Genomic DNA, 144,179 nt, shown 5'->3' on the forward strand with positions numbered 1-144,179 from the left:
AGGGGTTGGTGAAGATCTTCTCCCAGTCAGAAGGCAGCCTTTTTGTCTTACTGACAGTGTCCTTTGTTTTACAGAAGCTTCTCAGTTTCAGGAGGTCCCATTTATTCATTGTTTCTCTTATTGTCTGTGCTACTGGGGTCCTACTTAGGGAGTGGCCTCCTGTGCCTATATCTTGTAGACTACTTCCCATTTTCTCTTCTATCAGGTTCAAAGTGGATGGATTAATGTTGATGTCTTTAATCCTTTTGGACCTGAGTTTTGTGCATGGTGATAGATATGTATCTACTTTCATCCTTCTAAAGGTTGACATCCAGTTATGCCAGCACCATTTGTTAAAGATGCTTTCCTTCTTCCATTGTATACCTTTAGCTCCCTTGTCAAAAATTAGGTGTTCATAGGTTTGTGGGTTAATATCCGGGTCTTCTATTCGATTCCAAAGGTCGATTTCTCTGTTCTTAAGCCAATACCAAGCTGTTTTCAATACTGTAGCTCTGTAATAGAGTTTGAAGTCAGGGATGGTAATGCCTCCTGAAGTTCCTTTATTGTATAAGATTGTTTTGGCTATCCTGGGTTTTTTGTTTTGCCATATAAACTTGATTATTGTTCTCTCAAGGTCTGTGAAGAAGTTTGATGGGATTTTGATGTGGATTGCATTGAATCTATAGATTGCTTTTGGTAGAATTTCCATTTTTACTATGTTGATTCTCCCAATCCAAGAGCAGGGGAGGTCTTTCCATTTTCTGGTATCCTCCTCAATTTCTTTCTTCAAAGACTTAAAGTTCTTGTCAAATAGGTCTTTCACTTCCTTGGTTAGAGTAACCCCAAGATATTTTATACTATTTGTGACTATCGTGAAAGGTGATGTTTCTCTGATTTCCCTCTCTGCTTCTTTATCCTTTGTGTATAGGAGGGCCACTGATTTTTTGGAGTTGATCTTGTATCCTGCCACGTTACTAAAGGTGTTTATCAGCTGTAGGAGTTCTTTGGTAGAGTTTTTGGGGTCACTTATGTACACTATCATATCGTCAGCAAATAACGAAAGTTTAACTTCATCCTTTCCAATTTGAATCCCCTTGATCCCCTTATGTTGTCTTATTGCTATTGCTAAAACTTCAAGCACTATATTGAGGAGGTATGGAGAGAGTGGATAACCTTGTCGTGTTCCTGATTTTAGTGGAAAGGCTTTGAGTTTCTCTCCATTCAATTTGATGTTAGCTGTCGGCTTGCTGTATATTGCTTTTATTATATTTAGGTATGATCCTTGTATCCCCAGTCTCTCCAACACCTTTATCATAAATGGGTGTTGAATTTTGTCAAATGCTTTTTCAGCATCCAATGAAATGATCATATGGTTTTTTTCTTTCAGTTTATTTATATGATGAATTACATTGATAGATTTGCGTATGTTGAACCAGCCCTGCATCTCTGGGATGAAGCCTACTTGATCATAATGGATGATTTTTCTAATGTGTTCTTGGATTCGGTTTGCCAGGATTTTATTGAGAATTTTTGCGTCGATGTTCATGAGTGAGATTGGCCTGTAATTCTCTTTCTTGGTTGTGTCTTTGTGTTGTTTTGGTATTAGGGTAACTATAGCTTCATAAAAGGAGTTTGGCAATGACCCTTCTGTTTCTATATTGTGGAATACATTAAGGAGTATAGATATTAGCTCTTCCTGAAAGTTCTGGTAGAATTCTGCATTGAAACCATCTGGTCCTGGGCTTTTTTTGGTAGGGAGATTTCTGATAACAGCTTCTAATTCTTCACGACTAACAGGTCTATTTAGATTGTTCACCTGTTCTTGGTTCAACTTTGGTATATGGTACTTATCTAAAAAAAAATGTCCATTTCTTTTACATTTTCCAACTTTGTGGCATATAAACTTTCATAGTAAGATCTAATGATTCTCTGAATTTCCTCTGTGTCTGTGGTTATGTCCCCCATTTCATTTCTGATCCTATTAATTTGCATGTTCTCTCTCTGCCGTTTGATTAGTTTGGATAGGGGTTTGTCAATCTTGTTGATTTTCTCCAAGAACCAGCTTTTTGATTCATTGATTCTTTGGATTGTTTTCTGTGTTTCTATTTTGTTGATTTCGGCCCTCAGTTTGATTATTTCCAGTCTTCTACTCCTCCTGTGTGAATCAGCTTCTTTTTTTTCTAGAGCTTTCAAGTGTGCTGTTAAGTCTCCAATGTGTGCTTTCTCCGTTTTCTTTATTTGGGCACCTATTGCTATGAACTTTCCTCTTAGCACTGCTTTCATAGTGTCCCATAGGTTTGAGTATGTAGTGTCTTTGTTTTCATTAAATTAAAGGAAGACTATAATTTCTTTCTTAATTTCTTCCTTGACCCAGGGGTGATTTAGTAGTTGACTGCTCAACTTCCATGAGTTTGTTGACTTCCTGGGCGTAGCATTGTTGTTGAATTCTAATTTTAATCCATGGTGATCTGACAAGACACAGGTGGTTACTAATAATTTTTTGTATCTGTGGAAGTTTGCTTTGTTACCGAGTATGTGGTCAATTTTCGAGAAGATTCCATGAACTGCAGAGAAGAAGGTATATTCTTTCCTATTTGGGTGGAGTGTTCTATAGATGTCTGTTAAGTCCATTTGATTCAATACCTCCAATAAATCTCTTAATTCTCTGTTTGGTTTCTGTCTGATTGACCTGTCCATTGGTGAGAGAGGAGTATTGAAGTCTCCTACTATTAGTGTGTGTGGTTTGATGACTGCCTTGAGTTCTAGAAGAGTTTCTTTTACATATGTGGGTGCCTTTATATTAGGGGCATAGATATTCAGGATTGAGACTTCTTCCTGATGAATTGTTCCTGTTATGAGTATGAAATGCCCATCTCCATCTCTTCTGATTGATTTTAGTTTGAAGTCGATTTTGTTAGATATCAGAATGGCCACACCCGCTTGTTTCTTAGGTCCATTTGCTTGGAAAACCTTTTCCCAACCCTTTACTCTGAGAAGGTGTCTGTCTTTGTGGTTGAGGTGTGTTTCTTGTAGACAGCAGAATGTTGGATTCTGTTTTCGTATCCAATCTCTAAGTCTGTGCCTCTTTATAGGTGAATTGAGTCCATTGATATTAAGTGATATTAATGACCAGTGGTTGTTGACTCCGGTCATTTTTTTTTTTTTTAGGTAGTAGAGTGTATGTGCTTTTCTTCTTTGATTTGTGCTTGTGAATGGTCACTAGATGTTCGAGTTATTGTAGGCCGTGTTGGGAATGTTGGATTCCTTTGGTAGTGATTTTCCTTCTAATATTCTCTGTAAGGCTGGATTAGTAGCTACGTATTGTTTAAATTTGTTTTTATACTGGAATATTTTGTTTTCTCCATTGATAGTGAACAATAGCTTGGCTGGGTATAGTAGTCTGGGTTTGCATCCGTGGTCTCTTAGTTTCTGCAGTACCTCTATCCAGGATCTTCTGGCTTTCATGGTTTCCATAGAGAAATCCGGTGGAAGCCTGATAGGTTTACCTTTATAAGTTACTTGACCTTTTTCCTTTGCAGCTCTTAAAATTTTTTCTTTAATATGTATGTTTTGTGTTTTGATTATTATATGGTGAGGGGATGTTTTTTTCTGATCCAGTCTATTCGGTGTTCTGTATGCTTCTTGAACCTTCATAGGAATATCGTTCTTTAGGTTGGGAAAGTTTTCTTCTATAATTTTTTAAATATATTTTCTGGGCCTTTGATCTGCAGTTCTTCTCCTTCTTCAATCCCTATTATTCTTAGATTTGGTTTTTTTATTGTGTCCCAGATTTCCTGAATGTTTTGTGTAGAGAATTTGTTGGATTTGCCGTTTTTTTTTGACCAGAGCATTTATTTTCTCTATGGTATCTTCAGATTCTGAGATTCATTCTTCTATCTCTTGTATTCTATTGGTTATGCTTGATTCTGTAGTCTCCATTCGTTTACCTAGGTTTTCCATATCCAGCCGGTTCTCGGTTTGTGTTTTCTTCATTGCCTCCATTTCAGTTTTCAATTCTTGGACTGTTTCCTTTACTTGTTTGATTGTTTTTTCTTGGTTTCTCAGGGTCTCATTCACGGATTTACTTATTTCTTCAAACTTTTTGTTATATTTCTCATCTAATTCTATACTCATTTCTTCAAACTTTTTGTTATATTTCTCATCCAATTCTTTAAGGGAGTTATTCATATCCTGTTTAAGGGACTCTATTGCTTTCATAATGGCACTTTTTTCCACTTCTTCTGGGTTAAGGTGTTCAAGTCCTTCTATTGTAGGGTCCTTGGGATCTGGTGTTTTCATGTTGTTTTTCAGATTGTTGGATGAGGTCCTGCCTTGGCGTCTGCCCATCTCTTACTTCAAATGTTCTCTATTGGAACTTCTGTTACCGGGTCAGGTTCCCTTCTTGGGCAGGGACTTCACTGACAGAATGCCCACCTTTCCTCAGGCAGGCTATTGAAGCACAGCCACTCCCTCTTTCCTGGATGTGCTTACAATGCAGGCCCAGGTCGCAAGGCAGCTGAGCTGGGGAAATTTTATGGCCCCAGAGGGAAGGGAGAAATATAGGAATTCGTACCTGGATGGGAGCTGGGATGGCAGGCCGGTGGGGGTAGCCAGCACTGCAGGGCGACCTGGGCGTCTATGGGGTCGGGGCCTTGTGGTTATTTTAAAACACAGGTTCAACTCCTTTCATCCTCTCTCATAGCTAACATAAATAGTGATTGTGTCTTGCCATTTTTGCTTTATATGTGGCCATCAGGGGTCCTGATGAGCCAAGAGTCTTGCACAAAACCCTGTGTTGATTTCTGTTTTCCTGAGTGCAAGAAATCAGGTTCAGCCAAGCACATGTCCTATGCTTGGTTATTAAGATCCTAGGTACAGAAGCTCACCAGTGGCTTATGTTCTCTGATCTTAGTAGAATTTCTGCTTATGGGGGATAGTTTTGAGGGTAAACATATTTAGAGAAAGAATTTACAGTGCTAGGTTTGTAGAACCAAAATTGTTTTGAACTTGTATAAGCCATGAGGAAGTTGGTCCTACCTTTAATGTACTCTGTCATCAGGCCCCACATAGATCATTTCCTAGTGAAGTTGTGTTATTCTTAAAAAAAATACTGATTGTTAAAAAAAATAGTTCACTGCCTCTGCTATTCCTACAAGAGAAAGGACCACAAGATAATGCAGGCTAACTGCTAATTTCTGCCTTCATGCTGTCTTGGATAGCTGAGACATCTGTTAAATAACCATGACTTCCCCACACCCAGGCAAAAAATGAATTAATTTGGCTCTCCTAAATTATAGCTTTGTGGATTTTGCCTTTGTAATCCTCTGACTAACAGTAGCCAAACCTTACCTAGAGAATTCTCTCTGGTTGGGTCCTTGCCAGTCTATTTTAAATAAAGAGCCTCTAATTTACTAAAACCAAACTTGAGTCATACTGTTGAACCTTTGAATACTGCAGAACTACAACATCCTGATGAGCCACTGTGCTCTGTGATCAACTCAGCTTCTCTGGTACAAGGGTACAGCGTGAGAGCCAGGCATGTGCCTTGTGCTCAGTTATAACCATCCTGGTCCACCTTTCTCTTTCAGTACAAATGTCAGTTTGTACAGGGCTATCATTTGAAGAGTGTGCTAACTATTTCTTAAGAGGTCTGGGAGACTCAGGATTTATACCTGTCTGTTGTAAGAGGCTGTTTGTTGGTTCCTGGCTTCTCAGTTCCCAAATAATCACACAGAAACTGTATTAATTAAATCACTGCTTGGCCCATTAACTCTAGCTTCTTATTGGCTAACTCTTACATCTTAATTTAGCCCATCTCCATTAATCTGTGCATCACCACGTGACTATGGGTTACTGGGTAAAGTTTCAGCATCTGTCTCCTACAGGGCTACATGGCTTCTCTCTGACTCTGTCTTCTTTCTCACAGCATTCAGTTTAGTTTTCCCCACCTAGCTCTGTTATACCTTATCAGGCCAAGTCAGTTTCTTTATTAACCAATGACATTCACAGCATACAGAGGGGATCTCACATCACCCATCTCAGGCAAATAGATTCTCACCTTATAGCCAGCCTCCCCATGGCCAAGGCACACAATAAGCCAACTTTCAACAGCCTCAGCATGCACACCTCTAAGAGGGGAAGGTGGGAAATGCTGCCTTGCTGAAATGTAAAGTTTACATTGGGACGTCTTCCCAGAGCATCCTTGCTGCTGAGTCTTGATGCACAACTGTTACCAGTGATGCTGTTTCCTCGGGCTACAGAGTCAAATGCACATCCCAGTTTTCCCAAAATGGGCCCTGCTGACCCCACTTATTTTGAGCATAGCCTTTAGATTTCAAAGAGTAAATTAATCTGGAGCAGCAAAATCATCATCTGTCTGTTTTAATGATAGGAAATGACAAACAAATGAGTGGTGATAGCCATGCTGCCTCCTAGGCTGTTAGGAGGAGGGATTTCAACTTTTCTACGTATTGGAACTTTACGGATGCATTTGTTAGGACCTGCTTCTGATCACCAAGTAAGTGTTGTGACCTCTTTCTTACTAATTTCTGAACAGTAACTCACATGTTACCCCACTCCCCGTTACCATCAACAAAGTTTTTATAATAGTGTGAAGCATGCTGACATATGTAAGACTCTTTCTTGTTCCTCAAGGGTATTTTTACAACAAATGAATCCGCTTTCCATTGCTTCATTCCAGTCACTTTGTGTGTGTTGCCTGAGGCTAGTATAACAAGGTATGGACATTTTTCTGACTTGGAAGGAAAGTTCATCATCTCATCCACAATTCTGGGTCTAGAAGCTCAAAATCAAGATGGTTCCAGTGAAGGTTCCTTCTGGAATGTCTTAGGGAGACTGAATGTGTGTTTGGGGAAGAACATATTTTAAACCACAGCAACATGCAGACTTGATACTTTTCCTCATTGGAGAGCCCCCTTTGCCATATTTCCTCCCCCCAGTGAGTTTTTTAAAGACTTTAACCAACAGAAGACATTGCTGGTAAAATATTTAACAGGTACCTAACAAATGGCTCCTTGGAGTGAAGTTTTTACAAGACAAAAGACTGAAATGATTACAAAGAATCACCAGAAGTGAGCAGAGCAGTATACACTCAGTCTCCCTTCCAAGTACAAGGTGATTGAAACAGTGGCTTATGACCTTGCTTTGTTAACCTACCTGGAAAATGCTTTCAATACATAGATGGGCTATGCTGACATTTCAGATGTTTTAAGCATATTTAAAAACCATCTAAAAGACATACCCTTACATCTAGAAGTACAAGAATGGAAGATCAATCCACAGAAGGTGCAAGGACAAGTCACAGCCCAAATATTCTTGGGCAGTTTATACTTTAGTTAGGCATGATAACCTAAGTTACTGAAAAGGAATCACAAAACCTTTTACCTAAAATTGGAAGAAAGCTTCAGGTATTCCCATGGCTATTCTAAAATTGTCACATTCTAGTTTGTTCAAATTGTCTGTCTTCTCTAGAATTTGATAAGGAGGGACATGTAGGATTAGGACAAAAAAAAAAACCTCATGAGGATTTGCACACACTGAAACCCTGTACAGATATGCTAAACATCTGTGTGTCCCATTGTCTCAGTGTCCCTTCCTCTTAGAAGTCACCAGAACTCAGAAGTGGATAGCTGGGAGGCTATAGCAAAACACACCAGCACACAGTTCCACTGAGGTTGTGGTCAATTAAGTTTGTACTCACTGCTAGCATATAAGTTGCCATCAACAGTACCCACCCCCCCAACTGTTATATTCAGGCACTGCCCTGGGGTTTCTATTGCTGTGATAAAATTCCATGACACAAAGAAAAAATGAAAGGGTTTATTTGGAGGAATGCTTCTTACTAGCTTCCTCCCCAAGGCTTGTTTCTTATAACATCTATAATCAACAACCTAGGGTTGGCATTGCCCACCGTCAGATGGGGCCTTCAACACCAATCATCAACCAAAGACATCTCAGACTTGCCCTCAGGCCAAACTGTGCAGGTCTTCCCAAATGACTTCAGTTTGTGTCAAGTTAACATAAAATAGTCATTCCAGGTGTCCACAAATTTTGGTAGGATTGTCAGTTCACAGACTCGGATGTGCAGAACAGGGCTGATGAAAACCAAGATCAATGATATTTTGGCCTATGTTACAGCCCAAAGGTTGGCCAGGAAGAAAGCATTGTTAAAGAAGTAGCTGAACAGGCTAAAGAAATGATTCAGGGTAGAAGTACTCATTGCTTTTGGTTCCCAGCACTCATGTCAGGAGTCTCATCTATCACCACATAATCAGAATCCCTAGCGCCCTCCACAAGCCCCCACACTCAAGTGTACAAACACACAAAAAACACATACATATATTCAGAAATTAAAAACAATGCAAACGAAAAAAACAAAAAGCAGCCAAATACTTTAAGGTCAGAGGAAACCATGCATATGTGAAAAGGGAACTCACTGAGATCATCAGAGAGTCAATTGACAATCCCAGTGGCAGATGAAGGGTCCAAGAATGAGAATATAAAATGTAGATTCCAAAAATAAGAATATATAAATAAATAAAATATTCTAAGTTTAGGAAAATTAGAACAGACTGTCAGCAGCTTTCTCAGAGACTTAAGGATTTACCATCAACAGAGGGTTATTCTGCTTTACAACCCACAGCTCTATTTACAAGGCCAAAGCATCTGTCTCCAAACTGAGAGCCTAACACCCACGGCCATCCTTGGTTAATACGGATATGAGTTAAGTTTTAGGAGATAGGTATATGACTTCTGAGTTACGCATTACCCCTGCTATGTGAAACTGGCAGCATCAAAGGGGAGAACACAAGGCTTCAGTAAATACTACCTGGAAGTACCAAGGAAGACAATAAATTAAGTACAAACACTAGTTTAGCTGAACACTCTGTTAATGAAGATTATAAAATAAGGCAATCTGTGTCTGAGTTTTACCTCAAAATTGCAAAAATTCCTTTATTCAGACCTAATTCCTGGTGCCCTAATATGAAAAGATAAGTTCAGAAACTGGTCTTTGCCACAGCCTTACAGAATTCATCTCTGACTGTGCCCCATGGAGATTTATTTTATTTTTCCTGGAATCTGGTCTCTGGAATAAACTTTGGTTCTTGTTTGTTAGACTTTGGTGGTCTGTCCCCATCTGTGCGCAACCCCCCTGGACACAACATTAGACATGTTGTTAACCAAGGAGGTCCTCAAAACCCCACATACCATAAAGGCTACTTGCACTGCTATGTGATGTAAACCAGAAGTAACAGCAACACCGTTTGTTGAAACTACCACAAGGTTTGGTTTAATGACAGGGAGAGATGTAGTTGGAGATAGAGTGATATTGTGCTGGACTTTCCCTATTTGCTGAGTGAGTGGCATTCACTGTGTCAGGACTGCTCATGTCATGTGCAGGAGGAGATTTGTCATCAACCATTCTTTTTGGCTGCTGACATTATGTACGACAGTACCAGAATTACAGGCAAGACAGCCTATTGCTGCATAGAGGCCCAACTCTCCCGAATAAGACCAACATTTTCTGATTAGATTTCAGGTCGGTCCTATAAAACACTATAGCAGGGAATTCTCATCTGGTAATATATAATCCAGGACAAAAATTTGTAGTTAGTCATCCAACGCCAGGTGAGGGATCTATGCAGTCTTTCCGAGAAGCCATTGACAATGACACTGGGACTGGTTTCCTCTGCATATACTGGATTTTTGGGATCCAGTCTGTTTGGATGCTCACCTTCCTGGACCTGGAGTGAGGGGGGAGGAACTTGGACTTCCCACAGGGCAGGAGACCCTGACTTCCCTTGGGGACAAAGAGGGAGGAGGAGAGGGAGGGGGGGAGTGGGAGGGCGTTGGGAGGAGGGGCGTAAATGGAAACTTTTTATAATTTAATAAAATTACTAAAAGAAAAAAAAATTTGTAGTTAGAAAGATTATAGACCCTAGTGTTGAGTCTTTTGTCATTTTGATTAATGGTTTGATGCGCCTATCAAGCTGCCTTCTCAACATTTGTGCTTTTGCTATTGCTGTCATTTGCTGCTTGTCCTGAAAGAAAACTTGATTTTTGCAGTAGATGGTGTGCTTCAGTCACACTCAATCACTGACATCGTCCTTAAGAACAAGTCACTGTGGCTGTGCCATACACAGGAATTCTTATCACTAACTCTAAGGCTGAGAATATCACAGAAAGAGGGTGGAGAGAAAACAAGAGCCATCAAAGGAATGGAATGTAACAGATCCTCTAAATAAAAACATTGTCTTATTGAAGAAGCTGCTGAGGCTCAGTAAGTAAACAACCTTACAAGTCCCGGGGGTGCCGAATCAAGAGTCACAAAAGCCTTCCTCAAGCTTTATGGACCAGCGAAGCTTCCTGGAGGAGATTCTCTAACCTGAAGAGCTTCCTGTATGTCTAGCAGAGAGCTCTAAGGCTATAACATTCATGCTGAGGCTGACTTTCTGGTGATATAGCAACATTAGAATCATCATAGTTGACGGGACATTAGTCCATTTCAGCATGTGGCACTGGCAGGTCTTGTCATTCTCCAGAATTCTCACTGCCTCGCTAAAAAATGTTGGGTTACATTTCTCAAACTAGTCACCAAGGTCTATTCCCTTACTGGCCACTTTGTCCTCCTAAGGTCTAGCTATCAAAGTATTAAAGTCCAGCAATCAAAAGTCCTCCTTGGTTCACCCAATTAACAGGCCCCATCAGAATATACCACCACCTCATTCAGCCCATTCTAACACAGACCTTACCTTTTTCTCTTTTAAAAAATGACACCTGCAAGGTCATTTGCTACTGTTTATCCTTGCGTCAGAGAGCAGCAACTCTAACTTTTCTTCCTGACTCTACAAAGGAAGGCACTTGAAACCAAAACAGGTTTAGGATGTGGTTTTTGTCAAACTTGGAACCCAAAGGTAGCTTCCCTGGGCTGGGATCTCCTTCTTTAGCTCCCGTAAAAAACCCTGACAAACTCATTGACTCCCCAAGTTGGACATGAATGGAACCATTATTTTATCTACTACTGATCCTGACAAATATATATGTGTCTTGTCTCCCCAGGAAGACTATCACACAACATTTTTCTAATGGTTTTTCATTTTAAGTGCTTAATTTTCCCTTAAATTTATCATGCTAAACTTAATGAGAAGACTTGGTAAGAATTTAAATACAACAGTCTGTCCTTAGTTTTTTTTTTTTTTGGTTTTTGACACTGGGTTTCTCTGTGTAACAGTCTTGGCTGTCCTGGAGCTTACTATGTAGACCAGGCTGCCTTCAAACTCACTGAGATCCACCTGCCTCTGCCTCTGAAATGCTGTCATTAAAGGTGTGTACTACCACAACTGGCTATAGTTCTGCTTTTACTTTATGCGGCTTGATACTGTTGTTTGTGGTCCCAAAAGAGTTAAAAATAATCTCAAATATTTATTCATTTATTGCTCTATTTATTTATTTATAGAACCTTCTAGACTAGTTTAATATGGATATCAGAAGAAATTTCCCTTGTTTAATCAGTGAGTTAATATAATTCAATGAAAAATCATTTATTTACAATCATTCAAATAGAGACAACACACTTAAGTCCCCAGTCTAGAGTAATTTAAAGTTGTTAAGTAAAAATGATAAGAAAAGGGCAGCTCTGCTGGCACAAGAAACACAATTAGGTCAAAACAAACCAAATCAAAATGCCCATCATTTTATTAAGAATGCATAGCGGGAGACAGATAAGCAGGGGTCATGCAGACCCGAAAACCACATGTTTCTCCTCTGGGGGCTTACTTAAATACCCTGACCCAGGGGAAGGTCAGGACTTGGAGTCCGTGCTGGGATTTGGAGTTCAGATCAATACAACTCCCAGGCCTGGGGCTGGGATGGTTGTCAGGGGCTGGGGGATATGTTGCCAACTTAACATTCCAGAGTCCTTGGATATAGGGGTGACAGAAAATTGAAGTGATGGTTATGACAAACATTTTGTCTCTCTTTGAAAAAGGGCATAGACTCAAGTCTGGCTACTTCCTGAGAGCATAGGGCGATGTGGGGAGGCGAGAGCTGGGTCTTGGTGGATACACTTTAGTGGGTGGTGTGGCTGGAAAGGCATCCTGTCAGCTGTCCTCCCAGAGATGTCAGGCATTTGTTTCTTGAGGGAGATAAGAAGGCAGGTGTCTAGGAGAAAAAAAATATTGTTAGTACAGGGGCTCTATGAAATGGGGCTAGCCATGGTATAAGACATACTAGCAGATGAAACCAGAGTTTAGTTGGCAGGTGTCCATGATCCAGAAAAGCTGGTGTCAATGGTGAAGTCCCAGAAAAGAGGTGCTTTTGATGTTGTCCTGGGAGCGTTTAGTAGGTTGGTCTTGGCTTATGCAGTAGGAGTAACCTGAAAAATATGCTTAAAACTGGCTGGGGTTAGTGTAGTAGTAAAACAATTGAATGAATTGGAAACCCTGGATTTTACCAGACCTGACTTTGGTGTAGCGATGGAACTTTTTCAGGATCCTGTAAGAGAACTGGTAGAAAGCTATTAGAGGACATTGGGAACTTTGAACCTCTGAAGGTTGAAACCTGTTAATCCTGGACTACGAAGCCTGTTAAAGAACAGTTACCTTGAGTTGTCAAATGCCTTTAGACAGATCTGGGAGGAATAGATGAGCAAAAAACAAGAGAGCTATTGGCCAGCAGGCAATCCCAAGTCCTCTCCTGGTCCTTGGAGAACATCAGGCTTAGAAGCAGTATTTGCCATTAGCTGTTGAATGCGAGAGATCCAGAGATTTTTGCCTGTGAGGGGAAGAATGTCTTACCTGGCTTGGCAGATAAGCTGATCAATTCCCCGAGAAAAGGCCTATTTTGCCTTTGCGTAGGTGCTTTGCAAACCCAGATGAAGCATGGAGACACAGGTGTTCATCTTCTAGGAGGAGATGCGGCAGAAGCTGGCATGTCTCTGTGTTAAAAGCTCTTTTTAAATGAAATGCCATGATCTCAGGTCTGTAAAGGCATTTGAGAACCAGGTACCATTATCTGGTACTTTAAACTGGGCATATAAACTAAATTTTTAAAGCTGTTGTAATCTGGAAGCACAGATAAACTCAAAACTCGAACTTACATTATGAAAACACAGTTATATATTTATATAAACACATATTGTGGCCACATTATTCTAACAGAGAAACAGGACAGACTTAGAGACCTGTGTCAGCTGACTAGGCATTGGAAGAGAGAACAGAAGCATAAAGACGAAACACGTTTGTAGAGTTTAGAGTGGAAGGGTGGCAGGGGGAGAAGCAGATTTGTCAGCAGGGAAGGGCAGGGGGGACCAGGGAAACAGCTATGGAGTAAGCGCCCGGCGTGTGCTGGGGTCCAGATAACTAATGGGTAACTTAAGGCTGAGCGCCAGGCCTGTGCTGGGCCCAGAAGCTGATGGGCAAATGCGGCTCCACAAACCGCCAGCACATGGGCAAGTGTGCTCCAGGAACTGGTCACACAACATTTTAAATGGGGACTTTGCCTATTTTTGGGGCACAGTGTGGTGCATGGCTTCAGGCACAGGAGATGTACAGGGGCAGAGCACCCTGGAGGCCACAGAGGGGCAGAAGTCCGGGCTGTATAAAGAGAGATCGGCAAATTAAGACAGAGAGAAACGAAAGTAGGGGTGGATCTAAGCGCGTGGACAGAGAACGAACACACAGAGATGCAAGTGGAGTCAGGACAAAGCATGTGGATGCCAATGAAAAGAGAAAAAAACGACGGAAGGAGAGGGCAGAAGCACCAAACTTGCACAAAGCAGACATGGAGTGTAATTTGCTTTGAGTTAGATTGTTATAATTTTCTTTTTTGAGATAGGGTTTCTCTGTAGCTTTGGAGCCTATCCTGAAACTAGTTCTTGTAGACCAGGCAGGGCTCAAACTCACAGAGATCCGCCTGCCTCTGCCTCCCTAGTGCTGGGATTAAAGGTGTGTACCACTACTGGCTAGATTGTTATAATTAAAAAAGGTTTTAAGTACCTGCTTAAGGGCATTTGAATTTGAGTAGCAATTACAAGAAACCCACTTTAAATGCATGCCTCTGACACGGGCCTGTCCAAATGCATCCACCAGAGTGGTGGCACCGAATCAATCGAAATATAATCTAGACGGGGTACACGAGAAGTTGGGAGGGAATGTCTTCCAGCACCCAAATCCCATCTCATCAGGAGTTCCTGCCCCTGCCACCTGTCGGACCTTCGACATGCCCGTGTCTCCAACAAAGGCCTGAAAAAACGAACGGGTCACCCCAAAAACCTACCCGCATGCTGTTTAAAAGGAAAACTCACCAAGAGAAGCTGAACATGCCTGGTGGAGTGCGTGTACAGAAAGGTACTTTTTCCAGCATGGTCCTGGACCCCAGGGCCCTGGGGTCTGGACCCTGCATGGAAAAACTAAGGCCCCTCGGTGGAATATTCCATGTGTTAAGTAAAAATAATATGAAAAGGGCAGCTCCGCTGGCACAAGAAATCCAATTAGGTCAGATAAAATCAAATCAAAATGCCCATCATTTTATTAAGAATGATGTTCTCGGGTGGCCGAGTGCATTGTGGGAAGACAGGACAGTGGGGAGCCCATGCAGACCTGCAAACCATGTGTTTATCCAAAGGGAGCCCACTTAAATACTTTGTGGGAGTGGTCCTGACCCCTCTCTGACATGACATGACCTGGCATGCTGGGATTTGGGGTCCAGACCAATAAAACTTCCAGGCCAGGGAGTCTGGGATGGATGCCAGGGACTAGGGGCTATGTTCCCATCTTAACAAAATTAACCACTTAAAAATCTCAGTTTTGTAAATTTGGTTTCAATTTCCCAAGATACAAGATACTATTGATGTCTTTATTAGTTTGTTAAAAACACAATTCTATTGTATATTCATAACTTATAGGCTCAAATAATTGCATTTGAAATAAGACATAATCTATTATAATTACATTCACAGGAAGCAGCTAAGGATGTGCTCATATAGTCAAGATTATTAAGTAATAGCATATGTGTTAACTGGTTCATTAGAACATTTTTTATGTGTAATGGTTTATTTAACAAGCATACTATCATAATTTTTATAAAACATGTCTCTGTTGTTCTCTGATACAGTACACCTGAGCACAGGTTGCCCTTCCTCTACTCCACCATATTCTTTCCCCACCTCCTCTGTTCACTCTGCATCCCTTCTTCCTGTCTCTCCCCAGAAAAGAGCAGGCCTCCCTGGGAGATCCCAACAAGACACAAGACCAGCAACAACTCTCACTCTGTGGGACAAACCCAAGGAGGAAAAGAGTCCCCAGAGCAGGCAGAGTGTCAGAATCACCCACACGCTCACTGTCAGCAGTACCCCCCAAAGACTAAGCCAACAACATATCAGATATGCGGAGGACCAGTCACAAACCCATGCAGGATCTCTGTGAGCCTCCATGAGCACTGTTTAGCTGATGCCTCACCTGTGCTATCCTGGTGTCTTCAGACCCTCTGCCTCCAATTCCTCTTGCTCTTACCTGGGATTCCCTGATCTCTGAGTGTAGGGACTGGATGGAAACCTCCAAATTGGGTCTTTTCTTTTTTCTGTAGATCTCTGCATCTTCTCCCATCAGTTTCCAGTGGCAGTCTGGTTGATCACCACTGAACTAAGCACTTTTAATACAATAGGACATCATTTGAAATCATTGAGTTTTGTCAGCCTTGTTTGGTTATTCATCATTGCACCAGGTAGGACAGATTGGAGGTCAAAGGTTTAGTGGCTGGGTTGGTATTCCAGTCCCAACCTGGAAGCCTTTTCTGGTTACAAAAGATGAATAGTTCAGGCTCCATTATCCTCTATTACTAGCAGTACTCCCTAGGAACAACCTCAGAATGAACAGAATAATCCCCATTTAAAAATAGGAGCTATTGTTCTCATCATTTAAGAAGATTTGTGATATGAGAGTATGAGCCTAGTTTTTTTTTTCAAGACATGGTTTCTCTACATAACCCTGGTTATCCTGGAATTCATTCTATAGATCAGGCTGGCCTCGAACTCACAGAAATCCTCCTACCTCTGCCTCCCAAGTGCTGGGATTAAAGGTGTGTGCCACCACCACCCAGACACTTAGTCTTATTGTAACTTGTTTTAGCATGTTTGTTGACATCTCTGCGAGGTCTGCACTTTTATTGAAGGGAAATAAAGGAGTCGATCTGAGGGAGGGAGGACATGGAGGGGTGACTGGGAGGAATAGAGGGAGGGCAAACTTCAGTCAGATGTAATGTATGAGAGAAGAATAAATAATAAAAAAATCTAATTTAATTGCAAAAAAGAATTTTCATAATCACATTTTACAGTCACAGTTTTGTTGATCTTGAAGAGGATAGGTATTTAAATTTTATCCTAAGACAATTCAATGACATTAATTGAAATAAGTTAATAAAAGTATTACAAGGAATAGAGTTTTGCTTTAGCTGTCATATCTGGGTGTTGTTTCTTCTTGTGATGCTAATGAAAACAGTATTATCTACTTTAAACACACTGCATAGTGGTCATGATCTTAATAGATCATGTAAAATCTTAATTTAAAACCTTTAACATGTTGAACAGTGCAAGACACCACATAAATTAAATAAAAATAAAACTTTAGTTTAATAAAGCTAACACTCCAACTTATGAAAAGCAACTAAAGAAAAGCTTATATACTGGTAGGATGGGCCACAATTTAATCCCATCACTGGGAAGGCAGACGCTGTCTGATCTCTGAGTTTGAAGCCAACCTGGTCTAGAGATTGAGTTTCAGGACAGTCAAGCTTAGGCAATGAAGTAAATAAAGCTGGTGAAAATGTAACTTGGACAAGTGGATCATGTTCCAGCTCCAGTAAGCTGCTGAACTTGGCAGCTTAGGTCATGTGATTCTGACTTTAGAGTTAAGGAAAGAAGAAATGGGTTTTGAATTTTGCCTCCATGCCTTAAGGAAGCTGCTGAGACCAGACGTGTGTTGGGGTGTCCTTGAATTGAGGCCTAGTTGAAAGGCAAGTGTGTACAACTGTGAAGCTGAAACATGGCTGGACTTGGAGAACCCGATGTTAGAGATGCCAGAGTCCTGGGATCCCTGCCGAGGAGAGCTGCTAACAGGAGTGGAAGCAGCGCAAGTGAAAGGAATGTGTTGCACTCAACAAAGCTGAACCGATTGGAAGATCTGAAGAGCTTTTTGATATCAGGAATGGAGATGCAGTGTTTAGAGTTTGCCAGGCTGGTTTTCAGGCTTGCTTTGTTCCAATATTTCCTTACTATGATCCCTTGCCTACATTCTAGCATGTTAATGTACATCCTGTGCCATTAGATGTTGGAAGTATGTGATATGTTTTTACTTTTATTTTATACTGATTACATTTGCGAAACTGTATGAATCTCAGAAGAGACTATGAACTTTGTACTTTAAAAGAATTTTGAGACTGTGATAGACTATGGGTACTTTTGAAGTCAGATTAAATTTTGCCTCATATTTTTACAAGTTTATGGGAGCCAGGGTGTGGAATGTAGTTGTTTGAATGTAATTCTGGGGGAATAATTGGGAATTATTCCCTATAGTCTCATAGGGAGTGGCACTTTTAGGAGCAGTGGTTTAGTTAGAGTGAGTAGGTATAGTAGGTAGGACCTTATTAGAGGAAATGTGTCTGTGTGGAGTCGGTTTTGCTCAGGATACCACTGAGTGTCTCAGGCTCCTTCCTGTAGCCTGCAAGATGTAGAACTCTCAGCTACTCCTCTAGCATCATGTCTTCCTGCCCTTTGCTATGCTCCCTGATATAAAATGTAATGGAGTGAACCTCTGAAAATGTAAATGAGCCCCCTCAATTAAATCTTTCCTTATAAGAGATGCTGTAGTCACAGTGTCTATTTACAACAACAAAAACTCTACCTAAGGCAACTATGCATGAGAATGTCTATTGTGCCATGGACATGCTAGGTAGCTAGAGATGCTAGGGATGTAATGTGTGTAAGGATTCTTGCTGGCGACTAGTGGAACAAGTCTGGGAAAAAGGCCAGGTGTACTGAGGAAGTTATAACTAAAAAAATTCTGCCTCTGTCCTTTGGAGTTCACTTCATGTAATCATATTCCCCAGTTGCTGGACCTGGAGATACAATCTTCGGTATTTTCCCAATTGTATTTTATCTTGCTTTCTTCAAGAGTTTCTTTGCTATTACCTAAAGTTTTCATTAAAAATGCTGTTTGATATGTGACATTTTAGTATAAAGACTCAATATTCTTATTGATTTTGCAAAGAATCAAAGCTTTGAGGCTCAGAAAAACTTCCAACTTTTGCACATTTTTGGAGTTATTAACCAAATGGGGACCCTTCAAGCTGCACTATCTGCAGTTCACATCATGAGAAATTCATGAGCCTTATGTATGGGATGTTTGGTTTTTTTGTGAACTGTCTCCCAGGGGATGATAAAGCACTATTTTTCCTCAAAATAGCGGGGCCAGTTTTGAAAAGGTGTGAGGTCTTTAAAAGCTGATGAATGCTCTGTACAGAAGATCACTAAATCTGTCTTTTGAAGATTATTCCCAATCCTTAGTTTAAGAATTTCTCAGCTTATAGGTCTAACATAAGTATTTGCCACCTCACAGTCTAACCACTTCCACTGATTTACTACACCATGCCTTTCTCTTTCAGACGGACTCAAACGCTCTAAAATGATGCCAAACCATCCTTTGCTTGTCAAATGGTGTTCGTCACATGACTTAAAGAACCAATGCAGTATCAGAGAACACACAAACTTCCATAGTTAGTTTCCTTTTTTCCTTCTGTTCTTGCCACCAATGAAAGAATGAATTCTGCTCTGCAAAACTTGTTTAAAATAAATTCTCAGCATAGCTTAGATCTGAGGCTTACTCATCTTAAAAACAAATAATGCCATATCACATATAAGTTTTCATTTATAACATTGGTAGTAGAAAGAAAATTCCTGCGTGTATATTTACACCAAACTGCAAATGATGACTTAGAATTATTTTCCAATGCAGTTGTCTAATTGAAGCACTGCTCACCTACGTAAAGAAGCTATGACTGCACCATCATGGACCCTCTAATTACTGTATGACTGCATTAGTAACTGGAAGAGCTAAAGGAAACTACAGGAATCAAGGAGAATCAAACAGCTGTGAACTAATAACTAAATTAAATTTATTCAATAACTTTGGACAAGAAAAATGTTGTCTTCTAAAAATAGTCATACTACAAAACACATAAACTTATATACATATTTACATATATACATATGTACATAAACTATTTACATAAAAGGAAGGAAGGAAAACATAAAATAAACACCAAAGATAACATATTAATATAATATAACATAATCAAATAAAAGATAAAATAAACACATGAAAATAAACACTGAAGATAAAGTACTAGTATAATAAACAGCAACATAATAAAACCAAATAAACAATTGGAAATAACACTGATGATTATGTAATATAATATATTATATAATATAATATATAGTATATATAATATAATATATGCTGAAACATAAACACGAGGCTTTTCTTGAAGCAATTATTGTGGAAGGCACAGATTTTCTCCTGCGTTGTCTTGTTGAAGATGGTCAGAGAAGTTGTCAGGCAATTGTGGGAGGCTTGTCCAAGTCCAGGATGAGAATAATCCATTCAAAATGCTCAGTGATCTTGTCTGCTTTATAAACTATATCATGCAAAGTGCTAGTTAGAGCATTCATAAATTTGTTCCTACAGCATGTGTGTCAATAAATTTGTTTTGTAAGATCTACCTTACATCTATAATGAACGTTTTGTTTAATAATTATCAGTTTCTTTCATGTTCCTCACAAGACCTACATACACAGTGACGACTGTGAACCTTAATGCTAACACCAAATTCTAATCTTAAATATTCTCTAAATATATAAACTGAAGCCTATTCATGAAATTCAACCTAACCTTAAACTCTAAACAGGATCCTAACTGTAGTATGTAAAAGCAGAAAGGAAAACCTGAAGAGTGGTCAGGAATACCTTTTCTTATTAAGAATGAAAACTGTGTTTTAGAAACTCATTTATATGGTTATTATATTTACAGCACCTTGCTATTCCATTTCTAAAGAATTTATTCTCTCACCTCTACCAGACACACCGCCACATTTTCCTCCTTTATGTCCAGCATTTGAAACTGCCTATATTCTTTACCTCCCAACTTTCTCTCTTCTGTCATTTTTTCCTAATATTGCTGAACTCTTAAAATGTGGCCAAAACATACAAGCACACACATTGTCTATAACTATAACTATATAATATATGTATTCCATCTACAAATCTGTGTGTATGATTTATGATACTCTTGACTTATTCTATTGTTGATTAATGAGATAAACATTCCATTGATAGTTAACTCTTTTTTCCTTCATGATGTACTAAAATATTAATATTCCTGAGCTAGAAGATTGAGCATGTGTTTTAGATAAACCTTCTTACCATTCCTTTTAAAACAGAATATAACTCTTACCATCCCCCTTCGGTGTTTTCTCTTCTATTTCTTGTGGTGGGGAGAAGAGCTCAATTTTTTGGTGAAACATGAACAAAAACAAGCTCTTAGAGCATCAATCTGAAAGAGATTGTGTATAAAGGAACTTATAGACTGAAAATTTAAACAACATCATGAAGTATATCAACCATCCCATCCAACTGATATGGGCAACTGTGGTGATTGCATATTTTAAGTATATTCACAATCTCAGAATACTGTAAGGATTAAGTATTTAGGCTCCAGTGTATAGTCTACTACAACTCCTTCACTAAGGGAGATCGTCTGGATTTTAGGCTCAATTCTACCTCTGCTTTTGCAGAAACTCCAGAACCAGATGTAAGATCCTGGCTTCTCCTTAGGTCCACATAAGATACCTGTGAACTTTGTCTTGGGGCCTGGTCTGAAAGTTCTCCTAAAACATCATAGGACCCAGGGATTTTCCTTCAGGATCCCCAGCAGCATGACCTCCCAAACTAAGTGAAGAGCCCTGCCTTATAGAGATTAGGCTCACTGATGACATTGGGCAACCTCCTCAAAATTGAGTCACTCTCATTTTTCACTGCTTTTGATCACTCCTGCAGGTGGTGAGGTTTCACGGGCCAGACATCACCTGTGTTGACAGAGGAACCCTGCTCAAGGCTTAAAGAGAGGCAGACTCTCAGAATAAGGACAAGGTTAGCACTTGTATCTCTCAAAATTGGTGGAACCGAGGAAAAAATCATTCCAACCCCACCAAGAATTAAGCTCTCCTGATGATTTTAAATGTGTCCACTGAAATGAGTGTCTTTTAGAAAGGGAAAGGAGGAAGAAAAATCCAACTAACAATCTAAACCATCTTCTGAAAAATTACTCATCACATAATAAAAACCTATAAAGAGAATAATCTCAATGAACTTCAGGACACAGAGTTCAAGTGATTAATTGTGACTATATTCAAGCAGTCCTGAAATAATCAAAAGCAGGACTGAAAATAATAAAATAGAAATTAAAACATGTCACTTCTGACTCTGGCACTATGAGTGAGGGTGAACTGGCCCTCCTCCTCGCTATAGGCTGCATAGGATGAGCTAGCCTAGAGAGTCCCAGAGAATAGTATAGTATAGAGTATATACTATTGGGATTGAAGGTGTAAGTAGTGAAACGCCTTTCAACCAAAAACTAGTAGAAGGATGAAATTCTAAAGAATTGCTGAATTCTACAGAATGCCAAGAAAAATTAACACCATTGCTACTCACATAATTTCATGAAGTAGAAAAACAAAAGAGGTTTTCTAAATTCTTTTTCTGAAGCCAGTAATACCTTGAATCCCAAACTAGATAAAGGCTCCAGACAAAGAGAATTAAAACCACAGACCTCTTTTCATGATGAACATAGATACAAAACTTATATATCTGATATTGACAAACTGGGTCTGTGGAGATGGCCCAGCATTTACAAGAACTGCCTATTCTTTCAAAGAACCCAGGTTTAATTTCCAGCATCCATTTGACATCTCACAACTGTCTGTAACTCCAGTTCCAAAGAATTTGATACTCTTTTCTGGCTTCTGAGTGAATCAAGCACACATGCCGTGGACAAGAATACATGTAGACATTAAAAAATGAATCTGGAAAAGTCAGTTTAAGATCACAACAGAAAGATTACTCATTATGACCATTTTTGTATCAAACAAGAATTCAGGAAAAGACAAATGTACATAAATCAATAAAATCATATATTACATAAGTAGAATGAAAGAATTCACATGATCATCTCAGTATATGCACTAATGACCACTAAGACAGTTGAACATTTGAACCTTAATGATAAAAATTATAGAGAAGCAAGGTATGGACAGAGAAAATAGCACAATTATAGAAGCAATAAACAACAAGTCTATGCCCAATATCTACTTAAATGGAGAAAAACTCTTAATATAACCACTATGATGAGAACGAGGCAAACATTGTTCACTTTCTCCATACTTTTTCAATAAAGAGCTGAAGTCCTAGATAGACCAATAAGACAACAAGTTTATTAAAGCATACAAACTGTAAAAGAACTCTTAGTGTCCCTTCTCACACATGGTAGGATTTTCTCATCTGTAAAAGCGCTTAGGGCTGCACAGAAAGTCTTCCAGCTGATAAGCACTATAGCAAATTAGCAGTCTATAAATTTTGCACCAAAATCAGTGCTGACAAACTGAATAAAAAACATATCAAGGAAAGAATCCCACTCAAAAAAATAGGATATAGAAACAACATAGATAGCCATCATCAGATGAATGGATAAGCAAATTGGTATATACACACAATGGAATATTACTCAATATAAAGAAAAATGAAATAACAAAAATTGCAAGTAAATTGATAGATCTAGAAAATGTCTTACTCGCTGAGGGCAGCCAGGATCAGAAAAACAAATGTGACATGTTGTCTTCATTTTTATCCCAGAATCTTGTAGTTTTAACTTGGATGATATGAGCAAGCCAAGAAATTTGATGTGGTCAATTGTAGATCGACCCATTGAGAAGGGCAGAGTAAAATATATGGAAAATTAAATCAGAGAAGAGTATACTGAATGTTGATAGTCTCAATCATGGAGGGGTTGGAGGATGAAGGAGTGAAGGGTGAATGCTTAATAAACATAAAGGGCTATGGAAAAATTTTATAGAAATTTATGATCTTACAAACTAAATAAAATATGTTTTGTGGGGAGGAAGAATGCAGGTCACAGGAAGTAACATTGGGCTAAAGTTTAAGTGTCAATGAAGGTAGAAGAATAAGTCAGAGCTGGGACTAAAGTGTAAATGGGGGTAATATAAGGATATATGAAGTCTTGTGGAAGTTACAAGTTTGCAAACCAATTTAAAAGATGAAATAAATAGAGTTTAGTCAAGGTACCAGGAAAGTGTTTACTTCCCCCAGAAGACATGAGATTTTTGGTGATACTTCAAGAATCAGAGACAGTATACCTCTTTATGAATTATTTGTCAGTTAGGCCTCCATTCCACCTCTACTAAAACAAGCTATATACTACATGTTATGTTTGGTTGTCATGGCTAAATAGTAAGTCTCCCTTTGCTGAAGACACCACACAGTCTAGTTACAAAACATTTAGAATGCAATCTCTAATTGATATGGAAACTCTGGCTTTCATAACAATAAAAGTTGTAGTTCAGGCCACTGGAGGTGAAATACTGGTGATGAAACACAGGATCTGTCCAGTCCTGAACCTTTCATTTAACAACACTGACTAGCCAGGCAAACTGTGCACAATGGTTGCATAGTGTTTATTTAAATGACCAAACTTTTTATGAATAGATGTGATACCTGCTCCACAGAACGGATTTAATGTCTGATGCTGTAAACCTTATGAAAAGTTTATGTATGGGATAATCATATGGTGTAGAAGGAGAATAAACTAGTGGTATCATTATTTCTCTTTATTTTTGTAGTTTGCTCTACTCTCAACTTTGTTCAGAGAATACTTTTTACAAAGGGTAGTGGTTAATGCAGAGACTCATGACTAGTCCGCATGATAACATTAAGCTACTGTGAGGGCTCATCTATGGATGGGTCATTTGTATTAACCTCCCACTACTGAAGGCTCATAAAACAATGAGAAAGAATGGTCAGAAAAAAATATGAGTCTTAATTTAAAGAGAAGTACATTACAATGCTCTTTTTTTGTGAAAGGAAGGAGATATCTTGAGTGAGGAAGCAATTATGGGATTAGCAAGAAACCTGGCTCTAGAGAAAATCCCAGCAATCCACGAGGATGACCCCAGTTAAGATCCTAAGCAATAAAGGAGAGGGGGCCCAATCTTGACATGCCCTGTAGTCAGACTGACAAATACCTTAAATATCACCATAGAACCTTCATCCAGAAACTGATGGAAACAGAGGGAGAGACCCACACCAAAACACTGGACTGAGCTCCCAAATTCCAGTTGAAGAGTGGGAGGAGTGAGAATATGAGTAAAGAGGTCAAGACCATGATGGGTTCACCCACTGGAACAGTTTACATGAGCTAATGGAAGCTCAACAACTCTAGCTGAACATGCAAGAAATAAGCATAGGACCAAACTAGTTTCTCTGAATTAGTTGATAGTTGCATGGCAAGAGCAGACTGAGGAGCCACTGGCAGTGACACCAGGATTTATCCTACAGCTTGTACTAGATTTTTGGAAAACCATTTTCTTTGAAAGGATATCTTACTCAGCCTAGATATAGTAGGAAGTGCCTTGGACCTTCCCCAAAGCAATGAGCCTTACTCTCTCTGAGGAGTGGATGGGGATGGGATAGAGGGATATATGGAGCGATGGGGAGGAGCGGAGGAAATGAGAACTTGGATTGTTATGTATATAATGAAAAAAGATAGTTTGTTTTCTTTTTTAAAGAAATAAAAAATTAAAAAGAAAACAAAACAATGCTCTTTTTTGGGGCATGACATACCTGATATGTACATAAACTAGACAATCAAGCCAATCAAGATTCTAGCAGGAGTGAGCAAATGTCTCCAAGGCCCCAGCACTAGCTGAGGAGCAGTTGTCAACTGATGGTTGTGAAAGGAGGAGACTCATTTATCTAAGGGCTTGTGGCTGCTGGCAGGTTGTTCATATCCAGTAGCTGTACTCACAAACATTCACAGACGCTCAGCCTTATTGCACTCAGTGGGCTATTAATAATTATTTTAAGAGATGTTAAGCCAAGAGAAAGAAGTTTGATGAGTATCGGACTGAGGAAGTCAGTGGTGAATGTAAGTTTCAAAGAATAAAAAACAATACTATTTCAAAAAACATTTGCTTTTGATGTATTATTTTTAAAAGTTATATTAAATTTAACCTTATTTGTCCTATGAAACATTATTGGGGAAGCATCATAAACTAGCCAATGTAAATTTAAGAATTTACTTACGAATGGCCTTTTATTTTTTTTACCACTATCCTGTATCTGCTCTTCTTCTGAGGTCTGCTTCTGGTCTTCCATGACAGACTCAGTTAGGAAGTGCACATGTTTCCCTAAGGAAAGTATAATGACCACTTAGGTAAAAAAAAAACCCTATTCATTGTTATAATAAATACAAATTAGAAATGATAAAATACTTATTTTCCATTTACCAAGCAATAATTTGAATTAAGTGGAAATATTTAACTTTACTTGCCTGCTAATTAAAGGATCTCTGTGTGAAAATAAGTATTTGAGTGTAGTTTTGACTAATCAGGGGTCTGCCTAGCTGTGTGGGAGACCTATTTACTTAAATATTCATGTTTATCTCATATATTTCTGGAGATAAAGCTAATTAAATATGGAAATTGAGAGATGAGAGAGAAAGGACTCCTTCAATGACAATTTAAATTTTACCTGGTGCTCAGATTTATAATGTGTGTGTGCATTATCACCATTATACTTGTTCTTTTGCTTTCTATATATTCAGTTGGTAATATTTTGTTTACTTATAACAGATAGGGTTCTGTTCTGCATACCCACATTGTAAATAGCAAGTATATTTTAAAATGTACTACTTACTTTTCTCTAGATGCCTTTGTACATTTTTTTCTTCACCAATGTCCATAGTGGATGATTGGGGAGTGTCTGTTGAAGCATTCTGTAGTCCATCATTGTCCATATTGGATGATTGGGGGGTGTCTGTTGATGCTTCCTGCAGTCCCTCATTGTCCATATTGGATGATTGAGGGGTGTCTGCTGACCCTTCCTGCAGTCCATCCATGTCCATATTGGATGATTGAGGGGTGTCTGTTGATGCTTCCTGCAGTCCATTAGGATCAGACACACTCTGTCAAATGAGTATTGGTAACAAGTTTTAGAAAGGTCTATTTGATTTCTAAGAACATACTTGAATTCCTAATTTTATGAAAATTGTACTTGAAAAGATATGGTGTATATTGGAGACAATTGAAGTCATTTTAATACAAAACTATTAAATAAGTAAAGTTTAAATCTATATTTCATTTCTCATGATACTTCATTATGTAAGAGAAATACAGAAGAGAAGAAACACTCATATTGTAGGACTTAATATGCAAAATGAACAAAAGTAATTATTTGAGATTACATTTTGTTAATACCATTTTTACTTGGAAATGAATTTGGATGATATTTATAAAATTAAAAAAGCTTATACTATTATCAGGAAAATTTCTTCAAACACTGTGCTAATTTGAATGCAATTGACCCCATAACCTCATAGGAAGTATCACTATGAGGAGGTATGACCTTGCTAGAGTAGGTGGGACCTTGTTGAAGGAAGTATGCCACTGTGGGAGATGGCTTTGTGATATGGGGTTCCCGTCTGTATGCTGTGAATATGTTTTATTACCATTGATTAATAAAGAGGCTTCTTTGCCTTATGGCAGTGCAGAATAGAGCTGGCTGTAAAAACTAAACCGAGGGCAAGGATCCCCCAAGCCCAAACTCATCCAGCTGCCATCCAAACTACTAGCCACACCCTGCCTCCAAAAACACCTATCCTCCTGCAACCTCAGTGGAACTTTGAGACAAAGCTTGCTCCAAATATTGAGGGGACATAAGAGGTGAGTGAACAGCCACACAGTGGGACACCCCACTCTCTAGGACCTCCCCAGTGAGACAAAACCCCTGATCCCTCCTCCATCTCCCTTGGCTTTTCTAGCCAGCCATTTGGACTTTCCTGTGGCTAAGCATTCCCCCAAATCCAAACTCATCCAGCTGTCATTCAGACTACTAGCCACATGATGCCCCCAAACCTGCATATCCTCCTGAAACCTCGGTGGATCTCTGAAACACAGCTTGCTCAAATGCTGAGGGGACTTAAGAAGGACCAAGAGTTTGCTACAACACCGAAGGGATTAAGAGAGAGCACCAAGAGAGCAAACCAGGAGAGAAGACCAAGAGAGAAAGAGTTTATAGAGACCTCGGAGGCTTTCTGAGACAGACATTGACAGTAGAGAGCATACCAAGGAAAACTCCCAAACACTCAGACAGCCACTATAAGGATTGGACCAAGACACAAAGACACTGCTAGCCTCATTTGAAGGAAGAGATGGGCAGACACCAAGGCAAGAATTCCTCCAACAATCTAAAAAGCAACATGGTAACACCAGAACCCAGAGGTCACACAAAAGGAAGACTTGATCATCCTGACCCAGAAGAAATAGAAGAAAATAACTTTAAATGTAACCTTAGGAAAATTATGGAGACATTTAAAGAGGAAATGGAAAACTCTCTTAAATACATGGAGGAGAAGACAAACAAAAATGGAAGAAATTAATAAATCCCTCAAAGAAAAACCAAGAAAAGACATTCGAACAGGTGAAGGAAACAGTTCAAGACATGAAGACTGAAATTCAGGTAATAAAGAAAACACAAACCAAGGGAATTCTGGATATGGAAAATCTGGGTAAACAAACAGGAACTACAGAAACAAGTATAACCAACAGAATACAAGAGATGGAAGAAAGAATCTCAGGCACTGAAGATACTATAGTACTCATTGGTCAAAGAAAACATTACATTCAACAAATTTTTAAGACAAAATATCCAGGAAATATGGGACACCATGAAGAGATCAAACCCAAGAATAACAGGAGTAGAAGAGGAAGAAGGACTCCAACTGAAAGGCACAGAAAACATATTCAAGAAAAATCATAGAAGAAAGCATTCCCAACCTAAAGAAGGATATCCCTATGAAGGTACAAGAAGCTTATAGAACAACAAATAGACTGTATCAAAAAAAATCTCCTTGCCATATAGTAATCAAAACATACAGAATAGAGAAAAAATATTAAGAGCTGCAAAGGAAAAAGTCAAGTGACATATAAATGTAGACCTATCAGAATTACACCCGACTTCTCAATGGAAACCATGAAAGCCAGGTCTTGGATTTATGGGCTTCAGACACTAAGAGACCATAGATGCAATCCCAGACTACTATACCCAGCAAAGCATTCATTCACCATTGATGGAGAAAACAAGATATTCCATGACAAAAACAAATTTTAACATATGTATCCCCAAACCCAGTCTTACAGAAAGTATTAGAAGGAAAACCCCACCCAAGGAAGCCAACTAAACTCACAAAAACATAGGTATCTGATAACCCACCACAAGCATAACCCAAAGGAAGTGAAACATACAAAAACTACTACTGAAAAACAACCAGAATTAACAACCACTGGTCACTAATATCACTTAATATCAATGGACTCAATTCATCTACAAAAAGACACAGGCTAAGAAAATGGATAGGAAAGCAGGATCCAGCTTTCTACTGTTTACAAGAAAAACACCTCAACCTCCAATACAGATACTACCTCAGAGTAAATGGTTGGGAAATGGTTTTCCAATTAAATGGACCAAAGAAACAAGTAGGTGTAGCTATCCTAATATCTAAAACAAAATTTATTTCAAACTAAAATCAGTCAGAAGAGATGGAGAAGGACATTTTATACTTATAACAGGAGCATTTCATCAATATGCAGTCTCAATCATGAACATCATCTATGCTCCCAATACAAGAGCACCTACATATGTAAAAGAAATATTACTAAAACTCAAATCACACAAGAAACCCCACAAATTAATAGTAGGAGACTTCAACACAACATTTTTGACAATGGACAGGTCAACCAGACAGAAACTTAACAGAGAAATAAAAGAACAAACAGCTGTTATGTATTAAATGGACTTAACTGACATCTATAGAACATTCCACCCAAGCACAAAAGAATATACTTTCTCAGCACCTCATGGAACCTTCTCTAAAATTGATCACATACTCAGTAACAAAGCAAACCTCCAAAGATGCAAAAAAATTGGAGTAACCCCCTGTGTCTTATCAGATCACCATGCATTAAAGTTAGAATTTAACAAAAATACTACTCTCATAAAGCCTACAAACTCATGGAAATTGAATAGTGAACTACTGAACTACCTTGAGTCAAGGATGAAATAAAGAAAGAAATTAAAGATTTCTTTGAATTCAATGAAAATGAAGGCACAGCATATCCAAATCAGTGGGACACCATAAAAGCAGTGCTAAGAGAAAAGTTCAGAGCACTAAGTGCACATATAAAGAAAATGTAGAAAGCTCACATTACTGACTTAACAGCACACCTGAAAGATATAGAATAAAAAGAAGCAGACTCACCCAAGAGGAGTAAAAGACAGGAAATAATCAAATAGAGGGCTGCAAACAATATAAAGAATCAATTAAAAAAAGAGCTAGTTCAATGAGAAAATCAACAAGCTGGACAAACCCTTATCCAAACTAATCAAAAGGCAGAGAGAGATAATCCAAATTAACAAAATCAAAAATGAAAAGGGGGACATAACAACAGACACTGAAGAAATTCAGAAAATCATAAGGTCATATGACAAAAAACCTGTACTCCACAAAATTGAAAAATGTAAAAGAAATGGACAATTTTTTATATAGATACCATATACCAACATTAAGTCAAGATGAGGTGAGCAATATAAATAGAGCTATAAACTGTTAGGAAATAGAAGCTGTCATCAAAAACCTTCCAACCAAAAAAAGACCAGGGCCGGATGGTTTTAGTGCAGAATTCTAACAGAACTTCCAAGAGCTAACACCTACACTCCTCAAAGTGTTCCACATAATAGAAACAAAAGGGACATTGCCCAACTCTTTTTATGAGACTACAGTTACTCTGATACCAAAACCAGGCAAAAACTCAACCAAGAAAGAGAAGTACAGACCAATTTCACTCATGAATATGAATGCAAAAATACTCAATAAAACACAGGCAAACTGAATCCAAGAACACATCAAAAATATCATCCATCATCAACAAGTCGGCTTTATCCCAGAGACACATCCACTGTGTCAGCTCAGCGACATTCCTGACCAGCAAGGGGCACTGACTTCTAGCAGACATCCATCGGAGGGGTGAGTTTGCTTCTGGCCCATGGCAGAAGCCCGGCGAGGAAGACTTCAGACTTTCCCCGACCCCCTTGACTCCCAGGTCACCCTGTAGTGGTGGCTCCACCCTGCTAAGCTCTCCCACCTCCCATCCCAGCTTCCATCCAGGTACATCTTCCTATATTTCTCCCTTCCCCCTGGGGCCATAAAATTTCCCCAGCTCAGCTGCCTTGTGCACTGGGCCTGGGCTGTAGGCACAACCCAGAAGGAGGGACTGCCTGTGTTTCTATAGCCTGCCTGAGGAAAGGTAGGCCTTCTGTCAGTGAAGTCCCTGCCCAACATGGGAACCTGACCCGGTAACAGAAGATCCAATAGAGAGCATTTGACAGAAGAGATGGGCAGACGCCAAGGCAAGACCTCCTCTAACAATCTGAAAAACAACATGAAAACACCAGATCCCAAGGACCCTACAATAGAAGGACTTGAACACCTTAATCCAGAAGAAGTGGAAAAAAGGGCCATTATGAAAGCAATAGAGTCCCTTAAACAGGATATGAATAACTCCCTTAAAGAATTGGATGAGAAGTATAACAAAAAGTTTGAAGAAACGAGTAAAGAAATGGATGAGAAGTATAACAAAAAGTTTGAAGAAATGAGTAAATCCATAAATGATACCCTGGGAAACCAAGAAAAAACAATCAAACAGGTAAAAGAAACAGTTCAAGAATTGAAAAACTGAAATGGAGGCAATGAAGAAAACACAAACCGAGAACTGGCTGGATATGGAAAACCTAGGTAAACGAATGGAGACTACAGAATCAAGCATAACCAATAGGATACAAGAGATAGAAGAACGAATCTCAGATTCTGAAGATACCATAGAGAAATAAACGCTCTGATCAAAGAAAATGGCAAATCCCACAAATTCTTGGATTGGTATTGTTTTTTTAAATTTAATAAATTTTAACAAGAACCAAAAAAATCACAGATCAAGATCATTTTTAATGTTAACATTGTAAAATTGAAGGAAAAGAAAAATTTAATTTTAAATTTGATTTTTCAAAGTAAATAAATCAGATATAATTAACAACAATCTCAAAAACTGAACTGAATGCAGGGAAAAAGAAGGCAGAGTCAGAAAGACGCCATTCCCAAGGAAAAAGATCACAGAACCTTACTGGTAAACCATGACCCCCGTGATAAAATACAAATTAATAGAAATGGCTTAATTTGAGATATAAAAGTTTTTTTTTAATAAGAAACCCAAGCTTATGGGCCAAACATTGTTGTAATAAATATAGCTTCTGTGAGATTATTTGAGTCTGGGCAGCTAAGAAATCAATGTGCACTGTCTAATTACAAAATGATGCCCATCATCTGGTATGGATCCACATACAACCTAATAAAAACTTTTAAAAAAGAGGGATATAGATTCACAAAAATGGGAGCCAAGGTAGCCTTTTTTTCAGATAGGCTATTTGAAGGCTACAAGCAGAGATATAGCTCCTTTAGGAAATGGTTTCCTGGTTTGTACTGGCAGTGTTAATGCCTCTGGCTCTTTTTAGAGGTCCTTCTACAAAGCACTAGGGGTTTGTTAGCAGAGTCTCTGTCAATTCTAAAGCTCTGAAAGTTACTTACAATGTGTTTCCTGTTTACTTAGCTAAATTTATATACTTCTGGTGTCTTTAATGGAGCTGAAGACTAGACAGTTATAGTTTTTCTTAGTTACAATAAAAGGTAAATTAGATAAAACTTTAGACTCACAAAGGTAAAATAGATAATAAAATGTTTTCTTTAACTTTGCTAGATACAAATAGACTAAATATTTTAACTATAATTTTTCTTGATAACTTTTTTGTTATATCTAATTTTACTATGTTAAAGTTAATATCTTCCTTTTTATTTAGACAGAAAAGGGAAGATGATGTGGGATTTCCCTCTGTATGCTGTGAATATGTTTTAGTACTATTGGTTAATAAAGAAACTACTTTGGCCTATGGCAGGACGGAATAGTGAAAGCTAGGCAGGAAAACTAAACTGAAGGCAGAGAGAAAGAAGTTGAACCCAGGCAGATGCCGTGTAGCTGCTCAGGAGAAAGGTGCCAGAACCTTATTGGTAAACCATGAGCCTTGTGGTAAAATACAAATTAATAGAAATGGGCTAATTTAAGATGTAAGAATTAGTTAATAAGAAACTTGACCTCGTAGGCCAAAGTGTTATAATTAATATAGTTTCTGTGTGATTATTCAGGTCTGCGGGACCAGGAAACCAAGGCCGTCTCTTTTTACAGCTTTGAAGTCTTCTGTGCTCAAGCTATGCCCGGAGCAGACACACAACAGGCTTTTTCCTACCTGTTGATAAAGATGTAGAACTCTCAGTTCCTAATACACACCCCTGTCTCCCCATGCTGTCATGTTCCACGATCTGGCTCTTTGGAGCCTATTCCCTCTATGGAAAGATACCTTGCTCAGCCTAGATACAGGGGAAATGACCTTGGTCCTGCCTCAATGATGTGACAGACTTTGTTGACTCCTCATGGAAGACCTCACCCTCTCTGAAGAGTAGATGGGAGTGAGGTGGGGGAAAAGCTAGAAGAAGTTAGAGAATGGGAACAGAAGGAACTGGGATTGGTATGTAAAATAATACTGTGTTAAAAATTAAAATTAAAAAATTCTGAATCTGGAATCAGCCCCTATTAAAAGTTTTTCTTTATAAAAATGTCCACATTGTGGTATTTTTTCTCAGCAATAGATGTCCTGACTAACACAAACAGTATTGACTTATATTTTTCCAATTTGTTTCCCTTTTATTTTCTTCTTCTGATTTATTGCTCCAGGTAATACTTTGAGCACAATATTGAAAATGAGTGAGGCCGATTGACAACCCTGTCTTTTCATGACCTAAATGGGTAACATCATATTTTCTACCATTTAGGATGATGTTGACTGTGAGTTTTTCATTATATAACCTTAATTCTGTTGAGGTATGCTCCTTCTTGTACTCCTCTCTTTGGCACTGTTATCAGGAAGATACACTGGATTTTGGCAAAGGCCTTATCTGTATCTATTGAGACGATAAGGTGATTTTTGTCTGTAGGTACATTTTTGTGTTTTATTAAATATATTGATGTGCATATTTCAAAGCATCCCTGCATCTCTAAGATAGAAAAAATTTGATGATGATGTATCATCTTTTTGATATGCATCTGTTTTCACTTTGCAAGTTATTTTATTGAGTAACTTTGAATCTTTGTTCAAAGGCTATTGTGAGGATATTGACTGTGGGCTTTCCTCACATATAATATCCAGAGCTTACTATATCAGCATCATGCCAGTATTCACTAAAGGAAACTCTATGAGTTCAAAACATTTTAAAACACCTTCACAATGTACCAACACTACAATGAGCATAATACTTTATGTTGTTTCTCTGAAGAGATTGTATAAATTGGAAACATATTGTGCATTGCAATGTGTGAACTCTTTTCCTTAGTCACTTCTTAAAATGTGTCTAATTTGTAAGTGGATGATTAAAAGAAAATAATTATTTTTCTTTAAAATAAGCAAAAGAAAATTTTGGTTGTATATTCATGATAATGCCAGAATTGTAGAAGTGAACATTCTCTTATAGTCTATTAGTCTATTAATTGGATTATATGATCAAATTCCCTCTTCAAGCAAAGACCTTGAAAACATCCTATGACCCAATGAAAACTGTGAACTTTCAATCTTGCTGTGATTGACTGCAAATAGGAAACTATAGTTTTTGGTTTCTTTCTTTGATTTACTATGGGAATTACAACTTTTTTATATCACTTATTTTTTCTTGGATTTCGGGAATATATTCCTCATCTTCTAATACACATATATTTTATTAATAAGTATAATGTGGCCTACTTATCATGAGCAGTTGAACCATTGAGCATAGTGGCATCAATATAATGGATCACTGTGGTACTTTGTGGGAGAAATAAGTGATCGAGTACTTTACAACTCACGTAAGACATGGGTTCATAGAATTAACATATTTATGAGGTAGAATAGTCAAAACATATTGATGGTCATACTAACTTAAAACCAATTATTTTTCATGACCTTTATGAGTAAGTACAGTGGAAATATTTATAAGAGCAATAGCTGCATACCAGGTATAAGGGATATGTTAGTTTATCCAAGTAAAGAAACCACATGTGGTATTGGAGTTGCAATTGGTGTCACTACTTGATTAAATTTGTGGTAAGCAGCCTTTGTTCTTTAAAATCCACCCATCTGTAGACAGAAATAGAGGAGATAGATAGAGTTGTGGTGGATACCATCATCATTGCATTCTTCAAACCCAGGTCTACACAAAATACTAGAAGGAAAACTCCAATCCAAGGAAGTTGGCTACATCAACAAAAACACAGACAATAGATGGTCTCATAGCAGCAAATCCCAAAGAAGGGAAATTAACAAATTAACATCACTAGCAATGAAAAGTAAATTAACAGGAGATAGCAATCACTGGTCATTAATATCCCTTAATATAAATGGACTCAACTCACCTATAAAAAGGTACAGGGTAACAGATTGGATACAAAAGCAGAATTCAACCTTCTTCTGCATACAAGAAACACATCTCCACCTCAAAGACAAACATTGTCTCAGAGTAAAGGGTTGGAACAAATATATCAATCAAATGAACCTAAGAAACAAGCAGGTGTAGCTATCCAAATATCTAACAAAATAAACTTCAAGCTAAAATCCATCAAAAGAGATAAAGTAGGCCATTTCATAATAGTTACAGGAACAATCCATCAAGAGGAAATCACAATACTGAACATCTATACCCCAAATACAAGGGCACCCTCATATGTAAAAGAAACACATCTAAAGCTTAAATCATACATTAAACCACACACACTAATAGTATGAGACTTCAACACTCCCCCCTCACTACTGGACAGGTCAGTCAGACAAAAAATGAACAGAGAAATGAGAGATTTAACAGATGCTATGACTCATACGGACTTAACAGACATCTATAGACTATTCCATAAAACATAAAAGAATAAAGTTTCTTATCAGCACCTTATGGAACCTTCTTTTAAATTAATCACATATTTGAAAACAAAAATTCAACATATACAAAAAAATTGGAATAACCCCATGTATCTTATCACATCACCAATGGCTTAAAACTAGAATTCAACAGCAACACTAATTCCAGAAGGCCCACATACAGATGAGAAATAAACAATGTTCACCTGCATCATCAATGGGTCAAAGAAGAAATAAAGGCAGAGATTAAAGACTTCCTAAAATTCAATGAAAATGACAACACAACATACCCAAATTTATGGGACACAAAACAATCTTAAGAGAAAAGTTCATAGCACTAAATGCCTACATAAAGAAACTGGAAAAATCTCACACTAGTCAATTAAGAGAACATTTGAAAGCTTTAGAACAAAAAGAAGCAAACTCACCTAAGAGAACTAGATGGTAGGAAATTATCAAATTGAGAGCTGAAATCAACAAAATAGAAACAAAGAAAACAATACAAAGAATCAATGAGACAATGAGTTGGTTCTTTGAGAAAATCAACAAAATAGACAAACCTTTATCCAAACTAACCAAAAGGAAGAGAAAGAATATCCAAATGAACAAAACCAGAAATGAAAAAGGGGGGCATAACAACAGACACAAAGGAAATATAGAAAATCATCAGGTCATTTTGAAAACCTTTAGTCCACAAAATTGGAAAACTTAAAGAAAATGGACAACTTTCTGGATAAATATCACTTGCCAAAATTCAATCAAGACCAGATAAGAAAATTAAACAGATCTATAACTGATGAAGAAATAGAAAGAGTCATCAAAAGCCTCCCAACCAAAAAAGCCTTGGACCAGATGGTTTCAGCTCAGAATTCTACAAGACTTCCAAAGAACTAATACTAACACTCCTCAAATTATTTCACATAATAGTAACAGAAGGAACAATGCTAAATTCTTTTAATGAGGCTACAATTACCCTGAATCCCAAACCACAGAAAGACTTTACTAAGAAAGAGAATTACAGACCAATCTCACTCATGAACATTGATGCAAAAATACTACATAAAATACTGGCAAATCGAATCCAAGAACACATCAGAACCATCATCCACCATGATCAAGTCGGATTCATCTTAGAGATACAGGGATGGTTTAACATACAAAAATCTGTCAACATAATTCTCCATACAAACAAACTGAAAAATAAAAACCACATGATCATCTCATTAGATGCTGAAAAACTTTCAACAAAATACAACATCCCTTCACAATAAAGGTCTTGGAGAGAGAAGCGATACAAGGAACATACCTAAACAGAATAAAGGCAATATACAGAAAGCCAACAGCCAGCATCAAAATGAATGGAGAGAAACTCTGAGCGATTCCACTGAAATCAGGAACAAGACAAGGTTGTCCATTCTTTCCATATCTATGAAATACAGTTCTTGAGGTTTTAGATAAAGCGATAAGACAATAAAAGGTGATCAAGGGAATAGTAATCAGAAAAGAAGAAGTTAAAGTCTCACTGTTTGCTGATGATATGATAGTTTACATAAGCAATCCCAAAAACTCTACCAAGGAACTTCTACAACTCAGAAACGCTTTAAGTAATGTAGCAGGTTACAAGATCAAGTAAAAAAAAATCAGAAGTCCTCCTGTACATAGATGATAAAAGGGCTGGAGAGAAATTTGAGGCTTCACAATAGCCTCAAATAGCATAAAATATCTCGGAGTAACTCTAACCAAACAAGTGGAAGGCTTGTATGACAAGAACTTTAAATACTTGATGAAAGAAAATTGAAGAAACTCATGTGTTTAAGTACATTAAAAATGAAGCAATTACACTTATCAGACATTTGCTTACTATACACCAAGGAAAAATATGTCATGGGATTCTAAGAATATTTTATAATTAGTAAGTGATTAAATAATGTCATTTTAATACTAAATTATTGATATGTTGACTGTATAAGGTGGTTTAAAATATATCATGTAGGCCTGTGGCAATATTATTGAAGTAAATAATAGGAAATGAGAAATTGAAATTGAAATTTTACATACAAATTCTTGATTTTCTTCAATCTTATCAAGACTTTCTTCTTTTTCCATTTCATATTCCTGTATTTCTTCAACTAGTTCTCCTGAGAAATCTGTATCTTTTACATAAAAATATGAAGCAATTAGGCAAAATAATACTCAATAAAAAGAAATAGTTTTAAAAAAGGAATTATTTAAAGTTAACTATTTTATTTTTTATATGTTATTCCCATTAACCACATAGATTATGGTTATATTTATATCCTCAGGAAATCTTGTCATTGTAGAAATATTAACATTTTATAGGTACTATATATTGGCTAGTTTTGAGTCATACCTGCTTTATATGACTTGTTAGAGAACTCATAAATGACATATATGCTTACATCCACTATGAAGATAATGGAGGAAAATAACACGCTCATCATGTACACTTTTCTTGCCTTGTAAGAGTAACTTTAAATAACTCAGTGATCACTTCATCAAAATTATACTTAGTTTTCCAAACATTTTTCTGTGAACAGGATTACATACTTACGGTCTACACTGAAAACTTGCTCTTTTATGACACATTTTAGCATATGGAGTCATTCTGTACTATACACCTTATTTTTCCAAGAAAAATGAGCATTGCTATCTTTTTTGGCTAACTTAATTCAAGATAATGCTTAAACCCTTCTTTGTCACTTCATCTGAAACCCATTTTATTACAGGTGTATTCATTTTTCTCCTTGACATGCAGGAAATATATTTAAGATTATCCTTAGATCAAAAGATTTCATTTGATTTTGTTTTTTATTTCCCTTTAATTTCTTAGTGTGATCCTGACAGGCTTTGACATTAGCTTTTGAAAGTCGGACACTCCAGACATGGTTTCTTTAGAGATATAATGCCTGTTCTGATGCAGATAGATTGAGTTCAGACAACAGAGTACAGAGAAATGAAAAGAATGAAAAAACAAACAAGATATGCATATAAGTTATGAGATTTTTCTTTTCTATTTTTTTTAAAAAGACTAGTCAAGTGCAGTAGTGAGAAGGGGGGAAGTGTAGAACAGGAGTTCAATCTGTAACTAACTGTAAACAATCAATTGAGATAACTCACTACCTTCAGACCAGTCAATTATGGGATTTTTCAATGACTACTCTGTCATATGACAGTGTGCCTTAATTTAGTGAAATAGATTATAGATATGATTTAAAAATATCGGTAATTTTGCCTGTCAATCAATTTCAATGCACTACAGCTGTGATATATATTATGCTTTTCCAGCCAGGTAGTTTATTTTTAAGTGTGAATTCTGAGACCCATTTATCCAGAAATCATATTCAAACACTGGGGAAGACTTATTAGTCTCATGATTGACTTCTGTAAGTCACTAAAGCAAAGAGAATACATACTTGAAAATTTAAGTGATTGAACCTGATTATTAAACATTGCTACCATATTGTCGGAGGCTGCTCATTTGTTCCCAGTCACTCAGACCCAAAATAATTATACAGAAATTATATTAATTAAATCACTGCTTGGCTTTTTAACTTTTGCATGTTTCTAGTTAACCCTTACATCTTAACTTAACTCATTTCTATTAATCTGTTATTGCCACGTGGTTGTGCTCTACTAGAAAGGTTCCGGCCAGTGTCCGGCATCTGTCTCCTGTGGCGACTGTATGGCATCTCTCTGAGTCTGCCTACTTTCTCCAAGTATTCATTTAGTTTTGCTGCCTAGCTCCATTCTCCACATCACAAAGTTCAAAGAAGCTGCTTTATTCATTAACCAATAAAAGCAACATATATACAGAAGGGATACCCACATCAAAGACATGCTTACATTTACAAATAATTCATACTGTCCTTTTGAATATTTTGAAGCACATATGCTACCAGTGAAATGACATTGCTTATGTCAAATCCAACTGTCACTATCATCAAGATATAGTTGGTATTATTAAGACTATGTGCACTTGAAATGTATTAAAATGCGTTGCTCAGAAGAACGTGACTCATGAAATTTACCTCCTTGCAATTGCTGTGGTTCAGTCTTGGGTATGGAGATTTGATGAACATAATCTCGCAGCTAAAAGAATTTTGAAATGAAATATTTAATCAATATTTTGGACTTCAATCAACATATAATTATTCAATATAAATATTAAATGGAATTTACCTCTGGATGTAGACATTTGTAGGCCCACACTGAAAGGAAAAGAATATCTAATCAATATCATATTTAATGGGAACTCCAAAACTGTCTTTATGAAGGATTTGAAGGCAATGAGTTCTCATTCCTTTCTTTTAAAATAACACCTATTATTTTACTGTTTATGACAGCTGTTGACAGGAATTAAACACAGCTCTCATACAGGGTGCTGACCAAACATGATGGCTGCATGAAGAAGAAGGCACATAGACCTTTATTTCTTATTCAACTGCAAATGAATCAAAGGTCTCAGAATAAGACAAGATACCCTGAATATGCCAGAAGGGAAAGTGTGGAATAGGCTTGAAGTCACTTGTACAGGAAATGACTTTAGAAGAGACCACCTGTAGCAAAGACCCACATTTAATAAGTGGAACCCCATGAAACTGAAGCCTTCTTTAAGGCAGGATATGTATACAAGGAATAGGATTCTCAGTGACTGCTCCACCATATCATAGTGCTTTTTTATTGCCTTGGAAATGATGAAGCACACATGGGCAGTTGTCTTTTGGGGTTTTATGGTCTAAGTTGATGAGGATGACTGACCAAGTCTCTTCCTCAAAAGGACCTAAGATTTCATTGCAGATGGTTGTGAGCCTCCACGTGATTGCTGGTATTTGAACTCAGGACCTTTGGAAGACCAGAAAGTGCTCTTCACTGCTGAACCATACTTTCAGGGATCAAATGATAGTGTAGGCTGTGTTAAATTACATAGATTTGATATATGATTTATAAATATGTTTCTACTCCTTGTAAAAATTGCAATGCACTATAGATGAAGGTAAGGTGGGCATTCTGAGTTCTAGAACAAGAAAAAAACTGATTTTCTTTTCTGAAGATGTGGTATATTGTAGGATGTTTAGGATTAAATAAAATCACTTAGCTCAAATATGTGTCCTTTGGAAACTTTGGATATAGGTTTGCATTCTGAGAAGCAGATATCAAGAAGTCATGTTCAAATATTAGAGAAGTATCATTATTCTTCTGATTGACTTGTATAAGTCACTAATAAACAGAGAGGTTGTACACTGGGAAGGTGAAGGCATTTAAACATTTATAAATATTTTATAAGACATTGTGAATAGTTGAAGCATGAATGCCACTAGTGTAATGGCATTGCTGTGAGAAACCCTACCATCATTAACATCAAGATTTAATTGTTATCAGGATGACTATATGCAGTGGAAATATACTAAAATACAATGATCAAGAGAGTGTGACTTACAAAACTTACCCGGTTGAGATTGCTGTGGTTCAGTCTCAGGTTTGGAGATTTGATGACTATAATCCCTCAGCTGAATGAATTTTGAAATGACATATTTATTTAATGTTTTAGACTTCACTCTGCATGTAAGTTTTCAGCATAAATATTAAAAGGCATTTACCTCTGGATGCAGACATTTTTCGGCCCAAACTGTAACAAAAAGAATATATAGTCAATCTCAAGTAAAATGACAACTCCAAAGCTACCTTTATGAAGGCTGGGAATGACAATGAGTTCTCATTTCTTTTTTTCAAAATGAACACCTATTATTTACTGTTTAGGACAGCAGGTAACGAAAATATACCAAAATGTACATCTATATATTCATTGCAATCTATGTAGTCAATGAAAACCCCTTCAAAATTCCAACATAATTTCACAGAGAAATTAGAAAATAACAGCCACAATACATAAAAAATCTTTCAGCTTCATACAGAAAGACAAAATCAAGTAATTAAACAAACAAAAAGAACTGTGAAGAGTTAAAATGATCTTTAGTACTACATGAAGTTTCAGAAATCACTGTACCAGATTGCATGTTTTATTATTACAGAGCTAGAGTAATAAAATCAGCCTGGTTTAACATCAAAATAGGCTTGTTAATCTGTGAAGTCAAACTGATGTCCAAACTAAATGTAGACACCAATGGACACCTAAATGTTGATACAGAATACAGAAATATATACTGGATAAAAAATATCTCCAATTCATGATGGTGACCATATTATATGACTAGATGAAGAAAAATGTACATAGACCAATATTTCTTACCCTGACAAAACTCAATTCCAAATAGATCAAAGATTTCAAATAAGACCACAGACCGTAAATATGACAGAAAAGAAAGTATGGAACAGGCTTGAACTCACTGGCACAGGAAAAGACTTACTAAAGAGGTTTGTAGCACAGCTCTAAGACCCACATTTAATAAGTGGAATCACATGAAACAAACATTCTTTATGGCAAAGGAAATCATCAGTTGGGAAAAGCATCAGGTTACAGAATGGGAAAAGAATATTAACATTGAAATATCTAACACACCATATCTAAAATATATAAAGAAGAAAAAGCTGGACTCTCAGAAAATAAATAACTCAATATACATGGCGTGCATGAATACAAAGAGAATTTTTAAAAGATGAAACAAAAATGACTGAGGAACTATTAAATAAATGATCAATTTCATTATTCATCAGGAGAATGCAAACCAAACTACTTTGAGATTTCATTTGACTCTTGTCTGAAAGGCAATTAAGATCAATTAAGGAAATGTCAATTCATGCTTGTGAGAAAATGGTAAAAGTGGAACACTTAATCATTATTGCGAGAATGCAAACCAGTTCATTTTTTATGGAAATCACTAGAGGATTTTCTTCAGAAGCTGAATATTGATACCCTCTCAACGTCCACCTATACATCTCTCTGGCATATTCCCAAAGGACTCTATATTCTACTACATAAATACCTGCTCATACATGTGCATAATTGGTCTAGTTACAATAGTCACATTTAGGAAACAGCCTAGAGGTCCTTTGACTTTTGAGTATATAATTCAAATGTCATACATTTACATTATTTTCCTTCTATCAAAAAAGTAAAGTATGAAATTTACATATAAATGTACAAAGTTAGAAAAAAACATCGTGAGTGTAGAGGTCAGATTCCAAAATCAAATATTGCATGTATTCCCTTTTATGTGAGTGTTAGCATTTAAGCCTTCAACATATATGCTAAAATCTATACTACAACTATGATTCTGTATCAAGTAAAGGACTTCTGGAGAGGATCACTCAAGTAATAGGAAATAGAATATATAGGAATAGAGAAACAGTATGAGGATAAAATAAGAAGGGCAATGGAAGAGAGAGGGGCATAGTGGGAGTATGGGGATGTAGAATTTACTAAAAGTCTACATGAAAACCATATGGAATCATACTATGCTATTCTATTTGGCTAAAATATCTGTCTCCATGTTTTAAGCCCCTGATCAATGATCTTACAAGATAAGTGTGTACATTACCTTCTTGTGCTTCTGTATTTTCATACTGTTTGGAAGCCATTGTTTGGAAGTCATCTGTACCATTTTGCAGAATATTCTCAGGAATGTCTTGCTAAAATTCATAACAATAATGAAACATAATAATGAGAACATAGCTGAATTTCAATTAAATTAAATTTTTTGTGAATTCAATTAAAGTTAAAAATAAGAGAATGTTTCAAAATCAGAATATTTTCATAGCTAAGCTTATCATGTTCTTTTGATCAACCTGTCTGTTTCTTTCATATAATCACATATGCTAAAAACCAAGGATGGAAGCAGAAATAGAGAATGCTCATCTATAGAATTCAACAAGGAACTAAACTCATGAAATGGAGCTTATATTCCTAACCAAAACTGAATCATACCTTTACAAAACATATTTAAATAATCATGATGTGTCCTTCCTATACTAAAGCACTTGATTTTAAGAACCATTCTGTGATAAAATAAATGTAGTATGAGTATAAGATGCTTAGAGTGATAAAATAAAGACTATGTCATGGGGAGAAAAACTGAATTATTTTAGAATCAGTTTTGTTTACAAAAAATAGGATATACAAAGAAAAATAGTTTTGTCAAATTTTAGAGAGAGAAAATAGATTTAGAAAATTAAAAAGCAAAAATACTCTTTTTAAAAAATTAGAGATAGAGAAAATAGTTTCACAAAATTTTAAAGGAATCTGTGAATCTTTTTTGTTTCTATAAGCCATATTTCTATAAAACATTCAATAAAATCATAAATTCTTCCACAGTGAAGAGAGGGTATCATTAGAGCATAACAAGCATCAATATGAAGGAAAGCATCAGAATATTTACTTGATGTTTGGAATCATCAGGTACTTACTTATACTTGACAATAGGAGAGGAGATATCCTTTTGCAATTATACACTCACCCTTTTAATGCATCAATATGAGGTTGGAAAGACAATTTAAAACTCAAGCAGATTCCCTAGTCTTTAAATATCATAACAATGAAATAGCATAACATTGATTGTTATCATATTATATTTAAGTCACATGAACTGGTAGCCTTAAACAGAAAGATTTTGTGATGAAACATCAGTGTCATTATGACAGTGGAGGACTTGTAAGTCTTCAAATACTGTTGAAATACACATCAGTCTGCCCCTAACATTCATCAAATAGATAAAGAAATCAATAATAAAGTCTATATTGACTGTACCCTGAAATCAACCTTAAAGAATTTATGGATAGCTATTCACAATAAGCCTAGAAGGACAGCATGTATGGTTGAATGGTAGAGAATTTGATTGAATTCACTAATTCCAAAGCTGACTCAATAATTAACAAAACAAAAAGGAAGAAACCTGCACACTATAATCATAGGTGACCTAGTACACCCAGAATCAGGATACCTAAATTCCTGGATCTTACAGTGATGCTTGAGATTTAAATGAGCACTGAAACTTCTTTGTATACATTTTTTAAAACTTGAAATGTTAAATATGATGCAAAGAATTTGAGGATAAAGATTCTAAGTGCAAAATAAGATGAAATTGAAATTAGGTACCAGGGGCCTGTTTCTAGAACTGGGTATAATTGGTGAAAACCATGTATTCTTCAAATATCTGAAGAGTTTTCCTCCAGTTGTGCTTTAAAAAGTTTACATGTACAATATATTTTGATATTTTCCAATCCAATGCCTTCTAGATTGTTCCCTATATTCCTACACATCCAAGTTCATAATCTTTCTCTCTTAAATCTATACCCAAATTGAAAGTACAAACTTATAACCAATAGACAAAAATGCTACAACCAAAACCAACAACCCCCACTGATACCACAATCACAAAATCCAACAGTGTTTGCTTTGTGTTGATCTACTACTGCTGGTCATAGTGTCTGTCCTTGAGTGTCTTTGACTTACTCAGTTGTTAGCTGTTCCTGCATTTCCTGGCCACCCAGACCCAAAATAATTACACAGAATTTATAACCACAGCACTGCTTGGCCTATTAGCTTAGGTTTCTTATTGATTAATTCTTACATCTTGAATTAACCCATTTCTATGAATCTGTGCATCACCACGAGGTCATGGCCTACTGGCAAGGTTCTAGCATCTGTCTTTTTCAGCAATTACATGGCATATCTCTGACTTTGCCTTCTTTCTCCCAGCATTCTGCTAAGTTTTCCTGTCTAGTTCTATTCTGCCCTATCACAGGACAAAGTGGCTTCTTCATTCATTAACTAAAAGTATTCATAGCATACTGACAGGAATCACAAATCACCTCTCCTTTTCTGTCTAAATAAAGAGGAAGGTTTTAACTTTAGCATAGTAAAATTACATAAAAAAGTATCAAGCAAGATTATAATTACTATGTTTATAGATTTTATTGTTTATCATAACTAAGGAAAATTATAATTGTAACTATCTTCAATTCCATCAAAGACTCCAGAAAGATATAAAATTACCTAAATTAACAGGAAGTGCTTTGTAAACAACTTCCAACACTCTAGAATTGATAGAGTCATTTTAGGACAGTCACCCAGGGTTCTTCTGTAATCTTGTGGCATCCATTTTTAAAGTACAGACAAGTGTATCTGGCAGACTTTTCCATGAAGCAGGAAATTTGAAGATCTGTTCTGCCTTGTAATGGCAAAGTCCATCAGTTGCTTCTTTCTTTCTCCTGCAGAATGTCTGACAGACTCTTTCATGAAGCAGGAACCCTGAAGAACTGTGTTACCCTCTTTACTCAAGTTCACCAGTCATTTTTCTATGAATACTCATGTTCAGGTCATACAGCATAACATCAAGCAGCACAGGCAAAGGCAGTTTCTTGTCCAAATGGCTAACAAAGTCTGTAAGGAGCTTTTTTGATGCCCATTATCTTTTTGAAGTAGATTAATGTTGCCAGGAGCAGATGTTTCTCATGTCATGAAAAGTCTTAAGTTCTTAAAATGTTTTAAATGCCATATTCTATTAGTCTTTGAAAGGTTTGAAGAATATCTGGTCATCTGAAATACATCTCTGTATATACAGACATATATATGTGTGTATATACAGATATATATGTGTGTGTGTGTGTATGTGTCTTTCAACATGTGTTTATTACACATTACATTTTAAATGAGCTGTACAAACAAAATACATTAATCGAGAGCAGAAATATACATACAACAAAATTGACCTTAAATTTGTATCAATAAACCAAGATTCATACCAAGGCAAAGTATTCATCTCTATAGCGTATCTCCCTTTAAATGTAATATATATATAATTATATAATAAATTGTATAATAAATTATATAATAAAATATATATTATTTATATAAATAATATATATATATATATATAATTTAGGAAATTTGTGTGTAGTTCTCTCCAAACTACTTCCTGATTTTTGTTGGATGAATTAATTTTAGGTGTTTACAGAGATCTTTTGGGGTTCATGGTCCATCTAATCACATTACCCTGGAAGGAATCCATAGGTTCTCATCCTCAGTGGAAACAGAAGCAGAACTTCATTTTCAAAGCAAAATATTTTTAGACTGAAATTTTGAAGTCAAGATACCTTTAAAATATATACGTTGGTTTAGCTGAGTAGTCTGTACAATGAAATGTCTCTTGGTATTTAGCTCATTCACAGTCAAAAATTTAAAGAAAACACAATATTATACATAATCTATGCTCTCTGTATTTTTCATCTTTACATGACTTATTTTACTTTACTCCTTTAATCTATGATTCTCTGTACTCTGTCTCTTAAAAACTTTGTTTTATTTTTAAAACTATTTCTTTCCATTTATAACTCTATACTCTTTTTCTTCTCTCTCTCAAGCCTACACCCATTTTTATGAAATACACTCTTACCCATTTAGAGGTATGTTTTACTTGCATATCTGTAATTATTTTCTGACCAGGAGCATCTTTTTTTTTATGCTAAGCAGTGTTGCCTGTTGGCTCTGTCCAGTCAAACATGGCAGATGCCAGGCCCATTGTCCCATTTTCAGGCACAGTGGGTCTATGTTGCAGTTAAGCAAGTTGTAGCACTCTGCTCACAAACCACATTTAAATGCTCCATATCCAGGCCTCCTGAAATTGTCAGAACCATTTGTGCTGGTGAACCAGGAAGACATTGTTTTTAAAGAAGCCAAGCAGTTTTATTCCATCTCTCTTAATGAATCCGCAGCACCCTCACTCACTGAGAGACCATAGGAAATAATTGTGTCCACCAAGAAAGTGTGATAAAATCTCTGCGTGTGTGTGTGTGTGTGTGTGTGTGTGTGTGTGTAGAATTCCTTTTCAAGCTCTCTTTGGTTTTTGTGTGGATGTAGTTACCCATGTTGGCACCAATTTGTTGGTGGAGCCTGCTTGTTCGTTCCTAGCTGCCCAGACCCGAAATAATCACAGAAACTATATTAATTAAATCACTGCTTGGCCAATATCAAGATAGCTCTTAAATCTTAAATTAACCCATTTTTATTAATCTGTGTATTGCCACGTGGCACCCATCTCCTCTGGCGGCTACGTGGTGTCTTTGACTCTGCATTCTTTCTCACAGCATTCAATTTAGTTTCCTTGCCTAGCTCTATTTTGCCCTATCACAGGTCAAAGCAGCTTCTTTTTTCCATTAATCAATGGTATTCACAACATAATGAGGGGAGTCACACATCACCAAGTGATACTCCCAGTAGAAGGCTGAATTTCCTTTTGCCAACAGGTATCAATTGCAAAGAGTATCCTGGTAATGTGTAGCAACCTGTACCATCTACCACCTCTCCATGCTGGGACCTTGCTTGGTCAGAACCTGTGCAGGTCAACTGTGTACTGACACAGTCTCTGAGCTCATATGTTCATTGGTCTTGGTCATGTCTTTCATGGATGACACTGTTTCTTTGACCTTCTCCATAACCACTGCCTCTTAGAATCATCCCACTTCCTTTATTACACAAAAGCTGAGCCTTGAAGCTTCAGGTTTGATTAAAACATCCAATTTATCACTAGGTACTCTAAAGTCTCTTACTCTCTGCATTCTGACCAGTTGTTGGTCTCTCTGCTGATTTCCCGTTACTGCAAGAGAAAACTTCTCTGAAAAGGATTGGGCAAAGCAATGAATATGGGTTTAGTGATATGACTTGGTTTCATGTTATATTCCTTTAGCAGAATGGTAGTATTAAGTTTGAATGTAGGGCCATACCCTTTCTGGTTACAAGTTCATGGCCTCTTTAAGAGGAGCAGGTTTGTATTCCATCTTATGCAGTCCTTATATCCAACCAAAATGTGATTCATTACACCCATAACATTTGTGTTGCTATGGGACCAGCATATGTTGCTGGAAGGTTACTGTTGTATGTCACAGGGTTGTAGCTGGTGATAATGATGATTATATTTCTCCTCTGGAAGAATGAAGTGCACCTTCCAGCTCATGAACATTTGTTGGCAGGTGTGGGGATTCTAGATGAGCACCAATCCATCTTTTCTATGTAAAATAAATTACTATGTGGTTTATTAAGCAATAGAACCTTCCTGTTAGTTTGTGGACTGTGACCAATGGCCTTGTCCATAGCCTGTTATGTCTTAAGAATTCTATGTGGCTACAGCATATTCAACAAATGGTTCAGGTCAAATTGGATGGCTGCACACAGAAGATCTAAAATGATCCATATATATCACCTTGCATGCATTTCAATTGCAAATAGATCAGGGCTTTAACATAAGACCATAAACTCTGATTGAGAAGGAATAAAATGTCTGGAAAAAGCTTTTCTGTTTCAGGCAATGAGCTCTGTACTCTGGTACAATAGCAATAGCACGGTTATTAAGACCCAAAACAAGCAATTGGAACCTTGTGAAGCTGAAACGCTTCTGAAAGTAAAGGACAGCATCATGCAAACAAAGTAGAATGAGAATGAATAGACCATTGGCAATTATATATCTGATAGTGAAATTAGCATCTAAACCACCAAGAACTAAGTAATTGCACATTTTAAAAACAGGGTGCAGATCTAAGCAGAGTTCTCAAAATATGGAACACAAAGGGCTAAAAAATTCTTCAGGAAATCTTCAACATACTTAGTCATCAAAGAAATGTAAATCTAAGCCACTTTAAATTTCATTTTACCTAAGTCACAATGGCTAAGATCAATAAAACAAATGACAGCTCATTTGGGGTTGATGCAAGGAAAGGGAAACGCTTGTTCCTTGCTGAAGGACATGCAAACTTGTGCAAGTATATGAAAAGCTGTAAAGCATTGTCTTTTGTACCTCATTATACAAAGGGTATACAAACCTCACTGCAAACCTGAGATGGAACTCATTATGTTCAGGCAGTACTGGAACTCATGGAATGTTAAACCTGCCTCTGTTATCTGAATTCAAGGATAAAGAGTGTGTGCCATGATGTCTGGCTCTCACATATCATGAAAGCAAATAACGAAAAGCTATCATTACGCGAACTTTGAGAGAAAGATACTGAATTTCTAAATTTTGCAGACTTTAGTATTTTTTTCTAAATGAAGTATCAAGACACAGAAAACTCTTTAAAAGTTAGTATCATAAGCAAAAGATTTTTTACGAAGAACTTTAAGTAATGTTAATTTCTGTCCTCTTTGATACGTGGTTTTAAAATATGAGCTATTGATGAGATATGTTAAGTAACAAAACAGACTATTCTATGTATTTAGAGGAGTCTAAAAATTATGAAAGTCTTGCTATGAGAAATAAAAATCAAACCACTATTGTTTATTTATCCAAATATCCTGAAACTTTAAATTCCCATCACTGTAGTTGTACCATACAAGTATAATTTTTCTGTGGATACTTATCTCATTTTGGCTTCATTATCTTAAGGTGTTTATTAAGTTTTGGCCTTTTTTTTTTTTTTTTAAAACTTTTTTGTTTTTTTATTTTTTTTAAATATTTATTTATTTATTTATTATGTATACAATATTCTGTCTGTCTGTATGCCTGCAGACCAGAAGAGGGCACCAGACCCCATTACAGATGGTTGTGAGCCACCATGTGGTTGCTGGGAATTGAACTCAGGACCTTTGGAAGAGCAGGCAATGCTCTTACCCTCTGAGCCATCTCTCCAGCCCCCAAGTTTTGGCCTTTTTAACAGTCAATACATTAATACTGTCATAAATTTATTAAAATTCTAGTCAATTGTCCATCTAAATTTTGACAACTGCTATGTTCTAACTTGTCAAACTTCACAAAGGAGAAATTCAGCACAAGAATTTATCACAAAAAAGGTGTGATTACCTGAGTTTCCAAATTAACTCTGTCCTCAGTTCTTGAACACATAGAAATTGGTGACTCCGAATTGAAGTGATGTCTTCAAAACAAAGGCACACAGCAAAATATGTGAGTAGTGGTCAAACACTTCCCCCAATTGTTTAGTTATTACAATAGTAAATGGTATTTCTATTGTTATTACACATCTGGTTTATAAAATTTGTTCAGTTGCTACTTTGTGCCTCCACTTCCCCTAATCTCTGTACTTGTTAAGAAAGATTCCTCTACATCAAATAGTGTCAGTCAACCTATTTCTGGAACCTCAAATCGTTTGTTTTAAAAACTGTCTGCCCTGATGCTTGCACACAAATTACAATCAATTGTTCACATACTCTTTCGTCATTAATTTAAGTAAAACTAATAGCCCCAAATAAAGCAAAATAACAAAATGCCCTCATTCTACTCTATTAACAAAGCACCAAGCTATGTAACTAATAAATGGAAGCCTTCATTACTCAGCATGGAAAATAATTATTAAAATGAAACCATCCCATCCGTTCATTGTAAAACAGCTAATGAAGTCATGAAAAACATGTAAAATCCTTGACCACTAAAGTTATAAGCAAGCAAACAAATGTACACATCGAGGTTAGGGATGTTTTTATAGGGGTGTGAGAAGATTGCAATATAAATAATTCAGTTGTGATTCCTCCATGGTGCAGGCTTATTCCAAAACTACCAAGCACTTAAAAACCTTCATATGTGCTTGGTTGATGGCAGAGACTTCTAGAAAAACAGATGCCTTGGACTTTCGCCTCTGTTTCCCTCTATATTCTCTAAACAGATTCCTTCCATACAATACCACTTCCTTGTTCCCTCTTCTGCAGTCTTCAGTGATGCTCTCCAGCTATTACATATTCATCCCAGGAAGGCACAGATTTCTGAAAGTATAGGCTCAAAGAAACTGAAAGGCAGCAAGTTCTCTGGTTCCAGCAAATAAGCCAAAGGATCAGCAACATATATCCCAAGTCTATAATGTTACTAATTTCTAAAATTACATTGCTCCACATTCCAATCTGGAAAAGATACATAAGACTTTGGCAAAGATAACAGAAAGAAGCAGCAGAGAATTTTTATTCAGCTCTTTGAAGCCCTTGGTACTGATCTTTCTCTAGCATGCCTTCTGTGACACCACATTCCTCTTTTCCATAAATACTCATGTTGCCCAAGTAAGGATCACTAGGAGAACCTGGATAGTGGCATTTCTATCAATTAAGCACAAAAGGTTTCATAGTTTTCAAATTGCTTTCATGCCTATCCAGTCCTAGATGATTTTCATCATTCTTTGTCCTATGTAAATGATTTTGTGGTAAAAAGATCATCATGAGTTCAAACTCTTAGTAGTACTGATCTCCATGATGCTCATTTTGAAATTGTCCTTCCACTGAAAAGGCATTTAAATCATCTACCATTGGGCTCACTTTTTAATGCCATTCTTGTTCTTTTTCACTGGGAACACTTGACCCACTCCCATATTTTCCTACTGAAATATCAGCAAAATACTGATCAGCGAGGACAGGTCTTTTAGTGAAGGAACACATGCGGATCTAAATTGGGTCATTTGTATATCCACCATCACAGAATTTGTTTTTTAACTTTGGATTCTCCATAAAAATATCTATTTTCATACAATGGTGAATCTAGGTTGCTGTGCTCAGATTTTTTTTTTATTTGAGATCTGGGATTCTCTAGTAAAACAATAAGCAACATCTGGCATTTAAAAATTCTAAACTACACATCCAGAAACATGAAGAAAAATAAATGTACAGTAAAAATTTCAAGGTGCGTAAAGTCACAGGGAAACAAAGACTTGAAAAAAAGAACAAACGTTCCTCACTCAAAAGGTCCAGTAATTTGATGAAAAAAATACATACTTTAAAAATGTCCTTTAAAAAGATGCTCAATGTGATAAACAGAACTTGGTGAAGGTGGACATGCACTATCATTCTTATAAGCCTTCTCTCTTCTTGCTCATTTCAAAACTATGGCACAATGGACATAGTTATGAGAGGTTTTCCCCTCTAATCTTTGACAGCAGTACAATGTACTCATGTAGTGTCTACCAGCAACTTTCAAAAGGTTAACACAAACTATGGAGTTATGGGTATGTTTCTCAGGAAAACTCTAACCCAGATTTGAGTCATAAGAAAACTGGCTTTCTATGTGTGACCAACTCAACATAGTCAGAGGAGGAAGAGAATGAATAGGTTGACAGTTCAGTCATGAGTTGGAAATTTGTTAACTAAGGGATCATGGAATTAATAAAACTCTCTAGATGTCCTCTGCTACAGTAGTAAGACACTTAGTCATAAGGATATAAATCCATTAAACATGTGATTATATTAGTACATCATGTACATTAATTGAGTCAGATGGAATCTAGTGAATAACATTCAGTAAACACTAGCTTTCTTTCCCCTGGTTCTAATTACAATTTAATATTCATATTCAAAGACCTTAAAATCTTACCCTCTTGAAAAGATGTCATTAGGTTGATTTCCTATGATTGAATCAATAGTAAAAACATAAATCAGTAAATTAGTCTGTAAAATATAATATTTATAAATATAGTCTCTTTTTGAGTAAATTAATATCTATAGTACTGAAATATACCAAATGCATTAGGAAATCTTTATCTCTATTGTACTCTTTTACTTTGAGTAAAAGAATGAAAGAAATTAGTATTTGATACCGTAAAGTATGTGGCCATGTACAGTGACAACAATTCCGACCAACGACAAAGTGGGCCATTACTCAGATCAGAGCCTGTCATAAGTAAGTAGCAAAGAGACTAATTTTTCTGGAATAATGATAGTATAATTAATCTGAAGATAGTATAAGTATTTTGTTATGACACAACAAGTCTTTCCCAGATAAAAGGGTGCACTTTTTCAGGTAGGGATTGAATAGTATATCAGAGAGAACTTGAATCAATGATCATCATAACTTTCAATCTTCTCTAAAATGATGGAAACCAGGACAATGTTTCTCCTAAAGACTTGCAATGTATCAGAAAAGAAAGGTCAGAGGTAAATAGAGAGGTGAAATCAATGCTGCCTGCCCTCTCTGGTTACCTCTGAGGTTAGGTCGTGATTAGCTATTTTTAGATCTGACAGCAATTCCCATTCTTACCTATGATGCAATGAGGTAAAACCTCAATTGCTACTGTCATCACCCATGGACATAGCCACTAGTTAAATCATCTCCTGAATAAACTATCTACTCTGCACATTACTCATATACAGTACTGGGAAAGCTAGGCCTGAGAAAGTCGCTATGGAGGTTGGTTTATTATAAAATTATAACTACATATGTAGATATGCACATATATCACTTAATAACTCACTCAATGTCTTTCTACTGGGACAGAAAACTACTTTTCCACTTCTTGAAGCATCACAATTCCTGACTTCAAGCTCTTCTAATGAGCTACAGTACTAAAAACAGTCTGGTATTGGCATAAAAATAGACAGGACGACTAATGAAATTGAATTGAAGACTCGGATATCAATCCACACACCTACGAACACCTATTTTTTGACAAAGAAGCTAAAAATTTAAAATGGAAAAAAGAAAGCATATTCAGGAAATGGTCCTAGCATAATGTGGACGTCAAGATGTCAAAGAATGCAAATAGAACCATATCTATTGCCATGCACAAAGCTCAAGTTCAAATGGATCAAAGACCGCTATATAAAACAAACCACAGTGAACCTTATAGAAGAGAAAGTGGCAAGTACACTTGAATGCTTTGGCATGGGAGACCACTTTCTAAATATAATCCAAATAACACAGACATTGAGAGAACAATAAATAAATGGGAACTCCTGAAACCAAGAAGCTTCTTTAAAGCAAAAGACATTGCCAACAAGACAAAATGGTAGCCTACAGACTGGGAAAAGATCTTCACCAACCCCACATCAGACAGAGGACTGATCTCCAAAATATACAAAAAACTCAAGAAACCTGACATCAAAAGAACAGATAATTCAATAAAAAACGGGGTACAGAACTAAACAGAGAACTCTCAACAGATGAATCACAAAAGACTAAAAGACACTTAAGGAAATGCTCAACATCCTTAGCCCTCAGAGAAATGCAAAGCTAAAAAACTGAAATTACACCTCATACCTGTCAGAATGGGCAAGTTCAAAAACACTGATTACAGACTGTACTGGAGATGATATGGGGCAAGGGGAATGTACCTCCATTGCTTGTGGGTGTGAAAATTTGTACAACTGCTTTGGAAATCAGTATGGCAATTTCTTAGACAATTAGAAACAATCTACTTCAAGACATGTCAATACCACTGTTGAGTATATAACCAAAGGATGCTCAATCAAGCCAAAAGAAAATGTCAACTATGTTCATTGCACCATTATACATAATGGCTAGAACCTGGAAACAAACTGAAGAATGGATAAAGAAAATGTGGAACATTTAAGCAATGGAGTACTACACAGTGGTAAAAATTAATGACATCTTGAAATTTGCAGGCAACTGGATGGATCTAGGAAAAAAAGCAAATTGAGTGAGTTAACCCAGAAAGACATATATAATATGTATTCACTCATAAGTGACTTTTAGAGATGAAGCAAAGAAAAAAAACCCACAGCTTCAGAGAACCTAGACAACAAAAAGTACCCAATGAGAGACATACATGGATTTAAATAGAAAGGAGAAAAAGACAAGGTCTTCTGAATAAATTGAGAATGTTGTGGTCATGGGAGAGGGTAGGAGGAGGTAGGTGGTGAAGACTGGGAAGAGGAGAAAAATGTGTAGCTCAATAAAAACCATAAAAAGAGAAAATTTAAGTAAAAAAGAAAAGAGAAAAATGAATACACACACACACATATAAAACCATCAAAAAAGAAAGAAAAGGAAACTAGTTCTCCTTTCATATAAAAGAAGAAATAAAACACATGGGATACTATTGACATTACCCTTCCTATGGAAAAATGAAGACTGAATATGTTCCCAAGTGATAGAGCCCCTGTCTTGTAAAAATGGATTGAATAATGATACACACCACAGATATCACTCACAACAAAAAACAGAATTTAAATCTGGCATGGTTAGACTGACTTCAACTTTTCTTTTTCATAAAAAGCAGAGGTTCATTTTTGCATCACCTATAGTATTCACATTCTAAACGTTATTGCACATGGAAAACTCATGTGAGAATCTTGACTGCAGTTTAGAAAACTATGATCACTTTAGATTGACTTTCAGGGCTCAAGACTCTATATGGCAACACAGAGCAGGAAGATCTAGTTAGTAGTATGTTGCAAAAACATGTAACCACTTTTGTCCACCCCTCTTAAGAATGAGATAGCTAAAGAAATAAGAATTTTGTATCATGCAAAAGTTCATCTTATTTTTGATGATAAACAAAAAGAAAAAGGAAAATAGTGTCATTGGAGTAGCAGATGCATAGAACCCCTTCCTCTTAAAAATGAAACCTTGGGTTCAATGCCTCACAGACAGAAATATTAATTTTTTAGTTATACATTTAGGAACCCTATCACTACCGTATAGAAGAGCAAGGGGTAATTACCATGTTTTTAAACATTTTAGTAATAATAAATGATATGTTTGTCTAAATACAGAATTGCAATAGTTTTAGGTTTGTTTGCCACCTTTCTTGATTAAGTCTCTCTACACGTTTGACCCAAACAACGCCATCTATAAACCCAGATCCCAGCTTACAACCCTCTGGGTTTGTGAGTCTCCATTGCTGGGTAAGTCTCTTCTTCCTTGTCCCACTCCACTATGCCTTACTTCTGTCCTTGACCCCACATGTCTTGTTTTAGACATTCAAGAAGCATGGTTTCCATTTTTTCCCATATACCTTTGCTGACTAGATTGTTACTTCATTTTCTCTAGAAGCCAACAAGCTTGTTCCAGACCCAATGCTGTGACCCTCTATTTGATCAAGATCTTGGATGGCTAAGTCACTTATTCCCCTTTCTGACCCCTAACACTTTCCCTTTGGGTTCATCATCATACACAAAGAATTAGATCCAGAACAATGGCTGAAATAAAGATATTACTGAAAGCTTCAATATCCCAATTAGAAAGAAAAGAGGAAAGTCTTACCAATCTAATGAATCAAATAAAAGACAGAATATGAGGATGTGAGTAAAAAGTAGAAAATTTAGACAAAATTATCAAAAAATATGAAAAAATAAAAAGGCACACTAAAGGATCAGGCACAAAATTTGAGATATGTTCAAAGGATCAAATCTTTGAATTATATATGCATAAAAGAGGAAAAAGAATTCTACATCAATATCATAGACCTGATCTATGAAAATATCATAGAGGGCTTTTTCACCCAGGTAAGGCAAGATATACACATACTGAAATGAGAATTAAACAAAATCCCAATCAGACAAGATCAGAAAAGAAGACTACAAAACATATAGTAGTAAAACCTCCAAAATACGGGACTAGTAAAAATATTGAAAGATACAAGTAAAGAGAGCATGCAAATCATTGAGAAATGAAAAGTGACCTGAGCAACCTCTGATTTATCAAATGGAACTCTGAAAACCAGAAGAGTCTGAAGTAATGAACATTAAATATTAAAGGACCATGTATGGCAACCAGTACTCATGTGCCCAGTGAAACTGTCTGCCTTAGCTGAAGGAGAAACAAAAATTTTGCATGATACCAGCAACCTAAAATACTCATATCAAATAAAATATTCTAAACAGACTATCGAGTCAACACTTCTAACTGAAGAGAGGAAGAAGTGTAAGAGGAGACTTTCAGAAAGGAAACAAACAAAGGGATAATTTAAGGAAATACAAAGGACACTGAGCATCACAAAACAGAAAGGAAAGAAAATATTCCAGTTGAGGCACAGCTTTCAAATATTAATGGCCTCAACACTCCAATCACTCCTATCAAAAGACAAAGGTTACCTAAACAAATTAAGAAATAAAATCCAAATATCTATTGTCTACACAAAAGCTCATCTTAGTTTTACAGTCAGGTACTATCTTATAATGAATGTACAGAAAAAGTTTCATAAGTAAATAATATCAGGAAGCAAGCAGGTATTGCTGTCCTAATATCTGGACTATAGTTATCATACTAAAATGAATCAGGAAAGACAAATGTGTACTTCATACTCATTAAAGTGCCAATTAAGAAAAATTAGAATACTTAACATATATATACACTCATCAAATTTGGGTGCACCCAATTTCATAAGAAAAATCTAATGGAATGAAAGGTACAGATCAATACAGATTCCATAATAGCAGATTATTTCAAATGTCATTTTTTTCAATAAATGGGTATAAAGAGAAAATATAAATGAATAAACCTCAGAACTAAATGATATCCTTATTCAAGAACCTAACAGATACTTAAAATAATATTCCACCTAAACATCAAATAATATTTAATTCACCTAGCAGCTCATAGAGGGTTGTTTTAAATACAACATATGTCTAGAGACAAAGGAAACCTTAAAAAGTGCAGAAAATTGAAAAATGCCATGTATCCCTTATGACCATTGGATAATAAAAGTTAAAATTGACAACAAATGAAACTCTAGTATGCATTTATACAAATAAATGGCCTAGTGATGCAACTCAAGAATTTGGAAAAACAAGAACAAACAAGCCCTTAAACAGAAGATGGCAAAAAATAATCAAAAATAAAGCAGATATAAAGTAAATAAAAGCAAAGAAAACAATGCAAAGAACCAAGAGCTGTTTTTCTAAGAAGATAAAGATGATCCACAGACTCACTCACAAGAATCTTTTCTTCTTTATAGCAAACAGACCATCACCAGAATGTACAAGTGGATATAAAACAGAGTTCAACAGAGACAAAGTGTGTGTGTGCGTGTACACTTACCAAGAACAAGGGAATAAGAGACTATCAATTTTATCAATCTGAGATTTGAGAGAACATGGAAGAAGCCTGAGCATGGTGAGTGCTGGAGGGAAGAAGAGAAAGTGGGGAAGTGACGTAATTATACTTTAGTTAAAATGCATAGAATAAAACTTTGCTTTAAATAACATACATAGGAAAGAAAGTCATGAGATGATTTAATATTTTGTGTTATTTTACTTGTACAAATCAGATTTTCTGTGATATGTATAACAGAACAGTCATGCTCACTTACTGCAATAAACTCATTCAAACTGTGAAACAAAAATGTGTTCTTTATAGGAGTATAATGTGTGTGAGTGGCTGAAAAGACAACTTAGAAGTTAACAGCACATGTTGCTTTTTGAAAGAACCTGGGTTTAGTTCCCAGAATCTATGTGATATTTTACAATCATCTGTGACTCCATTTCCACAGAATACAACAGCATCTTCTCAGTGTCACAAGAACCAGACATGAACAAGGTATACATGCCTGATGTACCTGCAGGCAAACCCTCACACATAAGATTAAATCAATAAATAAAATGAAGAATTCTAATATAGTATACTATTAAGGACATATACACTATGTCAATATTTTTATAATAAAAATGTATAATGTATACTAAAATGTGCTGGTGTTGGATAGAGGCAGGCTTCTCATCACAAAATGGTAATTTAAAAATATTTCTACACATGAGTATATAATTCCAGTGCAAAACTGATAAATGTATTATAAAACACATTTTCATATAACTATTTCCTAAATAATTCAGACTTCAATAGACACCGGTTTTAAAAAATGCCTAGGAATAGCTGGAAAGAAGAAAGGAAAGGAGACCATGAAATAATTATATCATAATTAAAATGCATTTGGTAAATAAAATCTGCTCTTTGAAGATATAGGGTAAGGGGATCACTCATCCACTGGTGCTGGAAATACAAATTTATATAGAGCCATTATGGAAAGCTATATGGCTTTCCATATATGTTATTCAGGAAACTGTTTAAAGATCTACCTCAAGGTCCAATTAAACCACTATTGGACATATACAAACAATGCTAATTTACAGAGAATCAAAAATTCTGAATCCAACACTTTTAATCTAAGAAATGACTACAGAGAAGAAAACTACAAGAATACTTACCTATGAAGGTGTTGTGTGTCCTTGAGAGGAGTGAGTTCACATGGTTGAAAATCAGCCTCTTTCTGCCACATACAGAAATGGGTGTAGAAAAAAGGTAAATATGGATAGGAAGCTATTAATCAGAATAGTGAATACTCAAGAATATTTCATAAATTATGAGCGATTGTGTCAGGTCATTTGGACATATACTTCATATATTTGAGTTTTAAAAGGTTTTTTATAAAGTTTCACATTTTTGAGGGAAAGTACAAAGTGAAATGGTGTTGAGTCAAGAGCATTATAGTTCAAACCATCTAGATTGTCTCAACAGGATGAAAAGTGCCCTGATATTGGAAAAAGTCCTAAGTCGGCTTGTTCAGGGACAGTGTTTACCTAAGCTTCAACTTGGGCTTCCAAAACTCAGGATTTTACTACTTTAGTTTACCAGGTAACTATGAAAATTTCACCAACTAAAAACATACACGGAACTAGTAAAGTAGTATTCTATTTACTTCTCAATCTTGAACTCATTAGAATCCTAAATGAAAACCATTATATAATTCATGAATGGCCCTATTATCAAATGCTGCTGAATTCAGAAATTGGTATTACTGAACTGAAAAGTAGACCCAACGTGAGAAGACTAATGAATTCCAAGATACAGTTCTTTTGCTGGTCTTCTTTTAGCCAAGAAGAGAAACACGGAGTTGAGTATTGTCATAACGATCCTGAATCTCCATGCTTACAGAACATGGGAGGAAGAGACTATCAATTTTATCAATTTGAGATTTAAGGGAACCTGAAAGATGCTTGAGCATGGAGAGTGCAGGAGGGAAGACGGGGAGGTGGGGAAATGATCTAATTATACTTATGTAAAATGCATAAAAGCAAACATTTCCTTAAATGACATACTTAGGAAAGGAAGGCATAAAATGATTTAATGCTTTGTTGAGTAAAAACTCATACAAATCATATTTTCACAAATCACATACAGAAGAGAATAAAAAATAATCTTTAATAAATGTATTCAGTATACTCATGAGCTGTAATGAGATTTAGTTATTAAATAGAGTTAATACAATTTAGATTCAGAGAGTTATACTCAGTGTCTATCTTCTGAGGAAGAGTTGTGGTATATCCTGAACTCTTGAGGTACAAACTCAAGGGTTTTAAAATGTTCCTTGATAGGGAAGAAGCACTTGGTACCAATCACTCCCTTTCACATTCCCTAAGGAGGGAGCTAGAGCTCTGTCACACACACAGATTGTGGACAGAGGCTGATGTGAGAGCGCCCTTGCATACAGAGTACTAAAAAGAGAGAGAAAGACTCTGTCTTCTGCTGCAAGTGTTTGAACTCGTGTGATAATTAGTATATGCATAAACCTGTTTAATGACTTCAAAGAAAGACTTCTCCAAAGTACCATGCTGGAGATACTGAAATGTTTTGGATACATAATAAGGTTCAGATAACTAGCAATGGCTTTGGGGAACCTTAAGAATCCCACCTGCCAGAGCACACTATGTTATATTAGGAGAAAGCCTGAATTTACAAACACATGAGCATGTGGACTACACAGCTCTCACGGCTCCATGATTATTATGATAGAGACACAGAGATCATAATCAGTAGGTGAAACCTGATAGTGAAGTTTCATAAACAACAGACTGAAGCACAGACATAATCACCTAATTCCCATGAATAGGTGCTTTCTAAGTTTTCCTCATGTCTGCCACACCCAACTGATATATGTACGAGTTTTTACTTTCTTGTACTGAGGGACCATGTTGGGTTTTTGGGCACTATGATCATCATCACAGATCAGCCCTGAGATAGTCTCCTGCATCCATTGCTTTTTCTGACCAATCCAATTCCTTTTCCCTTCCCATGGGAATTCGAGTTGACTAAAATGCTTCCATTTCAAAAGAATTAAAATAATGAACTCATACCTGGTTAAAATATGACATTGGTATATATTTCATGCCTACATATAGCTTCAATTAGCACTTTAACTTTCTTACTTACACTTTGCGTTTCCCCTCAACAGCATACTGCATTGCACTCCATCTGAATTCATCCCTTAAGGTGTGATCAACACCTCTCTTCAATAAAAGCTCAACAATGTCTTGACAATCCCACTTAACTCCATACATGAGTGTTGTTCTAGAATGACAGAGATGATTAAATTATTTAAACAGTGACTTTATATATTTTACCAAATCTCTATAAGACTGACCATTAACTAAGTATATTTAAGCACCATGAAAGCACAGAGTTAAGACTCATAAAGTATTTCCAAAGCTAAAAGGAGAAAACAAGCATGAAAGTTTGTTGCCCCCTTCTGGTAATTTATACAGCAGGATTCCTATTTTTAGTTGTTTGTGATGAATAACTGTATGGAGACCATTTCTCAGAAAAATAGAAAGATTTATATGACGAATGTCATTTCCTTTCTTAGTCTAATTCACTGTCCAATAAGGAATTTCCACTTGCATGAAAATAGTAATATAATTATCAAATAACTTTAATGGTAAAAATAATGAGTGTTTTCAAATACTGACACTAATATCATGTCACATAACTTTATAACTACAATTCATGTTGCTCACCACCACAAAGCATTTGGAATTTTAAAAGTGTTCACAAGGTTTTGTGATTGCAAAATGGAAAAATTCGCAACTGATGTTGTAAATGTAAAATCAGATGCAACCTCTATCAACTCATATAAGATCAGATGGCAATCAAAATATAAAAAAATTAAGTTAAAAAACATTTCATTACAACAGGGAATATGAACCTGACTATATATAATTTTTTCCTATAATCATTTATGAAATACATATTTTTCAAATAAGCAACTGATTTTTTTGTTGACATTTTCTGGTATATTCTTTTAATACTTTTGAAGTCAATGATTTTTATTATTCTAGATTATTTTAAAACATAGATAGTGTTTTAAAAAATCAAAATACAGTACCTTTGATGACCATCACGTACATGAATATTTGCCCCATGTGTGATTAGGAATTCTGCAATGAGGAGTTTCCTTTCTTGGAGTGCTAGCATCAGAGGGGTAAGCCCATCCTGTAATGATATCAATTAATCATTCATAATACTTCATATTCCATAACTGAACTAAAAATCATGTATGTAACCCTGGGAACATAATGTTTACCATAGACTTGACAGCAATTGTCTTTTCCTCCTCAGTTTTATGCACATTCTCATGTTCCCCAAGATTGCAATACTCCAGCCCTGCCTACAGATGTCACACGTCCTCTAGCCCATTCCAAAGCTCATGGAATTTGCTGAGGACACAGAGGAAGCTCTCTTGATTCTCCATTGAAGAAGGGACCAGGGTAACAATGTCAGCCTCTTGATCAGAACAGGTTACCAATGTAACAAACTTAAAATGAGCAAGACCTCAAACAAAGTTTGACTGTTTACTTGAAATGGACTCTCTCCTTTTAAAGTAGAAAACAGTCTTAGCATTTAGAAAATCAAATACATCATTTACAAAATGTTTTTATTTAAATTATTTGTTGGATTAATTTCCTACATAAGACTTAGTCTAAGCCCTCACTCCTTCAACTATCCCATGTGACCCAATTCCCTCTCAAATTCAGGACATCTTCATTACTGTAACACACATACATGTCAATGAACAAATTTTTGTTGCTAATCTATCTGTCTATTTCTGTCTCTCTTTGTTTCTTTGCCTCTCCCATCTGTCTCTCTCTCTCTCTGTGTTTTCACATAAGTGTGTATGTGTGTGTGTATGGACGGTCATTATGGTTGGATAACCTACTGGGGAGTTTAGAATTTAACCCTCAAGAAAACTGACTTCTTTCATCCCTCATTAATAGTAGACAAAGAATAGACTTAGAAGTAGAGTTTTGAAGTTTCCCCCATTAGTGTTTGCATGTCAACTGGTGTGGTGTTTTCATTGTGCAGATCTTGTTTAAACATCCATATTACTGAGATTTCATAGATGCAATATCCGTTTCGTATCAGAAGGCACTAACTTGCAAAATCATCCTGGCCACTAGATCTGAGAGTTATGTAGAGCCTTCTTTTTCAATGGCACCTGAACCTTAACTTTGGATGTTATATTCTAGATGAACCTCTTATGGTCAGGCACCCATGGGGCTTTGCTTTCTGCTTTTTCTCCAGTTGTAGATTTCTGTTATATTCTGTACTTGCCAACTTTTAATCAGCATTGCATCTAAGTCCATGCTACTGACTGTACTGTACTATAGCCAGTGCATAGAGATCAATGTAATTGAGGTTTTAGAAATAAGCAAGGCATTGCTTTATTCCTGATTCCAAGTATTTTTCTTAGAAAACAACTTTAAATTAAAATGGAACAATAATGTAAAAGTATTTCAAATGTTAGATGATTCAGAATGAAGGTACAATTGCAGTTCCATTAAAAAGATGAAGGTTTTTAAAGAGACTCATGATTTCTATGTAAGTCTTGGCTACATACTGAGACCATAGCTAAAAAATTAATTTTGGTCATCTATCATGGTTTTAGGATAATCATTATCTGTGAAATTAAAACAATATACTATAGTTTACATGGAGTTTGACACAAGGGTTTGAAAACCTTCCACAACTCCACAATTAACAAAGTACCTAGAGCAAGAAAAGGGAAAACTTCCTTGGAATAATTTGGAGTTCCAGTGTTATAAGATATTAACACTGATTTTGGTTTCTTCCAAGCACCTAAGTGTAAGATCTTGTTACTAAATACAGCAAATAATTTATAGAAAGGATTGGAAAGAATAAAACTGGAACCAACCCAAGAATTCTTACCAAAGACTCTCTCCCAAAGCATCGGAGGGCGTACTGAAAATTGAGAAGGGAGAAAAGGGATCTTCAAAAATCCTAAATTTCTATCAAAAGCACTAAGAAACAAGACTATTAGATGAAGAGAGCTGTTGTGGGAGTAACTTCCGCTGCCTAAACCAATAGTCACTGAAATACAAGCCCACAGTGCAGCGGGGAGCGACTTCCGCTCCGTCAGCCAATAGCTGCTAAAATCCCAGCCCACTGGGGCGTGGTATATTTCTCTTTTAAAAAGAGAAGCAGATCCGGATCAGGCCCTCTTGGTTCTGGTTCTTGGTTCCGGTGCTTGCTCCTGGCTCCTGCGACTAGGCTCCCTTCCTGACGGTTTATGGTGTATGTAAGTTTTACCCCCCAAAATAAATAACCCCTTAAAACATAACTGGTGTGGGATTGATTCGCCAATAATTGGTGCCCAACGTGGGGCCCGAACCCACGACCCTGAGATTAAGAGTCTCATGCTCTACCGACTGGGTTGGGGGAGGAATTTTATAAGCGCAGGAATCCTTAAAAAAAAAAAAGAGGGATAATTGGATTATGGGATAATAGCTTTGTACTTGTGAGTTATTGTTTTTAGACAAATATATTGGTATTGATTCTTATATATTGATACAAAGTTAAATTATGTTGACTATTTTATGCATGCATGCTTCTACCTCTGTTTAAAACATTTTTATGTATTGACATATATATTGTATTGATATATGTATATTTTACCATATTACATTGTACACTTCTACCTCTGATTAAGATACTTATATATTGTTTATGTATTGATATACATATTTACCATATTGCAATATATACTTGCACATTGTTTATATTTGGAGGTCATATTGTCCCCATTTATTGCACAGTTGTTTACTATTTCAGTCTTTAAGTTAGATAGATATTGAGAATAATATAGATCAATAGTCATCTAAGTTTGCCATTTATAATTAGACTAATCAGGTTCTTTAGATACATAGACATTATATTCAATATAGATAGATAATCTTCAACCTCTTCAAAGAGCTGTAGAAAATGGCCTTTAATCTAACTCAGAGTTCTGTGGTAGGGAGACACAATCGCTCCTAGCAACACTGATCTATTCCCGAGAAAATGTTAAACACCAAAGACACTCCACCTGGAGCCTTTCTTCTTGGCAAAACTGGCCTTTGGGTAAAGAAATGCCCATACCTCAACTACTGACAGAGTTACAGAGTATCCGTAAATGGATAAAACAGGACTGTCATATCCTGCCAAGACAGGATAAGATAGTTTTAAAAAGTTCCTTGCCTTAAAAAATGGTATGTCAGTTACGTTAGGCCTTAGCCAAAGTTGGTTGCTTCAACGCTGCAAACGTGATTTTGGGTGTTTGCCCAGGTAGCCAGTTGTCTATATGATTTGTTACATGTTCTGGAAGTTTGATTGCACTTCCTAATTACTCAGGTAACATTATTTCCCTTCTCAGATCTTTGATGGGATTAAAGATTATATAAACGTAGTTACTTTCCTTTCATGACGTGGCCAAGTTATTTCTTATACAAGACTTAAGCTAGTTAGAATAGGATATTTATATTTATTGTATATAATTGTGTAGGTTTGTACTTACTGTATATAATTTCGTAGTAGGCTTAAAACTCTCTTACTTAAACAAAAGGGGGAGGTGTTGTGGGAGTAACTTCCGCTGCCTCAACCAATAGTCGCTGAAATACGAGCCCACAGTGCAGCGGGGAGCGACTTCCGCTCCGTCAGCCAATAGCTGCTAAAATACCAGCCCACTGGGGCGTGGTATATTTCTCTTTTAAAAAGAGAAGCAGATCCGGATCAGGCCCTCTTGGTTCCGGCTCTTGGTTCCGGTGCTTGCTCCTGGCTCCTGCTCCTGGCTCCTGCGACTAGGCTCCCTTCCTGATGGTTTATGGTATATGTAAGTTTTACCCCCCAAAATAAATAACCCCTTAAAACATAACTGGTATGGGATTGATTCGCCGATAGAGAGCCATGGAGTACACATCACCCCAACAGATGAGTGGTTTCCTGTTGGGGAGCCACACCTGGAGAAGCCATGGGTTACTGGCTGTCTGTAATTTCTCTCATGAGCCACTTCATTTCTTCCATAAAAGCAGTTTTGGGCTTTGCCCACTGATTGTGTGTTTGTCATGAAAATATTCCATCTTTTGGGCACAAATATAGCTGTGTATGAACAGCAATATGATTTCTGCCAAAGCTGTACGTTTTGATGAATAGAAATAATAATACTAGGATATTTTGCATTACTCAGACTGACATAAGATTCTCAGGCACAAAGACAGCCTTTTACATAGACAGCTAATTTTAGACTCTCAAACAAATTCAAAGCAGGCTGGTTGCCTGTGGAGAAGAATATCTGGTTCCCATAGAGACAAATACATGAAGTAATTTTCCCAGGTGTTGTTTGTTGTTGATTCAAAGTTAGAGTTTGAAGCAACTTTAGTCTTCTTACCACTCAAAATCCAGATAACTAACTGTTATTGTTAAGTCTTGAATTTCAATGTCATTTTCTGTCGGGGAACCATAACCATTTGAGCTATGGCTTGTCCAGGCATGGACATATTGACATTCTGAGCATAAGAGAAGCTATGTGACTTATCCTGTGTTATGAGAATGGGTCAGGCCCTGAAAATGTAATTTCTATTGTCCAGAGTTTGGCTGGGAGAGGAGCAGCGGCACTGTAGAGGAGTAGTGTGTAGAGCTATGAAGAGGGTGAGTGTGGAGAGAGAGAAGTGTAAGAGAGAGTGTGAGAGAGTGAGTGAGTGAGTGTGACACAGAGAGAGTAGTGTGAAAGAGCTGCTGCTATGTGGAGGAGCCGTGCCTAGGAACTGTGTAAAGTGCTGTATGGTGAGAGAGCTATGTAAATGAGATGTATAGCTATGGCTCTGGGGAGATTTGTAACTGTGTGGAAACAAGAAAAAGGAACCTGTATCAAAAAGAGATGTAGAAGAGGAATGTGTGTAAAAGAAAGATGTGTAGTCATGTGAAAACGATGTATCTGAATATAGAAATATTTAACTGTGCAGGAGATAGTGTATGCATAAAATAGAAATATGTAGCTGTATGTAAATAGATAGAACTGTGTGAGAGATTGTCAAGAGAGATTAAGTTGAAGTAAAGGAAAAGTTTACCACCAGGAAAGTGTGTGTTTTGTTACTTTTCTCCTCAAATAGAAAAAGCCTCAAACTCAGATAGATAAGAATTTTTCAAGAAATAGTTATAATGAAAGTAATCTTCAGATCATGTGAGCCTGTTTTTTCCTAAAGGCCTTTTGAGGTAGGCAAGAATTTTTCTAAGTTCTTGCTACTCTGAGGTCTTCTTTTTACTACCCTCATGCAGATCTGGGGACTGGTCTCCAGGGTCTGTGTCCAGTACACTGAAACACTTGTATAGGCAAAGCAGGTGAAATGGGAAAATACTGCTCTTGTTTGTTAGTAAACAGAAAGCACTTGAATGTTGGATCATGAAAGTGCTTCCTACAGGGAACAATTCCATCAGAGGGGCTCAATAGAGAAAGGATTTGATTACTTAGAATCAGGATGAAGCCAGGGATTTTAAATTCTCCTGGAGATTTTGTATGCACTGGATTTGTGAAAGAAACTTAGGGTATGAATGCTGCGGGAAGGTGTATAGTTAGCGACTACTTGCCTACTCCATCATCTGATCTCTCCATCATCACTTTATGTGTTGCTTTCATTGGTTGAGTAAAGAAACTGCCTTGGCCTTTTGATAGGGCAGAGCCTAGGTAGGAGGAGTAGACAGAACTGAACGCTGGGGAAAAGGGTAGACAGAGAGCCGCCATGGAGATGCCAGGTCCGACATGTTGAATCTTTCCCGGTAAGCCATGGCCTCGTGGTGACATACAGATGAATAGAAATGGGTTAAATTAAGATGTAAGAATTAGCCAATAAGAAACTAGAGCTAATGGACCAGGCAGTGTTTAAATGAATGCAGTTTCTGTGTGATTATTTTGGGTGTCAGCTAGCCGGGCAGCCAAAACAAAAGGGCCCTCTCCCTTCAACATATGAATGGACTGTGCTTTTCCATGGGCCTTTGGTTAATTCATTAAAAGTTAGCCTTTGCTGCATGCTTCCCAAGGGATGTGTGTAAATCAAGTGCTGATAGGGGAATCTACCATGCTTTAGTTGCACAAATTCAGCCCATGATAGCAGTCATGATAGCACTTTGAAGGTGAAATATCACCCACAGTCTCAAGCCATTTATATCCTCGAACAACTAGTAATAGTTTTTCGTAGTTGTTCAACCTGTGAATATAGATACTTGCTGGGTGAGCTATTGGTGTGTAGGCAGTTTTGGGGTGCACCTGTTATGAGTTTCTCAAAAGGCTACTGATTCTCATTCTGTGAAGAGATAAAGAGGAAGGGTTACAAGTTCCTGATATCATGGGTAAAGCTATATCCAGCTGCTGTGTTTCACAGCCAAGAAAAGACTCTATCCTCTGAACCAGAGCAAATCCTTTCTGACTTATACTACTTCTACATTCCTTTTTGAGCATTAATGAGAAAAGTGACTAACATGATTTCCCAAATGTAATAAAACCATCATGGCGATTATTTTTAATGACCAGAGAAAGCAACCAGTGTGAGCTAGAAAGAGATTTTCTATTGAAGAATAGTCTACCTCTGTTTAATCCATGAACATGCCTGTGGGAAGTTACCTTGATGCCTAAGTGATGAACAGAGCCCAGGACCTGGTGGGTGGTACCGTAGCCTGGTTTGGGAAGATGACTGTAAGGTTTTAGGAAGATGGCAGAGTACTAAGAAAACTAGCAGCCTAGGCTCATACGTTTTTCCCTCTCTTGAGGATAGACAATGGTGAATAGCTCTCTCAAGATCCTGCACCTGTGCTTTTTCCGGCAATATAAAGTAACCTGGAATTGTAAGTCAAATAAAACTTTCAGTCCCTTAGATATTTTTACAAATATTTGCCATGGCTTTATACAAGAAAGCTAATTTCTCTAATACTTCTTTCAATAAATCAACATTTAATTCTCCCCCCATGTGAAACCATTTTTGAGAGCTCCATTTAGTATTATTGGAACTTGTTTGCCCGTTTCCCTCAACTACTTTTCAAATGTACTCCACTTCTGTACCCACACATCTTCTTTCCTTGTTCCAATGACCCTCCTCTCAGGTCTCTGGGGTCACTCTGGAAGATCAGGGTAAAGTCTGTAATAGTCAGGAAAACTGCATGACAAAGAAGAAACAGTGTTTCCTGGGTACAAGAGAGTAGACGTTCATATGATGTCATAGTCACTGTGAAAGTATTCACAAGACCTATGGAAGCTCAAGTGATACAAGATTTTATTATGCAAACAGGAATTTATCATGAAGTTCCTCTCTTAGCTGAGGTCTTAGTGACAGCTGATAGCTGCTGAGAGGGGGTGGTCATTTTCATTTAAAGGTGTGGCCTGAGTGGACTGCACAAGTTCCCCTGGATCATCTACACTCAAGAGTATATGGGCAGCATAAATATGACTGAAAGGGTTAAAAAGCGAATAAACAATACCAAATTATCAATATTTAAGTGAACACCACTCAAGTTACATCAAGCCATCAGTCAAGGAATACTTGAACTTCTAAGCATGGAAACTGTCCCTGGACACAACACTGTGAAAGTACAGTTGTCAAATACTTGGGAATTCACTTTGAAAATTCTTTACCTCTGTAGTTTCTTCAATATTTCCCCCAAATTCAAGAAGACTGCTGGCAATTTCTAGGCTGTCTCCATATACTGCGAGATGTATTGCAGTTTGTCCATTGCAGTTCTTAATATTGGGATCTGCTCCTTTAGCAAGCAGGAGAGAAACAATCTCTGTCTCCAAGCTCTGCACAGCCTGTGGATGTTGTAACAAGGAAAACATTGTAAATTCAGAGATCAACATAAACTTCCCCCTTCACCACGATTTATATTTAAGAGATATTGAATTTACTTTCATTCTAACCTCTTATATCAACTTAATTACTAAAATTGAATCTTTGACCTACCTTCATTAGTGGTGTGGAGTTTTCATCATCCAGGACGTTTATCTCGCATTTATTGAATAGGAGAAAATAAACCATATGCAGATGACCATGAAAGCAGGCAAAGTGGAGCGCAGTTCTGTGAGAATGAGAGGTGTTTTAATGAAAACTCTAGGGCAGTATGCCAACATTCATAATCTCACATGTAATTATAAATAGTTTGTAACATTTAAGTCCACTGACCCATAAACAAATATTTAACTTCATTCTAAACATGTATTTTTTCTTATAACTTGCTATATTAAAACTGTACTATTACTATTAGTACTATTAGTACTATTAGTTATTATTAAAATGCTATTACTGCAGTTTGAATAAAACCCACAGCCATTGCAGCCTCAGTAAATGCTCCATCACTGAGCTGTGTAGTCAAGAGCAGACTATTTGAAGAAAAGGAATATGACTGTTGGGTTGTACTCCTTTTGATTTTGTATCCTATTCTAGACTCCACTACAACTACTTCTCAGTCTTACTGTGCTGTGATTTCTTCTCCATAAAATGAGTTGAAGAATACTTTTATTAAATTAAGATGCATCAGTTAGAACACTTTGCAATTATTCAGAAAATATTCTGAAACAACAGCTGAACATCTTTTAGAAATTTGTTATTAACAGTAACACCCAAATAAATGCATTTCAAGTCAGTGTTATATCTATTTTGTAAGTATATTATGGAGTATGTAGTTCACAAATTTTAAGACAATCTTTAAAACTTGAGACATATTCTGCTTTAAATTTAAGCTCCTGCTGCCTCAATGTCCAGGTAGCCTGGACTGTATATATGACACATTACTAAGATTGAGATTCTGTTAGTCACATTTTAATTTACCTAAAATTAAAATGTCATTTGCAATTCATAATGTACAAAAAAACATTACCAACACTTAGAAGCAATTCTTGGTACATAAAGTCATCATACCATCCATGGTATCTATTCTAAGTGAAGTGTGGTTTTATATATACACAAATATTTATATATTTTTATATTTATTATAATTTATATATTATATAAATTTATATTTATTAAATTAAATATAATTTATTATGTTTATTATATATATTCATTCCCAGTCTTTACACTGTATACATATTTTATATATATACACACACACACACACACACATATGTATATCCTAGTCTTTATAGAATGTTTTAAAGATGGTTATGTAAAGTACTATTGCTTAAAACTGAAAAGTATCAACAGCAAAATCTAAATGCCTAGCAAATTTGCTTTGATATATAAGCAAACTTTATAACTTCAAGTCAAAGAAACTAAGTATGGAGCTTCAAGTCAAATAAGTAAGTATGGTTCATGTTTGACAATAGTTAAATTCATTGAATATATAGAAATTCAATGTTTCTCTGCCTAATGTCAGTATCTAATATGAATTTCACAAGGGAGGTTTAGGATACTGTGGTCTTCCAAGTTAAGCAAAAACTGGGAAAGCAAGATAGTTTGTTGATTTGTAAATCATGCAATTCTCAGCAAGCTCTAGTCACCTCTATCAGAAATATGCAAAGATGTCAGAAGTAACTCTCCAAGAACTTGGAGCTCATCACCACATTGTGTTATGAAAAATGGTGACTGATCAGAACAAAGCTGAATTAGCCTTCAGGAAAACATGTAGTGAAGAGGGAAGAAACTTAAGAGAAATCAGGAAAATCTAGTGAGATGGGAGAGTGAGATCCCAGGTATCTAGTGGGAAGAAAACAAGAACATGAGAGAAGAGGAGGGGAAGGCAGAGCATATAGCCAACTTTCAAAGTTTGATTTTTTTATTCTTCAGTAAGGAATATAAACGTTAGTGCACACTGATAAAAATACATTTCAAATGTATTTTGGCTATTTTAGGTGGAAGAAAAATTATGAGGAAGATTATTTGAGTTCTGCACTTTCTACCATTTATGTAACATTGTGTTATGTATATAGAAATTAAATCTCATTTCTTTATATTTTGTTTTTTATTCTATTCCATATTAAATGTTCCTTAAGAAAATGCCCGATGGAGCAATTATGGGTTGACAATAAACTTGCTGAAGCTTTGGTCTTACATTCCTCCTGCTCCAGAAGATCCGGACATGGACATCTGTGTGAGCACAGGTGCCAAGGAGCCGGGAGCACAGAAAGCATAGCTGAGCTCGCCTCACCTCGTTGGCCACAGAGCTGGGAAAGCTGGGGTTCTCCCATCACCCGATTTCATCAGGCCCCTCATCTTTAGCCCATATGTTCTCACCGTTTCCTTGGGTCCTCATCATTCACTTGAAAACCCTCCTTCGCAAGGAGACGCAGCGCCACTTTGAGGTTTCCTGAGCACACTGCTCGATGAAATTTATTCTCTGCTCCATATGGCTGTTGGTAGTGGTTAATTCTGCGGTTACCGCAGAACAAGGTCTCTCTCTCACCACTTGGGCCGTCACAAAACCCCAAGGGGGTTTTCGGCTCCTTCTTAGAGAAGAACTTTCTGAGGGTGGAGAACATCGCTGTGACCACCCTCCCGTCAGCTCAACTCGAAATAATTTTATAAAATGAACTTTTAACCACTGACCGCCTAACAATCAGAGTCAAACTCCACGACTCTCCCAACTGTTAGACTCTGGTTTGACCGGTCAAACAGAAGCATTCAGTTATGGAACCGCCGTTGCTAAGTAACACTGGTAAACAAAGGCATGCTCGTTCTTCCTCAGGCATAACTGACAGTTCATTGAGCAAATCATGCTCACTGCGCACGTGTGCGGTAAGTGTTGCGGTTTTCGTTAGATTTATTTTTTTATTTTTTGACATATTTCTTCTTATTATTATTTTTTATTAAAAATTTCCACCTCTTCCCCGCCTCCCTTTTTTCCTCCCCCTCCCTACCTACCTCACTCCCTCCCCTCCTTCCATTCCCTCCATCTACTCCTTCACTCCACCCGCCATCCACTCCTCAGAAAGAATAAGGCACATTGCTTTGGGGAAGGTCCAAGGCCCCCCTACTATATTTAGGCTGAGCAAGGTATCCATCTAAAAAGAACAGGTTCCCAAAAAGCCAGTACGAGCAGTAGGGATAAATCCTGGGGCCCCTGCCAGTGGCCCCTCAGTCTGCCCCACCATACAACTGTCACCCACATTCAGAGGGACTAGTTTGGAACTATGTGGTTTCCTCCCTTTCTGACTGGAGTTGGTGAGCTTCCATTAGTTCATGTAAACTGTTTAAGTGGGTGAACCCATCATGGTCCTGACCTCTTTGCTCATATTCTCACTCCTCCCACTATTCAGTTGAATTTGGGAGCTTAGTCAGTGCTCCGATGCAGGTCTCTGTGTCTGTTTCCATCAGTTTCTGGATGAAGGTTCTATGGTGATGTTTAAGATATTCATCAGTCTGATTACAGGCCAGGTCCAGTCCAGGAACCCTCTACTCTATTGTTTAGAGTCTTAGGTGGGGTCATCCTTGTGGATTCCTGGGAATTTCTCTAGTGCTAGGTTTCTTGCTAGCCCAATAATATCTCCCTCAATCAAAATATCTCTTTCCTTGCTCTCATCTCTTTTCTTTCTCCATCTAAACTATCCAGTCCCTCAAGTTCTCCTCCCCCTTCTCCTTCTCTCCTTGTCTTCCTCTTCCATCCTCCTTATTTCTCCCACCCCAACCTCCCAATTTTGTCAGGTGGTCTATCTATTTCCCCCTTCCAGGTGAATCTATGTATGTTTTTCTTAGGGTTCACCTTGTTACTTAGCTTCTCTAGGATCATGAACTATATATAGGCTCACTGTCCTTTGCTTTACAACTCGTATCTACTTATGAGTAAGCACACACCATGGTCATTTTTCTGGGTCTGGGCTACCTCACTCAGGATGTTTTTTTTCTAGTTGCACACATTTACATGCAAATTTCAAGATGCCATTGTTTTTTTACTGCTGAGTAGTACTCTAAGGTGCAAATATGCCACATTTTCTATATTTGTTCTATGGTTGAGGGGCATCTAGGTTGTTTCCAGTTTCTGGCTATTACAAATAATGGTGCTATAAACAGAACTGAGCAAGTGTCCTTTTGGTAAGATTGAGCATCTTTTGGGGATATGCTTACGAGTGGTATTGCTGGGTCCTGGGGCAGGTTGATTCCAAATTACTGAGAAACTGCCATACTGATTTCCAAAGTGGTATGCAAATTTGCATCCCCACCAGCAATGTAGGAGTGCTTCCCTTACTCCACATCCTCTCCAGCATGAGTTATCATTAGTGTTTTTGATCTTAGCCATTCTGACTATTGTAATATTGTATCTCAGAGTTGTTTTGATTTTCATTTCTCTGAAGGCTAAGGGTGTTGAACATTTACTTAAGTGTCTTTTGGCCACTTGTGATTCTTCTGTTGAGAATTCTCTATTTACTTGTGTACCCCATTTTTAATTGGATTATTTGGACTTTTGATGTCCAATTTCTTGAGTTCTTTATATATTTTGGAGATCAGGCCTTTGTGTAATGTGGAGTGAGTGAGGACCTTTGCCCATTCAGTAGGCTGCTTTTGTCTTATCGACTGTGTCTTTTGCTTTACAGAAGCTTCTCACTTTCAGGAGGTGGCATTTATTTATTGTTGTTCTCAGTGTCTGATCTACTGGGGTTTTATGTAGGAAATGGTCTCCTATAGCCATGCATTGAAGACTACTTCCCACTTTCTCTTCTATCAGGTTCCAAGTGGAGAACTTTGTATTGAGGTTTTTAATCCATTTGAACTTGATTTTGTGCATGGGGATAGATATGGATCTACTTTCATTCTTCTACGTGTTGACATTCAGGTATATCCTAACATTTTTGGAGATGCTTTCTTTTTTTCATTGTATAATTTTAGTTTTCAGAAAAAATCAGGTGCTCATATGTGTGGGCATTAATATACAGGTCTTGGATTTGATTTGGTCAACCTCTCTTATTATGCCAACACCAAGCTGTTTTCATTACTGTAGCTCTATAATAGAGCTTGATGTCAGGGATGGTGATGCCACTGGAAGTTCCTTTATTGTACAGGATTGTTTTGAGTATCCTGGGATTTTTGTTTTTCCATATGAAATTGATTATTTTTACTATGTTGATCCTTCCTATCCAAGAGTATGGGAGATCTTTCCATTTTCTGGCATATTCTTCAATTTCTTTCATCAAAGACTTAAAATTCTTGTCAAAAAGGTTGTTCACTTCTTCAGTTAGTATTATCCGAGGATATTTTATGTTATTTGTGGCTATTGTGAAGGGTGAGGTTTCTCTGATTTCTTTCTCAGTTTCTTTCTCATTTGTATATAGGAGGGCTACTGATATTTTTTTTTGGGTTGATCTTGTATCCTGTCACTTTACTAAAGGTGTTTATCAGCTGTAGGAGCTCCCTAGTAGAGGGGTTTGGTCACTTTGTATACTATCATATCAGCTGCAAATATGAAAGTTTACTTCTTTCTTTCCAATTTGAATCTCCTTGATCTCCTTTTGTTGTCTTATTGCTCTAGCCAGAACTTCAAGAACTATGTTGAATAGATATATAGAGAAAGTGGACAGCCTTGTTTTGTTTCTGATTCTATTGGAATCACTTTGAGTCTCTCTCCATTTAATTTGATGCTGGCTGTTGGTTTGCTATATATTGTTTTTATTATGTTTAGATATATTCTTGCATCCCTGATCTCCCCAAGACCTTTATCATGAAGGGGTGTTGGAATTTTTGAATGATTTCTCAACAAATAAGATGATCATATTTTTTTTCTTTCAGTTTATTTCTAAGATAGATTACATTGATAGATTTTCATATGTTGAACCACCCCTGCATCTCTGGGATGAAGCTGACTTGATCATGGTGAATGATTTTTTTGATGTATTCTTGGATTTAGTTTGTCAGCATTTTATTGAGTATTTTTGCATCTATATTCATGAGTAAGATTGGCCTGAAATTCTGAGTCTTTGATGTATTCTTGGATTCAGTTTGTCAGTATTTTACTGAGTACTTAGGCATCTATATTCATGAGTAAAATTGGTCTGTAATTCTGAGTTGGTTTCAGTATCAGGATAACTGTAGCCTCATAAAAAAGAGTTTGGCAGTGTTCCTTCTGTTTCTACTATGTGGAACACTTTGAAGAATATAGGTATTGTCATTTTCTTAAATAGTGACAGATGGCAAGGAGCCAGCCCATTGTGGGTGTTGATCCTGGGTGTTCCTGGGTTCTGTAAGAGAGCAGACTGAGCAAGCCATGGAGAAAAAGCCAGTAAGCAGCACCAATCAATGTCCTCTGAATCAGTTCATTGACTCCAGGTTCCTGCCCAGTTTGAGTTGCTGTCCTGACTTCCTTCAAGGATAAACATCAATATGGAAGTGTAAGTCAAACATACCCTTTACTCTTCAACTTTCATTTTTTCAGGGTATTTTCTTTAGCAAACAAAACCTTATCTAATTCAGGGAATTTGCAAACATGACTGGCAGCAGAATAACATTTGAAGTTCAACTTTGTAGCATCTTCAAGATCAGGAACAACCATACTTTAGTAAGACTTTGAGCTTTAGGTTTGCAAGCTGTTAAAAAACTGTAATGGTCACATTGTCTTTTCTAGTTTGAACCATTTGGTCCATTCTTTTGGGACCAAGGCTTGCTTAGTTGGCATCAGCAACCACTTTGGCCGTAGAAATGTTTATCAACTGGATCTGTGGCAGCTTGTTACTGTCCTGGTAGGTGCCTTTTCCTCTGTTGACAGACTTTACAACAGGTGGCTGACTCCTGGTGATACTTGCTTCAGCATGGCAACTTCGGCTATGTCTGCACAGGATCAGGAGATGACAGACCCGGATTCCTAACCACTGTAAAGTAACGGTTTCTCAGTGCCTTATCCATAAACTTTCCAGAAGCTGTGCCAACAGAAGAACCTAGATTAATACATTTTTTCCTTTTTTTTTCTAGATTAATACTTTTAAGATAAAATATTCCAGATTGTTACTTTTCTCTTTAATGTTAAAATTCAAATATAGGATATATAAATTATATGCATATAAATGTTTTTTATTTTATTACTTTAAAAAATACCAATCCAAATTCCCACTTCCTTCCCTCCACCCACTCCCCTCCCACTCCCTCCCCACACCCGCCCCCAACTCTCTCCAATCTTGAAAAAGAGCAAGGCACCCTGCCCTGTGGAAAGTCCAAGGTCCTCCCTACTATATCAAGGTTGAGCACGGTATACATACAAAGAGAATATGAGCCCCCAAAGCCAGTACATGCATTAGAGATAAATCTCAGTGCCAGTGTCATTGGTCCCTTAGTCTGCCCCAACTGTGAACCACATTTAGAGGGACTCTTTTGATTCCATGCTCTTTAATTCTCAGCCCAGTTGGAGTTGGTGAGCTCCCATTAGCTCAGACACATTGTCTCAGTGGGTGAACCCCTCATGGTCTTGACTTCCTTGCTCATACTCTCCCTCATTCTACTCTTTAACTCGACTTTGAAAACTCAGTCCAGTGCTCTAATGTGGGTCTCTGCCTCTGTTTCCATCTGTTGTTGGACGAAGGTTCTATGGTGATATTTAAAATAATCATCAATCTGACTACAGGGCAAGGCCAGATCAGGCACCCTCTCCTCTATTGCTTAGGGTCTTAGCTGGGGTCATCCTTGTGGATTCTCGAGAAATTTTCTAGAGCCAGATTTCTTGCTAATCCCAAAATGGCTCCCTCAATCAAGATATCTCTTTCCTTGCTCTCATATCTGTCCTTCCTCCATCTCAACTATCCCATTCCCTCAATCTCTCCCCAACTCTCCCCTTCCCTTCCTCGCATATAAATGTTTTGAGAGGGTGTCTTATAATATGTGATTTATGTAAGGAATTGGAAATACAAATAGGAATATATAAATAATGTATATTGTAACATTTCTATATGTCCTATATCTTGGAATCTGGAAAAGGATTACAAGGTCCAGAATGCACTAGTTTTCCTAGATGCAAACACAAGGTCATACACTTTAATATTTTTCTATGCCTACTGTTCCCTAGTTAGGTTGTTTGTTTGCTTGTTAAGGTCAAATTTCTATCATGACTGAATATTGTAAGAAGGAGTTGGGACAAACATGATGAATAAAAAACATAATTTTTTTCAAAATACGATGTTAAATGTGTGATTTCTATGATTCCCATTTATATCTGCTAATACATTTGTCTGATGGTTTTAACTGGTGGATTTATTTTTCTTGATACATGAGACCAAATTATTAATTTCCTTGAAATTATCATACTCAACCTGTTACCATAGCAAATTAAGCTTTGGGGTTGTCTGTAACTAGGGTTTTTGCTTTTTATGTCTGTGATAATATATAATGACCAGAAGCTTCTTACAAAATAGTGTCTTTGGGCTTCCAATTCCAGAGGCAAAAGGGTCTATCATGGTGGGGAGACTCAGCACAAGTGGCAAGACGAGGATACCTAGAGATTCCATCTCTAGCACAGGCTGGAAACAGAGAGAAAACTCAGTGGGCAGAGACTATAACCATTCAAGGCCTGCCTCCAGGGACAGATGTCATCTATCATAGCCCCATCTCCCAGATGTTCCACATCCTCCCCAGTAAGCACCACCACCTGGGACTAACTTTTCAAATATCTGAACCTGTGGGAGACAGTCTCATTAAAAGCACCACAGAGACCAATATAAAGGTCTGACATAGTCTGGAGATACGCAGGAAACAGGAAACATTTTTTATGAAATAATAGCAGAAATTTCCTCATATCAAGGGAAATTAGTGAACTCATCTATAGACCACAACAGTCACGGTTGGATAATAATCTCTCTGCATAGCATTGTAGTTATGTTAAAAATTTAAAACTATTTCACATTTTTATTCTTGGGACACTATGTACCTCTGCCTCACTGTGAACACCAGACTGACCTCAAGCTTCCAGAGATGTACATATCCCTATGCCCTTCCTGGTGCTGGACTTAAAGGCATTGCTACTACTCCTTGCCTCACAAAAAATACATCAAGCCTTTGTACTACACTGAAAATCCAAGAACACAGAAGAAAATCTCCCAGATAGAAGCTTCAAGAGAGAATTAGTTTTCCTACAAAGGCAAGCCGATTCATGACCACTTAGTAAGGATAGATAGATAGTCAGACACAGAGACAGACAGACGGGGGGAGAGAGAGACAGAATTTTAGAATGAAGTATTGCAGCTGTCAAACAGAACAAACGTCAAGCAAGATTCCTGTACAGAATAACGGAATCCATCAACCTTGAAGAAGCAATACAGAGACATTGCAGGTTAAACATAAACTAAAGCCAAGGAAGACCAAGAGGTAACACTGCACATGCGCAGTGAGCACGCTTTCATGAGCTCGTGTTGCTTAGCAATGGCTGTTCCATAACCAGCCCCATCCGTTTGTACTGGTCAAACTGCGCAAAGGAGGGCTCGTTACTTCTGGACCCTGCAGAGGTAGGGTGTACATTTTGGAAGGATTTTGTTTGTGGTTTAAAGTTCACATTGCTTTTCAAAAGATATTTAGTGTTAAGCTGAGAGTAACCTGACCATAGCGATGTTCTCCATCCTGAGGAAATTCTTCTGGTTTTTGAAAGAGCTGAAAACCCTGTAACCCTAACTCTTATGACCCAGAAAATGAATTTCATGAAGCAATGTGCATGGGAAACATTGAAGTGACGCTTTGTCTAATCCATAACAAGAAGTTTCATGTAAATAATGAGGACGAAGAGAAACGGTGAGAAACTTGGAAGCTAAGGGTGTGGGGCCTTGAGGAAATCAGGTGATGGGAGAAGCGTACCTCTCCTAGCTCCATTGAGGGCCACAGAGGTGAGGCGAGCCCAGCTATGCTTTCTGTATTACAGTCTGCTTGGCACATGTGATCACAGAATTCCAGTGTCTGTATCATTTTCTGGAGCAGGAGTACTGTAAGACCAAACCTCCAGCAGGCTAGCTGTCACCCCCTAATCCCCATATGGAGTATTTTCTTATTGAGAGCATTAAATATGCAATAGAATAATACAACAAATATAAAACAATGAAGTTTAATTTAAATGTTCATAATAAATACAGGGTGTAAAAATTAAAAAGAGCAGAATGCAAGGCCCGTTCCTTATAATGTGTCCTCTTCTCACTTAAAACTATACAAATATAATTCAATATAAATTTTACATTAATGTGTACTAACATTTCCACCCCTAACTGAACAGTAATAGAAAAATCCTAATTTGAAAAGGTGTCTGTGTGCTCCTCGCCCTCGTCCTCTTTCATGTTCTCATTTCTCAGTGGTGCCCTGGGGAAATCATTCTCATCTCAGCAGATTCCCGTGTGTCACTTAAGCACCTCCACTTCGTATTGTTCTGAGGAGGAATTCAGTACCACCTTATTCAGCCACCATTTTCATAACAATTTGCTGACAAGCTCCAAGTTCTCTGCAAGTTGCTTTTGACATCTTTCTTTCTGATTGAGCAAATAGAGTTTGCTGGGGGTTTCATGGTTTGCAAATCAATAAAGTCATTTTGCTTTCTCATTTCACTTAGCTAGAGATTTCTATATATTCTGTGATTTTAACTGTTGTCAAAGTGATCCATACTTGGTCATTTCACCTCCAAGATTTTTTTGACTTAAAAATCCTTAAAAATCAATCTAAAATTTTATGTGTATTTAGATTTTGCTGTTGATAGTTTTCACGGTTTTTACCCCTAGTGCTTCTTGCATAGCTAGCATTTTTCAAAGTCCAGAATAAAGACTAGGAATTCCATGCATGTATGTCACATTTCAATTAGTGCAAGGCATCATGAGTTACATGCTGACATTCTTCCTTGTGTATTGATTGATTTTAAGTGTTGACAATCATTTAATACATTGTGAGTTGTAAATGACATTGCAATTTTAGATGAGTTAAAATGTGACAAAAGAGAGCCTCAGGCTAGGTACTGTGCTGTATCCACAATTCCAACTACCTGAAGGCTGAAGAAGGAGGAGCATAAATTTAAAGCAGACTGTTTCTCCAAAATTAAAATGATTCTCATAGACTTTGTGAAATATACATTCCTTAATATACTGCTGAATTAGAAACAATGGGACTAATATTGACTTTAATTGTGTTTATTGCAGTGTTACCACCAATAACTTAAATATCTAAAAGATGTTCAACTGTTGTTCAAGTATATTTTCCCAGTCATTGCAAAGGTTCATATTAATGCATCCTAATTTGTCAGCAGAGATATAATCCCTTTTACTCCCAACTTATGGACAAAGAAACTACAACACAGAAAGGCTGAGTGAGAAGTCAATAGCTGAGAATGGATCCTAGAACAGGATGCATATTCATTAGGAGTTCAGCGCAATAGTCACATTCTTTCTCTTTGTCTACCTAGCTCAGTAGTGGGACACTTATCTTGGCTATCCCAGGCTATGGTTGTAGTGTATGAGAGGAAAATAAAATAAAATAAAATAAAAACAGGAATTGTGTTGGAATTTTGATGGGGATTGCATTGAATCTGTAGATTGCTTTGATAAGATGGCCAGTGAAGTATAGAATAAGTTTAAAATGAGATGTCTTGTGACAACTGAAGACAGGATCGAAACATTGCAATGCTTAGAAACATGACAATGTGCAGTCCGCTGAGGAGTAAAATTCTACTGCTCTTTGGACTACGGTAAAAATTCTATTCACAGGACTAGCTATGTGGTTTTCAGTTTAGTTGTGGAATAGACAGTATTGTGAATTAATAATTGATAGCACTGCAGGATGGTTTTGCACCTCAGTTTCTTGCACTATGAGAAAGGAAGTGCCTCATGGCAGAACAAATCATTCTGTGAATAGGCATGCCTCTCAAGATTATCTGAGGTAATGTACTTTCTAACCACTAACTGTGGTCTAGAACAGTAGGAGTCACTCAAATAAAAATATCATGGGAATATTCTAGAAAATATTAGCAAGGCATCAGTTACTTTAAAAGTATCTATTATGCCTGGGGTGGTGGCACAGACCTGTCATTCCAACACTTGGAAGGCAAAGGAAGGCATATCTCTGTGAGTTTGATACCAGTTATGTCTACAAAGCACGTTCCTGGATAGCCAGAGTTGTTACCAGAGCAGCCCTATGTCAAAAACCAAAAAATATATATTTTATATGAAATGAATATAGGAAAGAATGATATATAATCAGATTAATGTTCCTAATAATATTGAGAGGACTTTCTAATTTAGAATATTATTTTGTCTGTCATATGATCTTCCAGGAGCTGATAGATATCATATTAGTATTTTGAAAATTATGAGCTTTTTATTTACTGACTGATCATGAAATTCTTAAACACTAAATAATGTATTCCTCATATTTAAGTATGTTAAGCATGGATAGAACTTAAAGTTGTAGGCTGTTGTGTGACTCTTTATTTTAAATTGCCTTCTTTGAACACAAAAACATGATGTCATGTTTTCCTGAGTGACTATTACTCTTTACCAGATACTGCTCAGGTTGTTACCCAATAATTCTTTTTTTTTATTGTTTTACTTTTTCATTTTATTATTAAAAATGCTTTTCATTTTACATACCAATCCCAGTTCCCCTTTTCTCTCCTCCCATCCAGCACCTCACACTCTTCTGACCCCTTCCAAGCCTCCCCTCCCATATCAATGCAGAGCAAGGTATCCCACCAAAGGGAATGTGTTCCAAAATACCAGTTCATTCTCCTGGGATAGGTCCTGGTGCCACTTTCATCCCCCCGCCTAAATAGATCAAGCCACTATCACCCACGTTCAGAGGGTGTAGTTGGTCCCATGCAGGTTCCCCAGCTGTCAGTCCATTATCAATGAACTCCCACTAGCTCCAGTCAGCTGTCTCTGTGGTTTTCCCCCAACATGCCCAACATCTCAAATAGCTGAAAAATGTTTAAGGAATTGTTCAACATCCTTTGCCATCAGGGAAATGTAAACCAAAACAACTCTGAGATACCATCTTACACCAGGCAGAATGGTTAAGATCAAAACTACTAATGTCAGTTTATGCTGGAGAAGATGTGGAGTAAGGAGAACACTCCTCCATTTCTAGTGGGAGTTCAAACTTTTTTTTTAGTTTATTAAAATATAAAAGTTTCCATTTTCGCCCCTCCTCCCAACACCCTCCCACTCCCCCCACTCCCTCTCCTCTTCCCTCTCCATCCCTAAGAGCAGTCAGGGTCTCCTGCCCTTTGGGTAGTTCAAGTTCCTCCCCGCTCCCTCCAGGACCAGGAAGGTGAGTATCCAATCAGACTGGATCCCCAAAAATCCAGAATATGCAGAGGAAACAAGTCCCAGAGTCATTGTCAATGGCTTTTTAGAAAGATTTCGGGCCAGCCACATTCAGAGAATCCAGCCTCCTCCAGAGAATCTGGTTGGATCAAGCGCTCCTTCAGTCCCAGTCAACTGGCCTTGGTGAAGTCTCATTAGATCAGTCCCCTTGTATCAGTGGGTGATCGCTCCCCTTGCGGTTCTGATTTCCTTTTTCATGTTCTTCTTCCTTCTGCTCCTCCTTTGGACCTTGGGGGGCTCAGTCCGGTGCTCCAATGTGGATCTCCGTCTGCATCGCCGTCCATCGCCGGATGAAGGTTCCCTCTGATCTTGCCCTCCCTGCTCACGTTCTTCTTCCTTCTGCTTCTCAGTTGGACCTAGGGAGTTAAGTCCAGTGTTCCAACGTGGGTCCCTGTCTCTATCTCCATCTATTGCCAGATGAAGGATCTATGGTGATAAGCAAAATATTCATCAGTATGGTTATGGGCCAAGGCCAGTTCAGGCACCCTCTCCTCTGTCCAGAGAGCAATCTGGGGATCTCTCCTTGGACCTGGGATCCCATTTACAGTCAAGTCTCTAGTAAACCCTAAACTGACTTCCATAGTTGAGATATGTTCTTCCCTGAACCCATATCTAGCCTTCCTCCCTCCCCGGACTCCCAGTCCCCCGAGCATTTCCCATTCCTCCCCTGCTCCCTTCTCTCTAACCTCCTCCTCTTCCAACTACCCTCCCAACCCCCCATGCACCTTTGGTTACCTGGAACTCTTGTCTATTTCCAATCTCCAGGAGGAAAACTACCTGAATTTTCTTCAGGTTCACCTTCTTCTTTTTTTTTTTTTTTAGTAAATTTTATTAAATTATAAAAGTTTCCATTTCCGCCCCCCCTCCCAACACCCTCCCACTCCCCCCACTCCCCCCCCTCCTTCCCCTCCGTCCCCCAGGGCAGTCAGGGTTTCCTGCCCTGTGGGAAGCTCCAGCTCCCTCCCCCTCCCTCCAAGTCCAGGAAGGCGAGCGTCCAAACAGACTGGATCCCCAAAATCCAGCATATGCAGAGGAAACAGGTCCCAGTGTCATAGTCAATGGCTTTTCAGAAAGACCCCGGGCCAGCCACAGTCAGAGAATCCGGCCAAATTCCGAGAATCTGGCTAGATCACGTCCTCGTTCAGTCCCAGTCCGACTGGCCCTGGTAAATTCTCATCAGATCCGTTCCCTTGTATCAGTGGGTGATAGCATCCCTCGCAGTACTGATTTCGTCTTTCATGTTCCTCCTCCTTCCGCTCCCCCTCCGGACCTCGGGGGGCTCAATCCGTTGCTCCAATGTGGGCCTCCGACTGCATAGCCGTCCTTCGCCAGACGAAGGATCTATGGTGATAAGCAAAATATACATCAGTATGGTCATGGGCCACGGCCGATTCAGGCACCCTCTCCTCTGTCCAGAGAACAATCTGGGGGATTTCTCTTTGGACCTGGGATCCCATATATAATCAAGTCTCCTGTAAACCCTAAAATGGCTCCCTTAGTTGAAATATATTGTTCCCTGATCCCATATTCATCCTACCTCCCTCCCCCCCCATCCCCGGCCACCAAGCTTTCCCCGTTCCTCCCCTACTCCCTTCTCTCTAGCCCTCTCCCCCTCCATCGACCCTCCCACCCCCCCATGCACCCGAGGTTACCTGGGACTCTTGTCTATTTCCTACCTCCTGGTGGATAGCTAAATAATCTTCATCAGGTTCATCTTCTTATTTAGCTTCTCTAGGATCACGAATAATAGGCTCAAAGACCTTTAATTATGGTTAGAATCCACTTATGAGTGAATACATACCGTGTTCCTCTTTTTGGGTCTGGCTTACCTCACTCAGTAAAGCGTTTTCTATTTCCATCCATTTGCATGCAAAATTCAAGATGTCATTGTTTTTAACCGCCGAGTAAAACTCTAATGTATATATGTTCCACACCTTTTTTAACCATTCTTCTATTGAGGGGCACCTAGGTTGTTTCCATGTTCTGGCTATTACAAATAGTGCAGCTATGAACATAGTTGAACAAATGCTTTTGTAGTATGATAGGGCATCTCTTGGGTATATTCCCAAGAGTGGAATTGCTGGGTCCTGAGGGAGGTGACTCTCAGTTTCCTGAGAAACCGCCACACTGATTTCCACAGTGGCTGCACAAGTTTGCATTCCCACCAACAATGGATGAGTGTTCCCCTCATTCCACATCCTCTCCCGCATAGGCTATCATTGGTGTTCTTGACTTTAGCTATTCTGACAGGTGTAAGATGGTATCTCAAAGTGGTTTTGATTTGCATTTCCCTGATTGCTAAGGAGGTTGAGCATGACCTTAAGTGTCTTCTGGCCATTCAAAGTTCATCTGTTGTGAATTCTCTGTTCAGTTCAGTACCCCATTTTTTAATTGGGTTAATTAGAGTTTTAATGTCTAGTTTCCTGAGTTGTTTGTATATTCTGGAGATCAGACCTTTGTCTGATGAGGGGTTGGTGAAGATCTTCTCCCAGTCAGAAGGGAGCCTTTTTGTCTTACTGACAGTGTCCTTTGCTTTACAGAAGCTTCTCAGTTTCAGCAGGTCCCATTTATTCATTGATTCTCTTATTGTCTGTGCTACTGGGGTCCTACTTAGGAAGTGGCCTCCTGTGCCTATATCTTGTAGACTACTTCCCACTTTCTCTTCTATCAGGTTCAAAGTGGACAGATTGATGTTGATGTCTTTAATGAATTTGGACTTGAGTTTTGTGCATGGTGATAGATATGTATCTATTTTCATTCTTCTACAGGTTGACATCCAGTTATGCCAGCACCATTTGTTAAAGACGCTTTCCTTCTTCCATTGTGTACCTTTAGCTCCCTTGTCGAAAATTAGATGTTCATAGGTTTGAGGGTTAGTATACAGGTCTTCTATTCGATTCCATAGGTCGACTTCTCTGTTCTTATGCCAATACCAAGCTGTTTTCAATACTGTAGCTCTGTAATAGAGTTTGAAGTCAGGGATAGTAATGCCTCCAGAAGTTCCTTTATTGTATAAGATTGTTTTGGCTATCCTTGGTTTTTTGTTTTTCCATATAAACTTGATTATTGTTCTCTGAAGGTCTGTGAAGAAGTTTGATGGGATTTTGATGTGGATTGCATTGAATCTATAGATTGCTTTTGGTAGAATTGCCATTTTTACTATGTTGATTCTCCCAATCCAAGAGCAGGGGAGGTCTTTCCATTTTCTGGTATCCTTCTCAATTTCTCTTTTCAAAGGCTTAAAGTTCTTGTCAAATAGGTCTTTCACTTCCTTGGTTAGAGTAACCCCAAGATATTTTATGCTATTTGTGGCTATCGTGAAAGGTGATGTTTCTCTGATTTCCCTCTCTGCTTCTTTATCCTTTGTGTATAGGAGTGCCACTGATTTTTTGGAGTTGATCTTGTATCCTGCCACGTTACTAAAGGTGTTTATCAGCTGTAGGAGTTGTTTGGTAGAGTTTTTGGGGTCTCTTATGTACACTATCATATCGTCAGCAAATAACGAAAGTTTAACTTCATCCTTTCCAATTCGAATCCCCTTGATCTCCTTATGTTGTCTTATTGCTATTGCTAGAACTTCAAGCACTATATTGAGGAGGTATGGAGAGAGTGGACAGTCTTGTCGCGCTTCTGATTTTAGTGGAAAGGCTTTGAGTTTCTCTCCATTCAGTTTGATGCTAGCTGTCGGCTTGCTGTATATTGCTTTTATTATATTTAGGTATGATCCTTGTATCCCCAGTCTCTCCAACACCTTTATCATAAATGGGTGTTGAATTTTGTCAAATGCTTTTTCAGCATCCAATGAAATGATCATATGGTGTTTTTCTTTCAGTTTATTTATATGATGGATTACATTGATAGATTTGCATATGTTGAACCATCCCTGCATCTCTGGGATGAAGCCTACTTGATCATAATGGATAATTTTTCTAATGTGTTCTTGGATTCGATTTGCTAGTATTTTATTGAGAATTTTCGCATCGATGTTCATGAGTGAGATTGGCCTCTAATTCTCTTTCTTGGTTGTGTCTTTGTGTGGTTTTGGTATTAGGGTGACTGTAGCTTCGTAAAAGGAGTTTGGCAGTGACTCTTCTGTTTCTATATTGTGGAATACATTAAGGAGTATAGGTATTAGATCTTCCTTGAAGTTCTGGTAGAATTCTGCATTGAAACTATCTGGTCCTGGGCTTTTTTTGGTAGGGAGATTTCTGATAACAGCTTCTAATTCTTCACGACTAACAGGTCTATTTAGATTGTTCACCTGTTCTTGGTTCAATTTTGGTATATGGTACTCATCTAAAAAAATGTCCATTTCTTTTACATTTTCCAACTTTGTGGCATATAAACTTTCGTAGTAAGATCTAATGATTCTCTGAATTTCCTCTGTGTGTGTGGTTATGTCCCCCTTTTCATTTCTGATCCTATTAATTTGCAAGTTCTCTCTCTGCCATTTGATTAATTTGGATAGGGGTTTGTCAATCTTGTTGATTTTCTCCACGATCCAGCTTTTTGCTTCATTGTTTCTTTGGATTGTTTTCTGTGTTTCTATTTTGTTGATTTCAGCCCTCAGTTTGAGTATTTCCAGTCTTCTACTCCTCCTGGGTAAATCAGCTTCTTTTTTTTTTCTAGAACTTTCAAGTGTGCTGTTAAGTCTCCAAAGTGTGCTTTCTCCGTTTTCTTTAATTGGGCACTTAGTGCTATGAACTTTCCTCTTAGCACTGCTTTCATAGTGTCCCATAGGTTTGAATATGTTGTGTCTTTGTTTTCATTAAATTCAAGGAAGAGTTTAATTTCTTTCTTTATTTTTTCCTTGACCCAGGGGTGATTTAGTAGTTGACTGTTCAACTTCCATGAGTTTGTTGGCTTCCTGGGGTTAGCATTGTTGTTGAATTCTAATTTTAATCCATGATTATCTGACAAGACACAGGTGTTTACTAATATTTTTTTGTATCTGTGGAAGTTTTCTTTGTTACCAAGTATGTGGTCAATTTTCTAGAAGGTTCCATGATTGCAGAGAAGAAGGTATATTCTTTCCTATTTGGGTGGAGTGTTCTATAGATGTCTGTTAAGTACATTTGATTCAGTACCTCCAATATATCTTTTATTTCTCTGTTAGGTTTCTGTCTGATTGACCTGTCCATTGGTGAGAGAGGAGTGTTGAAGTCTCCTACTATTAGTGTGTGTGGTTTGATGACTGCCTTGAGTTCTAAAAGTTTTTCTTTTACATAAGTGGGTGCTTTTATATTAGGGGCATAGATATTCAGGATTGAGATTTCCTCCTGATGAATTGTTCCTGTTATGAGTATGAAATGTTCATCTCCATCTCTTCTGATTGATTTTAGTTTGAAGTCGATTTTGTTAGATATTAGAATGGCCACACCCGCTTGTTTCTTAGGTCCATTTGCTTGAAAAACCTTTTCCCAACCCTTTACTCTGAGTAGGTGTCTGTCTTTGTGGTTGAGGTGTGTTTCTTGTAAACAGCAGAATGTTGGATCCTGTTTTCGTATCCAATCTCTAAGGCTGTGCCTCTTTATAGGTGAGTTGAGTCCATTGATATTAAGTGATATTAATGACCAGTGATTGATGACTCCGGTCATTTTTTTGGGTAGTAGAATGTATGTGTTTTCCTTCTTTGAGTTGTGCTTGTGAAGGGTCGCTAGATGTCTGAATTAATGTAGGCAGTGTTGAGAATGTTGGATTCCTTGGGTTGTGATTTTCCTTCTAATATTCTCTGTAAGGCTGGATTAGTAACTACGTATTGTTTAAATTTGTTTTTATCCTGGAATATTTTGTTTTCTCCGTTGATAGTGAACAATAGCTTGGCTGGGTAAAGTAGTCTGGGCTTGCATCCATGGTCTCTTAGTTTCTGCAGTACCTCTATCCAGGACCTTCTGGCTTTCATGGTTTCCATAGAGAAGTCTGGTGTAAGTCTGATAGGTTTACCTTTATAAGTTACTTGACCTTTTTCCTTTGCAGCTCTCAATGTCCTTTCTTTAGTCTGAATGCTTTGTGTTTTGATTATTATATGGCGAGGGGATGTTTTTTTCTGATCCAGTCTATTTGGTGTTCTGTATGCTTCTTGAACCTTCATAGGAATTTCGTTCTTTAGGATGTGAAAGTTTTCTTCTATAATTTTGTTGAGTATATTTTCTGGACCTTTGAAATGCATTTCCTCTCCTTCTTCTACTCTTATTATTCTTAGATTTGGTTTTTTTTATTGTGTCCCACAGTTCCTGAATGTTTTGTGATGAGAATTTGTTGGATTTGCTGTTTTCTTTGGTCAGAGTGTTTAATTTCTCTATGGTATCCTCAGAGTCAGAGATTCTTTCTTCTATCTCTTGTATTCTGTTGGTTATGCTTGTTTCTGAAGTCTCTGTTCGTTTACCTAGATTTTCCATAGCCAGCCGGCCCTCGGTTTGTGATTTCTTCATTGACTCCATTTCAGTTTTCAAATCTTGAACTGTTTCTATTACCTGTTTGATTGTTTTTTTCTTCATTTCCCAGAATTTCATTTACGGATTTACTCATTTCTTCAAACTTTTTGGTATATTTCTCTTCCATTTCTTTACTCATTTCCTCAATCTTTTTGTTATACTTATCTTCCATTTCTTTATGGCAGATTTTCACCCCTGTTTAAGTTCCTCTGTTATTTTCATAAAGATCCACTTAGAGTCGATTTCTTCTATTTCTTCTGGAGTAGGGTGTTCAATTCTTCTAGTTTCGAGCTCCCTGGATTCTGGAGATGTCATGTTGCCTTTCAGGTTGTTGGAGGAATTCTTGCATTGGCGCCTGCCCATCTCCTCCACTTTGGATGAAACTCCTCAGCACTTTCTGGATAGAATTCCTCAACACTCTCTGGGTAGGACTTCTTAGCACTCTCTGGATAGAGCTCCTCAGCACTCTCTGGGAAGAGCTCCTCAGTAGTGCAACAGGGCTAGCTGGTCTTCCCAGGACCCGGGAGACAAAGGGCCTGCAGCAGTGGGGGGAGGGAGGGGTCCTGTCCCAATAATTCTTCTTTAAGTCTCACTTCTGCTAAGGACAGCAAGTCATCTTTAACTACATAAACTTTACTGAAGATGAAACTAGGTGAGTCGTAGAGAAGCTTTGGAGTGACACAGTGGTGTTCGTTCCTATTTCCCCACTTTCGAGGTGTGCAAGCCCTGAACATGATTTAATCACCACATGTGCTTTTGAATGTGCGGAGAAGAAAAGTGGCAAATTTACTTATATAGCACACAGTTCAATGCTGAATGAGTGTCAGCATTGTGCTTATTAGTGTCAATATTTGAAATCTCTATGGATTCTTTTAAACAAAAAGTATTATTTTTATAAAATCACTAGCATTGCTTTAATCATACAAATGGCTATTTCTTACTTGACAGGAAGGAATGGAATGTTTCTTATGTAAATCTTTGAATAAATCTAATAAATGATATCATAAGCACACAAATTCCCACATTAAATTGCACTCATGCCCTCAAGATACTTAAGTCTGTTAAAAACTGATCAATTATACACAAACAGACCAGCCATTTGAGTGGTAAAATACGTTCACTGAACATTTTAATCAGTTATTCCATTGGTCTGTCATTCCAGAACAACACTACATGTGGAGATAAATGGGATTCTAAAGGTGTTGTTGAACTTCTATTGAAACAAGGCATGGCTCACTTCTTATGGAGTGCATTTGGATGAAGTGCACTGCACTATGCTAGCAGGAAATCACAATGTAAGTATACACATCACAGTGCTAATGAAGACAAAATTGTGCACAGAATACTTACAGCTGTTGTATTTACACAAGGTGAGAGTGAAGTGAAAGGGTTTTATTCAACTCCTTTTGGCCAAAGAGCAAGCAAAAGGAAAGTCCATGGGAAGCAGCCATGGGTGAAGGATAAATGTCTCAGGACTAATTTATGATGATTCCAAAATCAATGCCAGGGACATTAACATATTAGGCAAGTGTTCTACCACTGAATTGCCTCAAACCACTAATTCTGATTTAACATTTATAATGACTGGATTTCAATAAGTGAATATGAATATTCCCAGATTGAGATTGGTATTTGTATCAGTACATTCAATACACTTTGTAAGTCTTTCCTAAACAAAGCTGATTCTAAACTACTTTAATCATTCTATATTTTATATAATCTGTATTCTCTTGGCAAATCAAATGTCTTATTCAAATATAAAAGGATTGTTTTCAATAGAAATCTTTTAGAAACAGGGCATTAGAGTAGCAAGTATACTAATAAGTATCTATGTAAATATACATTTTTAAAACTCACACTTCAGTTTTGATGAAGAATAAGTTTCATAGTATAAACTAGTTCATTTGTCAAAATCTGTAGTTGATCATTTTCCATTTATATTTCTAGGCTTGGTTTCTGCACATATGATTCATGAAGGTAAGAGTTAGGGTTTACCTCAAGAGTATGGTTGGGTTATCAATGCAATTAATTTTTACTTATTCTATGATGTTTATGTTTAATTCAATTATAATTAGAGAATCCTACTCTGTTCTTAATATTAGATTCTATTATTAATTTTTGCTGGATGCTTCTGAAAGTATTCAAGAAATTGTGCTTTTAATATAACTGTAGCATCAAAGCATGGATTTTAAGATATAATAGAAACAAGCATGCACAGTTGAAAGTATAATAGAAACAAACAGTGATATGAATGATTTATTTACAAGACCATTAGACAGATATTTGATTACAACATTATCCCAGGTACAGCAGCCAAATAAAATAAAATTATCTGGTAAACGCCTAGCAATTAAGATGTAAGTGAAGTAGCACTAAGGAAGCCAGAACAACTTTTATCTAACAGTTAAACTGAGATTGTCAATGAAATGAGTTATGTTCTCTCTCACTTCCCCCACCTCTCTCTCTCTCATCTTTCTGCCCCCTGTCTATATCTATATGTGTGTATGTATGTATGTATGTATGTATATGCATGTGTATATATACACATATACACACGTGTATACACATATATACATGTATACATTTACATACACATATATGTAGATATATTTGACTCTCCTCATTTCCAACTCCCCACATTCCCTATTCCCTCTCAAATTTACAACTTCTCATTATTTTTACAGAAACACAAAAGTCCGTTTCCTGTTGCATGTTTATAACTGATCACCTGGGATTGGAAACCTATTTGGGAGTTCATCCCTTCTAAACACTGCTTCACACTCCCTCATCAGCCATGAATCGCCTGCAGTTCTTTAACTAGAGACTGTGCCACCCAAACTTAGGTATGTCAACTTGTGCAAATGTCTTTATGCAGGTCCTGTTTAGGTATTGTTGAAATTTTTATGGACTACAATCTTATCCTGCCTAGAAGATACTATAGAGCAGCAGGCATTCTTGTACTCTGGCTCTTGCAATATATGTTCTCCACAACTGCACTTTTCTCAATGTCTTGTGTAGAAGTGCTGCAGCAGTTGGTGGTGAGCATGCAGTAGTTACTTACTCTTTCATTTTAACAGTTGTGACTCTCTGTCTACTGCCAAAAAGCTTCTCTGATGATGTCACCCACCTGTCTGTGGGTGTGGTTGTGTATCTAAGATAAGTACTTAGAATACAGCTAGAAATGACATGAGTTTAGGCAAATTACGGGTCCCACCAGAGGACCAAGCTATACAACTGTAACATGTATGCAGAATGTTTAAGTCAGTCCCTTGCAGACTCCCTGGTTGTTGGTTCAGTCTCTGTGAGCCCCTATTAGTTGAGTTTAGTTGATTCTGTGAGTATCCTTGCTTTGTCTTCACCCCTCTGGCTTCTACAATCTTTTATCCTCCTCTGCAGGTTTCCCTAAATTCTGCCTAATCCTTGGCCATGGGTCTGCCTCTGTTTTAATTAGTTGTTGGGTCAAACTTCTCTGATGACAGTTGAGCTAGGCAATAATCTGTGTATAACAGATTGGCCCCTTCGTCAGTCTCTAAGCCACCCTTATTCCAACATATTTCATAGGCAGGACAGGAAAGTTATGTGACTGGGTTGGTTTCCCACTTCCTCCACTTGAAGTCTTGCCTGGACACAGAAGAGAGCCAGCTCAGGTTACATATCTCTATTGTTAGCAGTGTTAGCTGTGGCCATCCCTGTAGTTACCTGGGAGATTCCCTTGTGCCAGATTATTAACTGGCTCCCAGATACCCCCTATTCTATAGTCTCTTTCAATACTCTCAGATTTTGTTCCCCACAACCTACTCACTCTTGTTCCCATGCCAATCTGCCCTTGGTCTACTCATGAAATCTCCTCTATTTTCCCCTTCTCAGGGACATCTAGGCATACTGTTATGAGCCCTCCTTATTACTCAGCCTCTCTGGTTAGTGGATTATAGCATAGTTATCCTTTATTTTATAGCTTATATCACGATTTATGGGTGAGTATATACAATGTGTCTTTCTTAGCCTGAGTTACATCACTCAGGACATTTTTTTTCCATTTCCAACCTTTTTGCTTCAAATTTGCTGGTGTTATTGGTTTTAAAACTCGATTGTATTCCATTGTGTAAATATTTTACATTTTCTTTATTCATGCCTCACTTAATGGACATCAAGGTTGTTTCAGGTTTTGGCTATTACAAATAAAGCTGCAAAAAAGATGCTATGAACATAGTTGAGCAAGTGTCTTTGTGATATGAATGAAGTATATGCCCAAGAGTTTACTGCTGTGTCTTCTGGTAGATTGATTCCCAGTTTGCTGAGAAACTGCCACACTGATTTCCAAAGTGACTATACAAGTTTACACTCCCATCAGCAATGGAGGAGTGTTATGCTTGCTCATACCCTCTCCAGCATGAGCTGTCACTTGTGTTTTTTATCTTAGCCCTTCTGACAGGCATAGGCTGGAATCTCAGTGTCATTCTGATTTGCCCTTCCCTGATGGCTAAGAATGTTGAAATTCTCCTTAAGTGTTTCTCATACACCTGAAATCCTTCTGTTGAGAATTCTCTGTTTAGATCTGTACCCCATTTTAATTGGATTATTTGATTTGTTGTTATCTAGATTCTTGAGTTTTTTATATACTTTGAAAATTAGTTCACTGTCTTATGTGGAGTTGGTGAATGTCTTTTCCCATTCTGCAGGTTGCTGTTTTTCCTATTGGCAGCGTCCTTTGCTTTACAAACCTTTTCAGTTTCATGGGGTCCCATTTATTAAGTGTTGATCTTAGATTCTGCGCTATTGGTGTCTTGTTCTGGAGGTTGTCTCCTATGTCAGTGTGTTCAAGGCTACTTGTTGGGAGCTGTGAACCCCCAGATGTTGAATTTCTGGTAAACAACTTGTAATGCTTGCAGATGCTCTGAGCATGAGCCCCTCAGGAGTTCCTGATGTCAGGGGAATGGTTTCTGGTGGTTTGGCTGGGGAGTGGCTATCAGTTAAGGATCCCTATATAAGCTACTCCAGAATACAATAAAGGGGGCATTTCTGTTTCAAGGATGACCCATGTCTCTGTCTATGTGTCTTTGTGTGTTTCAATCTCCAGCCCCTTGCCCAGTTCACGAACTGTATGGTAGCACATAGAGCACAGACGGGCCTGTTGCACTACAGCTACTTCCCACTTTTTATTATCTCTGCTTCAGGATGTCTGCATTAATGTTGAGATCTTTAACCCACTTGGACTTGATATTTGTACCTAGTGATAGATATGTACCTATTTGTGCTCTTCAGTATGCTAACAATCCAGTTATTCCATCACTGTTTATTGAAGATGGTTTCTTTTTTCTATTTATAATTTTAGCTTCTTTATCATTATCAGATGTTCATAGGTTTGTGGATTTATGACAGAGCCTTTGATTCAATTCCCTCAGTCTACCAGTCTGTTTTTATGCCAAAACCATGTGATTTTTATTACTATAGCACTGTAGTAGAGCTTGAAATCAGGGATGGTGATACCTCTGAAAGTTCTTTTATTGTACAGAGTTGTTTTAGCTATCTGTGGAATTTTTCATATGAAGTTGAATATTGTTCTTTCAAGGTCTATAAAGAATTATTTTGAAATTTTATTGGTGATTGCATTGAATCTGTAGATTACTTTGGGTAAAATGGCCATTTTTACTCTGTTAATCTCACCAATCCCTTAGCATGGGAGAATTTACCATCTTCTGATATCTTCTCCAACTCCTTTCATCAAAGACTTGAAGTTCTTGTCATACATGTCTTTCATTCCTTAGTTAGATTATAACCAGTGTTTTTTTTTATCATTGAGACTATTTTAAAGGTTGTTGATCCCCTGATTTCTATCTCAGTCCTTTTTTTATTTGTTTCTAGGAGGATTACTGAGTTTTTTTCAAATTAATTTTATATCCAGCCACTTGACTAAAGGTGTTTCTCAACTGTAGGAGTTCCCTGGCAGTTTTGGTCTAGCTTAGGTATACTATCATGTCATCTGGTAATAGTGATACTTTGACTTCTTCCATTCTAATTTGTATCCCCTTATTTTCCTTTAATTGTCATATTTATCTAGCTAGAATTTCAAGTAATAAATTGAATAGGCACGAGGAGAGTGAACAGTCTTGTCTCTTTTCTGATTTTGATGGAATTCCTCTGAATTTCTCTTTGTTTAATTTGAAGCTGGTATTTTGCTTTCTATAGTTTCTTTTTTTTTATGTTTAGGTATGTCCCTTGGATCTCTGATCTCTACAAGTCAATTATCAGGAAAACGTGTTAGATATTTTCAAAGGTTTTTTCAGCATCCAAAGAGATAATCATGTGGCTTTTTCCTTTCAGTTGTTGCTATGGTGGATTACTTTGACAGACTGTTTATGTTGAAGCATCCCTGCATGCCTTTGATGAAATCTATTGGATGATCTTTTTGATGCATTCTTGGATTCAGATTGCCAGTGCTTTACTGAGTATTTTTTCATCATTATTCTTGTGTGAAATTAGTCTGTAATTCTCTTTCTTTGGTAAGTCTTTGAGTCGTTTGGTAATCCGGGTAACTCTGGCCTCATAGAAGGAATTTCACAATGTTCGCTCTGTTTCAATTTTGTGGAATAATTTGAAGAGTATTATTAATTCTTCCTTGAAAGGCTGGTAGAATTCTGCATTCAAACATTCTGTCCCTAGACTCCTTTTTGTGGGGAAGGGACTATATCTATTTCCTTAGGTGACATTGTGTTATTTAAATTGTTTGTCTGATCTTGATTTAATATTGTTAAATATAAACGTTAGTGCACACTGATTAAAAATACATATCAAATGTTTTTTGGATATTTTTGGTGGAAGAAAAATTTTGAGGAAGATTATTTGAGTTCTGCACTTTCTATCGTTTATGTAACATTGTGTTATGTATATAGAAATTAAATCTCATTTCTTTATATTTTGTTTTTATTCTATTCCGTATTAAATGTTACTTAAGAAAATGCCCGATGGAGCAATGATGGGTTGACAACAAACTTGCTGAAGCTTTGGTCTTACATTCCTCCTGCTCCAGAAGATCCGGACATGGACATCTGTGTGAGCCCAGGTGCCAAGGAGCCGGGAGCACAGAAAGCATAGCTGAGCTCGCCTCACCCCTGTTGGCCATAAAGCTGGGAAAGCTGGGGTTCTCCCATCACCCGATTTCATCAGGCCCCTCATCTTTAGCCCATATGTTCTCACCGTTTCCTCGGGTCCTCATCATTCACTTGAAAACCCTCCTTCGCATGGAGACGCAGCGCCACTTTGAGGTTTCCTGCGCACACTGCTTGATGGAATTTATTCTCTGCCCCGTATGGCTGTTGGCATTGGTTAATTCTGCAGTTACCGCAGAACAAGGTCTCTCTCTCACCACTTGGGCCATCACAAAACCCCAAGGGGGTTTTCGGCTCCTTCTTAGAGAAGAAGAGCTTCCTCAGAGTGGAGAACACCGCTGTGACCACCTTCCTGTAGCTCAACACGAAATAATTTTACAAAATGAACTTTTAACCACTGACCGCCTAACAACCAGAGTCAAACTCCACCACTCTCCCAACTGCGAGACTCTGGTTTGACCAGTCAAATAGAAGCATTCAGTTATGGAACCGCCATTGCTAAGTAACATTGGTAAACAAAAGCATGCTCGTTCTTCCTCAGGCATAACTGATGGTTCATTGAGCAAATGATGCTCCCTGCGCACATATGCGATAAGTGTTGTGGTCTTCCTTAGGTTTATTATATGCATATCCTGCAAAGTCTACATTGATCCCTCAGGGTTTGTAGATTCCTGTTTTTCTACACAGTATCTTGCTTGATGCTTCTTTGGGATGCAGGGATGCAATTATTCATTATAATATCCTTTTCTTGAGTTTGTTGCTGTTGTTAATTTTTGCTTGTTTGTTTTTGTTTGCATTTTCACGAAGAGGTCACGGGTGGGGATTCCTTAGTAGGGAAATTGAACTTCTTTCTTGACGTTTCTCTCTGGTGTTTTGGTTCTGTGCTCTTGGAATTTTCAACGTAGTGAAACTATTCTGAGCTCATGAATTATGGTACACACCTGTAGGAGGCAGAGACATAAAGATTTCTGTAAGCTTGAGATAAGCATGGTCTACTGAGCCAGAGCTGCATAGTAACAATGTCCTCTAAAATAGATATAAAAAATTAAATTTAATATTATTACAACTCTATGTGGAGAAATTATTGTCCAGCCGTGGCTGCTATGATTCTGAATATTTTCTATACACCTAAGTTGATATATTTCTCTAGATATGGGGAGATTTTTGCTCTTATTTCAAAGAACATGCTCCCTATGTACTGAGTATCTCCACACTCTCTGCAACTCAGATATTTATATTTGGGATCTGAGGTGATTTTAATGAGAATTTCCCCTCAGATTCTGATATTTGAACACTTGGTTCCAGGTTGTGGTGCTATTTGGGAAGATTGTGGAACATCTGGGAAATGGAGCTTTGAAAAAAATGACATCTATCCATGCAGGCAGGTCTTGAATGTTCACAATCTCTGCCCACTGTTTGCTCTCTGCTTCCTGACTGTGGTTGAGATGGAATCTCTAAGATTACTTATCTTGGCTCCGTGTATGCCATTTGTTGCTGAGTCTCCGCAACATGGCAATGCCTGTGTTTCTAGAATTGGAGGCCCAAATACACTTTCTTCTACAAGTTGCTTCTGGCAATTATGTTTTATCACAGAAACAGAAAATTGACAAATACAGTCTTTGAATACCAGCATCCCAGAGATCTTGAAAGATGCAGTTATTACTTTTAAGTTATTAGTGTCTTAATGTAATAATACATGTACCTTAGTATCCAACCCTGTCTACTAGATTCTCTCTACTGTTGATGCTTTTGACAGAATTTCTATGCTTTGTATATAGAGATAGATTTCCATATTAAAAACTGCAAAAATCAAACTCCCAATGGTCAGCCACCTGAACAAGTACATAACAACACAAATTATCTTTGGTGTATTTGGAGGGTTGGCACAAGTGTGGGAGAGTGAACCTAGGAACTGTGGGAAGTTAGTGTGATTGGGATGCATTGTATGAGATTTCAAGATTATCCATAAAAATATTATATTGGAAAAATTACAGCAAGTTTTCACATTAGTTCTCCTGTATTTCACATCCAAATTCTGGGTCCTTTTCCTTATATATTCAGCTTTTTTGTGTGTCTTCATTGAAGCAATGGATGTTTCATTTCTAATTATTTTAAAATTTATTTTTGTAACAGTTATTCTGACAAAATTTAAATTTCTCTCTCTGTGTGTGTTTATATATGTTAGGATCTAAAGGTGCTTGGGGTGACTAGAACAAGGGGTTGTGTTCCCTGGAGTTGGAATAATAGGCAGCTCTGACTGACTTGAACTGCATTCTGGGAACTAAACTTTAGTTCTGATCAAGAGTAAGTAACACTTTAACCATAGCAAAATATCCCCAGTTCTCAATATACAGATTTTTAAAATTCCATTTTATATTTTAATTAACATATAAATTACATCACTTTACCCGTTTCTTTCTTTACATGATATCGCCCAATGTTTCCACCGTCACAATTATGCCTTTCCATTACCTCTTAAAGTGATAGCCTCTTTTTGAAAGTATTACTGTTATATGCAGAGAGGAGTGAGAGAGACATACAGAGATTAATGAAACCTGCTGAGGCCATTTCATATTGCATTTCTATGTCTGTACCACATTTTCATCATCCATTCATCAGTTGAACTACTTTATGGTTGTTTCCATTTTCTAGCTATTGTGTGAAGAGTAGGAATGAACATGATTGAGAAGGCACGGATGAGGGAAGGTATGTAAGGGAAGGTCATGAGAAACTGAATGAGACAGAGCCTTCAGAAGGAGGAGGGATGTCTGTCTGTGCCGAGCGTGTGATTACTTTCTGTTGCATGACCGAATTTTTTCTCTTTCAATAGTTGTTAGCTGTCTATTATTCATTTCTTCTTCTTCTTCTTTTCTTTTTTTACTATTATTATTAATTTAGAAAAATTTCCACTTCCTCCCCTCCTCCCAATACCCTCCCACTCCCCCCACTCCCTATCTTCCTCCCTCTCCAGTCCTAAGAGCAGAAAGGGTTTCCTGCCCTGTGGGAAGTTCAAGTTCCTCCCCCCTCCCTCCAGGTCTAGGAAGGTGAGCATCCAAACAGACTAGGATCCCAAAATCCAGTACATGCAGACGAAACAAGTCCCAGTGCCATTATCAATGGCTTCTCAGACAGCCCCCATGTTTTGTTCTTCAATGTTTAAAATATTTGGTTCTTCAGAATCATATTATTTTTTGTTAACAATTACAATAGTCATCAAAGTTTCATGCAAAATATTTTGATCATGTTTTCTTATCCCCAAATCATTCCAGATCTTCTCTTCTATGTGATGCGTCCAAGTTTAGATTTTATCTTTTCTCTCTATTTTTCTCAAAAATACCATAAAAACAAATAAGAAAAAGTGAAAAAATTCAAAATTATCTCTGAAACATCATAAAAAAACCTTGAATTTATTTTATGTTGGCCAGCTACTCATAAACATTGGAGTTTTTGTATACATAGATTCACTCCATTACAGGAAACAGGTTTTCCCTTTCTGACAGGTGTAAATTACAGATACCGTCTTTGTTAGAGATAGGAACCCATGTCCATTTGCCACACATTCCTGGAACCTCATGTAGCTTGTACCTATGTATGGTTGTTGTAGTCTGGCTCAGTCTCTGTGAATTCACTTGTGCATCAGTCTCATTGTGACTGGAAAACATCCATTTCCATGGTGTACTTTTATTTTTTCATTTCCTGACAAAACTTTTTATGTTTAAACTTAACCATAAATGAATATATTCTCTTTGATGTGACAAGATACTTTACTCGCATTTTAGGATGCACAATTCATGAACAAGAAGGATGGTCTATGTGGATTTTCACTCTGTGGAGAAATAGTAACCACATTGGATATATGATATGTGTGTGTGTGTGTGTGTGTGTGTGTGTGTGTGTGTATCTCACGTATATATGTATATATGATAGAAGAAAAATGAAACACTGTTCTTTTCCAAGACAGAAATTTATGAATGATGCCTTCTTCACTATACTGAAGAAATTGTAGTGAAAAGCACACACTTACTATCACATTTTTAAATCTAATGACACTCTGGAAGCATGTTAGAAATTTTTGAAATTGGGTATGCAAAAGGTTGGAAGACATGTCATTTCCATCCAGTAATTAACAATTGAAATGTAGTCTGTGAGACATGATTCACATTGGATGAGTAAATTGTATTTTGTAAGCACATCTTTACTACTGTACAATGTTGACTTACTTGCAAAGTTATGCAAGATTATAAAAACCATTAAAATTATATATCTGGATGAGAAGGTGGTTAACTTTTTAAACTTACAATGAAAGTTTTGTGTTATGAATATTTCTTCCATATCATACAAGTTCTATCTTATAAACCCATGTTTCTGGATGATTATATGTATGTAAGTGTAATGGACAAGATATTTAGTTGATTTCTGTTATTCAAATATACAGAAAGAAGAAAATAAGAGCTGTCTGTTTGGTTGGTCTCCAATATATATAAAGAACTTAAGAAACTAGACACCAAAATATCAAAGAATCCATTTAAAAATGAGGTGAATATCTAAACAGAGAATTCTCAACAGAAAAAAATTAAATTTCCAAAAGACATTTAAAGAATTGCTCAACATCCATAGCCATCAGGGAAATGCAAACAAAAATGACTCTGATATGCCATCTAACACCTGTCAGAATGATTAAGATCAAGAACACTAATGACAGCTTATGCTAGAAAGGATATGGAGTAAAGGGAACACTCATCCATTTGCTGGTGGGTGTGCTAAGTTGTACAGAAACTTTGGAAATCAATATGGTGGTTTCTCAGAAAACTGGAAATGAATCTACCTCAAGACGTAGTAATACCAGTCTTGGGAATATACCTAAAGGATGTACAACCATACCACAAGGACATTTTCTCAACTATGTTCATAGGCAGCATTATTCATAATAGCCAGAATCTGGAACAACCTAGATACCCCTCAACCAGAGAATGGAAAATGTAGAACATTTAAACAATAAAGTATTATTCAACAGTAAAAAAACAATGACATCTTTAAATTTGCAGGGAAATGGATGGAACTAGGATAAAAAACATCCAGAATGAGGTAACTGTTGGCGAAGACTGCTCATTCATTTCCTGGCTGAGCAGACCCAAATAATTACTCAGAAATTATATGAATTACCACACTGCTTAGCCTATTAGCTTATGCATATTTTTAGATAACTCTTATATCTTAAATTAACTCATTGCTATTAATCTGTGCATTACCACGAGGTCATGGCCTATCAGCATGTTTCCAGCATCTGTCTCCTCTGGCGACTATATGGCCTCTCAGTGACTCTGCCTGCTTTCTCCTGTATCTCTGCTTGGAATTCCTGCCTTATTCTATTCTTTCTTGTGATAGGTAAAAAGCAGTTTATTAAACAATGGCATTCACAGAATACAGAGGGGAATTCTATAGCTGGTAACCCTGACCCAGAAAGACGCAGTATGTACTCACTCATAAGTGGATATTATATGTAAAGCAAAGGTTAACCAAGCTACAAACCACAACCCCAGAGAAGCTAGGTTTAAAAAGGGGACCCAAAGAGGGATATACATGGAGTGATCCAGGAAGGAAAGTAGTTAAGATCTTCTGTGTAAACAGGGAAGCAGTAGAAGGGAGTAAATGGGGGATGGGAATATGAGAGATCAAGAAGATTGAGTTGGGGGAAGGGTGAAAAGGTAGAGCAATGAAAGAGATATCTTGATAGAGGGATCCATTATGGGGTTAGAGAGAATCCTGGTGCTAGAGAAATTTCCAGGAAACCACAAAAATCACACCAGCTAAGACTCCTAGCAGTAGTGGAAAGTGTGTTTGAAGGGCATTACCCTTTAAATCAGATTGTGACTACTCTAATTGTCATCATAGAATCTATATCCAGACACTGATGAAAGCAGATGAAGTGACCCACAGTCAAGCACTGGGATGAGCTCCTGGAGTTCAGCTGAAGAGAGAGAGGAGGGATCATATGTTCAATGTGGAAAACCACAGAGACAAATGACCTGTGGTAGTAGGAGCTCATGGACTATGGAGTGACAGCTGGGCAACCTACTTTGGACTGAACTAGACCCTCCAAATGTGGGTGACAGCTATGTGGCGGGGGGGGGGGCTGACAGTAGCACCAAGACCAATCCCAGGTAAACCTCTTTCAACCAGGAATGAGCCATCACTCTTTCTGCAAGTTTGTCCTTGTTGTCTGAGGCTCACCTAAGGATGCCCAGTCCTTAGGTATTTTCAGCCTTATCTTATAAATAGTTGATCATGACTTTGCTAACATTGTGATGGCTGGATAGTATTCTGCTGAAACTTTTGACAAATTTTTCCATATTACCTATGTGACTTATCATTGTTCTGACAGGAGATCCACATTGTTCTGACACCCCCTATCACTCCATACATTGTTTCATTCTCATGGTTCTTCTCTAATATCCTTGTTCACTTTATAGTACTGATCTTCCTTCCCCATCATCCTGAACTAATTTCTTAGAATTCTTTATTTCTCATCTCATTGATTAGCCTCCTTAAGGATGGGAAGAGCTATTCTTGGGTAGTGTTTGGAAAGTAAGTCTTGACTTCCACAGAGAATGAACTAGTAAGTTAGAATGAACTAGATTCTAATGAATCATGGAAACCTCTAGACTGAAAGGAAAAGGTGTTGATGGGCTTCCCCTGTGTCTCAGGAGAGGCTCCTGGAAAGGGCAGGTTGGCTTTTGGTGATTTAGGGAAGAACTAACTACCAGATAGGTGATGATCCTAAAAGCTTCTTGTCTGGACATTCTATTGTATCCTGGAGAGCCCTTGGCATCTTCTGTGAAATCACCGGTGTTGTGGCAGTGCCAACTGCCCTTGTGGAATTTCCTGCCTCAGAGTTATCAGGTGATATAAGTGCTAAGGCCAGGGAGTCCCACTTAGAGCACTACTTCACTGATCCTTTGTGCTCACCTTGGTGACTCACTGGAATTCCCTGGGGAAGATTATAAAGCCATCCTGATGTACTGTCTCCTCCATGGAAATCCTGATTATGAGTTCTAAGAATCCTTGTGATAATAGGAACCCAGAATAAACAATTCCTGTTCTGAAGACAGGAGCAATGTCATCAAAGGTTTCAGCTGGGCCCAGAGCTGTGGCACAGACTCCTGGGATCTTCTTAGAAAGCTGGTCTGTCCCTCCAGGCCTACTGAGAGAGCTCATGTAGCCCTGTCTTTCTCCCTCTTGACACCTTGCCTTTCTGGCCCTAGGGCAGTAGATCAGGAGATCCTGGTACATAGAATTCAGGATCTGACATCTAGTATACTGCAGTAGTGCAAGACTCAGCCTTAATTTGTGTGATCCCTGAGTACTGTGTTCATAGGGTTCTTTGTCCTGGGTACATGCCCTGCCATAGGCTGAATTCTGAGCTTGAGATGCTGAAAATAGATCATCAGAAGGAGATGTCAGATCTGAAGAAATTCCCCAAGGAAAGGAGATGGCTGAGAAAACCAACTCATATCAATGAGTGTCTGAATGAATGGGACCCCAGAACTTGGGAAGGACAGCGTCTGACCTTTGCCTTTGAACTAAAGTAATAGCTGTGATTTTAGCCTGCTTATCTCTAAGCATGAAGTCTGTCTGTATACCCTTGTACTTGTGCCTCCAAGATTGATTTCTTCTAAGTGCAAAGAGTCTGAGAGTCCCTCCCAACCTTGTCCTGTTGGACTCCAGAGCTTCTAGATAGAAAACATGGTTTGCACTAGAAGTAGTTTCTGGGACTCTGGCAGGGCTTACAGATACTATTTCTGTGGAATACATAAAAGGAATGTAGTCCTGTTGTGTTCTCTGTCTGTCCTCAGAGCATGTCTGCCCTGTACCTGATGATGCTCTCCCAATACCATGAGCAGTGCAGCACTGGTCTGTGTGTGTTTGGAGCAGAGGTATATGGTTCCATTTTGGTGTCAGGGTCTTCAGAAGCAGTTTGACGTTTTCTGGAATTTGATTGTTCTCTGACTTTGGCCTGCACCTGGGGGATGCTTGCGTGGCTAATTTGGGATCTAGCCTGGGATTTTCAGAAGACATGGGACCTTGTGGGAATGGATGTGTTAGTAAGTAGGAGTGGCAAGTGGAAGTTGACTGAAGCTCACCATTTTTGTGATGGTTAAGTACCCTCCACAATCAGCTTCTGAGTCAATGGACACATGATGGAGGAGGATCATCTGTCTATGTGTTACTTTCATTGGTTAATAAAGAGACTGTCTTGGCCTTTTTGATAGGCCCGCCCTTAGGTGGGTGGAGTAGAGAGAACAGAATGCTGAGAGAAAGAAGTAGAGTCAGAGAACTTCCCACCATGAAGCTGCCAGGTCAGACATGCTGAATCTTTCCCGGTAAGCCACGACCTCGTGGTGAGATATAGATTATTAGAAATGGGTTGAATCAATATGTGAGAGTTAGCCAATAAGAGGCTGGAGGTAATGGGCCAGGCAGTGTTTAAAAGAATACAGTTTCTGTGTAATTATTTTGGGTGTAAAGCTAGCAGTGCGGGAACCGGGCAGGACGAAAAGCACCTCGCTGCTCATTCTACAGACACAGTTGAAGGAAAAGTGGGCATTTTGAGAGAGGACAACAGAAAGCAGATTTTTTGCAAGAGTCCTGTGAGGAGGCAAAGAGTCTCTGTTAGGAGGCCATGAGAGGATCTATGACCTCTGGGCAAAGCAGCAGCAGGTAGACTGAGGCAGCAGGAGCAAGCTGCCCACCTATCTAAACATACACATACATATATATATACAGTCATGTAACCATCCACTCACTTACCCAGGTGACCACCTACATTCCATCCAATAGTTAATTTCTGTGGTCCTTCACAAGTCTTTCTGTGAAGTTAACCTCTTGGAAGACACAACATGATTGGCAAACAAACCACCCTGCTCTGGTAGAAGCTGCAGTCCACTGAGGGAGATGGGTAAATCCCATACAGCACACCTACATGTCAGTACGGTAAGAAGGGTGTTATGCTGGGAGCCACTTAGGGAGCATCACAGAGCTTTGAGTGAGTAAGCTCAAGGGCCTGTTGTTTATTTGCTTGGTAGAACAGAAAATTTCTCTTCTGACCAAGCTGGCTAGCCCAAGCTCTTAGAATCTCCTTTCTCCTCAGACATAGAACCTTCTGTCTTTTTTTGGTCTCATCTAATTTCTAAAGGGTTCATTTGGTCAGAAAGAAAAAGCACTTGATTATTGATCTTTTTTTCTATACATTTTTCACTACTTTGGAATTAATATGTTTTGTAATAACAAAAAAATCAATCATCAGAGCTACTTTAAAAATAAAAAGTAGACTTCTTCCCTTTCACCAAAGAGAGACAAATTTCTATGAAATGTCTGGTTTATCTCATTGGCTTCACAACACAGAACCTGGTAGTACATTTCTTTGCTGACATTTTGATGCTCACTCTATCACATATATGACTATGTATGTGATACTTAGTACTGACAGACTCCCCTTCATAGTTGTATAGAGTACTCCCTCTCAGAAAAGCGCTGTGAGTGACCTCATTAGGCTCCTACTGAGTGACCTGGCTATTTTCATATTGCATGCACTCTATTATGGTCGAAAGTTGTTGGGTGATGACCATGGTCACTTTCATTCTCTGGTTCTATCAAGGTTCTCTGTGGAGAAGCCTGGGTAAGTTTACTTAGGAGACTGTGATGGGTCAACTTGGAGTTAACAGGAGGCTTCATTTCCAGCCCTCTTCCTTTCGACCTTGGTCTTTTGTGTGCAAGCTCATTTGTGCAGAGGTTGTCACTTACTTGTATGATCAGTGGGTTTTGATATGAAAAACTTCCCTGGAAGAGCAAAGAAGTGCAGGCCAGGGCAGAGTAGGCTGGCTGAGTCTAATAGCCTTGAAGACAGCACAGAACACTCTCTACCTCCCCCCTGCAGCATACAAAGTACTGCAACACTCTAGTCCTCTCCTTTGCCTTCTGGGTTCAGGAAAGGTGTGTGGTGTTTGTGTGTGTGTGTGTGTGTGTGTGTGTGTGTGTGTATGTGTGTGTTGTTATTGTTGTTTTTTATGTTTATTCTTGTGGGTTTGAGACTCTATATGTGTGTTCACTCACTCACGGAACGATGGAACATGTTTAAGAATGATGGAGACCAATGTTAATGAGAAAGTACTGTGCCTGTTCTGGTTAGTATCAATTTGCATCAGTCCTAGAGCACATGGAGCGTCCCATCTTTCTGCATGTCTGCACAGATAACTAGAACAAAGGACCACAAAACTGATGCAAGCTAAACACTTTCAAGGTGTTTGTGGGGCCATAAATATTCATCTGCAGAGAAACCTTCAGAGAAAACCAAAGTAATATGGAACAAGAAGGTGAGAAAGAGTCTGATGAGGCAAATCACGGTGTCTGGGAGGTAGGAAAGGCTGGCTGAGGGTGTGTGCCCTTCTCGACTCTGGGTGAATGATGACTGCCCACTGATGATTTCCCTGCAACCTGTTTCGTTCTTCTTATTGTTGTCTGTTGCCATTTTTCTTTCACCTTTGTCTAACGTTGGTTCAGGTAAACTTGTCCTTGAAACATGGCAGGCCTGGAGTTTATTCTCTGAGAAATTCTAAACCACTGGCATGCTTGTGGTTGCATCTCAGCCCAGTTGAAGTCCAATAGCCATGCTGATGTGTGAGAACAGGCTGTCTTAGTGCAACCCACTTAGGTTCATCATGGTCTATAACACTCACTCCATGTTGTGTCTTCAACACTCAGAAACTGTTTTTATTCCAAACTTCTTAATTCTGAGATAAAATTGGCCTGATGGAGGGTTGGGAGAAATGAGGACTTTCACATATTGATAGTGATGTTAAATGGTATAGACCTGTGAGAAACTATGTATAAATTTTCAAAAAGTTGAACTGCAGTCCCCAGGTGATGCAGTGATCCCAGAATAGGAAGTAAGTGTCCACAGAGAATCTAGGGGACACTAGGATTATACCAGCATCCTTTCAGTGCTCCCAAACCAGAAACTATTCAAATGTCCATCATTGATTAATAAAAAACATACAATTGATGTGGGATTTCCCTCTGTATGCAGTAATTATCATTAATGAATAAAGAAACTGCTTTGGACCTATAGCAGGGCAGAACCTAGGTAGGCGGGAAAGACAGAACTGAATGGTAGGAGAAAGAAGGGCTGAGTGGGAGAGAAGCCATGGAGCCACCAGAGACAGATGCTGAGAATTTTACCCGGTAAGTCACAGCCTTGTGGAGATACACAGATTAATAAAATGGGTTAAATTAATATGTAATAGTTAGCCAATAAGAAGCTAGAGCTAAGGGGCCAAGCAGTGGTTTAATTAGTTCAGTTTCTGTGTGATTATTTCAGGTCTAAGCTAGCCTGGAGACCAGGAACCAACAAGCTACCTCCTTCAACATACAATGTGGTCAAGCCCTTCCATGCAACATTTTAAGCATGAAGTAATGCATGCAATCATTTGGCTGTGAGTTAGATGGCCTTCTTTTACTTGGAGAAAGACCTGAAATAATAATTTTATTTGAAAGAAAAGTTTATTTTGACTCCTGTTTGTAGATACTTTAAAGTTTTCTGAGAATATTGCTTGAGTTCATTGGGCCTAAATTGAGGTAAAATGTGGTTTACAGAGCTCCATTAGGAGGAAGCTGCCCTCCTTGGAACCAGTGGGAAGCATTAAGTGAGAGCAAGGGGCTGGTCCCCCATCGTACAGTGGTCTTGTGCTGGGAAACTAAGCCTTTAGTGCACAGACTGGAAACCTTGCTATGCAAGCTTGGATAACTGGTCAAGGAACCATTTTGTGTACTGGGTTTACAAGGCAAGAATTACATTGACTGATCTGCCCACTGGGTTCTTCTCCCAGGTGACCAGGCATACATGTGGTGCACAGACACACAGGCAGGCAAAACACCTGCACATATAAAGTAGAAATAAAATAAAAATATCAAAACAGACCAAAACTACACAATCCTCACCATATCACCACATCCCTGTGCTCAGGGCATCTTGTGTTTTCCTGCCTCTCAGTTAGAATCTGGGTAGAGAGGCGTGGGCTAATGAAAGTTAACTCTCTTCTCTATAGTATCCCAGGTAATCTCTTCTTACATTAACATTAGCTAGGAACTAAACAATGCAATGCAGTATGTTTGTAAGTGTGCATCCATGTACTTGTGTGTGTTCAGGAGTGTGTGTGTTTGTGTGTGCACACACACATGCACACACATATGTACATGGGGACATACAACCTTGCCCTAAAAATACAATCTTCTAATGAATAAGAACATCAAAGACTGGAGGAATATCTTCAGTCCCCACTGAAGCAGAAGAAGCTGGTTATTCAGAAAAAGGACTTGGCAGTAAAGCTGCAGCATCACTTCGCTGTGTCCCAGATGAGGTTGGAGCCCTGGCTGGCAGAACTGGGGCTCCAGAACTGGACCCAGCTGGGGTCCAGTGGGTCTCCGTTCCTGAAACTCTATCCTCTTTGGGGTTTTGCTCATTTGTCAAGGCTCACAGTCACAGCAGGGAAAGAATACCTCAGAATATCAAACTGGCTAATCAGGAGCTTCTGTCTAGAAAACATTGTGCTTGATCTTTAGTCTTATGTGGATTGTGTCTGTTCTGATTTCTCTAGTATAGTCTGAGTATCTTATCCCTTAGGTTAGGTCTCCCCACAAATATTTCCATGGAATCCCCAAACCTAGAAGGAGGAGGGTCAATTGTGAAGGGCAGAGTGACCTCCACCATTTTTTTTTTCCTTTACGAACATCACCTTTAGAGGTAAGTTTCTACTCTTCAGCAGATTTGAATGCAGCACACTCCTGATGATTAAGGCTCTCTGTAGGGTTCATCAGTTTATGTGAGAAGATTTACTCTGGTCATAAATAGATTAGAAGTTGACAAATTAACCTAACCCAGGGTCTGAGCAGTAGGATAATCAGAGCCTTCTCGGCAGTGTCATGTAGTCTCCACTAGAGGGCAGACAGAGTTTTACAGGATGCTCTCATTCTAGTTCCTAATCAAGGCCATGAATGTCTTCCCTGAACTGTGACTCAGACATTGATATTTCATTGATATTTCTCCAAAATAATGTTTTTGGACTGTTGGAGAAATACGCAAGCTTTTTTTTTTAGTTTAGCACAGTATATACTTTCCAGTTAACTTCTACCAGTTTTCAAAAGTTGAAAAAAATTCCAACCCAGGTTCTCTCTAACCCTTTCTCTTGAGGAAGTAAATAATATGTTCAGCTGAAAGGTAATGCTGAAAGGCAATTCTGGATTGTCCAGATGAATAGAGCTGGTGAGGGCTCAAACGCTGACATGGCAGATCCCTACCAGGCTGGTGTCTCAGCTGCCTTCCTTCTCTAGGTTTGAACATTTCCAGCGTGCACGGGAACAGACCACAGCCCAGGAGGAGCTGCTGCAGTAGGAGCACTGCGTGCCAGGCAAGGGAGCCACCATTGAGCCCCATTTCCACCAGCCAGGGTATTCATGGTGTGGGTTTTCTTCCTTACCTTTTGTTTACTAGGGGAGAATAGACCCTGACTTTTTTCTTGCCAGTGGACCTGAGAGACTGTTACTATGTCTGATTTCCATTCCTTCACAGACAGAACCCCTTAAGAGAACCGAGAGGGCTGGGGGAAGCCAGAGACATCTTGAAGGCATTAAATTCTGCTCTCCAGGATCAAGTTCTATTCAGAAAAAGCCACCTCCTTGCACCTGAGTGGCTTGGGCTCCTTACTGGCTGGCTAAATCTTACACATAAATCAACCCATTTCTAATAACCCATGTTTTGCCGTGTGCCCCATGACTTACTTGTAAGGCACTGGTATCTTAAACCTCTGGCAGCAGCTGGTGTTTTCCAAATATTCCTTCTTCCTCCCTATATCCTGTTGGGATTTCCTGTCTATCTATATTCTGTCCTGCCCTAGACCCAAGCAGCTTATTTATTAATCAATGGTATTAAAACATTCACAGAGTGCAGAGGGACATCCCACATCAGACAGGATTACAGAAAACAAAGCCAATGCTGGAAGCAAGATAAGAACCTTATTTAGCTTATAGTAGTCTGCAGGTAAAAGAGCATGGGGCTGGCATCTGCTTGGTTTGCCTAGGTGTCTTCTGGCTGTATGACAGCATTGCAGATGAAATCGTGGTGTGAATGTGTGAAGAGAGGTTACCAGATACTACAGGAAGTTCTGCTCTTGTGGGAGTGAACGCAGTTCTGTGAGAACTGTGTCCATCTCCACCACTTTTCTTATAATTGAAATCTTTTATTTTCAGTTTTTTGAGACGGGGTTTCTCTGTGTAGTTTTGGAGCCTATTCTGGAACTCGCTCTGTAGGCCAGGCTGGTCTCAAACTCAGAGGTCCTCCTACTTCTGCCTCCCGACTGCTAAGGTTAAAGGCATGTGACACCACTACCACCACCTGGTGAAACATGTTTTTCATACATTATATTTTGATCATGTTTTTCAGCTCTCTCAATTGTTCCCATATCCCCTCTACTTCTTTTTTTCTCTTTTTTATTACTTTAAAAATAATACCAATCAAAATTCCCACTTCCTCCTCTCCTCCCTCTTCCCTCTTGCTCTCCCACACACCCTGCCCCTACCCACTCCAGTCCTAAGAGAGGGCAAGGCACCCTGCCCTGTGGGAAGTTCAAGGCCCTCCCCCTACATCCAGGCTTAGGAAGGTATGCATCCAAGGAGAATAGGATTCCAAAAAGCTAGTACATGCAGTAGAGACAAATCCCAGTGCCATTGTCATTGGCCTCTCAGTCTGCACCAATTGTCATCCACATTCATAAGGACTAGTTTGATCCCATGCTCATTCATTCCCAGTCCAGCTGGAGTTGGTGATGAGCTCCCATTAGATCAGGCACACTGTCTCAGTGGGTGAACCTTTATGGTCCTGGCTTCCTTGCTTGTATTCTCCCTTATTCTGCTCTTCAGCTGGACCTTGGGAGCTGTGTCAAGTGCTCCAATGTGGGTCTCTGTCTCTGTCTCCATACGTTTCTGGACAAAGGCTCTATGGTGACATTGAAGATAGTCATCGGTCTGACTACGGGACAAGGCCAGTTCAAGCACCCTCTCTTCCACTGCCCAGGGTCCTAGCTGGAAACATCTCTGTGGATTCCTGGGAACCCCTCCATTCTTGCCAACCCCCAAATGGCTCCCTCAATTAAGATATCTCCCTCCTTGCTCCCATATCCGTCCTTCTTCCATCTCAACCATCCAACACCCCTAAGCTCTCCCCAACCCTCCCCTTCTGCCCTTTCCCTCCCTCTCTCCTATTCCTTCTACCCCTTGCCCCATTGACCCAACTTTTGCCAGGCAATCTTGTTTGCTTACAATTTCCAGGAGGATCTATATATGTTTTTCTTTGGCTCCACCTTATTACTTAACTTCTCTAGGATCATGAACTACAGGCTCAATGTCCTTTGTTTTGGCTAGAATCCACTAATGAGTGAGCATATACCATATTCATATTTTGGGGTCTGGGTTATCTCACTCAGAATAGTGTTTTTATTTCCATCCATGTGCGTGAACATTTCAAGATGTCATTGTTTCATTGTTTTTCTAACACTGAGTAGTACTCTAAAGCATAGATGTGCACACTTTCTTTATCCATATTTCCATTGAGAGACATCTAGGTGGTTTCCAGGTTCTGGCTATTACAAATAATGCTGCTATGAACATAGTGGAACAAATGTTTTTGTAGTATGTTTGGGCATCTTTTGGGTAAATTCCCAAGAGTGGTATTGCTGGATTCTGAGGTAGATTGACTCCCAATTTTCTGAGAAACTTCCATGCTGGTTACCTAAGTGGTTGCTAAAGTTTGTATTCCCAATAGCAACGGATGGGTGTTCTCTTTATTCCACATCCTCTCCAGCATAAGCTATCATTGGTGTTTTTGATTTTAGCCATTCTGACAGTGTAAGATGGCATCTCAAAGTTGTTTTGATTTGCATTTCCCTAATAGCTAAGGAAGTTGAACATGTCCTTAAGTATATTTTGGCCATTTGAAATTCTTCTGTTGAGAATTCTCTGTTTAGTTTGGAACCCCATTTTTAAAATTGGGTTATCTACAATTTTAATGTCTAGTTTCTTGAGTTCTTTATATATTTTGGAGATCAGTCCTTTGTCTGATGTACGGTTGGTGAAGATCTTCTCCCATTCAGTAGGTTGTCTTTTTGTATTATTGACTGTGTCCTTTGCTTTACGGAAACTTCTCAGTTTTAGGAGGTCCCATTTATTCCTTGTTGCTCTTATTGTCTGTGGTATTGGGGTTACACATAAGAAGTGGTCTCCTGTGTCCATGCATTACAGGCTACTTCCCACTTTCTCTTCTATCAGGTTCAGTGTGGTTCTATTTATATTGAGGTCTTTAATCTATTTGGACGTGAGTTTTGTGCATGGCAACAGATATGGGTCTATTTTCATTCTTCTACAGGTTGACATTCAGTTATGCCAGCACTATTTGTTAAAGATGCTTTCTTTTTTCCATCATATAATTTTAGTTTCCTTGTCAAAAATCATGTGTTCATAAGTGTGTTGATTAATATCTGGGTCTTCAATTAGAGTCCATAGGTCAACATCTCTGTTTTTATGCCAATACCAAGTTGTTTTCATTACTGTAGCTCTGTAATAGAGTTTGATGTCAGGGATAGTTATGCCTCTGGAAGTTCCTTTATTGTATCAGATTGTTTTGGCTATCCTGGATTTTTTGTTTTTCCATATAGAGTTGATTATTTATCTCTCAAGGTCTATGAAGAATTTTGTTGGGATATTGTTGAGGATTGCAATGAATCTATAGATTGCCTCTGGTAGGATTACTATATTAATCCTACCAATCCAAGAACATGGGAGAGCTTTTCATTTTCTGGTATTCTCTTCAATTTTTTTCTTCAAAGACTTAAAGTTCTTGTCAAATGGGTCTTTCATTTCTTTGGTTAGTGTTACCCCAAGATACTTTATGCTATTTGTGGTTATTGTGAAGGATGATGTTTCTCTGATTTCCCTCTCTGCTCCTTTGTTCTTTGTGTATAGGAGGGCAACTGATTATTTTGAGTTGATCTTGTATCCTGCCACATCTCTGAAGGTATATATCAGCTGTGGGCGTTCTCTGGTAAAGTTTTGGAGGTCACTTATGTATGCTATCATATCATCTGCAAATAATGAAAGTTTGACTTCTTCATTTCCAATTTGAATCCCCTTGATCTCCTTAGGTTGTCTTATTGGTATTGCTAAAACTTTAAGCACTATGTTGAAGAGAAATGGAAAGAGTGGACAGCCTTGTCTTGATCCTGATTTTAGTGAAAGTGTTTTGAATAGCTGTCAGCTTGCTGGATATTACTTTTATTATATTTATATATAATCCTTCTATCCCTAATATCTCCAATACCTTTATCACAAAGGAGTATTAAATTTTGTCAAATGTTTTCTCACCATCTAATGAAATAACCATACGTTTTTTCTCTTTTTTAAAAGTTTATTAAAATATAAAAGTTTCCAATTTCGTCCCTGCTCCCAACACCCTCCCACTCCCCCCACTCCCTCTCCTCTTCCCTCTCCATCCCTAAGAGCAGTCAGGGTTTCCTGCCCTGTGGGTAGTTCAAGTTCCTCCCCGCTCCCTCCAGGTCCAGGAAGGTGAGTATCCAAACAGACTGGATCCCAAAAATTCAGAATATGCAGAGGAAACAAGTCCCAGTGTCATTGTCAATGGCTTTTGAGAAAGACTTCAGGTCAGCCACATTCAGGGAATCCAGCCTCCTCCAGAGAATCTGGTTGGATCAAGCGCTCCTTCAGTCTCAGTCAACTGGCCTTGGTGAAATCTCATTAGATCAGTCCCCTTGTATCAGTGGGTGATCGCTCCCCTTGCGGTTCTGATTTCCTTTTTCATGTTCTTCCTCCTTCTGCTCCTCCTTTGAACCGTGGGTGACTCAGTCCGGTGCTCCAATGTGGGTCTCCGTCTGCATCGCCATCCATTGCCGGATGAAGTTTCCCTCTGATCTTGCCCTCCCTGCTCACGTTCTTCTTCCTTTTGCTTCTTGCTTGGACCTAGGGAGTTAAGTCCAGTGTTCCAACGTGGGTCCCCGTCTCTATCTCCATCCATTGTCAGATGAAGGATCTATGGTGATAAGCAAAATCTTCATCAGTATGGTCATGGGCCAAGGCCAGTTCTGGCACCCTCTCCTCCGTCCAGAGAACAATCTGGGGATCTCTCCTTGGACCTGGGATCCCATTTACAGTCAAGTCTCTAGTAAACCCTAAACTGACTTCCATAGTTGAGATATGTTCTTCCCTGAACCCATATCTAGCCTTCCTCCCTCCCCGGACTCCCAGTCCCCCGAGCATTTCCCATTCCTCCCCTGCTCCCTTCTCTCTAACCCTCTCCCCTTCCAACTACCCTTCCACACCCCCTACACCCGTGGTTACCTGGATCTCTTGTCTATTTCCAATCTCCAGGAGGAAAACTATCTGAATTTTCTTCAGGTTCACCTTCTTATTTAGCTTCTCTAGGATCACGAATAATAGGCTCAAAGACCTTTAATTATGGCTAGAATCCACTTATGAGTCAATACATATCATATTCCTCTTTTTGGGTCTGGCTTACCTGACTCAGTAAAGTGTTTTCTTTTTTTGAATTTAATTAATTAATTAATTTATTTATTTTTTATTTAATTTTTACTAGGAACCCCTCCAGAATCAAATCTCTTGCAAACCCTAAAATGGCTCCCTTAATTGAGATATAAACTTCCCTGCTACCATAACCATCTTTCCTCCCTCCCCCCTCCCATTCCCCAAAGCCATCCCCAATCCTCGCTCTCTCCCCTCTCCCTAACCATCTTCCCTTACTTCCACCCGCCCAACCCCATGCACCCGAGTTTGCCTGGCAATCTTGCCTAGTTCTATTATCCAGGTGGATAACTATATGAATTTTCTTCAGGTTCACCTGCTTACTTAGCTTCTCTAGGATGACAAATTATAGACTCAAAGACCTTTAACTCTGGCTAGAATCCACTTATGAGTGAGTACATACTATAGTCCTCTTTTTGGGTCTGGGTTACCTCACTCAGTAAAGCATTTTCTATTTCCATCCATTTGCATGCAAAATTCAAGATGTCATTGTTTTTTACTGCTGAGTAAAACTCTAATGTATATATGTTCCACACCTTCTTTAACCATTCTTCTATTGAGGGGCACCTAGGTTGTTTCCAGGTTCTGGCTATTACAAATAGTGCAGCTATGAACCTAGTTGAACAAATACTTTTGTAGTATGATAGGGCATCTCTTGGGTATATTCCCAAGAGTGGAATTGCTGGGTCCTGAGGGAGGTTGACTCCCCGTTTCCCGAGAAACCGCCACACTGATTTCCACAGTGGCTGAACAAGTTTGCATTCCCACCAACAATGGATGAATGTTCCCCTCATTCCACATCCTCTCCAGCATAGGCTATCATTGGTGTTTTTGACTTTAGCTATTTTGACAGGTGTAAGATGGTATCTCAAAGTGGTTTTGATTTGCATTTCCCTGATCGCTAAGGAGGTTGAGCATGACCTTAAGTGTCTTCTGGCCATTCGAAGTTCATCTATTGTGAATTCTCTGTTCAGTTCAGACCCCATTTTTTAATTGGGTTAATTAGAGTTTTAGTGTCTAGTTTCTTGAGTTCGTTGTGTATTTTGGAGATCAGACCTTTGTCTGATGAGGGGTTGGTGAAGATCTCCCAGTCAGAAGGGAGCCTTTTTGTCTTACTGACAGTATCCTTTGCTTTACAGAAGCTTCTTAGTTTCAGCAGGTCCCATTTATTCATTGTTTATCTTATTGTCTGTGCTACTGGGGTCCAACTTAGGAAGTGGTCTCCTGTGCCTATATCTTGTAGACTACTTCCCACTTTCTCTTTTATCAGGTTCAAAGTGGACAGATTAATGTTGATGTCTTTAATCCATTTGGACTTGAGTTTTGTGCATGGTGATAGATATGGATCTACTTTCATTCTTCTACAGGTTGACATCCAGTTATGTCAGCACCATTTGTTAAAGATGCTATCCTTCTTCCATTGTATACCTTTAGCTTCCTTGTCGAAAACCAGGTGTTCATAGGTTTGTGGGTTAATATCTGGGTCTTCTATTCGATTCCATAGGTCGACATCTCTGTTCTTATGCCAATACCAAGCTGTTTTCAATACTGTAGCTCTGTAATAGAGTTTGAAGTCAGGGATGGTAATGCCTCTAGAAGTTCTTTTATTGTATAAGATTGTTTTGGCTATCCTGGGTTTTTTGTTTTGCCATATAAACTTGATTATTGTTCTCTCAAGGTCTGTGAAGAAGTTTGATGGGATTTTGGTGTGGATTGCATTGAATCTATAGATTGCTTTTGGTAGAATTGCCATTTTTACTATGTTGATTCTCCCAATCCAAGAACAGGGGAGGTCTTTCCATTTTCTGGTATCCTCAATTTCTTTCTTCAAAGACTGAAAGTTCTTGTCAAATAGGTCTTTCACTTCCTTGTTTAGAGTAACCCCAAGACATTTTATGCTATTTGTGGATATCGTGAAAGGTGATGCTTCTCTGATTTCCCTCACTGCTTCTTTTTTTTTTATTTTTTTATTTTTATTTTTTTTTAGTAAATTTTATTAAATTATAAAAGTTTCCATTTCCGCCCCCCCTCCCAACACCCTCCCACTCCCCCCACTCCCCCCCTCCTTCCCCTCCGTCCCCCAGGGCAGTCAGGGTTTCCTGCCCTGTGGGAAGCTCCAGCTCCCTCCCCCTCCCTCCAAGTCCAGGAAGGCGAGCGTCCAAACAGACTGGATCCCCAAAATCCAGCATATGCAGAGGAAACAGGTCCCAGTGTCATAGTCAATGGCTTTTCAGAAAGACCCCGGGCCAGCCACAGTCAGAGAATCCGGCCAAATTCCGAGAATCTGGCTAGATCACGTCCTCGTTCAGTCCCAGTCCAACTGGCCCTGGTAAATTCTCATCAGATCCGTTCCCTTGTATCAGTGGGTGATAGCATCCCTCGCAGTACTGATTTCGTCTGTCATGTTCCTCCTCCTTCCGCTCCCCCTCCGGACCTCGGGGGGCTCAATCTGTTGCTCCAATGTGGGCCTCCGACTGCATAGCCGTCCTTCGCCAGACGAAGGATCTATGGTGATAAGCAAAATATACATCAGTATGGTCATGGGCCACGGCCGATTCAGGCACCCTCTCCTCTGTCCAGAGAGCAATCTGGGGAATTTCTCCTTGGACCTGGGATCCCATATATAATCAAGTCTCCTGTAAACCCTAAAATGGCTCCCTTAGTCAAAAATAATAATAACCGGAGTCAACAACCACTGGTCATTAATATCACTTAATATTAATGGACTCAATTCACCTATAAAAAGGCACAGACTAACAGATTGGATACGAAAACAGGATCCAAAATTCTGCTGTTTACAAGAAACACACCTCAAACACAAAGATAGACATCTACTCAGAGTAAAGGGCTGGGAAAAGGTTTTTCAAGCAAACGGACCGAAGAAACAAGCAGGTGTAGCCATTTTAATTTCCAACAAAATTGACTTCAAACTAAAATCAATCAGAAGAGATGGAGATGGACATTTTATACTCATAACAGGAACAATTCATCAGGAGGAAGTCTCAATCCTGAATATCTACGCCCCTAATATAAAGCCTCCTACTTATGTAAAAGAAACACTTTTAGAACTCAAGGCAGTCATCAAACCACACACACTAATAGTAGGAGACTTCAACACTCCTCTCTCACCAATGGACAGGTCAATCAGACAGAAACCTATCAGAGAAATACGAGAATTATTGGAGGTATTGAATCAAACGGACTTAACAGACATCTATAGAACGTTCCACCCAAATAGGAAAGAATATACCTTCTTCTCTGCAGCTCATGGAACCTTCTCGAAAATTGACCACATACTGGGTAACAAAGCAAACTTCCACAGATACAAAAAAATATTAGTAAACACCTGTGTCTTGTCAGACCACCATGGATTAAAGTTAGAATTCAAAAACAGTGCTACCCCCGGGAAGCCAACAAATTCATGGAAGTTGAATAGTCACCCCTGGGTCAAAGAAGAAATAAAGAAAGAAATTAAAGTCTTCCTTGAATTTAATGAAAATAAAGACACAACATACTCAAACCTATGAGACACTATGAAAGCAGTGCTAAGAGGAAAGTTCATAGCACTAAGTGCCCAATTAAAGAAAACGGAGAAAGCACACATTGGAGACTTAACAGCACACTTGAAAGCATTAGCAAAAAAAGAAGCTGATTCACCCAGGAGGAGTAGAAGACTGGAAATAATGAAACTGAGGGCTGAAATCAACCAAATAGAAACACAGAAAACAATCCAAAGAATCAATGAATCAAAAAGCTGGTTCTTGGAGAAAATCAATAAGATCGACAAGCCCCTATACAAATTAATCAAAAGCAGAGAGAGCACATGCAAATTAATAAGATCAGAAATGAAAAGGGGGACATAACCACAGACACAGAGGAAATTCAGAGAATCATTAGATCTTAGTACGAAAATTTATATGCCACAAAGTTGGAAAATGTACAAGAAATGGACATTTTTTTAGATAAGTACCATATACCAAAGTTGAACCAAGACCAGGTGAACAATCTAAACAGATCTGTCAGTCGTGAAGAATTAAAAGCTGTTATTAAAAATCTCCCTACCAAAAAAAGCCCAGGACCAGATGGTTTCAATGCAGAATTCTACCAGAACTTCCAGGAAGAGCTAATACCTATACTCCTTAATGTATTTCACAATATAGGAACAGAAGAATCATTGCCAAACTCTTTTATGAGGCTACAGTTACCCTGATACCAAAACCACAAAAAGACACGACCAAGAAAGAAAATTACAGACAAATCTCACTCATGAACATTGACGCAAAAATACTCAATAAAATACTGGCAAACCGAATCCAAGAATACATTAGAAAAATTATCCATTATGATCAAGTGGGCTTCATCCCAGAGATGCAGGGCTGGTTCAACATACGCAAATCTATCAATGTAATCCATCATATAAATAAACTGAAAGAAAAAAACCATATGATCATTTCATTGGATGCTGAAATAGCATTTGACAAAATTCAACACCAATTTATAATAAAGGTCTTGAAGAGACTGGGGATACAAGGATCATACCTAAATATAATAAAAACAATATACAGCAAGCCGTCAGCTAACATCAAATTGAATGGAGAGAAACTCAAAGACTTTTTTCTAAAATCAGGAACACGACAAGGCTGTCCACTCTCACCATACCTCTTCAATGTAGTGCTTGAAGTTCTAGCAATAACAATAAGACAACATAAGGAGATCAAGGGGATTCGAATTGGAAAGGATGAAGTTAAACTTTCGTTATTTGCAGACGATATGATAGTATACATAAGCGATCCCAAAAACTCTACCAAAGAACTCCTACAGTTGATAAACACCTTTAGTAATGTGGCAGGATACAAGATCAACTCCAAAATATTGGTAGCCCTCATATACACAAAGGATAAAGAAGCAGAGAGGGAAATCAGAGAAACATCACCTTTCATGATAGCCACAAATAGCATAAAGTATCTTGCAGTAACTCTAACCAAGGAAGTGAATGCCCTATTTGATAAGAACTTTAAGTCTTTGAAGAAAGAAATTGAGGAGGATACCAGAAAATGGAAAGACCTCCCCTGCTCTTGGATTGGGAGAATCAACATAGTAAAAATGGCAATTCTACCAAAAGCAATCTATAGATTCAATGCAATTCCCATCAAAATCCCATCAAACTTCTTCACAGACCTGGAGAGAACAATAATCAAGTTTATATGGCAAAACAAAAAACCCAGGATAGCCAAAACAATCTTATACAATAAAGGAACTTCTGGAGGCATTACTATCCCTGACTTCAAACTCTATTACAGAGCAACAGTATTGAAAACAGCTTGGTATTGGCATAAGAACAGAGAAGTCGACCTATGGAATCGAATAGAAGACCCGGTATTAACCCACAAACGTATGAACACCTGATTTTTGACAAGGGAGCTAAAGCTATACAATGGAAGAAGGATAGCATCTTTAACAAATGGTGCTGGCATAACTGGATGTCAACCTGTAGAAGAATGAAAATAGATCCAGGGGGCGGGCACCGCGGGCCCGGGCAGGCGGTGAGAGCAAAGGAGCGGGAGTCCCTTTGTTCTGATAGCCGGCCTGCAGCAGCTAAGACCGCAGGCAGGGAGTCTTCTGACCAGCGAGGGGCTCTGATCCTGTGCAGGGGTAAGTGTGTGGACCGGTGAGGGGACATACAATATTCCCGCCATCCTTATCTCCCTGGCTACTCCAAAGGGGCAGCTTCCCCCAGCTAATCCCTCTCTCCTGCTATGCCATCCCAGCTTTTGGCCTCGAACCCCTCCCCTCCCCTCTCCCTTCTTCTGGGCTTAAATTCCTCCATCTCAGCCAGGGTGGGCACCACAGGTCTGGATAGGTGGTGAGTGCAAAGGGAAGGAAGTCCCTTTGTTCTAATAGCCTGCCTGCAGCTAGCTAAGACTGCAGGCAAAGTAATTCCTGGATAGCAAGGGACACTAATCCAGTAGAAGAAGACCCAGCGGAGGGAAGAGCCATTGGAGGGCATCTGAAGGAAGAGATGGGCAGGCGCCAAGGCAAGAATTCCTCCAACAATCTGAAAAACAACATGAAATCACCAGATCCCAGCGATCATACGACAGAAGGACTCGAACGCCCTATTCCGGAAGAAGTGGAAAACAGTGTCATTATGAAAGCAATAGAGTCTCTAAAACAGGGTATGAATAACTCACTTAAAGAAATAGAAGAGAAATATAACAAAAAATGGAAGAAATGAGTAACGAAATGGAAGACAAATATAACAAAAAGTTTGAAGAAATGAGTAAATTTGTAAATGATACCCTGGGAAACCAGGAAAAAGCAATCAAACAGGTAATGGAATCAGTGCAAGAATTGAAAACTGAAATGGAGGCAGTGAAGAAAACACAAACCAAGGGCCGGCTGGATATGGAAAATCTAGGTAAACGAACGGAGACTACAGAATCAAGCTTAACCAACAGAATACAAGAGATAGAAGAACGAATCTCAGATTATGAAGACACCACAGAGAAAATAAACGCCCTGACCAAAGAAAACAGCAAATCCAACAAATTCTCATCACAAAACATTCAGGAAATATGGGACATAATAAAAAAAACCAAATCTAAGAATAATAGGAGTAGAAGAAGGAGAAGAATTGCAGATCAAAGGTCCAGAAGATATATTCAACAAAATTATAGAAGAAAACTTTCCCAACCTAAAGAACGATATTCCTATGAAGGTGCAAGAAGCATACAGAACACTGAATAGACTGGATCAGAAAAAAACGTCCCCTCGCCATATAATAATCAAAACACAAAGCAGTCAGATTAAAGAAAGGATATTAAGAGCTGCAAAGGAAAAAAGGTCAAGTAACCTATAAAGGTAAACCTATCAGACTTACACCAGACTTCTCTATAGAAATCATGAAAGCCAGAAGGTCCTGGATAGAGGTACTGCAGAAATTAAGGGACCATGGATGCAAGCCCAGACTACTTTACCCAGCCAAGCTTTCGTTCACTATCAACGGAGAAAACAAAATATTCCAGGATAAAAACAAATTTAAACAATATGTAACTACTAATCCAGCCTTACAGAGAATACTAGAAGGAAAATTACATCCCAAGGAATCCAACACTGCCAACACTGACTACAATAATTCAGACATCTAGCGACCCTTCACTAGCACAATTCAAAGAAGGAAAACACATACACTCTATTACCACCAAAAAAATGACTGGAGTCAACAACCAATGGTCATTAATATCTCTTAATATCAATGGACTAAATTCACCTATAAAGAGGCACAGACTTAGAGATTGGATACGAAAACAGGATCCAACATTCTGCTGTTTACAAGAAACACACCTCAACCACAAAGACAGCCACCTACTCAGAGTAAAGGGTTGGGAAAAGGTCTTCCAAGCAAATGGACCTAAGAAACAAGCGGGTGTGGCCATTCTAATATCTAACAAAATCGACTTCAAACTAAAATCAATCAGAAGAGATGGAGATGGGCATTTCATACTCATAACAGGAACAACTCATCAGGAAGAAGTCTCAATCCTGAATATCTATGCCCCTAATGTAAAGGCACCCACATATGTAAAAGAAACTCTTCTAGAACTCAAGGCAGTCATCAAACCACACACGCTAATAGTAGGAGACTTCAACACTCCTCTCTCACCAATGGACAGGTCAATCAGACAGAAACCAAACAGAGAATTAAGAGATTTATTGGAGGTATTGAATCAAATGGACTTAACAGACATCTATAGAACACTCCACCCAAATAGGAAAGAATATACCTTCTTCTCTGCAGTTCATGGAACCTTCTCGAAGATTGACCACATACTCGGCAACAAAGCAAACTCCCACAGATACAAAAAAATATTAGTAACCACCTGTGTCTTGTCAGATCACCATGGATTAAAATTAGAATTCAACAACAATGCTACCCCCAGGAAGTCAACAAACTCATGGAAGTTGAACAGTCAACTAATAAATCACCCCTGGGTCAAGGACGAAATTAAGAAAGAAATTAAAGTCTTCCTTGAATTTAATGAAAACAAAGACACAACATACTCAAACCTATGGGACACTATGAAAGCAGTGCTAAGAGGAAAGTTCATAGCAATAGGTGCCCAAATAAAGAAAACGGAGAAAACACACATTGGAGACCTAACAGCACACTTGAAAGCTCTAGAAAAAAAAGAAGCTGATTCACCCAGGAGGAGTGGAAGACTGGAAATAATCAAACTGAGGGCTGAAATCAACAAAATAGAAACACAGAAAACAATCCAAAGAATCAATGAATCAAAAAGCTGGTTCTTGGAGAAAATCAACAAGATTGACAAACCCCTATCCAAACTAATCAAACGGCAGAGAGAGAACATGCAAATTAATAGGATCAGAAATGAAAAGGGGGATATAACCACAGACTCAGAGGAAATTCAGAGAATCATTAGATCTTACTACGAAAGTTTATATGCCACAAAGTTGGAAAATGTAAAAGAAATGGACATTTTTTTAGATAAGTACCATATACCAAAGTTGAACCAAGAACAGGTGAATAATCTAAATAGACCTGTTAGTCGTGAAGAACTAGAAGCTGTTATCAGAAATCTCCCTACCAAAAAAAGTCCAGGACCAGATGGTTTCAATGCAGAATTCTACCAGAATTTCCAGGAAGAGCTAATTCCTATACTCCTTAATGTATTCCATAACATAGAAACAGAAGAGTCATTGCCAAACTCCTTTTATGAAGCTACAGTTACCTTAATACTTAAGGTCATGCTCAACCTCCTTAACGATCAGGGAAATGCAAATCAAAACAACTTTGAGGTATCATCTTACACCTGTCAGAATAGCCAAACTCAAAAACACCAATGATAGCCTATGCTGGAGAGGATGTAGAATGAGGGGAACATTCATCCATTGTTGGTGGGAATGCAAACTTGTGCAGCCACTGTGGAAATCAGTGTGGCGGTTTCTCAGGAAACTGGGAGTCAGCCTCCCTCAAGACCCAGCAATTCCACTCTTGGCAATATACCCAAGAGATGCCCTAACATACTACAAAAGCATTTGTTCAACTATGCTCATAGCAGCACTATTTGCAATAGCCAGAACCTGGAAACAACCTAGGTGCCCCTCAATAGAAGAATGGTTAAAAAAGGTGTGGAACATATGTACATTAGAGTTTTACTCAGCGGTAAAAAACAATGACATCTTGAATTTTGCATGCAAATGGATGGAAATAGAAAACGCTTTACTGAGTGAGGTAAGCAAGACCCAAAAAGAGGAATATGGTATGTATTCACTCATAAGTGGATTCTAACCGTAATTAAAGGTCTTTGAGCCTATTATTCGTGATCCTAGAGAAGCTAAATAAGAAGGTGAACCTGATGAAAATCATATAGCTATCCTCCTGGAGATTGGAAATAGACAAGAGTGCCAGGTAATCTCGGGTGCATGGGGGGGGTGGGGGGCTGTTGGAAGGGGAGAGGGTTAGAGAGAAGGGAGTAGGGGAGGAATGGGGAAAGATTGGGGGACTGGGATGGGGGGAGGGAGAATGGATAGATATGGGATCAGGGAAGTATATACCTCAACTAAGGGAGTCATTTTATGGTTTACAAGAGACTTGAGTATAAAGGGGTTCCCAGGTCCAAGAAGAGATCCCCAGATTGTTCTCTGGACAGAGGAGAGGGTGCCTGAACCGGCCTTGGCCCACAACCATACTGATGAACATTTTGCATATCACCATAGAACCATCATCTGGCGATGGAGGGAGATGGAGGCAGAGACCCACGTCGAAACACTGGACCTAGCTCCCTAGGTCCAAACGAGAGGCAGAAGGAAGGAGAACGTGAACAAAGAGGGTAAGAGCAGAGGAAACCTTCATCCGACGTTGGATGGCGATACAGTCGGAGACCCATATTGGAGCACTGGACGGAACCCTCCACGGTCCAAATGAGGAGCAGAAGGATGAAGAAAATGAAAAAAGAAATCAGGACTGCGACAGGCGCCATCACCCACTGATACAAGGAGACTGATCTAATGAGAGTTCACCAAGGCCAGTTGGACTGGTACTGAATGAGCACGTGATCTAACCAGATTCTCTGAATGTGGCCGGATTCTCTGGATGTGGCTGGCCCGAAGTTTTTCTGAAAAGCCATTGACAATGACACTGGGACTTATTTCCTCTGCATATACTGGATTTTTGGGATTCAGTCTGTTTGGATACTCACCTTCCTGGACCTGGAGGAAGGGGGGAGGAACTTGAACTTCCTACAGGGCAGGAAACCCTGACTACTCTTAGGGAAGGAGAGGGAGGAGGAGAGGGAGTGGGGGAAGTGGGAGGGTGTTGGGAGGAGGGGCGGAAATGGAAACTTTTATAATTTAATAAACTTTAAAAAAATAAGAAACTTTTAAGAAGGATACAGTCCTTAGCTAAAGGAATTCATCCTATTGAAAATGAGAATCTTAATTTGATAGACAAAATTCAATCCATGTCAATGGATTGTAAAATTTTATAAAATGGTAATGAAAGATTATCAAAAAGAATAAATATTGTTAAAATTGACAATCAAAATCTGTTAAAAAGTTATGATAAGTTAGGAGGTAAAACATGTCTCCACGAATGCACTCTAAATACCATCCAAATAATACCCACGGATGAGAAGATATCATTAATGGGAAAGTTTAATACCTTGAAATCACATGTGCAGAACAAGAACCAGAAATTATTTGATTTAATAAAATTAAAAAAATATTTTCAAGTTCAGAGATTCAGGCTGTACCAAAGACAGTGATAAAAAGATTTAAATTGATTCAAAAACTTGTCAAAACTGGTAAGCAAGGAGACTAGGTAGAGAAAAATGAGTTAACACTGTCAGTATCTCTCAGAATCAGAGGTGACTTACCAAAAGGTTTATATACTTCTCCTTTTATTACCTCTGAAAAGCCAGCTAATATCCAAATGGATACAAAATATGTAAACAAAAACATACAGCCATGAAAGATCTAAAAAATCAAGCAAATGATTGTATCTTATGCCATTCATTCACCATTTGTTAGGGAGATGGTAAAAATATGGGCTTTAAGCAAAAAAGTCACTCCACATGATTGACTTCAATTAGTCTCAGTGGTGCTTGCAGATGTGTCACAGTCACAATAGAAGTGATATTGGGGAGAGAAGGTTAAAACCTTAGAACAGCAAGAAATCAAAGGATTTGAGGCTTCTCAAGATCAAATTTACAATGAATCATAGGTCGTCTATGTTTGTCATATTTAGAGTTAGATTAATAAAATTCTTTAGATGTATAGAGACAATATTCCAAATAGGTAATTTTCAACTACTTCAAAGAACTGTAGGATATGACATTTAAATAATTTAGGATTCTGTTGACGTGAGACACAATTGCTCCTGGCAGCACCAATCTATTTCTGAGAAAATTTTGGCCACCAAAGATACTCTACTAGGAGCTTATTTTCTTCTTGGCAATACTGGCCTTTGGGGAAAAGAAAACTGCCCCTGCCTTGATGACTGGAAAAATGCATGGTGTCCAGACTGGACAAGCAAAATATAAGCAAAAAGACTGCCAAACTTAGCCAAGACAGGGTAAGACAGTTTCTAAAATTTCTTGCCTCTGAAAATTGTGTGTCAGTTACTCTAGGCCTTAACCTAGAGTAACTAGGTTAAGTTAACCAACTTAACCAAAGTTGGTTGTTCCAACATTGCAAATGAGATTTTGGATGATTGCCCAAAGAGCCAGTTGTCTCTGTCATTTCTTGCAACTTTTGTAAGTTACTTGATTGTACTTCCTGTTTACTCAAGTAATATCATTTCCTTTCTTGCTTTGGGACAATGGTCTTGTACAATGGAATGATTTGTAATTTGTATTGGTTTAATAAAAAGCTAATTAGTCGGTAGCCAGGCAAGAAGTATAGTCAGGGCAACCAGAACAGAATTCTGAGAAGAGAAAAGGCTCAGTCTCCAGTCCTCACCCAGACCAACAGGAAGCAAGATGAGAATGCCTCACTGATAAAAGGGACCAAGCCACGTGACTAATAGAGACAAGAAATATGAACTAATTTAAGATGTAAGAATTACTTAATAAGAATCCTGAGTTAATAGGCTAACCAGTTTATAATTAATATAGGCCTCTGTGTGTTTCTCTGTACTTGAACAGCTGTGGGATTGGGCAGAACAGACACATCTGTCAATATTTTCTCAGGTCTTTGATGGGATTACAGACTAAACAGTCATAGTTACTTTCTTCTCATGACTTAGCCAAACCATTTCTAATTTAAGACTTCAACACCCTGGGATAAGGTAACTATTGAAACTTTTAGCATATGTTTCTAGCTTGATTTGATCATGCTGGTTGTGATTCTAATTTTTATGCTTGATATTGGTTCTTATTGTATACAATTTTGAATTGAACTTGGAACTTCTTTATTTAGGCATAAAAGGAAGGTGCTGTGGAACTCCTTCAGCCAATGGCCTTTGAGATTCTATCCCACTTTGGGAGTGTTTACTTGTACTATAAGTACATAGGTCCCTTGAATGCCGGATTTGGTTCCAGTTCCTCACACATACAGAGCACTGTGGATTACTATTCTTTCTGTAAGTTTAACCCCTAATAAATAAATCTTGGGCTAGTGTGGAAGTCTTTTGTATGCAATACCCATTTCTCACCAACTGTAGCACTAGGGAGTGCAGGCCATGCATTTTGCCTGGGCAGCACAATGGAGCTGACACTACTGACAGGGGTGCCAGTGAGAATGTGAGCATGGAAGAACTCTTTCTGCCCTCAACTACCTTATGGTGGTAGAGTGGAAGGGAGATGCCTCCTACCCCAGGAGATGTCCCCCTACCCCTGACTACTTGTAGCAGGTGAGAGGGTTGACTCTGAGGTCTTGAATCCTGTGAGATAGTCATGCACCTCACTACCTGCAATAGTCAGGAGAGAAGGACCTGCATCTCTCCTAGGTAACCCAGTAGTAATGACACTGCTGATGGGGACACAGGTGAGTGGGCCCCCAAGGATATAAGCATAAGGAGCTGGCCCTCATACTCATCTGTCATGAACAGACTTGGGTGGGTGAGAGATGCCACCCTTTGTCCTTTACCTCTCATTTCCTGTGGCAGATGGGAAAGCAGGACCCTGATCATGCGAATAGACCTGGTCCTTCCCCTCAGCAGCTACAGAACTCAAGAGAACAGTTGCTGTACCGCACCTGGGTAGCACAGAAATGCTGGGCCTGGTGGTGTAAATTTAGATGAGCTGTCCCCAAGCAAATGAGAGCAGAGGAACCCACCATGCCTCTTTTGGTTTACTGTATGTGGGTGGGAGCCAGTAGAGGACAGTACTGGAGAGCTTACCCTGGTGTTAAGAATGAGGGAGGGTTGACGATCTGACTAATCCAGCAACCACCTAGGCCACAACAGGGGTTATGAGTTGGCCCATCCCAATATCCAACCCATATATGAACTACTGCAGCTTGTGAAGGGGCCAGTCCCAAAGAAGCAATTTGCAAGATCTCCAAGACACAGGACAACAATATGGATATCCAAGAGGAGTCCAAGTGAGGCCCCAGAATCAATAGTGGAGAAGAAACAAGAAACCTCAAGCCAGACCAATGATTCATTGCTATGAACACTTGCAAGTAAAGATGTATGGACTAAAGGGTATATTTGTTAATCAGTTTGTCACAGTAGATCTTCCATGACAAATTTTCTTTTAACTTCAATTTTGTTTTATTTGAAGTGGGGCTTGCAAAGGCAGAAAGTGGATGTAAAGGAACAGGGAGATGAATGGGATTGAGAAGTGTGATGTGAAATTCACAAGGAATTAATAAAAAATTTTCTAAAAACAAACTATGCCAAAATATTCTATTAGAGGATTATTTGTTAATATTTATTCATTGTCTGATTGGTTCTCTGAACAATACTTTCAGACCCATAACAATACACCAAACTGTCAATGTTGAATTACCTCTTCAATTATAAAAAATATCCCTCTCCTAAGTGAACCATTAGAACTGTGATTGGGGCTGTAGAACATACTTTTACACTATGCAATCTGTTCTTCTATATTTGTTGTAACAGAGGTCTCCTGAAACAAATAAGCATCATTTAACACAGCACTTTATTTCAGATTATTGTTTTGGATGTGGCATTGGGAACACAGACAGTCATTGTATTTTCCAACTCTAAAATTTGTGGCACAGGATATTAAAAAGTCCATTATTTATCACCAAGCTCAACTGAGCTCATACAAACATCTGTACTGCAGATACTTATCTCTCATCTGGGATATGCACAACATTTGGTGTGCTTTCTTGCACAAGGCTTCTCTATATGGACAATAATGGTTATTTAAGAAAAAAGTACAGGCCCTTTATGATTGAGTTGTTCAATGATTTTCTACACAAATAGAGTCACAAATAATTAAAACAACAGTAAACCAGTGTGAATTTCATCAAACTACACAGATTTTTGCCCTCACAGAAAACAATCAATAGTTCCTCAAGTTTCTCAAGAATAATACAGTGTTAGAAATGCATTGCTTTTTTCCTTATAAGCATGAAGATACCCTTTTTTCAATTAATTTTATGGTTCACCTCCTATATAGATGACTCACATCCAGGTCTGTTCTGACCCTGACAGTGGACACAGGAGACTTAAACATCCAGGAGATTACTTCAGTAGAGAATCAAGGCACAGATCCAGTCTCTATTCAAACTGAAAACAAATGTCTCCTTATTGTACTTCCTCATCTATCCTTATTGACCAAAAAGAATTAAGCCAGCTATTTGTCACATATTTATGTCCTGGAGGAATTCCTGCTTGCAAATCAGAAAGCACTGCTAGCTTCCATATTTCCTGTGCACCAGTGACTGCTAGGCTCCATTTTCCTCTTTCTAAATGAGGGTTCTCTTTATGGTTATCCTTCCTTTTTCTGACACAGTGACTTGCCATAGCAGAAAATATTTTGGGCTGTGTCTTGTTTCTTTAAACTTAAAGGAAAAGCATTACAGTCATAGTAGAAAGCAGTATCTTTCAGAAATTCAGAAGTGTGGACCTCATCTAATGCCTGGACAAATTGTGGATAATTTTGTTTATGAAATAATTCTGTTACTCTGTGGAAGACATAAAGTTGATATTTGATAATATATAGAGCTAAAATATAAAAGGTAATTCTTTGACTTACTGAAATCTTAATTATACTTGAAACCCTACTGATCATATCTTTTCTAATCATTACTCTGTGGTTAGCTGATGTCATGAAAGAGAAATCCCTGAAAGTAATGTAACCCACTGGAATATGTTGGCCATAATCGTCCTGATATAATCTTTCTTCCTCTTATATTTTTAATGACGGGTGAAAGAATTGATCATAAGAACCTAGAGGAGATACTCCAACATTGAAAGGGTCTGGACTCCAAAGTGTTACATGGAACAAATATTCTAATCTTTGCCCAATCTCTATACTTTCCCCACAAATGAACTTTGCCCAAATAGTGACATTATGTATCTTAAGGATTTTCTAATCTGAAATCTGAGTTCAAAATATATGACTTTTAGAGTACTGAAATATTCAAAAATTGCAAAATTCTACACCTCATGTGATAGATTGGACTAAAAGTATGGATGTGGCAAAATACTATAGAAAACCATTGCAAGGTTATATGCATGAGGTGCAAGAAAAACATCAATGAAGTCTCTGATGAAATACTTCACCAATCAGTTCCTTATCCTATGTAAATATGATGAACTATGAAATTATTCCTGAATCAAAAATTCCTAAAATTTGTAGAAAACCTAGGTAATAAATATTTCAGATATGGGACACTCAGCATTAATATGAAACAGTTTTCATTAATATTAACAGTTTTAGTTAGAACTTGCTAGTGGAGCAGAAACAGGAGAATGCATGCATATTCCAAAGGGGATTTATTAGATTGACTTGTATTATAAATGCTAGGTCATCCAATAATGGCCATCTGCTAGAGAAGCTGATTACCCAGTTTTTGCTTAGTCAACAGTCAATGAAGAAATAAAGAAAGAAATTAAAGTCTTCCTTGAATTTAATGAAAATAAAGACACAACATACTCAAACCTATGGGACACTATGAAAAGAGTGCTAAGAGGAAAGTTCATAGCACTAAGTGCCCAATTAAAGAAAACGGAGAAGGCACACATTGGGGACTTAACAGCATACCTGAAAGCTCTAGAAAAAAAGAAGCTGATTTACCCAGGAGGAGTAGCAGACTGGAAATAATCAAACTGAGGGCTGAAATCAACAAAATAGAAACACAGAAAACAATCCAAAAATCAATGAAACAAAAAGCTGGTTCTTGGGGAAAATCAACAAGATTGACAAACCCCTATCTAAACTCATCAAAAGGCAGAGAGAGAACATGCAAATTAATAAGATCAGAAATGAAAAGGGGGATATAACCACAGACACAGAGGAAATTCAGATAATCATTAGATCTTACTATGAAAGTTTATATGCCACAAAGTTGGAAAATGTAAAAGAAATGGACATCTTTTTAGATAAGTATCATATACCAAAATTGAACCAGGAACAGGTGAACAATCTAAATAGACCTGTTAGTCTTGAAGAATTAGAAGATGTTATCAAAAATTTCCCTACCAAAAAAAGCCCAGGACTAGATGGTTTCAATGTAGAATTCTACCAGAACTTCCAGGAAGAGCTAATACCTACACTCCTTAATGTATTTTACAATATAGAAACAGAAGAGTCATTGCCAAACTCCTTTTATGAAGCTACAGTTACTCAGATACCAAAACCACACAAAGACACAACCAAGAAAGAGAATTACAAGTCAATCTCACTCATGAACATCGACGCGAAAATTCTCAATAAAATGCTGGCAAACCGAATCCAAGAACACATTAGAAAAATTATCCATTATGATCAGGTAGGCCTCATCCCAGAGATGCAGGGCTGGTTCAACATACGCAAATCTATCAATGTAATCCATCATATAAATAAACTGAAAGAAAAAAACCATATGATCATCTCACTAGATGCTGAAAAAGCATTTGACAAAATTCAACACCCATTTATGGTAAAGGTGTTGGAGAGACTGGGGATACAAGGATCATACCTAAATATAATAAAAGTAATATACAGCAAGCCTACAGCTAACATCAAATTGAATGGAGAGAAACTCAAAGCCTTTCCACTAAAATCAGCAATACGACAAGGCTGTCCACTCTCTCCATACCTCTTCAATATAGTGCTTGAAGTTCTAGCAATAGCAATAAGACAACATAAGGAGATCAAGGGGATTCGAATTGGAAAGGATGAAGTTAAACTTTTGTTATTTGCTAACGCTATGATAGTGTACAAAAGAGACCCCAAAAACTCTACCAAAAAACTCCTACAGCTGATAAACACCTTTAGTAGGGCAGCAGGGTTCAAGATCAACTCCAAAAAATCAGTGGCCCTCCTTTACACAAAGGATAAAGAAGCAGGGAAAGAAATCAGAGAAACATCACCTTTCACAATAGCCACAAATAGCATAAAATATCTTGGGATAACTCTAACTAAGGAAGTGAAAGACCTCTTTGACAAGAACTTTAAGTCTTTGAAGAGAGAAATTGAGGAGGATACCAGAAAATGGAAAGATTTCCCTTGCTCTTGTATTGTAGGATCAACATTGTTAAAATGGCAATTCTACTAAAAGCAATCTATAGATTCACTGCAATCCCCATCAAAATTCTTCACAGACCTTGACAGAACAATAGTCAACTTTATATGGAAAAGCAAAAAACCCAGGAAAGCCAAAACAATCTCTTTTCATTTGACAAAAAATATTTGTATTTTAAATTTTGTCATGAGTGAATATATTCTATTTTTGTGTGCCAAGATTCTCATTGTAGGATATATAACATATTAATATGAAGTTAGATATAGGGAGATTTTCACCCTATGGATGAGAGGTTACCACACTGGTCATATGCAGTTACATGATACATGAAGAAATGAAACACCTTCATTATATATATGAAGCATTCTGTACCTATAATGAAAAGCACACACTTACTATTGCATTTTTAAATCTTATTGTGTATGGACAAAAAGCATGCAAAAGGTTTTTAGAAATGAGACACAAAAAACATTGGAAAAAATCCCATCCAGTAATAAAGTGTTTTCTGACACATGGTTCTTATAGAATGAATAGATTTTATTTTGTAAATACATATTTACTACTGCACACTATTGATCTACTTTCTAAATACGAGGTGCATATCAGAGCATTTAAATTACATAACTGGATGAGAATGTGACTAATCCTCCAATCCACAATCTACAGTTTGGTAGTATCAACCTTTCTTCTGAAACAAACAATTTCTCTTTTACAAGCACATATTTCCTCTGTTTCTGTATAAGTATGTATGTGTTGTGGACAAGTCCTTTGATGCATTTATGTAATTTCATTATACATATAGAAAAAGGTAAGAGCTATTCATTCGATTTGAAAAAATATACTTGAGTATCTTTTATCTAGAATAAAGAAATCTATTTTCCAACATCATAGTATTAAAAGAATACTTAAAGATGCTTACTCAACAGAGTTTGCAAAGATGTGGCATTCTTTCAGTCCATGAGATTTAGTCTATCCTAAATAGTTTGTCTGGATTTTACTTCAGAGGTAGATATTCTCTATTTTGCATTATAGGTCTATGTGCATTTTCTTGTATACAGCTTATTAGAGAATGTGTAAATGCAGTTATTACAGAAGTGGAAAAGAATGTCTGTCCTGTCTCAATCCATTAGTCAACTTTCATATGATGCATCACTAATACATCAGAAACAGACTCATCTTATGAAAGCACACTCCTTATAGATCATTTGGATTACTTGGGTTGGTGAGGAGAAAAATACGTTTCTGAAATGTAGAAACAGGGATGAAGGAAATTATAGAAGAACTTTCTATTTCACCGGAGAAATTTTATGTTTCACCTAAAAGGAGAAAATTTTATATATATGAACAATATGGAGCTAGTTATGCAATCATAAAATTAATCTACAAGTATTTACAAATTTAAAAAAAAACAGTATAGACATCTAGAATACAATTCCTACACTTATGGCTCAGGGAACAATGCTGGAAAAGAGGTGGAAAGATTATTATTTAGAGTACCAGGAAGTCAGCTAAAAGGTGGTGTCTTCCAGCTGTAACAGGGAGGCTAGACCCATGAAATCTCAACAACATGGCTACTTAAACATGATCTGAACAATTGAAACATTTGTTGACATGCTATCACTGATGGAGAAAATCTTGTGGGGGTGCTCATTTCTAGATGAATAGCTACAAGGAATTAATGACTACTGAGAGACAGAATTAGTCTTTTCCAGATATGAGCACCCTGACAGTTTATCCAATACCATATTATTTAGTTCTAAAAAGATACATATAAGCAATAAAAGAGGACCCAGTAAACTGTGCACGTGAGTGCGCACGCGCGCGCGCGCACACACACACACACCCACACACACACCCCTATATGAATGTAACTGGGTGCTTCAGGTCTCTTGCTCAATAGGTAGGGCTGGCAATCCTATAATAGTAATTGGTTAAAAGTCTGGTTAGAAATCTTTTGGATCTGTTAGCAAACAAATCTAGAAAAGAAGTATATGAAGCAGGACACAATTAATAGGATTAAGCAAAAGAAGAGGAGATGGTGTAAGAAGGGTAGCACCCAGGTCCATATTTGATGATCAATAATCCACTGGCCAGGGTATCAAGCTGTTTATGTTTTTGAAGATCCATCTAGAGTTGTAGGATTTTGTCTTTTATTATACCTAACTGGTTAAAACCGAAACAACATTGCTCACTGAGGAAGAGGCAAAGAACACTACTCTCTGCTGTTAATAAATCTAATTCTCTCTGCCTTGGAAGTACTGCAGTGGCCAGTGAGTGTATTTAATCCTGAAGAGGAAGGATAGTCTGAGCCACCCATTGGAAATACTGGATGAATTTCCAGGAAAGCTGAATGTAAACAGCTAGGGAAATGGTCAGTTCTTCTCCTCCAGTGGCTGTACCTGCAGTTTTGGCCAGGCTGCTAGGAGGGTATGCACTGAATTGCTCAATTGTTGTGTTGTGTTGTGTTGCTGTGGACCTAGTGATGGCAAGGGTTCTTCACTGTGTACCACCCCAAATTTTGGAAAAAAGGGGACACCATGCATAAACCCCAGAACACCTGCTAGGTAGGCAACAATAAGATTGAGTGCCACAGAGAATCGTGGCATTATGAATGTTTGAACATAGGGGCTGGGTGGTAGAACTTAAAGTTATGTTATTATTACAGTGTGTGGGATCCACAGTGCCCACAGGATGTTTTATCCTTCCACTTGATAGCTAGCAGGAGCTGAGTAGGAGAACAGGAAGTACAGAGAAAAGGCTTGGAGTGGAGGTGAGGGAAAGCTGAACATAGAGAGTCTCTTTCTATTTCCCAGATTGGTCACAGTATTTGCAAATTCCCAAATAATGATGATCTAAGGTGCTGTTATGCAGCCTTTTAGACTGAATATCTAAGGGGTATTGTGGCCAAATTTGAGAGAGGCATCCTAGGAGAGAATGGGAGGACATGAAAGACACCACTCCCATGGATGAGAGAAGAAAAATGTCACTGCAGCCTTTAGTCATGGGCATCACCCAAGTCTCAGAGAGGGCCGAATGAAGGCCAAGCTATTCAGTGGGGTATTACTACATGCAAAGGAGGTCAGGGGCTTACCCTGGTTAACCCAGCAGAAAGAATTAGTGCCTGGTCTCATGAGCTTTTTGAAAGGTGAGAAGGCGAAAATGAAAACTGAGCTGTAGGAAGAGGGTCTCATTAACAGGAAAGGATTGGGGAATACAGTCACAAAGGGCACAAGGCCGAAAGGAGCTGTGGGATTATGGGTTGTTACAGGGGGGAAGACAGAGAAGAGGGCAGGAAGGGGTGAAGCCCATTTCAGAAGAATTCGGTAAATTTAAAATAGCAAGTTTCTCATTTAGTAATTTAAAAGCATGACTTGTTTCAAATTATTTTGCTAACACAAGACAGCTATGTAAGCAGACCTGCTTGAAGATCTCACGCCAGCTCTAAGCACATTTAAGTCCCATAGCTAACAATCTCATCGAGAAATAGAGCAGGTATTCTTTCATTAATATGCAGGGTGAGTTGGGTTCACTTTGAAAAATGGCCAATGTGGGTATTTCTCTAACTCTAACACATTTTTTTCGTCATTATTTCAGGTGTCCCCTTCCTACCTTGTACAACTAACCACAGATGTCTTATCATTTGCTAATGCTCAGGGACAGAGCATCACTCAAGGACAGAAACTAAAGATCCTGTTTAATACATCATTCAATACAGTACACTACCAAAGACCAACACATCAATCTGATATGAATCAGCAATTTCTAGTACAAATGTATTTGTGATTTGTGATTGGTTACATATTCTCTTCTATTTCCCTGAGACTGCAAACCATATCCTGTTCTGCAAGCTTGAATTATAAATGTCTTATGTAAGGGGACAGTTTACACTACTTATGGTGTAGCTCTTGCCAGATTAACATTTTGATCAGGTTAAGGATATTACAATAAGTTGTATGAAGGTAATTTGGCTTGCAATGATCCCTTCCAGGTTTTAGATCTAAGGTCCAATTCAATTATTTTTTACCTCATGCCTTAATTTTCTAATATACAAGCTGAGGCAAGTAACTGCCTGGAGTGGAAAACCATGCTTTAAATTCTCTTTACATTGACTCCATCTCCTAAGCTAACAAGATAGTATCCACCAACCTTAAAATATAAAAAATAAATAAAGAAAATATTTTATATTTTATGCAACTGCAATATACTGTGGCCTCCGAGTTTGACATGTTGTTTAAACTAAGCATTATGAACTAAACACTTGGTCTAAGTGTCAAAAAACAAAACCAAAATGTTGAGCCCTGAGAATGATTAATTACAAGAAAAACATAAACAATTAATTTTATACCTAAGTCTAAGTAATAGTACTTTAAAAGAATCTATTATGAAGAGACAAAGACAAGACAGGGTTTCCTGCCCTGTGGGAATTTTCACGGCGATGTTCATGAGTGAGATTGGCCTGTAATTCTCTTTCTTGGTTGAGTCTTTGTGTGGTTTTGGTATCAGGGGAACTGTAGCTTCATAAAAGGAGTTTGACAATGATTCTTCTGTTTCTATATTGTGGAATACATTAAGGAGTATAGGTATTAGCTCTTCCTGGAAGTTCTGGTAGAATTCTGCATTGAAACCATTTGGTCCTGGGCTTTTTTTGGTAGGGAGATTTTTTTTTTTTTTTTTTAGTAAATTTTATTAAATTATAAAAGTTTCCATTTCCGCCCCCCCTCCCAACACCCTCCCACTCCCCCCACTCCCCCCCTCCTTCCCCTCCGTCCCCCAGGGCAGTCAGGGTTTCCTGCCCTGTGGGAAGCTCCAGCTCCCTCCCCCTCCCTCCAAGTCCAGGAAGGCGAGCGTCCAAACAGACTGGATCCCCAAAATCCAGCATATGCAGAGGAAACAGGTCCCAGTGTCATAGTCAATGGCTTTTCAGAAAGACCCCGGGCCAGCCACAGTCAGAGAATCCGGCCAAATTCCGAGAATCTGGCTAGATCACGTCCTCCTTCAGTCCCAGTCCGACTGGCCCTGGTAAATTCTCATCAGATCCGTTCCCTTGTATCAGTGGGTGATAGCATCCCTCGCAGTACTGATTTCGTCTTTCATGTTCCTCCTCCTTCCGCTCCCCCTCCGGACCTCGGGGGGCTCAATCCGTTGCTCCAATGTGGGCCTCCGACTGCATAGCCGTCCTTCTCCAGACAAAGGATCTATGGTGATAAGCAAAATATACATCAGTATGGTCATGGGCCACGGCCGATTCAGGCACCCTCTCCTCTGTCCAGAGAGCAATCTGGGGGATTTCTCCTTGGACCTGGGATCCCATATATAATCAAGTCTCCTGTAAACCCTAAAATGGCTCCCTTAGTTGAAATATATTCTTCCCTGATCCCATATTCATCCTACCTCCCTCCCCCCCATCCCCGGTCACCAAGCTTTCCCCGTTCCTCCCCTACTCCCTTCTCTCTAGCCCTCTCCCCCTCCATCGACCCTCCCACCCCCCCATGCACCCGAGGTTACCTGGGACTCTTGTCTATTTCCTACCTCCTGGTGGATAGCTAAATAATCTTCATCAGGTTCATCTTCTTATTTAGCTTCTCTAGGATCACGAATAATAGGCTCAAAGACCTTTAATTATGGTTAGAATCCACTTATGAGTGAATACATACCGTGTTCCTCTTTTTGGGTCTGGCTTACCTCACTCAATAAAGCGTTTTCTATTTCCATCCATTTGCATGCAAAATTCAAGATGTCATTGTTTTTAACCCCCGAGTAAAACTCTAATGTATATATGTTCCACACCTTTTTTAACCATTCTTCTATTGAGGGGCACCTAGGTTGTTTCCATGTTCTGGCTATTACAAATAGTGCAGCTATGAACATAGTTGAACAAATGCTTTTGTAGTATGTTAGGGAATCTTTAGGGTATATTCCCAAGAGTGGTATTGCTGGGTCCTGAGGGAGGTTGACTCCCAGTTTCCTGAGAAACCGCCACACTGATTTCCACAGTGGCTGCACGAGTTTGCATTCCCACCAACAATGGATGAGTGTTCCCCTCACCCCACATCCTCTCCAGCATAGGCTATCGTTGGTGTTTTTGACTTTAGCTATTCTGACAGGTGTAAGATGGTATCTCAAAGTGGTTTTGATTTGCATTTCCCTGATCGCTAAGGAGGTTGAGCATGACCTTAAGTGTCTTCTGGCCATTCGAAGTTCATCTGTTGTGAATTCTCTGTTAAGTTCAGTACCCCATTTTTTAATTGGGTTAATTAGAGTTTTAGTGCCTAGTTTCTTGAGTTCTTTGTATATTTTGGAGATCAGACCTTTGTCTGATGAGGGGTTGGTGAAGATCTTCTCCCAGTCAGAAGGCAGCCTTTTTGTCCTACTGACAGTGTCCTTTGCTTTACAGAAGCTTCCCAGTTTCAGTAGATCCCATTTATTCATTGTTTCTCTTATTGTCTGTGCTGCTGGGGTCCTACTTAGGAAGAGGCCTCCTGTGCCTAAATCTTGTAGACTACTTCCCACTTTCTCTTCTATCAGGTTCAAAGTGGACGGATTAATGTCGATGTCTTTAATCCATTTGGACTTGATTTTTGTGCATGGTGATAGATATGGATCTACTTTCATTTTTTTACAGGTTGACATCCAATTATGCCAGCACCATTTGTTGAAGATGCTTTCCTTCTTCCATTGTATACCTTTAGCTCCCTTGTCGAAAATTAGGTGTTCATAAGTTTGTGGGTTAATATCTGGGTCTTCTATTCGATTCCATATGTCGACTTCTCTGTTCTTATGCCAATACCAAGCTGTTTTCAATACTGTAGCTCTATAATAGAGTTTGAAGTCAGGGATGGTAATGCCTCCAGAAGTTCCTTTATTGTATAAGAGTGTTTTGGCTATCCTGGGTTTTTTGTTTTGCCATATAAACTTGATTATTGTTCTCTCAAGGTCTGTGAAGAAGTTTGATGGGATTTTGATGGGGATTGCATTGAATCTATAGATTGCTTTTGGTAGAATTGCCATTTTTACTATGTTGATTCTCCCAATCCAAGAGCAGGGGAGGTCTTTCCATTTTCTGGTATCCTTCTCAATTTCTCTTTTCAAAGGCTTAAAGTTCTTGTCAAATAGGTCTTTCACTTCCTTGGTTAGAGTAACCCCAAGATATTTTATGCTATTTGTGGCTATCATGAAAGGTGATGCTTCTCTGATTTCCCTCTCTGCTTCTTTATCCTTTGTGTATAGGAAGGCCACTGATTTTTTGGAGTTGATCTTGTATCCTGCCACGTTACTAAAGGTTTTTATCAGCTGTAGGAGTTCTTTGGTAGAGTTTTTGGGGTCGCTTATGTACACTATCATATCGTCAGCAAATAACGAAAGTTTAACTTCATCCTTTCCAATTCGAATCCCCTTGATCTCCTTATGTTGTCTTATTGCTATTGCTAGAACTTCAAGCACTATATTGAAGAGGTATGGAGAGAGTGGACAGCCTTGTCGCGTTCCTGATTTTAGTGGAAAGGCTTTGAGTTTCTCTCCATTCAGTTTGATGTTAGCTGTCGGCTTGGTGTATATTGCTTTTATTATATTTAGGTATGATCCTTGTATCCCCAGTCTCTCCAACACCTTTATCATAAATGGGTGTTGAATTTTGTCAAATGCTTTTTCAGCATCTAGTGAGATGATCATATGGTTTTTTTCTTTCAGTTTATTTATATGATGGATTACATTGATAGATTTGCGTATGTTGAACCAGCCCTGCATCTCTGGAATGAAGCCGACTTGATCATAATGGATAATTTTTCTAATGTGCTCTTGGATTCGGTTTGCCAGTATTTTATTGAGAATTTTCGCGTCGATGTTCATGAGTGAGATTGGCCTGTAATTCTCTTTCTTGGTTGTGTCTTTGTGTGGTTTTGGTATTAGGGTAACTGTAGCTTCATAAAAGGAGTTAGGCAGTGACTCTTCTGTTTCTATATTGTGGAATACGTTAAGGAGTATAGGTATTAGCTCTTCCTGGAAGTTCTGGTAGAATTCTGCATTGAAACCATCTGGTCCTGGGCTTTTTTTGGTAGGGAGATTTTTGATAACAGCTTCTAACTCTTCGCGACTAACAGGTCTATTTAGATTGTTCACATGTTCTTGGTTCAACTTTGGTATATGGTATTTATCTAAAAAAATGTCCATTTCTTTTACATTTTCCAACTTTGTGGCATATAAACTTTCATAGTAAGATCTAATGATTCTCTGAATTTCCTCTGTGTCTGTGGTTATGTCCCCCTTTTCATTTCTGATCTTATTAATTTGCATGTTCTCTCTCTGCCGTTTGATTAACTTGGATAGGGGTTTGTCAATCTTGTTGATTTTCTCCAAGAACCAGCTTTTTGATTCATTGATTCTTTGGATTGTTTTCTCTGTTTCTATTTTGTTGATTTCAGCCCTCAGTTTGATTATTTCCAGTCTTCTAGACCTCCTGGGTGAATCAGCTTCTTTTTTTTCTAGATCTTTCAAGTGTGCTGTTAAGTCTCCAATGTGTGCTTTCTCCGCTTTCTTTAATTGGGCACTTAGTGCTATGAACTTTCCTCTTAGCACTGCTTTCATAGTGTCCCATAGGTTTGAGTATGTTGTGTCTTTGTTTTCATTAAATTCAAGGAAGAGATTAATTTCTTTCTTTATTTCTTCCTTGACCCAGGGGTGATTTAGTAGTTGACTGTTCAGTTTCCATGAGTTTGTTGGCTTCCTGGGGGTAGCATTGTTGTTGAATTCTAATTTTAGTCCATGGTGATCTGACAAGACCCAGGTAGTTACTAATATTTTTTTGTATCTGTGGAAGTTTGCTTTGTTACCGAGTATGTGGTCAATTTTCGAGAAGGTTCCATGAGCTGCAGAGAAAAAGGTATATTCTTTTTTATTTGGGTGGAGTGTTCTATAGATGTCTGTTAAGTCCATTTGATTCAATACCTCCAATATGTCTCTCAATTCTCTGTTTGGTTTCTGTCTGATTGACCTGTCCATTGGTGAGAGAGGAGTGTTGAAGTCTCCTACTATTAGTGTGTGTGGTTTGATGACCGCCTTGAGTTCTAGAAGAGTTTCTTTTACATATGTGGGTGCCTTTATATTAGGAGCATAGATATTCAGGATTGAGACTTCCTCCTGATGAATTGTTCCGATTATGAGTATGAAATGTCCATCTCCATTTCTTCTGATTGATTTTAGTTTGAAGTCGATTTTGTTAGATATTAGAATGGCCACGCCCGCTTGTTTCTTAGGTCCATTTGCTTGGAAAACCTTTTCCCAACCCTTCACTCTGAGTAAGTGTCTGTCTTTGTGGTTGAGGTGTGTTTCTTGTAAACAGCAGAATGTTGGATCCTGTTTTCGTATCCAATCTCTAAGTCTGTGCCTCTTTATAGGTGAATTGAGTCCATTGATATTAAGTGATATTAATGACCAGTGGTTGTTGACTCCGGTCATTTTTTTTTTTTTAAGTAGTAGAGTGTATGTGTTTTTCTTCTTTGATTTGTGCTTGTGAATGGTCGCTAGATGTTCGAGTTATTGTAGATCGTGTTGGGAATGTTGGATTCCTTCGGTAGTGATTTTCCTTCTAATATTCTCTGTAAGGCTGGATTAGTAGCTACGTATTGTTTAAATTTGTTTTTATCCTGGAATATTTTGTTTTCTCCGTTGATAGTGAACAATAGCTTGGCTGGGTATAGTAGTCTGGGTTTGCATCCATGGTCTCTTAGTTTCTGCAGTACCTCTATCCAGGATCTTCTGGCTTTCATGGTTTCCATAGAGAAATCCGGTGTAAGCCTGATAGGTTTACCTTTATAAGTTACTTGACCTTTTTCCTTTGCAGCTCTTAAAATTTTTTCTTTAATATTTATGTTTTGTGTTTTGATTATTATATGACGCGGGGATGTTTTTTTCTGATCCAATCTATTCGGTGTTCTGTATGCTTCTTGAACCTTCATAGGAATATCGTTCTTTAGGTTGGGAAAGTTTTCTTCTATAATTTTGTTGAATATATTTTCTGGGCCTTTGATCTGCAGTTCTTCTCCTTCTTCAATCCCTATTATTCTTAGATTTGGTTTTTTTATTGTGTCCCAGATTTCCTGAATGTTTTGTGAAGAGAATTTGTTGGATTTGCCGTTTTCTCTGACCAGAGCATTTATTTTCTCTATGGTATCTTCAGAATCTGAGATTCGTTCTTCTATCTCTTGTATTCTATTGGTTATGCTTGATTCTGTAGTCTCCGATCGTTTACCTAGGTTTTCCATATCCAGCCGGTTCTCGTTTTGTGTTTTCTTCATTGCCTCCATTTCAGTTTTCAATTCTTGGACTGTTTCCTTTACTTGTTTGATTGTTTTTTCTTGGTTTCTCAGGGTATCACTCACGGATTTACTTATTTCTTCAAACTTTTTGTTATATTTCTCATCCATTTCTATACTCATTTCTTCAAACTTTTTGTTATACTTCTCGACCAGTTCCTTAAGGGAGTTATTCATATCCTGTTTAAGGGACTCTATTGCTTTCATAATGGCACTTTTTTCCACTTCATCTGGGTTAGAGTGTTCAAATCCTTCTGTTGTAGGGTCATTGGGATCTGATATTTTCATGTTGTTTTTCAGATTGTTGGAGGAGGTCTTGCCTTGGCGTCTGCCCATCTCTTCGATCAAATGCTCTCTCTTGGAACTTCTGGTATCGGGTCAGGTTCCCTTGTTGGGCAGGGAGTTCACTGATAGAATGCCTACCTTTCCCCAAGCAGGGTATTGAACCACAGGCACTGTCTCTTTCCGGGATGCCCCTATAGAGCAGGCCCAGTGTGCAAGGCAGCTTAGCTGGGGAAATTTTTTGGGCTCAGTGGGAGGGGAGAAATATAGAAATTTGTACCTGGATGGAAGCTGGGATGGCAGGTGGGAGAGCCTAGCAGGGTGGAAACAGCACTGC

At 38.2% G+C, this 144,179-nt stretch overlaps 1 protein-coding gene and 1 long non-coding RNA gene across 2 annotated transcripts; one reads left to right on the forward strand and one right to left on the reverse strand.

The window, feature by feature from the left end:
- Positions 1–11,708: 11,708 nt before the first annotated feature.
- LOC148118232 (uncharacterized) lies at positions 11,709–72,741 on the reverse strand. Its single transcript, XM_087901365.1, has 18 exons — positions 72,378–72,741; positions 70,110–70,224; positions 69,785–69,958; positions 62,219–62,325; positions 61,267–61,404; positions 59,265–59,326; positions 52,696–52,726; positions 50,194–50,266; positions 42,949–43,039; positions 41,050–41,078; positions 40,899–40,959; positions 39,632–39,660; positions 39,481–39,541; positions 37,490–37,584; positions 26,036–26,303; positions 25,424–25,527; positions 20,505–20,603; positions 11,709–19,689 (listed from the first exon to the last, which is right to left on the reverse strand). Exons 1-17 carry the CDS (start codon positions 72,620–72,622, stop codon positions 20,529–20,531), a joined length of 1,758 nt encoding a protein of 585 aa, XP_087757491.1. The 5' UTR covers positions 72,623–72,741; the 3' UTR covers positions 11,709–19,689; positions 20,505–20,528.
- A 57-nt stretch (positions 72,742–72,798) lies between these two features.
- LOC148118233 (uncharacterized) lies at positions 72,799–97,827 on the forward strand. Its single transcript, XR_015736377.1, has 5 exons — positions 72,799–72,878; positions 90,989–91,121; positions 91,774–91,803; positions 92,511–92,669; positions 96,779–97,827. It is a non-coding gene; the product is annotated as an uncharacterized LOC148118233 (long non-coding RNA).
- Positions 97,828–144,179: the final 46,352 nt, after the last annotated feature.

The sequence above is a fragment of the Myodes glareolus genome, chromosome 24 (assembly GCF_982192425.1).
Source record: "Myodes glareolus chromosome 24, mMyoGla1.1, whole genome shotgun sequence".
NCBI lineage: Eukaryota > Metazoa > Chordata > Mammalia > Rodentia > Cricetidae > Myodes > Myodes glareolus.

Coding starts and splice junctions, on each gene's coding strand:
- LOC148118232 (XM_087901365.1), bottom strand. CDS start 72,622: ATGTTCTCCACCCTCAGAAAGTTCTTCTCTAAGAAGGAGCCGAAAACC. Junction 61,405..62,218: donor GTACGTGATGGTCATCAAAG/GTACTGTATTTT, acceptor CTGTCATTCTAG/AACAACACTCATGTATGGAG. Junction 20,604..25,423: donor AAAAAAATAAAAGGCCATTC/GTAAGTAAATTC, acceptor AATCTCTTTCAG/ATTGATGCTCTAAGAGCTTG.